Genomic DNA, 114,029 nt, shown 5'->3' with positions numbered 1-114,029 from the left:
TACATGTTTTCCACCTGTGGCAATTATTTTGTTACGCTTACACTCCATCTTCTTGTTTACGCAATAAATACTGGACTTACCTAGATTAATTAAAAACAACAATTGAGCATCTTTTGAAAATTTTGAAGAAATACTAAACCAAAAGTGAAGACTTGGAAGCCATTTGTCACTGTCTCCTTTACTTACATTTTACTTCCACTAATATAAATTTAGTGAACTTCCAAGTCCATTCTTCAATGTCCAAGAACATAGTTTGGCTCAGGAAGCTTAATACCATGTGCAAAGCTAATTAAAGCCTTGCCAAGCCATCTGTTTTTAAGCACACATCCTGCTGTACCTAGTAAGAAATTCCCCCCAAAATGGATGGAAAATGAGGCCCTACATGATGATAAATTTAATTCACAGCCCTGAAAACAAATTTAGTTCTTATTTAAAAATGTCTAGGCATTACCACAGTTTCTTCAGTTACTTACAGTACAAATGTTCTGAGCATTCCATTCTTCCATAAAGTCAGGGTAGCCAGACAGGATTGTATCCTTTGACATTCCTGAATCATACAGATGTTAACTCTCTTTAGATTTCAAGAACCTTCCATATAAGCAAAATTTGTGAAGTCAAAGGCTTTCATGGACGGCATCTATATTTTTTGTGTGGGTTTTTCGGGCTATGTGGCCATGTTCTAGAAGGGTTTATTCCTGACGTTTCACCAGCATCTTTCTCTGAAGATGCCAGCCACAGATGCTGGTAAAACATCAGGAATAAACTCTTCTAGAACATGGCCACATAGCCCGAAAAACCCACAAAAAACTAAGCAAAATTTGTTATTTCCAAAATAATTTTTTTTTAAAAAAATCAACAGTTTGTGTTTTAAGCAAGCTAACAAACAAATTAATTCATGGGTGGAATGAATGGCCGCAGGTGCTGGTTTCCATTTCTATGGAATACTTTGCTCCTGGTTTTGCTCAGAACATTAAGGAACTATTCAAAATTTTCAGAGAGGTAACTGTGTTAGCCTCTTTCAGCATAAAAAGGAGGAAGAGAAGGGGAGTGAAAAAGAAAGGAATGTAGGTGCTGCTACCTCCCATTTTTTCCCTCTCCCCTTCCTCTTTTGTTGCCAGTATTCTGAATCCTATCCTCCGACTGCTCAATAGTTTTAAGACTTTGGACAGCTCCTTTTAAAGTTCAAAAGAAAATTCACTGTTCCATTTTAACCAGAAATTAGAACCAGAAGCCCTCACTGGATGCAGAGAGAAATTCAGTGTTATTTCAAAACACATCTCTAGAACTACAGAGAAGATACATCCAATGATGATGATGATGATGATTGGCAGTACCAGCACATAACTATGTTTGGATTGTTTAAGCTACTTAACTGCTTGGCTTCCTATCTGTCTACTTGTTGTGTGCGTTTATGTGCCTTCAAGTCTCCTGTTGACATATGGTAACTATAGGGTTTTGTTAGGCAAGGGATACTCAGGGGTGGGTTTGCCAGTTCCTTCCTCTGAAATATAGCCCTTTGCATTTGGTATTTGTTGGCAGTCTCCCATCGAAATACTAACCAGGGCTGACCCTGCTCAGCCTCCAAGATCGGATAGGATCTAGTACCTTTAAGGTATTTAGGCTAGTCTGTTTATTATCTGTCTAGCTATTAACCCTCTCATGACAAAATGTGTTTCAAATATTTTGTTATTTAGAGTAGAAAGTCCTAATATCATATAGGGTCTGGAAATGACATCTTTGCAACATAAAAAGAAAAAAAATAACTGTATGCAGATTCTTTAAAAAAACATTTAAATGACAAATGTAGGGTGAATTCACACAACCTATCCAGTGTGGGATGTGGACTCAAGTGGGGATCTTATATCTAATTGCTGGAGGTGCCAAGGCATGTGGGTCCAATCACCTTCCCGTTCGCTGTCACAGAGATGGCATCCATATGGGCTTCTGAATGTTCTTGGGCAGCAGCTCCCAGCATTCCTCACTATTGGCTATGCTGTCTAGGGCTAATGGGACTCATAGGACCTTATCACATAAGGTACTTACTGCGCTGGAATTGTGGCCCAAACACTTGGGGGTGGGATTGCCGGTCATGCTTCTGAAGTGTCACTGAAGCGAGTCCTGCTATTTTTCCATTGATGAATCATTGGCAGAACAGCCATTTTTGTAATAACAGGATCTTCTGTTATGCAAAAAGTGGCTGTTCCATGAATGATTCATTGATGGAAGAACAGTGAAATGCCTCAATGATGCTTCAGAAGCACAACTGGCGATCCCACCTCTGTGCTTCTGAAACATTTGGGCCACAATTTCAGTGCGGTAATTGCCTTGTGTGATAAGGGCCATAATCTAACAACATTTAGAGGACTGCATGATTTTTGTCCTTGCGAAAACAGGCAATAAATAACACTTAGGTCAGAATCAGATGAACCAGGAGCCCGGTGACTGCCTCCAAATGAAGCAGTCTAGCCCAACATATTAAGTCAATATATACTGTAAGCCACTCTTTTTATACTGTAAGCTGCTCTGATTGTCTTATGGTAGAAGAGCGGGATATAAATAAAAGATTATTATTATTATTATTATTATTATTATTATTATTATTATTATTAAGTCATTGGTTTTCCCAAAGCCAGGCTTAACATTTGACCAGGATAGAGTGAGCAGTTTCAATAAGTTCAGGGGGCCATTTTCTGTTCTTGGGACTCCAAGGGAGCTGAATGGACTTCTAAAAAGAACCCATGAAAACCAGAATGGGCCAGAAATATACTTATACATCTGACTTAAAAGAAAATTCAACAGTGTAGCAAGGGGCTGTGACTATCAAGAAGATACATCCCCCCCCCCCCAGAAAAAGATAGTCTGGGTGTGGAGTGGGGGTCAAAACAGCTTTGGTAGCCAAGGGCCACTTTATGCCCAATCCTATATTATATAAAGATGTCCCAGACAGCAGATTCTGGATCATGAAGAGGAAGGAAATTTAAAATTTGTTAGTATTTGATTTTTAGAGTTGAAGTGTGTGCACTATACTCTCCAATTGTTCCAGTATACACACATTCTGACCAGAGGCTAGATAAGGCCAGTAGAACAATCTCTGTTCATAGTTCTAATTTATTTTTTAAAATCAAATGCTTTGAGCTTAAAATTCTCTGTTACAGATTGTAGCTATGGAGTATCACAGCTAAGTGCTAGCAAATTCTGGAGAAGGGGTGAATTAGTGACATGAGGCTGTTGGTTTTGGCAGTAGCCACACATTCCATTCATATAGTCTGGTTATAAGTGTCCTTCCTGGGCAACAGTTCACTCCATGCATCTGAGGATGTAGACCAGGTCTACGAAAGCTTGTGCTACAACTTCCTTCACACAGTTAGTCTCAAAACATATTACAAGATCCCTTTGCATACTGTTTTCCCAGACAAACACAGCTCTGTCTCTGCATTCCACATATTCCTTATGACTTTTGCTTATGGAGTTACAGGAGATGTAGCCTAGATGAAATGCATAAGGAGAGACTTGCCATGAAAGAGGACAAAACAGTTGTTGCAGACCACAGGTGCAAAGGAGGGCATCCAGCACCAGCCTTACCACACATTAGCCCTACTCTTAGGCATCTGCCTAAGATAACAAATGTTGTGGTAATAGGGGAGGTGCAGAGGCAACCACTTTCTGCTGGTCTTCCTGCATTCACCTCAAGTCCCCTTTAGAACTGTGCAACATACCCTGATATGCCTCTTTTATGCTCGTCCCTGCCTCCCATGTAGTGGCAAGTTCTATAGCCAGTGGTGAGGTAAGTTTCAGTGGTCTATCTGTTCAGTTTCTCAACACAGAGTTGGAAGTAGATGCCCCATGCAACAAAATATCTTGGACTGGCCTTGCTTCATCTTTGAATTACTCTCTGAACTAAAAAACACATAATGGATCTTTGATAGCTAAGTAAAGGTTTTTCTCTTTTCACTTTCTTTCCACAGCTAAAGCTTGAAAAATTGTTCCAAAGATGAAGATGTTGTCGACATTTATTCTAATAATTACCGAGATATACATTTCTATGGCCCAGAAACCAGGTATGCCAATGGTTTCTTATTTTGCACTTGTGAAATTTATTTACTTCGGAAAGCAGAATTTTCACAAGTGAAAACTACAAGAAAGATGTATTTGAAATATAGAGCAAGAAAAGACACACATTGAGGGGAGTCAGTGGACTTAAGAAACATTGAAGCTCATGTTTCTTGACAGAAGGATTTTTTTCTTTAAAGGCAGGATAGGGATATAGGAAATTCCCATGGAAATTCCCTGGGTGCCAAATCTGATGACTTTCAGCTCTAGGTGAAGGCCCAGGCTATCTTTCTCTGTGTGTGTGTTTGTGTGTATCTATCTATCTATCTATCATCTATCTATCTATCTATCTATCTATCTATCTATCTATCTATCGCTATTTGTGTGTGTGTATGCACATATACAATATTTGTTATCTGTTTCCTCCTCCTCCTTCTTTCATTGTTGTTGTTCTGTGGTGGGCTTTTTAAAAATTTTTGGCTAGATCTGTAGGGAAGCCAGGGTTCATAAGGTTGAAATCTGGGGATTTCTTCATTAACAAAAATGATTATGTCTTCTGACATCCCTCTCAGGCTTCCCTCTTTGCTCTGAGTTTAGCTGTAACCTCCACATTAACTGAGAAAGATTTCCTTAGCCGTAACATACAACATTGTTGTAGGCCATCCCATCTTTACCACGAGAAGCTCTTTGTGAAGCTATTGAGTCTGAATTGCTCCACTCCAAAGACTCTGAAGTGAATTAAATGAAATGAATGAAAGACTCAGTAGCTTTAGAAAGAGCTTCTCATGAAAATTACTAGAACCAAGTTGATATGGATCAATAGTTCCATATGCATTTTAAAGCTTTCCTGCACTCTATAAATCTTCTCCATTCCATTGCTTTTAGTTAGACTTTAGTTACTCTGGGAGTCCTTGGGACTAAACAACAGTCTATTTGATAAGTGGAATGACAGAATTCCTTGCAAGGCCTGGGCAGAAATGCTGAGATGGTGAAGAACAGGATTCTGCAATGCCTTATGGGGATCTCTCTACTTGCAAATAATTAACTGTGTGGCTAAGCTTATCCCAAAATGGTGTCCTCTAGATGTGTTGGAATGCACCTCCCATCCTGTCAGGATTATCATTGCCATTCTGGGTACGGAGAATGACAGGTGTAGTTCAACACAACTGGAAGGTATCAGGTTGAGAAGGACTGATGTAAATCAATATTGTAGTTGAACTATAGACATCCAAGCAAATGGGGGCATGTGAAGCCAAAGGTTTCATGGTCAGCATCCATAGTTTTTTGTGGGTTTTTTGGGCGATGTGGCCATGTTCTAGAAGACTTTATTCCTGACGTTTCACCAGCATGAGTTTCACCAGTATGTCTAGAGAGACTCCCATTTGCCTGCGCTGCTCCTCTCCACATTTGTGTGTTAACTGAAGGAGATTATATATGTATATTTGTATAACTTGCATAGGCTCTGAATATGTTTGTATCTTAAAAAATGAAGAGCAGAGGCCATATATTCAGAGCCATACACATTAGGGTGCATCTGTATAAGTCCCTGCGCAAAGTATATATGAAGGTCATGGATGCTGCCAACAGATTCTGTTCTTCCCTTTAAGGTATTAATTTATACATTATATGATCAGCATCACAATGCTAACAGATAGAACTGGAGAGGATGTAAAGATTGAAAGAAAAATGTGTTCTCCATGTTGCCTTGATTGATCTTACATTTAACTTGTTTCTAACCTACTCCTCCATTTCACACATAGTCACAATTGAAGTGATATTTTGGTTTCTCAAACCGCCACACTCCAGTTTAGTTCTTACACCTTTTTCTTGTGCCAGTTGAGAAGTGCATATTATTAGTTCAATACCTGGACAATTGAATACTGCTTAACTTTATCTTTTCTCTTCTTCCTTTTAGCTCTCAAGTCTGCGGATCTTGTTTTTTTGGTTGCTAGCAGTAATGCATCATCCCGTTATGTCAAAACATTTATTAGCAAAACAATAAGTAGTTTACCTCTAGGCACAAATGAGTATCGTGTAGCACTTGCCCAATTCAGTGATCAGGTATACAATGAATTCCACCTGGATACCTACAAAGGGAAGAATCCAATGCTAAACCACATCAAAAGTAAATTGGTGTTTAGGAGTGGCCCCTTGCAAACTGGCAGTGCTCTCCAGAAAATTCAGGAGACTTTTGACTGGAAACCAACCACAGGAAAAGACAGGTCCAAGATTTTGATAGTTATGACATCTCGACCATCTGAGGATGATGTGAAGGAAGCTGCCCAAATGTTGCAAAAGGCTGGAGTGAAGATTGTTGCACTGGGGATGGAGAATGCTTCACATGATGAACTACTTCTCATAGCCACAAAACCATTTTCTTTCTTTTTCCCTAGAATAGAAGAACTCAATTTATTTTCTCAGAACATTTCTGAGATCATTGTTGATGCTATTTCCATTGGCAATAACAACCCAGATCCATCAAATACTACTTCTGTGAACAAAGTGAATAATGGAACAGCACTGGAAGGTAAGAAATAAAATATGTGTTTATCAGGAAAAGGTTGGTATTATTAGAAACAAAAGCACAAAATTGCCTCACCTCAAATATGTTAGAGTCTCAGCATTTGCTTCTGCAAAACCTATTCAGATAGTGTGCTATATATGCTACCCGTTAGCCCACAACATGCTAGTGTTTGATCCTGTCAGCAATGACATAAAACCTTGGCTATGGGAATCATACTATGGGCCTGGAACTCTTAACAGCTTGTCTCAGCATGTGGAGTCTAGCAACTGTGTGCAGGAAAAGATGCAGGAGAGCAAACGTGCAGAAACAGCAAAGTTGGAAAACAATAGGGACACAACATTATTGCAGCTGTGGTAGGTCTGGAGTATTTAGGTATTAAATACCCCACCTGCTGTTAGTATCAGCCTCATCTTACATGCTGCAGGACAACTGTGGAAAGAGAACTGTTGAATCTATGAGGACTTGTGCCACTGTGCATTTCCCTGCCACCCGAGAGTGAGGCCAACCAACAAATCTGGCCCTCTGTTCCTACATCAGAGCAGCTATCTGAACATGCATCCTGCTGGATCGCCCAGCATGTCTGCTCCTGCCACCCTGACTCTCTCGTTTCTGAAGTCAGAATGTGGCAGCCAGTAAATTACTTGTTATGGATTCAGAGAGGATCTGAATTTGTGCAGGTGTGAAGTTGACGTCAAAGGCTTGCTTGCCAGGTACATAGTTTATGTCTCAAAGCATATAACTCATTCAGTTACAACATAAAACAATATAGAATAATGCTGCCATATAATGGAAAAGGTGTTATGTGAAATAAGGCAACTGACTTCCCAATCACATGGCATAGGGCAATTTTGCCATTTCTTTCTCAGTTTCCCGGGTGTGATGTGGGGAAGTTTGTTTTCAAAACCAGAAGTGATGTCCACTCTTTTCCTGTATCATGGGGAACCTCTCCTGTACCTAAAACAACCCATGACTGCTTAAAAATAAGGCAAAATTTCCCAACCTGTTCCCAGAGGGATATAGGGTCTGAACAGACAGGCTAAAATAAAGCTGCTTCAGGCCACTTTGGAGGTATGCTATTTAAATGCCACACGCATCTTAAGAGGCCAGAAGTTGTGCGAAAGCTGTGCTTCAGTCTTTAGGACTGGAGCGTGGTTTTGGCGTGGCTTCTGGCCTCTTAGGATGCATGTGTCATATAAACAGCACATTTCCAAAGTGGCCTGATGCAGCTTTATTCTGGCCGGTCTGTTCAGGCCCACAGTGGAATTTGTCACTATTTTGTTTAACAAAAACAATTTAAGGTGTGGGAGGCATGGAGGTAGAGCTTTCCAAGGTCCAGTAAGGTGCACGTGTAACCCTTTAATTCTGGAATCAGCCCACCTCTACTTTAGATCTGTGCAGCTATGAATGGAGCACTGGAATGGAGGTGTTTCCAAACATGGGAGCCCACTGGATTTATAGTAGCTTCCTTATCCCAACTGAAGATACATGAAATAGCCAAGTAATTGCTAATATTAATTTCATATTTACTTCCCTGTATAGCTTGCAATGCTGACGCAGTTGCTGATGTGGTCTTCATAGTTGACGTGGGTTCTTCACAAAAAGAACTTGAGAAGATCCAAATATTTTTAGAAAAGCTGGTGTTGTCTTTGGATGTGAAGGAAAAATGTGTGAGGACTGGTTTAGTGACTTACAGCACCAAACCCCAGGTGGCATCTTTACTGAGAATGGCAACAGATAATACTCATGTTCTGCAGAACATACGAAGCCTTTCTTCCAAGCCAGGAGAGGCCAACACGGGTTCTGTCATTCATTTCACAAGGCAAAAAGTCTTCTCTGAAATTGCAGGAAGCAGGAAGTCTCAAGGGGTAGAACAAATAGCCATCGTGATCACCCATAGGTCTTCAGAAGATGATGTGAGTGATGCAGCAACTGCTCTGAGGAGGGCTGGTGTGACTACATTTGCCGTTGGCATTGAAGGAGCCAATGCCACCCAGTTAGCCCAAATAGCTGCTTACCCACCAGAAAAATATGTTACTAATCTAAAAAAGTTTTCCCATTTGCCACACAAGACTTCGATTTTTCATAAGAAGATCATGAATCAAATACAGCAAAAGCTCTACATGGACACTCAAAAAGCAGATCTTCTCAAAAGAGGTAAATTATTGTCAACTTATGCTGTTTGGAGGCATCTCCTCAAGTGAAAGAGTGGCAGTTTCCTCTTCTAAGCATAATCAAGGGAGAAACCCCTAAAGGTGTTGCAAAATGCTTGTCTTAGGCGCGTTACAGACCGCCCTAAAGCGGGCGGTCTGCCGCCGCCGTCATAAGCTGCGCTGAGAAGCCCCAGTGGCCAGGCCGCGAGGCTTCCCGGTGCAGCTAAAAAGGCACCGAAATGGCGCTCCTTTTTTGGCCCCCGGAAGTGGCACCGCGAGGCGCAAGGTGCGCACTGACGGCATCACTTCCACTGCGCCACGTCCGGATGCTGTGCGTCCAAGACATGAAAATGGCGCCCCCCGTGTGGATGGGAGCCGCCATTTAGTATGCGCTCTGCGTGTACTAGGGTCAGGGGCTGTCAGGAAGGTAAGACCCTTCCTAACCCTAACACGCCCCTTCCTAACCCTAGTACGCGCAGAGCGCGTACTTTGTGCACGTTTGTAACGCGCCTCAGTCTGTTTTTTTTAAAGTTGCAAAACAAAAAAACCAAAGTAACTATACATTCCTAGTGAGAGAAGGAAAAGGAAAATATTCCTGAAAAACACCAACGAATTTTCAAATGGTTTGGCCTATGTTTGCAAATAAAACTTGTGTTTTACAACAATTTAGGAAATTATTTTCCATTCAATTCATTCATAGAATATATGCCCTACTTTAGAGAGGGCAGTTATGCTTGAAGTGCTTTCCATCTAAGTCAGACTGAAAGATAAAGAATTCAAAGAAGGGAGGACAGGGCTCTGAAATTGTGCATCAGCAATCAGTACTCAGAACACATAGTTTACCTGTGTTGATTATATTTCTCTTTAAATGCTGATAATGATTTCTTTATTTACAACTACATATATACATTCACATTTTTAAATGTGCATACTCTTTTGTCTCCTCCACCAATGCATCAGAGGTCCTTAGTGGCTCCATTGCTTTGGGTGTTATGGGAGCTTTCTAAGGTGCTGAGTCCTATTCACAAAATAGATTCAGAAACTTGGATAGTTCCTTTGAAACTTGGAGTAGCTCCAAGAGAGCCAGCATGTTGCAGTGGTTTGTATATTGGGCTATGACTCTAGAGATCAATGTTCAATTTCCCACCCATCAATGGGTGACCTTGGCCAAGGCACAAGCTCTCAGTGCCAAAAAAAAACACCTGTAATAGGCTTGCCATGGATTTTGGAAGATTTCACACATGTCACCAAGGTCATATTCTCCTTCAGTGCTCACAGACTGCAGAAGCCATTTGCTTCTTTGTATAGCTATCAGGATAAGATGGGAATAGGAAAGGCCATCATGTGTTGGGCTAAGTGACCGCTCCCTCATTATGCTTCCCACAGCAAATTGCAGTTGTGAGAAGCATTAGAAGAAACTCATACATCAGGGCTGTGGAGCCTTTGATCTTCTGATATCTTGGCCTACAACTCCCAGCAGCCCTATCTAATATGAATTGCAGACTTGCAATTGAATGGCATCTGGGCAGGAGTGTCACACAATTTTATATTTTACGCATCATATAGCAACAGACTCTGTTGCTGGGATCATTACTAAGTACAGATTCAGTAAGGAGCCAAAGCCACCCTCGCTCCCTGGTAAACTGTACATGTATGATATATATTGCTTTCAAGTGGTTGGCAGGTTAGATACACAAATTGCATTTTAGGTATACTTTCAAACCCTTAAGGATACAGCTAAAACACACACACACCATGAAATAGTTTAACAGATTCTTGTTCTGTCAAAGTAGCCTCCAGAGCACCTGGGACATCTGATTAATTTATAGGCATTTTGTACATCTGATTAATTGGCAGACACTTCCCTGTTGGAGGAAAATCTATGACACAGCTTACAAAGTTGCAGCTACTTACCACAAAGCGGGGATGCTCATAGAAATGGTTCTCTTACTGTTGTATGTTTAAAAGGCAGAAAGGACAAATACATTACGCAAACCATTTCATATGTCATTGTATTTAAAATTCTCTCGCCTATAGGATGTGTGGATACAGAAGAAGCTGATATTTATTTTCTCGCTGGTGGTTCATCAAGTCTGGATTATTTTGACTTTTTGGATCTAAAACGGTTTTTGAAAGAAGTGGTCAAATTTTTTATGATTGGACCAAACAGGGTTCGGTTTGGAGTTGTACAGTATGCTGAAGTCAGCGAGCTGGAATTTGGACCTGAGGAATATGGTAAAACAAGTGATATCTTGAAAGCCATTGATAACATCCGTCAAATAGGTGGAAGCCTTCACACAGGAAAAGCTCTGACATTTATTCAACCTTTGTTAAGGAAGTCACAAGGCCAGCGTTCCAGAAGTGTGCCCTGCCATGTGGTGGTGTTGACAGACCAGAAATCAGAGGATCCTGTGAAGGAACCTGCCGAGAGGTTGAGGAATAAGATGATCAACATTTATGCCATTGGTGTTAGACATGTCAATGAGTCACAGATTTATGAGATTGCAGAGTCCAAAGACAGAGCTTATTTTGTGAATGATTTTGCCTCTTTGAAGCATATAAAGAATGAAGTTGTCCGGGATATCTGTGCTGTAGAAGGTAAGAATCTCAAAGTCCATAACAGATATTGGATTCAAAATCCATAGAAGTTATTGCTATATAACCAACATGTTTAAAATAATATAGACAATGCCCAAAATAACACAAGAAAACATTCTGAACATTCTGTAGTTTCATTCTGAAGAGAGTGTAAAACAAATACCTTGTGGTGACAAAGCATGATCCATCATTTTCTATGACCTGCCAGTTTGTAAGGAACCAATGTTTTGGGTGGGGTTTGCTTTGGTAATTTACCCATTGACATCAATTGGATGACCAGGATTAGCTATGCCAACTTTAGGGCTGCTTTGATGACTGATTGGGCAAATGACTGCCTTGGATTCTGTGGCTTCTCTTAAATTATTTAATTCCATCATGAGAGCACCAGAGGTGGAAGAGTGAGGGCAGCTGATGTTTCCATCAATGCAACAAAGAGACCCCAGGTTGTGGACCTCTTTTTCCTCACAGGAGAAAATCAATAGATACTTCCTAGAGAGTATAGAATTGTTTTTTAACCTCTTCTGTACTGTTTTTGTGGTGGCTTTTCTCAGTGGTTATTCTTACAAAATAGATCATTCATAATGAAATATCTTTTGCTCTTCTTCAAACAGCCTGCAAGGAAAAGAAAAGTGACATTCTCTTTCTGGTGGATAGCTCTAGTAAGATAGGCCCAGAGAACTTTGTGAAAATGAAGAACTTTATGAGTGAACTGGTGAACAAATCTGACATTGGATTAGATCGTGTCCATTTTGGTGCTGTCCAGTTCAGCAGCAGAAACAGAGAAGAATTTCGGCTCAACCAGTACACCATGAAAAGTGACATTATCAGTGCTATTGGGAGAATGTCTCTTATGGGACAGAACACACTTACTGGAGGAGCGTTGCAATTTGTGTTGGATTATTTCAGGCCTACAAAAGGCTCCCGGTCCTATGTGAAGAAAATTCTAATTCTTCTCACAGATGCGGAAGCACAGGATGAGGTGAAAACTCCGGCAGAAGCTTTGCGAGAGGAAGGCATCATTGTTTATTCTGTGGGGGTATTTAATGCAAATAAAACACAACTGGTGGAAATAAGCGGGAAGCCTGAGATGGTGTTTTATGTGGAGGATTTTGACTTTCTGAAGCACTTAGAAAATGAAATTCTCTTTGGAATATGTAGCCCATATGATGGTAAGTATCATGGAGGGGAAAAGAAGGTAACAGATCAGCACAGGGGTCTTATGCTTCATCTTTGCTGATGAAGTCAATGAGGCTGACTGGATTTATATGTTCAAAACACACCCAAACACCCACACCAATGGGTCTAGTCAAAATTCAAGATGAAGTTTTCTGCACCAAGAGTTTTCCAAACACTTATCAAAATCAGTCCTGAACAACTTTCTAATCTTGTTTAGGGATATAAATCTTTGCCTTTTTCAATCTTATATGTGAGAATTACAAAAACTCAAAAGTTTCTCTTACCCCTTCTGTTTTCAAGTCTATTACAGGATAAAGTCAGGTATCGTCACACAGAAACTGCTGCTAGTGCTGCCACCCAACTGCATCCTGCCTAAAACCTGGCTAGAAACTGCTCTCAGCTGGCCAATTTGCAAAGTCAGGAGCCAAATTGCCCAGCTAAGTGTGGCTTCTAGCCAGGTTTTAGGCGGGATGTAGTCAGGTGGCAGCATTGGCAGCATTTTTTGTGTGATAATACCTGACTTTATTCCATAATAGACTTGAAAATGGAAGGGATAAGTCGGATTTTTTAAGCATGCGATAAAATCCTATGATAAACTTAAAATGCTATAAAATAGATGACCCAGTTAATTTATTTCTGTTCTGTTCAAGAAGTGGTCTGAGTTGTCAGATGGGAGCATTTTGATGATATCATCATGGGTTCCCTGTCTGCTTTTAGCTAAACATGTAAATTGTGCCCTTCCTTTAAATCTGTGCCTGATGATAATCTGTATGTAGACTAATTGGTAAAGTGCATTTTTTTTTTTAAAAAAATGACATTGTAAAGTAGCAATAAAAAATTGTTAATGCCTATTTTCAGAGAACCTCTGGAAAATATAGGAGCATTTTGCCCCCTAAAAGGTCCATTGTATTGTGAGAAGTTGTGAAATACTGTACACAAAATCCATTGATTGGATCCAAGTGTGTTCTCCCACATGCAAAGACATTTCCCACTTGCAGAGGGCCTGTGCTGCATCTAGTGCTAGATTTAAATCGTTAAATGAGAAAAGGGAAACTGCATCCGAAGTTTTTATGTGAGAAATTTCCCAACACTTTATATGTGGAAGCATGACCATGTTTTACAACCTCCCTACTATAACACTGAATGTAATTATTGTGTAAACCCTTGTGCAAGTGTTTGTGGAGCAGCATTTTTGGATATTATTGCAGATAAAGTTATCTTGTTAATATACATATGGTGTGGGATATAACAGCTCATGCTATAAAATCATGCCTTCTGTCAAAGAATGCCAAGAAAACTGTAGGGGACATTTAAAACCTACAGCTGCCACTAAGTCAAAATAAGAATTAACTGGCTAACTGAGAAAGCTGAGCCAGTTTGATAAAATCCAGCTGTTAAATGTAGACATGAGGTAAGAGTTTAAATGATTATTCTGGTTAGGAAAAAGTTTGACTTCATGTTAATGTTTTTGTTTGAAAAACTGTCCCTGTGAGAAAAATGATGCAACAGAAAAGGATTATGTCCATATCTACTAAATGTTCAGACATAGGAAGGCTGGCCAAACTAATCCTGTCCTAAGGTTTCTGTCATATCCTTTTTTTTTGGACCTGCAGATAATAGACATGGGGATACTCTTTGTGTATGTGTGGATGTAACAGAACCCCTATGAGGAAACAGCCCTGTGAATTGCAATCATGTCAAGGGAACTAGTCAGTACTGTCAGAAAACAATTTGCTCAATTTGATAAGTTTCATAAAAGATTTGCAGACCACTACAGAAACAAAGGGGATGAAGGGCAGTAACACAAACTCTCCTGCACTTGGCTTCATCTTCCAGCATTCAAATGCTGCCTTGTGATTTGGTGACTGGATTCTCCTGTGTCCCAGTTGTTTCTTTTCCAAACTATAATGTCTTTTGCTCCTAAAATAAACCTGCCCTTCCTGCAGTTTCCAATTATAGTTTGGAAAACTATAATTGATTAGTAAATTGGTCAGCATAATAACTTAAACAACTTTGCTGCCCTTTAACAGTATGAGGAATTTGCCACCTGCAGCAGATATCTCAGTCTCTCCTTTGATACCCACTCCATTATTTTACATCCTCTGACCTAAAATAATATATCTCCTGAAGATCTCCATTCTAGCAAATATCACTTCTGCAATGCTAGATCATGTATTTTCTGGATGCTTCCAGACAGATCAGTTCAACATTATCAATAATTGAGCACCAATTCTATCTTACCTAGAGCCCAAACAGACAGCCCAAAATAAAGCTGCTTTGGGTCACTTTGGAGGTATGCTGTTTAAATGACACATGCATCGTAAGAGTCCAGAAGCTGTGTCTAAGACTGGAGGGTGGCTTTGGGGTGGCTTCCAGACTCTTAGAACACACGCATCATTTAAACAACATACTTCCAAACTGACCCGAAACAGCTTTATTTTGGCCTGTCTGTCTGGCCCTTATTTACTTATTTACTTACTTACTGGCAAAGACAAAAATAAAAATAAAGAAGTGGTAGAAAACACAGAAGGTTATGAGTAGGAGATGCCTTAATCTGGAGACCCAATAAAATCCTGCCTTGGAACAAGGCATTTTCAGGTTAAGGGATTCATCTGGAAGCACCTTTAGCACTGAAAGACCAGGAACACTTTGTAGTCATGCTCAGTTAAATTTAGCTTGATGTAATTGATTCCAGACGAGGTCATGGCAGCACAGCAAAGAAACTGTTATCCTTTTGAGACTTGTTCTTGAATATGTGTTCCAACCGGATTTTCTCAAAGTGCAGCTTATATTCACAAGCTTTGCTGGCAACAAAATGGAAAATTATAAAGATTTGTTTGGAGATGCACTAATGACCTATTCTTGCTATTATTCCTCTAGAGTGCAGGAGGATAGAACGCCTAGATATTGTTTTTGTCATCGATGGTTCTGGAAGTATAGACCCGAAAGAATATGATATTATGAAAGACTTCATGATTTCCCTGGTGAAAAAATCTGATGTTAGCCATGATCGAGTTCAGTTTGGAGCTGTAAAATATTCTGCTGAGCCAGAAACGTTCTTCTATCTTAATGACTACACTACAAAATCAGCAATTATAAAGGCTATTCAGAATGATAAATCTATTGGGGAAACGACATACACAGCCAAGGCATTGAGACACTCAGAAGCTCTTTTCTCTGAGAAGCATGGGAGCCGCAAACACAGGAGTGTCCCCCAAGTTCTGATAGTGATAACTGATGGGGACTCCCATGATGCAGCAGAACTTGATGAAGTATCAAAGAGGCTCAGAGAAAATGGCATTATTATCTACGCCATTGGGATAGAAAGAGCCAGGCCAGATGAGCTTCTGACCATGGCAGGATCGGAAGATAAATACTTCTATGTAAATACATTTGAAGGGCTAAAAAGCCTGTATCCCAAAATATCTGATAAGATCTGCAGTGTTTCAAAACCAGGTAGGTGGCTATTTTTATTTTAGTACTTCGTGGCCTATTAAAGGCTAATCCATGGATCCTTGGGAACAGGGTGGGATATAAACAACAACAAGAGTAAAAACATAGTATAAAAACAGCCTAAGGGACCTTTCACACTATAAAATTATAGCTCTATCATTCCTCTTTATCTGTTATGACAACATCCTATGGAATCCTGAGATTTGTAGTACTTCTACCACTTCCTAAATAGCAAATTCCAGGATTCTAAAGGATGATGCCCCGGCAGTTAAAATGGAAACACAGTGTTATAAATGCATAGTGTGAAAGGGCCCTAAATTCAGATTCTCCAGATGTCAGCACAAACCTATGCATATCTACTCAAAGGGAAGTGTATCTTCATTAATATTCCTTTAGATATTGAACTGAATTGCACTATTATAATTTTGAGTTAAAACAGAGGGTGGGACCATTTTTCTGGGTGGCCATTCTGGGCTCAGGGCCTGAGACGAATTGGGCAGAACTTAGTTGCATCACTGGAGGCAGACAAGGTAGATAAAAGTTTATCAAAATCAGGCTGATGTATGTACAAATGGAAAAAGAAATGGACTCTTTTATTATGCATACAGTTGGCCATCTATATCTACAGAGTCTTTATCCACAGAGTCAGGCTTTATTATTATTATTATTATTATTAACCTTTATTTATGAAGCGCTGTAAATTTACACAGCGCTGTACATGCAATCTTTTTAGTTAGACGGTTCCCTGCCCTCAGGCTTACAATCTAAAAAGACATGACACAGAGGGAGAAGGGAGTGGTGACGGGAAAGGGTAAGAGGTCCAGCAGTTCCTCTCAACCTCCGAGGCCTGGACCAAGGCAGATGGACTGGAGGGAGGGCTTGGCTTCAAAATGGAAGGTTAATCATTATCCAGGGACAATACATACTCACAAGTAGGATAATACATATACAGTACATAGCAATACAGGAAATGGATCAATAAACAGTCAACAACAGAACATCGGATAGTAAGCAACAATTATGCGAAGTCTGGGAAGGCTTCTCTGAACAGGATGGTTTTCAACTCCGTTTTGAAGCTGGTTAAAGAAGTGATGACTCTTGCTTGTGGGGGAAATATTTCAAAAATATAGAAATAAAATATAAAGAAATATATAAATTCCCAAAAGGTTTTGCTATTTTATATAAGAGATGGCACTTTTACAGTGTCATTGTAATTAATGAGACTTGAGCATCCATGTTTTTTGGTATCCATGGGGGGCCTTGGAACCAAAACTCAGTAGATAACAAGGGTCCACTGTATTTATGTTATAATAATAAAATAGAATTGAGAAATCCATAAAACTTCACATTTTTTCTTGAGATTTCCTTGCTCACAATTTTTTTTTGTTCCCTTGTAGAATGCGGGATTCCAGCTGATTTGGTATTTCTTATTGATGGATCTAACAGTATAAGTGACAGTGACTTTACCAAGATGAAGAATTTTCTGCAGGATGTGGTTCATCCATTTGACACTGGTCGCAATGTACAAGTTGGTATTGCTCAGTACAGTGACAGGTACCGGGAAGAATTCAGCCTGAGCGTGTTCCCACACAAATCAGAGCTAGAAACTCAAATTGGACGAATTAGACAGATGGAAGGACTTCAGACTTACATTGGTGCAGCTCTTGAGAGAGTGAGGCACTTCTTCACACCAGAAGGTGGCAGCAGAATAAATGAAAAAATTCAACAGATTTTGCTCGTGATAACTGATGGACGATCACATGATAAAGTGATAAAAGCATCCGAAGATCTGAGAAAGAAAGGTGTTGATATATATGCCATAGGAGTAGGGAGAATTGACCATTTGCAGCTTAGTCAGATAGCTGGCTTCTCAGACAGGAAATACACAGTTGATAATTTCAGCGAACTGAAGGTAATTAAAAAAAGACTAGTTGATGATATTTGTGAGGAAGAAAATAAAACAAGTAAGTATTCTCACTTCAAGCATTCAAGTAGTTCAGTTTTCCCAAATCCCTGGGGCTTTGGAATAAGTGGGGAAATTAGTCACCTCTCCACCAAACTAACCTGGTCTTCATCCCATAAATTACAAAGATGGTTAGTGATGAATGTCCAAATTGATCCATCCATAAATGTATCAATGGGTGGGAGGGAGCAATGAATGAACATTATCTCCAGTTGATGGGTTACAAGTTGTTTAAAGCTTGGCAACACATCTGGGCACGCTCTAGAAATGTTCGTGAAGCCTGGCCAAATATTTGGTAATGAATGGTTAAGCAAATAGGCTCTTTCTTGAGATGTGTGGACAATGATTGTTTCCGGTTCTTTGAGATGAAGGTTTTCATTTATACTGAAGTCTCGGTCCATATCTATATCATGTGTTTTTCATTTATTTCCACTTTCTCAGTATTTCATTTTTAGTTGTCTATAGTAATTGGTACTATTTTCTCCTCCTCCTCCTCCTTAAAACCCCTCAGCATGCTTCATGGATGTTGTTGTGGGAATAGATGTCTCCTCACAAAAGCAAGGTGACCGTGTATTTCATGGACAGTACCAGCTGGAATCCTACCTTCCTCAAATTATAAATGCCCTCACGTCCTTAACTGGTGTGAGCTGTAATGTAGGATCACAGTCACAAACCAGTGTGGCACTGAAAGTGGAAAACACAGACCCGCCTGTAGCTTCAAAGTTCCAGATCGACAGTGAGAAGCTTCTGAACAGTCTTGTGGGCACCACCATCAAGAATGCATCTCATCTGAATGCGGAGTTCTTGAATTCTCTTTGGGAAACATTCCAAATCAAATCTGCAAATCGAAGAAAGGTACATTCTCTACTTTCATCCTTATGCACTCAAAGCCAATAATATATACTGTATAATAAGTTTGCAAGCTAACATTTTAATTAACTTTCTGTAGGTGCTGCTCGTATTTTCGGATGGTTTGGATGACAGTGTAGAAATCCTGGAAGAGAAATCAGAAGAACTTAGGAAAAAGGGTATATTATGAGTTTGATGAAATCAGTATAAATATTTCATATCCCAAAGCTTCTCAGTAATACAAAGATATAAGAGGTTTCTTGGAATTCAGGATTCAGGAAAGGGAAAAGCTGGAAAGGAAGGCAGGGTTACAAATATGACTGAAAGTCTAGAGATATACAGAATTTATGTGGGACTCAACACACGACAAAATACATCTTGAAGGTCCAGGACGTACAACTTATATACATGTTACTATATGTTTATCCTAACTTCATTTATATAATAAAGATACACAGCCTGAAACTTATAAATAGTGGAATTTCATAAAACATTAAATATATTTACATTTTTGCAGTGACAGAAAGAAAAAAATGTTAACAATATAGAGCATCAATTCTCAGCTTAAATGGAAAAGGAAAGGAGAGAGTAATTTTTGTACAATAAGAAAATAAGTCAATAAATAAAAAATAGGTGCATGCATGTATTCATTCATGCATACATACATACATGGTCTAAACTAAAGAAAGAAGGAAAGAAAATAATGAAAGAAAGAAAAGAATAAAGAAAAGAAAGAGAAAGAAAGAAAGAAAGAAAGAAAGAAAGAAAGAAAAGAGAAGAGTAGGTACCCCTACTGTTTTACTCCCCCAAATAGGTTCAGCCCCTTGGGTAAATTCTTTAAATGCAGAATCAAACCAGAATTAGATTTATTGCTCTACTGATGCTATTCTTTCTCATTGTCCTCAAGTACAACTTCTTGGCTTAGAATTAATATTGACTGTAATGTGCTACAATATGCTGCTACCTACAAACTTTTTCTCTAACAGGCAACATTTGTTCCCATTCATGCAAAGCAAAATCTCTTTTTGAAAAATTTGGCTTTCATCTTTTTTTAAAACTTGATCACCTAAATCCTAAACTAGCAGATGTCAAAGACATTGTCTTGACTTTTTCCAATGCTTTGTCCTTTTGACAGGACTGGATGCATTGATAACTGTTGTTCTGGAAGGAGCTTCAAATTTTAAGGACCTTCAGTACATTGAATTTGGAAAAGGATTTGAATACAAGACACAGTTGAACATTGGCATGAGAAATATTGACAGTCAGTTATTCAAGTATATGGTAAGTAATGCATCAGAGGCACACAGATACACTTACAGTGCAATCTCATATGTGCTTCTCAGAAGCAAGTTCTAGTGTAATCAATTGGCCTTACTTCATGGCAAACCTATGGGAGGACTAAGTTGGTCAAGCTTGTTTAAAACAATAGGGCTTAAGGGTGCAATATTATAGCCTCATGCAACTGAATATTTTTCAGATCACTTTGACCAATGGTAGGGAGTATGTATCTGCCCTTGAAGGTAGACATCTGATCTTGCAACTGTCCAACTCATGACAGTGATGATGAAACTCTGACAATGGAAAGGACTAAAATAAAGTTGGCTAGAAGTGTCAACCAGATAAATAGTCATCCTTTTCTTTTCACCTTTAGATTTGGCTTGGTTTCCCACCTTCCTCTGAGGGAGAGAAGAGTACCCAGAATCTGTTGGACTTAATCTCCTCATATACTGCTATTCCCTTCGCCTTATGTATCATGTCTTATTTACCGTAGATGGTGAGCCTAAGGGCAGGGAACTGTCAAATGGTTAATAATAAGTAGGCCTCTCTGAGAGCCTTTTTGGCTGAAGAATGGGGTATCAATATTAATAATGATAATGATAATAATAATAATAATAATAAATGTTTATTTATAAACCGCTTTTCCAATGATCAAAGCGGTGTACATGTTGTTAATCAAACAGTAAAAACAGTAAAAAGAGTCTACATCATAAAATACATATTAAAATAGAATTAAATTCAAACGACAGTAAAAACATCAGATAAAAAACTGTTAAAAACATAGCAATCCATTAAAACCAAACTGCAAAAACAATAGAGGAGGTAGAATCTTAGATGGAATTGGGAGGGTAGGCTTGTTGAAAGAGATAAGTCTTTAAAGCCTTCTTGAAAGCTTCCACCGTTCCACTGTGGCGGATATCTTCAGGGAGGGCATTCCATAAAGAGGGCGCTACAGCTGAAAATGCCCGTTGCTGTGTTGTTACCAATCTCACCTTAGGGTGGTCGAGTAAACATTTTCCTGTAGTTCTGAGCGTGCGGGGAGGATTATGTAGGGAGAGGCGTTCCCTCAAGTAACCCGGGCCCAAGCCATTTAGGGCTTTAAAGGTAATAACCAACACTTTGTATTGGGACCGGAAATGTATAGGCAGCCAGTGTAAGGATTTTAAAACAGGTGTTATATGGTCGGACCTCGGTGTCCCCGTAATTAACCTGGCTGCAGCATTTTGAATCAGCTGTAGTTTCCGAACCTGATACAAAGGTAGCCCCATGTAGAGCGCATTGCAGAAATCCAAACGAGAGGTTACCAGCGCATGTACTACCTTTTCTAGGTCCCTCTGGTCCAGACAGGGACGTAGTTGGCGAATCAGCCGGAGCTGATACCAAGCACTCCTGGCCATCGCATCTATTTGAGATGATAAATGTAGGGATGGATCCAGGAGTACTCCCAAACTACGTACTTTATCCTTCAGGGGAAGTTTAATCCCATCAAGGACAGGATGACAAATTTCCCTGCCCGGGCTAGGGGAACCTATCAAGAGTACCTCTGTTTTCTCTGGATTCAATCTGAGTTTGTTTTTCCTCATCCAGCCCATTACTGCCCCCAGGCAGGCATCCAGAGGAGAGATGCCATCCTTAGTCACTGTTTCAGTCGGAGACATGGAGAGATAGATAACACTGAGCTCCATGGCTCCGGATGATCTCTCCCAGCGGCTTCATGTAAATATTAAATAGCATGGGGGACAGAATGGCGCCCTGAGGGACGCCTGATGTAAGCTCTCTTTTACGAGAGCAACTGTCCCCCAGCCTCACCATCTGGAACCTACCCGAGAGATAGGATCGGAACCACTGGAGCGCAGTGCCTCCGATACCTAATTCTCCCAGGCGTTCCAGAAGGATACCATGGTCGATGGTATCGAAGGCCGCTGAGATGTCCAAGAGCACCAACAGAGTAGTATCTCCTCTGTCAGTGGCCAGACGGAGATCATCGACTAAGGCGACCATGGCAGTCTCAACTCCGTAACCCACTCTGAAGCCAGTTTGAAATGGGTCAAGATAATCGGTTTCATCCAAGATTGCCTGGAGTTGAGAAGCAACTGCCCTCTCGATCACCTTGCCCAGAAATGGTACAAGGGAGACCGGTCTATAGTTACTCATAGATAGGGGATCAAGGGAAGGTTTCTTCAATAGAGGCTTTACCACAGCCTGTTTCAAAGATGGTGGAACAGAACCTTCCCGAAGAGATGTATTTATAATTAGATGGAGAGCGAATTTTATAACATCTCCTTCCTGCACGGTCAACCAAGATGGGCAAGGGTCAAGGGGGCAAGTTGTCTTTCTCAAACCTCCAAGGAGCTTGTCTACGTCCTCGGTACTCACAAACTCGAATTGATCCAGAATAACCTTGTTACCAGAGGCGCTGGATACCTCTACTGATGGTTCTGCTTGAAAACTGACGTCCAGATCAGCCCTTATCTGAGAGACTTTGTCAGCAAAGAAGTTGTTAAAAGTGTCACAGCAGGCAATAGTTGGTTCAAGCAAAGGGTTCTGGCTGGCAGGGGCTTGGGTTAATTCCCTGACCACCCTGAACAGCTCTGCTGGACGAGACTCTGCTGACGCAATCCGTGCAGCACAGAAAGCATCCCTAGCTGCACCGACTGCCACTCCGTAGGAACGCAACATGTTCTCATGGAGTGTTCTGTCAGATAATTTCTGATGTTTCCGCCAGCGGCGCTCTAGCCGTTGCACAGCCCGCATATTATATTATTATATTATATTATATTATAATACAAATAGGTTCAGCCCTTGGACAAACCCTTTAAATGCAGAATCAAACCAGAATTAGATTTATTGCCCCAAACATTGTGTGCATAACAAAACCTTGTTTGTTGCTGAGATAATTCTTCTTTTTTTAAGACCAACATTGCAGAACGAACCTGCTGCTGTGTGTTTTGCAAGTGCATTGGTGAAGAGGGAGAAGCTGGCAATGAAGGAAGACATGGAATGGAAGTAAGGATGACAAACCTCAGCTTGTATATGGATTTGAATTACAAAGGAATTACCTCTGTAGCCTCAGAATATGAAAAGAGCTTGTAGTTTAACAATATTTGAATTTAAATGTCTTCTTGATCTTAATTTCCAGGGTCTTCGAGGTTTTAAAGGAAGTCCAGGACATGCAGGAAATGAAGGAGAAGCTGTAAGCTATTAAAGTATAATTATAGATTTCTGGTCTGGTAAAAGTCTCGCAAAACTGTGACTAGGATGCAATGATTATGCAACAATTTTTCTCTGTCTTCCAATGTCTGAGAAATTTTATTACCTTGTAAAAGAGGCTCCTATTTTTCTGTCTCTTGATGAAGATGCTTTAGAACAGTTCTTTTCCCCCGGCCTGTGGTACATGTACTACTGTTGGGCCACAGAAATAGCAGATTTCTAAGTTGCTAAGAATCCACTCTCCTTCCCATGTTCTTCTCCCAAAAGTGTGACATGTTATTTTTTTGTGTGTTTCACAGGAAACATAGCAATAAACTGCATGCTCTGCAATATTACGGTATTTCATTGTCCAACTACTAATAGAATAATTTGTATGTGAGCCTATTTTTACTCCAACAATACTGATACAATTTTCATGCCCATAAAACTTTCCATAGACAATAGATTTATTAACAGAATGCTTGTAGAGCCTACAAATATTCTTCTCCCAAGGTGGCACATTTCTATTTCTGTTTCAATATGATCCAGATTTTTTGACAGAGGGATCGTGAGATGTATGGCACAACAGGTTAGAAACCACTGTTTTAGAAAGAAGTTCTTTTAAATTTCTTTGGTGATGTTTTTCTGCTTGCCTTGCCACCGAGAAGTGGTTAATAATTCTCTCTGTTTTCTATTTTTTTCTATGTTTTCGATAATCTATTATCACTGGCCATGCTAGCTAGGGCTTCTGGGAGTTGAAGTCCAAATCTTTTGGAGAGCAAAGTTTCCTCACTCTTTATATAGTTATTGAGAATCAACGGTGGCCTTTCTCTAAAATGTGAACTACCCACATCCTACTTGTACCTTGTCCCAAGGAGATACATCCTCCTTGTCTTAATTGTTATTCACCTTCACCATCATACTGTTGTTATCAGGGTCCAAGAGGGTTGCCAGGACCAGATGGAGACAGAGGTTACATGGGATGCAGAGGTAACAAAGGTCCTAAGGTAAGCATCTGTTACCACCTTGTAGAATACCCCCCATACACACACACACACTTGATGGTTTTGCAAAGCTCATTACATTTACATTTATTACTCTAATCCTTTTCAGGGGCAGAGAGGAATAATTGGTCGAAAGGTACAGGTTTTTTCTCTCTAAAAAGTGTCCTTCGTGTGTGATGTTATGTTTATGATGTATTATGATGTTACTTTTTAATGTTATGTTTATTAAATACTTTTAAATGATCACAGGAGCCCATCTTTCTTGTCTCGCTTAAATTTCAATTGTCATCCAGTCCATTACTTATAGCAGACACTGGTTTGGCATAGAAACAGCTTCCTTGGAGTTAGGTGGGAAAGAGAGATGGAGTTGGATGTCATTAGCATGCTGATGACACCAAACCCCACAACTCAAGATGGCCTTTCCTAGTAGTTTCCTAGCAGTTTCATGTAGATATTAAACAGCATTGGGGACAACACTGAACACTGGGGGACCACATAGGCACCAAGGAGCCCTGATGGCCCAGTGGTTAAATGCCTGTATTGTAGCCACTTACTCAAAACATAAGGTTGCGAGTTCAATACCAGTAAAAGGGTTCCAGCTTGACTCAGGCTTGCGTCCTTCTGAGGTCACTAAAATGAATACCCAGTTTGTTGGGGGCAATTAGTTTACAGTTGTAAACTTCTTAGAGACTGTTAGTTCAGTATGAAGCGGTATATAAATGAAGGTGTTTGTATAGGCCAGTGGCCAGGGTATTGAACACCACCATCACCGCCTTCTAAGTCTGCCCTTCCAAGAAGCATCAGAACCACTATAGAATACTGCTCCCAAATTCTATCCCAGAGAGGCAGCATAAAAGGATAGCATGGTTGATGATAACAAAAGCCACTGAGAAGTCCAGCATGGAACCATCTAATTAATCATCATAATAATTGTAAGCCGCTCTGAGAGCCTTTAGGGCTGAAGGGCGGGGTATAAATACCGTAAATAAATAACAAATAAACCAACAGGGATACACTCTCCCTGTCTAGTTCCCTGTGTAGACCATCTACTAAGGTGACCAAAGCTGTCTCAGTCCCATAGCCAAGCCCTTAGGCTTCCCATAACCACAGTTTCTCTGTCCAAAAATGGGTGGGGCATGTATTGTCTCTCCTGAAAACCTTTTAGGATCAATATTTCAATATTTAAATAGGCTGCCTGGTTTACCTGAATTGTTTAACATAAAAAACCCACCTAGCTTCAAACTAGAAATGGGCATCTAGTCAATTTCAGATTTTTCTTTGGGCGGGGGGGGGGGGGGAGTTGCAGGTTAATTCAAAACTGGCCCCCAGACTTATTTGCCAGCATGAACTCTATCAGCATAAACTGTGATGAAATTGGCAGCTCATTCCTGGTTGTATTTATTGTTATTTCAGGGAAACAGTGGGGAGAAAGGAATGGATGGCATTAACGGAGAGCCAGTAAGATTTTTAAAATCCCTTTTTAGTATTATGTTTGAATTACTGCAAGTATGTTTAAACAGAGTAAATCTTGAATATCATTTATAATTGGTGTTATCTTTAAGGGCTCTCATGGGCTTCCAGGAATTAAAGGTGAAAAGGGTGAATCAGGCAATCAGGTAACTGTATTTATTCATGTCATATATTAACAACTCAGAGCCTGCAGTAAAATGTTACATCATGGATTCCAGCCAGGCAAGCAAAACAGTAATAAGAAGGATAGCCTAAAAATCATTAAACCACTCATGAAAGGGGGGGGGGGGGAATGCCCAAAACTTCAGAGGATGAAAAGGCCTTCCTATGAAATGGAGATAATGGCAAAGTAGGGATAAGACAAATCTTGTTTAGAGGTGAGGGAGGGGGATGCATCTGTGAGCTCCTTCTGGTCTTATAAACATAGCAAGTATAAATTTTCTAATGGCCTACATCAGACACAAGAGAGAAACTAGAATCATTTCAATTGATCGTGTGCCAAAAATAATAATCACATTAAATTGAGATTGATGATTCTTTGGCTCTAAACCTGTCATCATTTTATTTATTTTTTAAAAGGGAAGCCCAGGATCAAAGGGAGTCTCTGGAGTACGGGGTGAAAAGGGTTTTCGAGGAGATCATGTAAGTTTTGTCAGAAGCCAGCAATGCAAAATCTATTGCCAGAAGCCAATGAAGCAAAATCATATTGCCCCATTTTCCAACCTACTCTCTTGTGATAACCCGCCTAGCTACAGTTTTTTGCATGATCTGGGAGGGCATTCTGTAGTGTTGGATTTAATTAAGGATACGTCTTATCACCCTATTGTTCGCAACAAACTTGCTTGAGAAATTAAATATCTGTTCAAATGTGTAGTACCATGAAATAGAAAGTATAGGTATCGTTGATCTACACATGTGTGATTTAGCCTCTACTGCAATAGTTGTTGAAATGGTCGTGTTGGTATACTGATCTGTGCATCATTTTTACGAGTTTCATGTGTGATCATTCATTATTGAACATTTTCTTAAAATAAGCAATATGGCATTAACACATTTCTCCTTTGCCACTAGGGTTCCTCTGGGGTAGATAACAACATAGTAGGACCAAGAGGTTTCGAAGGGGAAAGAGGAATAGAGGTAACTTGCTGTTTTTTATGCTCTGCTTCTTTATCATTGGTTAATGAAAAATAGCTGCCTTGAAAATATAATGTAATGAATACTTTATACTTTTATAGCTCTAGTAATCACTTACTTCCTCCATGCAATTCATGGCAAGCAGGCCATCAGAACAGATTGCAATGGGTATAAGTTTGGGAATTTTACACAGGTTAAATCTTTGGTGGCTCTCATGTCAGCCAAGCTGTGAATCTTCTTCTGGTCTTGATCTGGACTCCAGGATGCTGATTATTTAGATTTATTTATATAAATATGATATTAATATTAATACTTATTTAAATGTATATTACCAAAATACTTTCAGGACTTTGAATAGTCCTGTTCCAAATAAAATCCAAAGCAGATTCATCACTCCACCATCATAGGAGGTGTTAACTGCTATTAGGTTCAACTGAACATAGGAGTTTATCAGACAATTTGTACACATTGCAAAATAATGCAACAATGCACTTTTTTGGTCAACATCTGGCTGTTTATGAGATAATAGATTGCTAAAGTGGGGACAAAGCATAAACACTTTGTGGTATCTCACAATCATTGTTTTCTCTCCAGGGTGAGAAGGGACCAAGAGGCCTTACAGGATTTCCAGGCTCCAAAGGAACCAGAGTAAGAGCTAAGAAAGAAGCTGTTGATTTTTTCTATGACAGAACCTCATAATGATTATCCAAGGCAGGCAGCAACTGTGTGGGGATATCCCCTTTGAGTCTACAACTGATCATCAGCAAAAGCCAACTTTCAAGCTTTGTCTTCCCTTCCACAAATAATTTTTTATGCCTAATTGCAGTTGTATGGGGATTTTCCTTCTCAGAAAACAACAATTTCTTGCCTTTCTGTATATGCACTGCACCATTATAGACGTTTGATACTACTTTAACTGTCATGGCTCCATCCTAAGGAATCTTAGGATTTGCAGTTTGATGAGGCACTTAGAATTCTCTGTAGATGGTTACTAGAGCTCTCTAGCACAGCATTCTAAGTCTCTTCCCAAATTATAATGCCCAGGGTCCCATAGAATAAATCCATGACCCGTTATGGCATGTGGTAGAAAATTTAACTATGAACTTGATATAATTGTGTTGAACAGTTCTGGAAGATGACTTCAGGCAAATAGGTATGATCAGAACAGTCCTTGTGGATTCACTTAGTGAAATACTGTCTCACTAAAAGTGATGGGGGAGCTAGGTCTTATGGCTAATGTTTGAACTGAGTGTCCTGCAACTAGGAGCAGTTCTTTTCTCAGAAACTTTAGTTAGTTCAAAATGTGGTTGCACAGTTATATTCCTAATTGCCTTCATTACTGCTGAGGATGGTGGTGGCAAATGAACAAGTATGGGATACTAAGCAAATTTGCTAACTTCTACAGAAGTTCCAGCCTATTTGGTTTCCTTTTCATACGAGTAGAATCCCATTGATATCATTTAGGTGTGATTCTGATACACCACTATTATTTTTTCTTCTGGAGTATAGAGTTGTGCATAGGCTTTTGAAAGCCATTCTAATCCCACTCAGGGAATAAGTAAGTCCGTCTGAACTTTTCGGGAGTTAGCAATTCTGAATCCAGTGGCATGTACTTCCAATTCATTTCTAAATATTTTAATTATCTTATCTCAGGGACGCCAAGGTCAAAGAGGTCCTGAAGGCCCCCAGGTATGTATACAAAATTTTGATGCTTATAGTAATTTAAAGGGATGCTGTCTTATCCTAATGACAGTATAGTAGACAGTCTTATACAGCTATGTAGGCTAGAATCCTACTGACAACATGGGCAGGTATAAGTACAAAGTTATACTTGTGCTTGTCTTTTTGTCATTATTGTGGAAGGAGGTTTTCACTACTTCCCTTGTGCAACGATCTCCTGACCACTGAAAACATCTGTCTCCTCCCATAACTCCCATAACATGGCCATTTGGTGGTGAGGGACATCCATACAATGTCTTGCTATTTTCTGATAGCCTGGTACACAACAGCAATGTCCTCTTCTTGACCATCAGTGGGTCCTACAGAAGTCCTGGAAGATGACATAGTTCTCATGCCTCTGGGTATAGGAACATAGGTAGATGACTTGCAGTTGTCATTTGCTTTCCCTTGACCATTAAATGGCCATGGGTTATTTTTGGACAGGAGTGGAGACAGATAGGTTTGACATGCTGGCAGTGTGGGAGTTAGCAGAACTTTCCTTCCCTCCAGATGATGTAGGATCTCAACCATACTGTCAATAGTTGATCTGGTTAACATAATTCAGGTCAAACAGGCCCTCCATGAAATTTTGCTTATTTTATTCTAATTGTAAAACATATAAATACATAGGAGTTTAAAGAAGTTTTTTTCAAAAACAGAATAAATTAGGTTTCATAATCACATAAGCCAGAGCATATGACAATGTTTCAATGGGTCTGTGCATACTTGGATGTACATGTGTAATTCATATGCAAGATGCCACCTTTCCCTGCAGAAGACAGAATGAATGAGTTCCTGGGTCTACAGTATGTTTACTATGTCTTGAACTGAGTGTACTGTGAACATTCGCTTATGACAAATTCAACTTCTCATGGAATTCTAGAGTGAAGTGGGGAACCTTTTGTCATCCAGATATTTTGGATATAGTTATAGGTGAAAACATGTGTAGTTCCAAATGTTTCTTTACTCTAAAAGTACTGCATCATGGGGGAAACCACATTTCTACTCATATGTCTGTTTTCATATTTTCACCAGATGTTTCCATTAACCCATTACCAGTGGGTTTTTTTTTTTTCATTTTGTAAATACAGAAGAAATGTATACATCTTCTGATTGTTCTAAGGACTTTATTACACTATGCTGCTATCTTGCTGCAGTTGTGTTAGTATAAGGAAATGGAAATATACCAGCTTAGGAACATTCATTATCACACTTCTTTTCAATAGTGTGAAGGTGTTGCTTTGGCAGTCTGTGGCTCCATGTTCTGTCTTCTGGATGGCCTTCATTTACAATGCAATGAAATACAAAAAAAGAAAGAAAAGAAACAGAAAAGGAAAGGAAAACAACCTGCTTGGGAGCCCTGGTGGCGCAGTGGTTAAATGCCTGTACTGCAGCCATTCACTCAAAACCACAAGGTTGCGAGTTCAAGACCAGCAAAAGGGCCCAAGCTCGACTCAGGCTTGCATCTTTCTGAGGTCGCTAAAATGAGTACCCAGACTGTTGGGGGCAAATTAGCTTACTTGCTAATTAGCTTACTTGCTGTTCACCGCTATGATCTTTGGAATAGCGGTATATAAATAAAACAAATTATTATTATTATTATAAGGGAGAAGGGGAAGAGGAGGAGAAGGAGAATAATACTCACTGACACCACATGAGTGCCAGTATCAGAACTGCAGTGAAACGAACCTATCACAGCAGAGGTAGAAAAACAGCAATATTGGGAGCTATTGACAGCTTTTCCTCATCAATGAAGAGGCATGATCCATCAGCTATTGAAATGTAACCAACATCATGTAATAACTACCTGCCAAACACAGAATTATACTGTGCAAATTCCACTTCGGTATCCTTGTATGATAAAGTCCTAAAGGAGACTATAGTTCAGTACACATAATTTTTCTTCTTTGGCTTTTTTGGACTGAATTCTACAAAATGCACTGGGCATTAATTTGTCCCTACATCTTTTAAAAATACCAAACATTGGTAGATTTGTGGGCTTCCCATGTTTCTTAGCTGACTGTTATGGGATTACATTTTTATCTCCTTGTCCCCTGTTCCTTTCAGTTCCTGTTTACTTGAGCAAATCCAAATCCAAATTTATTACTGCTTATGGCCAATGGTCTTTGCATAAAACCACAGTACATTCAAAATACAAACATACAAAATACAAATTACATACAAGATTCAAACATGTCATATTTGTATCAAAATACAATATTTTTTTAAAAATTTGTAAATTAAAATAATTGTTATATCCAGTATCAATTTATCAAATATCGTCATCACCTTTGCAGTTTATGGCTAACTCTGTTATGTATTTCTTCCTGATTTTTTGGCTGCTAGAGCATACAGGGCAACTCTCCAAGTCATGCATTTATCATAGTCCACAAGGAGATATAAAACTACTTCCTGTGTGCTCTGACTGGGACTAAATTCAATTTCAATTAAGGATGTCAAAAAAGTTCCCTTGGTTTTCTATACAGTGGGAAAAACAATAAATAGTGGATGAGGTCCTCTATTTCCGCGCATCCATATATACAAGTGTGGTCCTTCGTTGGGATGCCTCTATGCCTTCCATCTCTATATGCTGTGTTCATCATATTCAATCTTAGTTCTGTAAAACCTTTCTGCAATTGAACAAATGTTAAATTATTAATCTGTGTGTTCGCAAGCCATCTTAAATAGTAAATACCTTGTTGGATTAGTCTGCACCTAAAATGGTTTGCAATTGTATGTAACAAGATATTCCTATAGATTTAAAACCAAACCCACCAAACCAATGAGCACAGATGACACTGGGATAAGCATGCCTATGTTGGTACTTCTGGACATATGAGGGGTAGCTTGTTTTATCCACAGTTTGTTGAACAGGTTTTTATGTCTGTTTTCTGTAACATGGCAGGAAAGAATGCACATGGTATTGATTTTCCTCTGAAAACTACATAGGAATGACATACTCCCAATTTAAATAAAAGACTCCAGGAGCTTTTTCTTTCTCTTTTTTTAAAAAAAAGTAATAGAAAGAAAGTCTGCCCACAAATTTCCATTGTCTCATCTTGATTGGCTTCTTATTGTTTAAATTAAACACTTTTTTGTTTTTGTTGTTACAGGGAAGAAAAGGATCCCAAGGGCTCAATGGTTTTCCTGGACAGCAAGGATTTAAAGGTCCACAGGTCAGCATTTAACTAGTTTAAGGTTTTTTTTTAAAGGATATTGGGTTGCCAAAATGTAATTGGATTTGATGTTGAAAAAATATCTCTCACTTTTTGTAATTGCATTTTGGATAGATTTATACCACTCTTCTACGTGGTTTCTTTAGAACAATGCACAAATTAAGACCATTAGTGGAAACAGAGTTTCCAGGCAACAAGTTTGCAATCTAATGAATGCTAATCCAAAATTCTGAATGCATAATTAGAGATTTTTTTGGGGGGGAAAAGTTATACTTCTGACCTTTTAATACATGGGAAGAATGAGAAATCTGGAACATCATATTCGATACATAATTCTCTTCAATGAACGGTGATGTGCATCTCTCAGTACGGTCTGTTTGCTGAGCAAATACTATTTTCTGCCCTTGAGTTGAATGCTGATCGAGACTTCTCCACATATGTAACACATGTATTTTTGCAGCAAATGCAAGAACACAGGTTTCATATGTGCCATATTTGTGGAATGCTGGCTTAGAGGTAAATCCCTGTCACCTACCCTCTATGGATTGTTTTTCTCCTCTCCAAACTAGATGGTATCTTTGTGGGAAGATGACAAAACTCTTTCTGAGGGATCAATTTCTCCAGTACCCCTAATACACTTTCCTATTAAGATGTATAGACTAAGGCCTGAATCTTATTGTCTCAACTAGACCCATTGTATCAATGGAATTTACCTGTATGTTGAGTTATCATTCAACAATTCAGTAGGTCTCCTTTAGTTGTAATTTATTTACGGTCTTTGAACAAAACACTCCTTTAGTTGTGACTAACGAATAGGGTTAGGGCCCAAGTATTTTCATGAGCAGTTCAATGTTTTGACTCAAATGGCAGGGCAAATTTTGCCGATACTTATGATGTATTGTAGATAGGAAACAATAATGCATAAAAATCTTTTAAGAAAAGAAATGAAATTACACAATCAGACTGTACTGGTATGGAGTATGTTTTAGACAAGGAGTTAAGAAGTATAAGTTAACAGACTAAAAAGAAATATCTCCATGTTTTCTTCATAAAGATCCAGCTGAAATACAGGATCTGGCTCAGAATATGTGCCGGCATTTATAAAAATTACAGTATGGCGGGATACAAACCGCCATATAGTACGTCTTCTATACGTACTAGGGTTAGGAAGGGGCGGTGCTTCCGCACCCCCCTAACCCTAGTACGTATAGAATACGTACAACATGGCGGCGCCCCTTTCACATGGGGGCCGCCATGTTTACGTACTGGACGCATAGCGTCCAGACGTGTCGCGGCGCCTATGACGTCGCGAGTCCACGCCAGGCGCCTCGCGACGTCATAAAGGCGCCTCAAAAAGAAGCTCCGAAATGGAGCTTCTTTTTTGCTCCGCGCAGGAGCTGCGCGGTTTGGCTGCTGCGGCTCCCTCGCGGAGCAAATGGTGCCGACGGGAGACTGTATCCCGCCTATGTAAGATCTACCCAAGGACTACTTTATTTTTATTTATCTTCTTTAGTATAGATGGTAAAGCTGTTGGAAGTTCCAAAAGATGCAAACTCACTTGAACAAGTCTCTAAGCCAGTCAGGGGCAATAGAGATAGAAATATGTGATGTGTTTTCTTTTTCTGCAGTATTCTTAGGAGTTTATGAGACAGGAGGAAAGTGTCCTTCTCCCATCATTAAGCCATCCTAATCAAATGATCATAGAGAAGATTATCACACCCGAGTATGCTTATCCCATTCTTCTCCCATCTGTAAACAGTAATAGGTCCGTCATTTGGTAATAATAGAAAATGACAGGCCCATAATAATAATAATAATAATAATAATAATAATAATAATAATAGGATTTATTTATATACCACCCAATCACTGGAAATCCGAGTGGTTTACAACAGAGGGGATAATAGATGGTTTACTGTTTACGGACAGGAGAAGAACAGGATATGTGCATGTGGGTGTGATGATCTTCCCCCTGATCACACGATTAGGATGGTTTAATGATGGGGAAAGGATGCTTGCCTCCTCCATCTGATAAACACCTGGCTTAACTTCACTTTCTCTCACTCCTCTTCTACCTTCTTGTAGCTAGGGATACCAAACATCATTTTGATTTCTCTACCAAGTTTGTATTTTGCCTTTCTAAGTCTTTCTCTTCACTGAAAGAATATGTTGGGATGATTCAAAAACCTGCTCTCATATTTGCTAACTAATACTGTACTATGGCATTTGAGCACTCCATGTTTTAAAGAGTAAATTAAAATAAGAAACATATGTGATGTTAGAACTTGTCTGTTTTCTGAAATATGTTTCTAGGGTGAAAGAGGAATTCGGGGAGTGAAGGGAAGGAAAGGAGATCAAGGAAGAAAAGGGTTTCCAGTATGTAATAATGAACATTTATTTATTGCTTTCTTTGTCTTTTCATCCTGCTTCATACCTAAGCACTCAAATCAGCTGCAAAACAGCCGCTTACTAAACTATCCAGACACTAGTTTCTGGTCTCTCATCCCCTCCTCTGGGTGGTTTCAGAAGTTGGTCAGTTCACTATCCTGCATGAGAGAACCAGCTCTGTCCCCAGCCCTTCAAGATCAGGAGCCCTTCAGAACACAGTCCCATGCGACATGAAGAATTAATGCTGGAAAGAAGCCAGGAGCACACAGGCAAGCCGGCTTCTCTGATCTTGGCTCTAGTGCTTTCTATGCTTTTCCATGCTTTTCAGTCAACACAATCACTGTTATCTCACATGTTTCATCCAGTGGTTGAATTATATTGAGCTAGTGTGGCATAGTGGTTTAAGTATTGGACTATGACTCTGGAGACCAGTATTTGATCCCCTGCTTAGCCATGAAACCCATTGGTTAACATGCTTTCAGTTTTGGGAAGGCAATGGCAAAGCTCCTTTGAACAAATCTTACAAAAACAAACAAAAAACCCAAACCATAATTGGTTTTCATTAGGTTGCCTTAAGTCAGAAACAACTTATAATGTGTTATGTATTATACTGTTTTTTGTAACCCACCTTGATCCATAGGGAGAGGCAGAATATACATTTATTATTATTATTATGGCACACAACAACAAAATAACATTGCTACTTTAAAACAGTCCATGCTAGACCAGTTTCCACCCTTCCTTTAAGAGCACATAGGACAGGCAGAAGTTCAACAATGAAGTCTTCTCCCAGGTATGCAGAACTTTCATTTGCTAGTTTTATTTCTGCAGTGCAGATATTAGCAGCACATTCTAACGGGAGTGTTGTAAAATAATTTGTTTCTGACTTATGACAACCCTAAAGCAAAGCTAGCACAGGGTTTTCTTGGCAAGATTTGTTGAGGGGGTGCTTTACTTACATTGAGTGTGTGACTTACATGACTTGCCTTCCACTCAGTGTGTGACACTGGTGTTTATCACATGGAAGTTTTTGTAGCTCTGATCCGAAGCCACTGCGGGTCCAACGATGCAAATTCATGCGATAACGTGATGTATTACCACATGTGATTGCTTTCTATGAGGGGTTGTTCCAAGGAGCATCCACAGTGAATCCAAAGTGACTCATCATTTTGGTGAATTCGGTAACAAGCGAATTCACAAAAATTGCTTCTAAGCTCACTTTGATTTCACTCCGAATTGGTTTGGTGTGGAACGCAACTTTGCTTCCGTCCTGGTACACCTCCCCAAACCTCCAAGGTCCCACATTTCCCATGATGCTGCACTGCAATTTTGCCCCATTTGCTTCTGGTGCTCCTTCAAGAACTGACATTTGGATGTAGCTGACAGGGATGAAGGGGATGAAACAGGAGGCTGGGGAGAGAGATGGGAGCAATGGAGGGGGTCATTGGAGGCTGGGGGGAGCAACAAACTCCAACTCCCAGAATTCCATAGCACTGTGCTAAGACAGTTAAAGTGGAGTCAAACCGGATTATTTCCCCAGTGCAGATGCAACCTAAGAGAAGGCAACTGTTACAAAGGCAAGGAGAGTGGATTGGATTCAGGGAGGTGGTATTTTAAGGAGCATGGAGAATAAGGGAAACTGGATCATTTCTGCACTGCTCCATAATGGGTCTCCTTCAGATCCAAAGGATTTACTTCCAAGTAAACCTGCAGCTTCTACATTTTGCAGTGAAAGAAAATTTTATTACTAATAATATTTCCTTAATAATAATAATAATAATTTATTATTTTTTAAATAATAATAATTTATTTCAATAATAATAATAACAACAATGATAATGTTATTAGTTTGCTGAGGCACCAGGGCTCTCTGGCAGAGAAGTTTCAATGTCTCACAACACTACAGTTCCCAGAATTGCATAGCACTGAACCAGGACAGTTTGTAGGAAGCAGGTGTGGGGGATGTAGGGAAATCTGACACAGAGGACCCAGGACACATTCTAGAGTAAATCGAGTGAAAAATAAAATAAAATAGAAGGGAAGAAGAAACGTGAAGCTGTCATTCACATGAGGCTAGCATTCACATGAAACAGGAACCAGGAGGAGAAGGAGGAAGGTACTCGCCTTCCATCCCTCCCGGGGCACAGGGAGCAAGGGGGCATGGAGGGAAATCTGACAGAGAAAACCCAGGAGCATGGAGGGAAATCTGAATCCAAAGACCATAGAAACAGCTGCTGGTTAGGATGAAAAAACGGACTCCAAAGCCCATAGAAAGAGTGCTGGATGTTTCTGGAAGGAATGGAGGACTGTCAAGGAGGGCACGTTTGAATGATGCTGGCAGGGTTTGGGGGGCTGGCAAGGATGGCACATTCGGATATTTCAGGAGGAATAAAATAGAAGGGAAGAGGAAATGTGAAGCTGTCATTCACATGAGGCTAGCATTCATGTGAAAGTGGAACCAGGAAGTGGCCCCCTTCTTTACCCCGGAAGCGTAAAAGGTCTCGTTGCATTCAGACCCCCACTGAGCATGCACAAGGGTGCCAATCTGAATTGTTGAATCCACATGGTATGTACTGGTGTGGTAATTCAAAGTGCTCTCACTCCGCTTTGACTCAGGAATCACCACAATTAAGTTCTTCACATGTGATAATTCATCACGTGAATTGCCTTGGATTCGAGGTGACTCTGCTTCTCTGTCGCTACGGAGGTGCTTTGAATTGGGGCTCCTTTTTCATGTGTGATAAGGCTCATTGAGAAAGTGTGACTTGCTCAAAGTCATCCAGTTGGTTTCCATGGCTGAGTGGGGATTTGAACCCTGGTTTCCAGAGTCATAGTCTAACACTCAAGCCACTACATGAGTTGCTCCCAAACTTTGGCTCTCCAGATGTCTTGGACTTCAGATCCACAAAATCCTGATTGTTGGTCAAGTTGGCTGAGGAGCTGAGGTCCAAAATACCGGGAGGACAAAAGTTTGGGATCCACTGCACTACAAAATACTAATGCTCAAAACAACATTTCATTATTAAAAGTTCAGGTGCTCAATATTGCATTACTTTGTTTACTTCCTTCTTTTCTTCCAGGGCCAACCAGGAGTAGCAGGTCCATCAGGTGTTCCTGGGAACTGGGGAACCAAAGGAAATAAGGTGTGTCTGAGAGCCTCAACTCAATTTACTTCTTACAACAAGAACAGCTGTTTTCAGCCACTTGACCAGGATGGAACTTGCATAGAAGAGAAAGAATGTGCTAGGATTCATGTTTCAGACCACACATACAAAATAGGTCATACCTTTGATTATAAAAATAACCACAACAAAAGCTCTCAAAATGTATCTTAATATAGCTTAAATATATTTAATTGAATTTTCAACCTTTCCCTCAAATGCTTTGTTCTGATTCACATTTCCTGGACTAACATGTAGTTTAGAACAACTTTATCCTTTTGATTTGACATATCTCTGAATTGTGTGGTAAAGTTCTCAACTCCACAGAGTATTTCAGTGGAACTCAACATACATATTTTATGGCAGAAGACATTTACAAGTGTATATATTCAGGGATTATATGTTTAGAACACACCTAAGGAATGACTAGTTACAAACAAAAATTATTTGTAATTAATTCCAATAAGTAAGCATGAAAGAACTAAAAAAGATCCTAAAATGCAAAGATACATGTATACAATTCAGCACAAAACAAAGGCCTGTTACACACGGGCTTAAAAGTATGCGCAGAGTGCGTACTAGGGTTAAGGCGGGGTGGTGCTTCCGCACCGCCCTAACCCTAGTGCACACTGTGCGCGCACAAAATGGCGGCAGCCATTCCACACGGCCGCCACCATCGATACGTCACAACCACGCCGCCTCCAAACGAGGCGGCGCGGTTGTGACGTATTGGGGTTGCGGCAGGGCGCCTAGGGCGCCCTTTCTGAGACCCCGGAAGGAGCTCCGTTTTGGAGCTCCTTCCTGGTTTGGTCCGCTGGGCGCAGCCTTCAGACGGCTGCGCCCAGCGGACCAAAGGAGAAAGGGGCCAAACGGCCCCTTTCTCCTTCTCCCCACCGCCGCGGGGTGTCCTTGGGGCTTGAAGCCCCAAGGACACCCCTTTCCAGGCTGCGGGGAAGGGGCCTTTTGCCGCTTCCCCGCAGCCCGGAAAGCGGCGGATCGAGGCCTCAGCGGCTGCCGCTCTGGCCGCTGAGGCCCCAATCCGGCGGGGAAAGGTGTGCCTACAGGCCGCCCCAAAGGGGCAGTCTGTTACGCGCCTTAAAATCATATAAGCTATTGTATTCCTCATAACAACATATGGATGTGAGAGCTGGACAGTTGAAAAAGAAGATAATGTTGTATAAATAAATTATTATTATTATTATTATTATTATTTTAAAAAAGAAGAAGATAAAAAGAAAATCAATTCATTTGAGATGTGGTGCTGGAGAAAAGTGCTGTGGATCCCATGGACAGCCAAAAAGACAAATGAATGGATCCTAGAGCAGAGCAAGTCAGAAATTTCCCTGGAAGCCAGGATGACAAACTTTAGGCTGGCATACTTTGGTCACATGAGAAGACATGAATCATTGGAAAAAACAATGATGCTAGGAAAGGTGGAGGGAAGTAGAAAGAGAGGAAGGCTGCATGCTAGATGGATGGACTCTATTAAAGAGATCATGAGTATGGGTTCGCAAGAGTTGGGGAAAGCAGTAGAGGACAGGGGGTCTTGGAGATGATTCACCAGCAGGGTCGCCATGGGTTGAGATCAACATGAAGGCAGTTAACAACAACAAAGCATAGTTAAATTACATTTAAGAAAGGACAAACCAACCCTCTAGAGGTATAACTGTAGCCTTTGGTTACTTGTATAGTTATAGGGATGTAGCCCACAGTAGAAGAAGAACTCAATATTTTGCAATACACTTACTGTAAAAATGTGAAAACCAGAAATTGGTTTGTTTGGGTAATAGATCTCTAGGATGTAGAAAACAGTCAAGTAGCATAGCACATGCATTTCTGTTCTATACATCCGTCTGGACTCAACTGTAAAAATATTATACTGTATTCAATACTAGCTGATAATATAAGTATCCGGCCCTTATCAATTTTCAAAGGGGTAATGTGTTTCTCTGCTCTACCATATCAACAAAGAATCTTGTAACACCTTTAAGACTAACATAATAGATTTATTATAACATGAGCTTTTGTGGTTTATAGACCTAACATTCTCATCCAGTTTTCAGAAGTTTTCTATGAAAGTAAAGTAGAATACTCTAAAACTGATAAGAGATAGTTTTCCAGATATGTCTGTTGCATGAGCCTAGAAAACAATTTTCCAGATATGTCTATGGAATGAGTTTAGATCAGTCTTTCCTCCGAGTCTGAGTAAAAGGTCTTTTCTTCATTGGAGTAACTAGGATTGGCATCACCCAGTGTAGTAACTCATAGGTGTTTATCACACTATACTCTTATAGTGCTACTATTCCACTTTGACTGCTCTAGCTGCCTCCTGTTGCATTCTGGGATTGGCAGTTTTAAGGAGGAGTATTTAGAATTCTCAGGCAGAGAACTTCTCTGCCTGAGAATTCTAAACACCCCTCCTTAAAACTGCAAATACCAGAATGCAACATGAGGCAGCTAGAGCAGTCAAAGTGGAATAGTAGCACTATAAGAGTATAGTGTGATAAACATCATAGTGTCACCCTCCCATTGATCTCCTCCCATACCACACTATACAGAATGCTTAGTAAGGTTTTTGTACTAACGTTACTCATAAATCATAATTATCGTATATCGTATAATTATTGAATGTAATTGGAATAGCTGCGGTATAAACAACTAGCAAAATTGAAATCAGACCTTTAAATTACAATATACACATAGCCTAAATGTATTTATATGTACAAAGTATCATATGGTTAAAGTGAAAATTTGGTAAGATGTGATGTTTCAAAAAAAATCTAAAAATTATATATGTATTCTGTATAGTATAAAAACCTGAGGCCTCTCTTTTCTCATCTCATTGAGCCTTACCCCACCAGGGACGTAGCTAGGATTTTAGGAAGGGAGGGGGTCCAGACTAACTGCCATCATTATAATGGAGCTTGGGTGCAGCGGCGCAGCAGCACACACCATTCATTTTTCTAATGGAAGGGGGGGGTCCGGACCCCAAGAACCCCCCCCCCCTTGGCTATGTCCCTGACCCCACTCACATAATCTTTTCTGCTGAGCTCCAGTGTTTTAAAGGGACTCAGGTGAATGCCACAGCCTGTTTCTGTCCAAAGGCAATTGTTTGTAAGAAAAAATCTGATTGCTTTTGACAATCAACCTTTTATGTTATTCCACGGGCATGATTTCTTACTATGCTCACTGGCAGTCACCTCTATTTGTTTTTGTTTAAGCTACTTGCTGTAGTAGTGATCTCAGGTGATATCTGTTTTTACTTACATAGGCAGTAGATTTAACTCTAAACCAGAGTGCCAATGTTATTTTAATTTAACAGGGAGAGCCTGGTGATCCTGGGATGAAAGGAGAGAAAGGACTACCTGGATCTTATGGGATGAGGGTTTGTATTTTATCGTCTTGTTTACATTCCAGTCTTGATCCTGTTAACATTTCTGTAGTACAAAGAAATTTATCTAGAGGGAAGGAATGGCTGACCTGGTTTTCATAAGATTCTAAATAAAACTGAAAACATATAGGAAATGAAAAGCAGAAATATCTTGTGATGTTTTCCTTTTATGAGGGATGTTTGATTCAAGGAACCTAAAGGCTATGAAAGCTAAGAAGTCCATCTGATTGTGCCACACCCATCTTTCTCTGTGAAAGAAACACTTTTTGTAATTTGTCTGGTAGAATGCAATGAAATGGAAAGGGCAGGAGAAGACGCTAAAAATACACCTAGTTGCTCTTGCCATCCATAAATTTGGTTTCCATGGCAGAGGGTTGGGTGGCCCTTGTGGTCTCTTCCAACTCTATGATTCTATGATTCTATGTCTATTAAGTACTAACACCAAACAACACTGTCTACAAAAATATCAGATGGAGATGAAAGTGAAATGCTAATCTAAATGCAATTTTCTTTCAGGGAGATGATGGTTCTGTTGGCTATGGTGGGACAGGAAATAAAGGTGTAAAGGTAAGTAAGTGTAAAAGAAACGGTAAAACAATTCCTTCTGCAATAATTGCACAGTAAACTTGGGCTGGCATCCTTTCAATCAGTATGTTGTAAGTTAGATTTAGGATATCGTAACTGTTCTAGTGGTTTGAGTATTGGACTAGGACTCTGGAGACCAAGGTTTGAATCCCAGCTTGGCCATGTAAACCCACTAGGTGACCCTGGGCAAGTCACGGTCTCTCTGTCTCAAAAGATGGCAATGGCAAACCCCGCTAAAGAAACTTACCAAGAAAACGCCATGGGTCTCCATAATTTGGAAATTACTTAAAGACACACAACAACAATAAACTATTTTCTGTTCTTATCTGCAATTGTGGCACACTTGCCAGGACCACAAAAGACCATGAAACCCACCTTAAAAACCAGTCAGCCATCTGGAGTGATAGAGGACTTTCTGCTGATAAGTGAACACTGCAAGATGATGTCACCAGCTCTCTCCTGCCAGTGAACTTGAAGGCATATTTGTCCATAGCTCTGCATGGATAGTTCCACATCCTCCCAGTTTCTGGTACTTGTCAAGCCTCAGGAGAGGTCTCTGATGCTTAGCAGTGGGAAGGGGCAGGGACAGGGGAGGAAATTTAGGCCATGGACAAGCATCTGGTGTTTCAGTTCAATTGCATGGGGAGAAATGAAGGTGCACTGTTAAATAGCCCTTTCCTTCCCCTAGGAGAACAAAGTAACTGGAATCTTCATGATCTGAATTGCCAAGCCCCTCTCTCTTCTTCCCACTGGAGCTTGACAACTGTCAGGCAGTAGGAGGTTCTTGACTGGCTTGTGAGATTAAGAGAATAGCTCTCTGCACCTTTTCCAAAAAAAATAAAAGGACATATAAAATGCACTGAATGCATATGCATGTAACTAACAGGATTCCTGCCAATGTGTGCAGAGATGACATAAGCCAGTGGTGGTGGAGTCATGAGGTTATTGCTCATGCAAATTAGTTATTTCAGTGGACCTGTGTGTTTTGATTTTGTCTTGTGCCATTAAAAACACACACATCACGTACTGAATGTTATGCATGGTACCATACAATGAATCAATATTTGTTTGTTTATTTTATTCTTGCCCCCCAACTGTTTTTTCCCAAAACTGGAACTCAAGGCTGAATGAAACTACGTGTGAAAGGGATCTAGGAGTCCAAGTAGACCACAAGTTGAACATGAGTGAACAGTGTGATGCGGCAGCTAAAAAGGCGAATGCTATTTTAGGCTGCATCAATAGAAGTATAGTGTCTAGATCAAGAGAAGTAATAGTGCCATTGTATTCTGCTTTGGTCAGGCCCCACCTGGAATATTGTGTCCAGTTCTGGGCACCACAATTCAGAAAGGACATTGAGAAACTGGAGCGTGTCCAAAGGAGGGCGACAAAAATGGTGAAGGGTCTGGAAACCATGCCCTATGAGGAAAGACTTAGGGAGCTGGGGATGTTTAGCCTGGAGAAAAGAAGGTTAAGAGGTGATATGATAGCCCTGTTTAAATATTTGAAAGGATGTCATATTGAGGAGGGAGCAAGCTTGTTTTCTGCTGCTCCAGAGAACAGGACCCGGAACAATGGATGCAAGCTACAGGAAAAGAGATTCCACCTGAACATTAGGAGGAACTTCCTGACAGTAAGGGCTGTTCGGCAGTGGAATGCACTTCCTCGGAAGGTGATAGAGTCTCCTTCCTTGGAGGTCTTTAAACAGAGGCTGGATGGCCATCTGTCAGGGATGCTTTGATTTGGATTTCCTGCATGGCAGGGGGTTGGACTGGATGGCCCTAGTGGTCTCTTCCAACTCTACGATTCTATGATTCTATGATTCTATGATTCTAAGGTGGATCCCAAGAACACTATCTAAAGAAATACAAATAGAAAAACAAATTGTTATAGTATTGTTGAAAAATTAATCAAATCATAATGTTAAAACACAGGTGAATTAAAAGCGATTCAAGAGTGCATCGGTAAAGTAGAGCATCCATCTCTTCAAAGTTCCTTCCTCAGAGATCAATCAATTACCAGAGGCCTGTCTGATTAAAAATCTGCTTGTCCACAGAAGGACAAGGAGTGTAGCAGCATCTTGGGAGCAACCACCAAGAAAGTCTTCTGTTAGGGTCTTACCAAACATTTCTTTGAGGATTGTGGAGTTTTCATTTGTGCTAGTTCTGGTACTCAACTAAGAAGTCACCCTGCATCAGTTGAACCTTTATATCTGTTCATGTGACCCACATCAACTGACTAAAACCTGAGGCACTAAGTAGGTAATGGTGAAGAAAATAGTCCCTGAAAATTTAGGAAATAAATGAACTGACTGGGAAGTTTATCGCACACATTTTCTAGCCCAATCCATGCACTGGATGGGATTGGGCTGGAATGGGGAAAAATGGGTTTTATTGCACACAAAATTGCTGCCGTGCTGCTATCTGACCATCACCTGTCCCCAAGCAGCGCTCTGGCAGACAATTTTGGTACTATAGAAGCTTTCCGTTTTACCAAAATTGGCCACCAGAGCACTGCTTGTGGATGGATCATGGTCAGAAGGCAGCTCAGCAGCAGTTTTGCATGCAATAAAACACGTTTTTCCCCATTCCAGCCCAATCTTGTCCAGTACACAGATCGGGCTGGAAAATGCATGCGATAAACTCCTGGAAAAGTTCACAGCTGTGTCAAAGTACTCTGTAAAGGATTAGATGGATGCTACTCAAATTCTAGACAGTGAGGATGGAGGAGGAAGATGAAACAGGAAAATAAAGGATTGAGGGCACACAACAACAAATCAACAAAGGCTCAGCATAATGAGAGAGCGGCTAGGCCCAATTGGAAGTAACATTTGGGTGAACTGATGTTGGAAGGAAAAAAACCTGGCATGCTTGAGTGGAATATTTGCTGCTATACCTTTATGGAAATTCTGTCCTAAAAACATCACCACATGGTCATGACTAAAACTTGTTTTTTTATCTTTTTTGTGAATTATAGGGCCAAAAGGGATTTCCTGGAGCTGTAGGACAGAAGGTAATGTACTTTCTAAGAAGCTAAAATATGAGAAGCTGCATCACTACTCTAGTATTTTCTGTATTTTAAAAAATGATCTGATAACTGTATTTGCAAAATAGTGGAAATACTGTTTGACAGCTGTTGAATGGTCTGTTGGTGTTGAAGAAGTAGCTGTTTTGCAGTCTGTTAATTAAGAAAGTACAGTGGTACCTCGGGATACGAATTACCCAGGTTACGAAATTTTCAGGATACGAAAAAAACCCATAGGAAATTATTGTTCCGGGTTAAGAAAGTTTTTTCGGGTTACGAAAAAACTTTTGGTGCTTTTCTGCGCGATTTCACACCAAATCGCGGCTTTTCCCCATTAGCGCCTATGGGGATTCGGCTTGCGAAAGCCTTTCGGCTTACGAAATTGACAGCGGAACGAATTAATTTCGTAACCCGAGGCACCACTGTACATCAAGAACCTGTCTGGGGAATAATGATGTACTCCAGTCCTGACATTGTTAAACTGTACAGATGTTATTGCTGAGTGACAGAGGCTCCATACAGACAAGCCAAAATAAAGCTGCTTCGAGTCACTTTGGCGGTATACTGTTTCAATGATGCATACGTCCTAAGAGTTTGGAAGCTATGCCAAAGCCACGATCCAGTCCTGAGGACTGGATCACAGCTTTGGCGCAGGTTCTGGACTCTTAGGATGCATGCATCATTGAAACAGTATACCTCCCAAGTGACCTGAAGCAGCTTTATTTTGGCCTGTCTGTATGGTGCCAGAGTTTCCCTGTCCAGATCTATGGCCTATGTTACTCTCAGTCCACAGTGCACTAGATGCAGGTTCTCTCTCTTTGTTCTATTCAGTGCGGTGCACTTTTATTTCTATCTTTAATGAGGAGCCAATTGAAGAAGCCAATTAATTATCTTTTTTAACAAGGAAATTATCTCTCATTAAAAAAAAACCTTTCCTGGTGACCATATATCCCCACTCCTTTTTTTTAACCCTCTCTCTTTTCTATGATGAAGAAAATCATTTGATTCTTCCCTGTATTTTATTACCTCCCCCGCCCCAGTGACAGATACACAAAATGTATGGGCAAACTAAGGATCAGTTTAATAAATATTTAATTTTGATCTGCAACAGAGCTGTTAAACACAGCATATACTGAAGCTGGTGTAATCTTACCTCTTCACCAGCATGTCAAGGGCAAGGCATCTGACCTGAAAAGCAAGCTGGTCAATCTAGCTTGTTCCTGGCTTGTTTGTTTCCAGGAAGCCTCAACATGTTGACCGTCCCTCAAGCCTGAAGCCCTCAAGAAAAAAAACCAATCAACTTGAGTGCCAAAGATTGCACCCTTTCCTATCCCTGAGTACCATGACCAATGAGGAAGGCCAGAGAATTCCCTTTAACAAAAAGGTGCCTGTGCGTGCTCATTGATTATTGACCAGGGGCTCTACACCAGCCACACTATTTGGGGCTGCTCCTAGAGTATTCTGGCCCCTTGCTGACCCAGATCCCTTCTGTTAACTCCATACTACATAGTGATGCCAGGTGGCTGTCTACACATGTATCCCTCTGTGTTGCCCAGTGCCACTATTGTTGGCGCGAGTTGTTCAGAAATGAGGTCAGAAATGAGGTGCCCAGCATCATTCACATGACTGGGTTCCTCGTTGTGACCTCAGAGTGAGCGACTTGCACCAGTGGTGCCAGTGCCAGGTCACACAGTGTGGCACATGTGTAAGTACCTAGCCAGCATCACTACAGAGTGCTCCCGATTTTCCTGCAAAATTTGGAGCAAAATCTGTTTTAGGTAGAGATAGGGCAGATTTGGTGCAGAATTGGCCTTCCTTCCTGAAGACGGTCTGCACTTGAATCAGGAGTTTGGCCTTGTGTCATGTTGACTGGTCACAGTGAGGATGAATAGGGGTAAATAAAGAAATAACTTTTAACACAGTCTACTTAAAGTGTATTCAAGTCAATATCTTATTTTAAATCACCACCCAAAGTCAATTTTTCCACAGGACCATGCCAAATAAGTATGAGGGATTCAAAACACCTTTCCTCCCAAAAGGCTCAAGGGAGAAGCAAAATTACTACCTGTTTCCACAAAGGTGACCAGGCAAAACTTGCACTAAGGATAGGTGAATGGACCAAGAAATATTGAAAGACAGTAGAGCAGTGATATATTGTTGCTTTTGATCCATCCCCCTCTCTCACCTTATGCATCAATGCAAAGTTTTGATAGAATTGTTTATCTTTCCCTCCTTTTGGGATGGTGAATGACTCCCTCTGCAGCATTTGCCATTCAGACAATGAAAGGTGAGGAGGAAGAATTTCAACCAGTACATGAATTGAAGCTCATTAATCCTGTAAAATTCACAGTTTAATGTTTTGTTTTTGCAATGGCGTTTCCTGCTAATAAAGCTGCATTACAAAATTTGCATATTGTGGAAAATAGCATGCAAAGATGTGCCTATTGGTGACCAATTGCTTTGCATTTTGCCAAATATATATATTTGAGGTAAAATTGCAGTGAATTACATATATGAAGACAAAATGCAAGCAAAAATGTGTGCAAATGTTCATGCAAGCTGTAAAAAAATTAAAAGTTTAGAATAACTGAATATTTGTGTCGATCTAAGAAATTTCAGAAGCCTTCTGGATTCAATTGGACCTTGGCACATGCATTTCAGTAGTATGAGTCTGTTGGACTCTTTTCTGAGTCAGCTTTTGTTGATGGCATTCTTCTGAAAAGCTGTTGTATATTATGAATGGACTGCAGTGCCTATTCACAGCATGCAGTCTTCTAGTTGGAATTTAGATGCAGAGATGTGTGTTTGCCACCTCTGGTGAATGGGATGCCAGCATTGCATGTTCCTTCAATAGTTTAAGGTCAGTATATAATGAATGCCAGAGACTGCAGTAGAGTAATAATAGTTTACCCAAAACTCTTCTAGTCTTGGCATCCACTCTGAAACAGCTGCATTGGACCCCAGTTTTCCTTTGAAACTTGGTACAAAGTAATGGTTCTTTTAAAGATTCTAAAGTCCTGGATCCACCTTCTCCTTTTTAAAACTATAGAGTTGGTGTACTGCTGGTCAATCCTGCTACGCTATTTCTATTTATTTAATGCATTTGCCATATATTATACTATTAGCCACTTTTTTGTTGATGACTATCACACACACCAACAGTTTGATTCATTGTTTTTAAATTCTCTGTTTTTTTTAAAATATATATATTCAACTTAGGGCAATGTTGGTAACACTGGAATTCCAGGAGAACATGGGCCAAAAGGGATCCACGGACGAATGGCAAGTGAAAACTTCATACTCTATTGATATAAATTCAGTTCAGTTTTTTACAAATTCCGTTTTTTAAACTCAGGTGGCTTGTCATTTCTCCTTGGCACTTTTCCAGTTCTGAGAATGTTCAACTCTAATTATTTAAAGATAGGCTGAAACAGATGACTATCCTAGCTGCAGAACATGGAAAATTTGCCTTTTCTTTTTTTACTACAAATCCTCCGTTGGCTGGAGGATTCTGGCAACTGTAGGATAAAAAATATGTTTTTCAAAATCTAGAGCTGATGGAAGGTTGCTTCCACTTTGGTCTGGTACTTGGTTGCATACAAGAAATAGATTATTTAATAGGCCAGTTCTTCTTCAAATTGTATTTTTTAGGAGTCAGGATGTTGTCTCCCAGCAGTGGGATCCCTAGGGTTGGTGTCACTTATCAGGGGTGGGACTTCCAGGGGGTGGGACTTCCAGTGGACTTTCGGAGCATGCAGGAGCATGTATGTGCGGCTGGACATACAATAGTGCAGCTGAACATGACACTGTGTGGCCCCAGGGAGCAGCTGCTCTGCTCTGGAGAGGGCGGAGGAGCAGTCGCGCAGAGATGGCAGGGAAGCAACCAGGTGTCAAACCGCCTCTTCTGGGATGTCACCCCCTTCTGGGGTGTCACCCAGTGCAGTCCACACATCCTGCACCCCCCCTCCCCGTCAATAATGCTACTGTTCCCCAGAGCTTAATTTAAAAATAGACTAATTGGATTTTTAAATTTGTCAGTATAAATTATCTTGTCTGATTTCAACCAAGATTACTTCTTTATACTAAACGTTTAAATATTAGCATGGACTATTTATTTGTTTGCTTTGTTTACTTGCACGTGCGCATACACACACACACACACACACACACACACACACACACACAGAATAAAGAAATCTCAAACTGTTACTTCAAAGTGTAAGGGCAGAATGAAGCATTTAAATTTGGTTTCTGGGAAAAACGCAGGGTGGGTCCCTTAGGAAGGGTGTTCCTAAACTGGGATGCTGCCACAAAGAAAAATCTTCCTTTTAAAATTCATAGTATCTTTCTCCCGCTGGCAATACTCTTGAGAAGATCCTCTACTGAAGGATAATATATGTGCAAGTATATGTTTAGATATAAGCTGATTTTTTTTTGCTTCATTTAGTGCAGTGCTTCTCAATTATTTTCTGTCATGCCCCCCCTAGGAAGAAGAAAACATTTCGCGCCCCCCGCGCGACTGTAAATAGTATCATTTGTCTATAAAATTGTTATAAGTACACCTCTGCATAACAGAGCCTCACGCCCCCCCCCCCCCGGGGGCCCGCCCCACTATTTGAGAAAGGCTGATTTAGTGGATCAGCTAAAATGATGTTAAGGAAAGCTCTGCTGAAGGATATCATAGAAATCTTTTAAATCAAATTTAGGGCAAGATGCTGATTTAGATCTACTTAAGGATCTCCATGTTTAAGTAAAATTTCTGGTGCCTTTCCTTTTAACAGTGACATGTCAAAAACTTTTTAAAAATATCTTTTGGAATTTAAAGTGCTTTCTCATACAAATAAAGGGGAGTGGATGTGGGGGATCAGAAAGAAGACCAAATTCCTCTTGAGTGCATACAATTAATTACACACATGTTAAGCACAAAGAATTAAAGATTAAGAGAAGTTTTCAACCATTCAGTTAGTATCATAACTGATGACTTATTGGCTCTCCTAGATGTTTTTACAAAGCCCCTCCTTGTCCTTTATTTTAGGGTCCTGCCGGTGCTACTGGTCAGAAGGGGACACCAGGGGATCGTGGCCCTCCTGGACACAGGGTAAATTAATCTGTCACTTATCCAGCATACTACTTTATTGGCATGTAAATCTCAGTCACTGTAAAGGATAAGCAATAGTAATTTTGGTATCATTTGTCATTTCCATGACATCATAACTAATGCGCATATTCTCTTCCCATGGGTACTGGGCCATGCTGCAGCATGGCTTTCTCTTAGGTTTGCACATTTGTTTTATATAATATTTTCCAACTAGAATCTGATCCCTTGCCTATAGGAAAACTTTTTGGCTCTGTATGATAACTGTAATGTGACAGCAATGGGGTTTATGAAAGATCTGTGGACTTTTATGCACAAACTTTTGGCATTTTGGTATGATGCTTCCAAGGTATTTTACTGTGGACACTGGAACCAGGGTAGTGAAGGGTTGGAGCCCCCCTAAAATGAATTGGGGGGCTGACCACCCTGAAGTGATCTGGCAAAACTGGACCACCAAGACTCCCATTTGAGTCCCTTTAGGAATGATTAATCAGAAGTGTACTAAATGAGCAAGCACTAAGAAATATGAAAGAGCTATTGTCACTGAATCTTCCCAGAAATAATAGACTGTCTGCAGCCTGTGCTACGCATCTTTACTTAGGAGTAAGCTACTGTGAAGGCATGGAGGGCATGTCTAAGTACACACTGCACTTGTAAGAGTTTTAAAATAGAAGTATCTACATGTAGGCAAAATTAATAACAACTCATCTACCAATGTTGAGCCCACTGTTGTAACAAAGTTCTGGGGCCCCTGCATATCACTATGCTTTGAAATTGTAATGTATTATGGAAGAGTGTTCATAAGTAAGGAATATGAACCATTTCCTTGTAAGGAATAAGGATTAGTTGATCCTAGTTATTTCTTGTATTTTTATTGCATTTGAAAGATACACATTGGATTCTCATTAACATCTCTTGTTGATACAGTGGTGAAAGCTCCAGAAACCCTCTTAGTCTGTTGTTAATAAAAAAAATTACTAATGCCAGTAAATAGCCTATCTGTTACACAGCTGCATAGTTTCAAAACTGGTTGAATTTAAAACATCCAGTTTATAACCACCTCGTAAATTATATGAATTTCCATCACTTTATAATTCTAAGAAACCAACAGACTAAATTGCTATGCTAAACACTTATACTCTGCTACATCCGGCTCCCCTTTTCCGTTCCTTAGCATCTGTGGCTATGCATGTTAGCAGGTTCTTTGGAATGTCTGCAAATATAATCTGTTCTTTTTCTTCTTTCGTTTCAGGGTATTAAAGGCGCCAAGGGTGTTGCTTCCTTTTCAGTATGTATTTACTGCACAAACCTTATGTAACCCAAAATATCATGTAAAATATTTATGTGCTAACATGTGGTCCCTTCTTTCCTTGTTTTACCCTGTAGCCTTGTGAGCTCATTGTCTACATTCAGGAGCACAGCTGTAAGTAATTATACTTAACAGTTACAGGCCTGTGTGTGCATGAATGTATGTCTATGGCTACTACAACTGACCATTCCCCGCTTAGACATACTGTAGAGCCACTGCAGTGCTCCTCATATTCCCGTAACCAGTTGTGAAATGATTATATCATCCACTAGGGTCTGGAAGTCTTAGTGGATGGTGTAATGATTTTGCTCCTGGTTGCAGGACATAGCCAGACAGATGCTTTTCCAGTCCTCCCTGCTCCAGGCAGAGAATGGCTTTGGAGCAGAGCTGCAGTGACTGTATGGTAATTCAAGGGGGGCTTGGGCTTGCAAAGGGGAGGAAGGAAAATATAGCAGCAACAACAAAAAATACATCTACATGTGTAAGTTTGACTTATGCCTGCACACACCACTAACAGTATGCCAGCCTGTATCTGCTTTTCATGTTCTCTGCTGCTCCAGAGAACAGGACCCAGAACAATGGATGCAAGCTACAGGAAAAGAGATTCCACCTGAACATTAGGAGGAACTTCCTGACAGTAAGGGCTGTTCGACAGTGGAATGCACTCCCTCGGAGGGTGATAGAGTCTCCTTCCTTGGAGGTCTTTAAACAGAGGCTGGATGGCCATCTGTCAGGGATGCTTTGAATTGGATTTCCTGCATGGCAGGGGGTTGGACTGGATGGCCCTAGTGGTCTCTTCCAACTCTATGATTCTATGATTCTATGATTCTATGATTCTATGGTTTATTGCTCTCTGTTTATAGTTGGACTTTTGTTGGTGTATTGGGCAGTGGACCTCACAAGATGATTGGACTCCAGAGCTTTGTGGTATTGTTTTTTGTGGGTTTTTCGGGCTCTGTGGCCATGTTCTAGAAGAGTTTATTTCTGATGTTTCTGTTGGTGGTGGCAGGGCCTCAGGGTGGGAGGATATACTGGTAAAGATCCTGACCCTGTGTGATTTCTCATTTGCATTTGCTGAGTCCTCATTTTGCATTCTGATTTGAGTCAGCCAGAAAAATCATCAGTACCAGAACATATTATAAACCACCATGGGCACAAAATGCTCTTTGAAAACATCGAAATTCTGAACCATGCCAACAGCTATCAGGTCAGAATGGACAGTGAAGCCATTGAAATCCACAGACACTTGGCCAACTTCAACAGGAAAGAAGAAACCCTTAAAGTAAACAAAGTTTGGCTAGCAGTCCTGCAAAACAGCAAAATGAGGACTTAGCAAATGCAAATGAGAACTCACCCAGGGTCAGGGGCTTTCCCAACAGATAATGATCAGCAATTAGCAGACACTAATCCTCTTTTGCATATCCTCCTACCCTGAGGCCTTGCCATCAACAACAGAACAATACATAGATTAATATGGGAATCACTCCTCCTTATCCAGGGTCACACATTACACACACACACACACACACACACACACACACACACACACACACACTTTTCTAGGTCAGCATTCTCTGAAGATGCCAGCCACAGATGCTGGCGAAACGTCAGGAATAAACTCTTCTAGAACATAGCCACAGAGCCTGAAATATACATAACAACAACAACAACAACAACAACAACAACAACAACAACAACAACTATGGATGCTGGCCATGAAAGCCTTCGACTTCACTTTGGGGTATTCTTTGATTGTTCAGTGAAAACTCTGTCCTGTCAAATAGCTAGTTGACTCCTTGAACAGGGAGCCATTTCAGACTGTTAGCTCTAAGGTGTCATGTCTACCAGAATTCAGTCTTGCCCATTGTTTAACAGTTTGCAGGGGTGGTGCTGGTGGTTTACAATGACAAGAGACTTAATCCAAACAACTAATTCACAATAATCAACCTTGGTGATATATTTATTATTATTATTATTATTATTATTATTATTAACCTTTATTTATAAATAAGTTTATTTATATATTTATATTTATAAGTTTATTTATATAAAAATATATTTAGAAAAGATGCTTGGATATTGGTTGCATAATAATTGTCTGTTATTTTCTCTTTTTTGTTTAGCTTGTTACCAAGGTGAGTATTCTAATTTATCACTAATTAAATATACTCACATATCAGGCAAGGTGGCTGAGTGCTACTTCTCGTCCTACGGCTATGTATGGCTTCACAATATTGACTCACTGTAGCAGCTGTTTCTTGCAAGAATTATTTTACGTGTACTAGTTTATGAGGCAGAAATGCACAGGAGTGAGAGTCTGCAGGAACTAGTAGTGGGATAGTGCCAACATGGTAAAGCAGGGATGGGCAACTTTTGTGTATCCCCAAATAAGGTTAAAATATTACTTCTGTCATATTTGGTGTGCTTACTAGGGTTGATGAGAAAGATGAGGATGCCTTTATTTCTTTCCCACTTACCAATAAATAGCACTTATACTTGTTTGCATTTAAAAGTGTTTGGCTGGATAGTCCCTTAAATGTATGAATTTGTGTTTTCTTCCAGACCTATTTTTCTGTGTCACCAATTACTTTATTTTGCATGCTAGGAAGACGGGAATGCCCAGTGTATCCCACTGAGTTGGTATTTGCCTTGGATGTCTCCCAAGACACCACACCCCAGCTATTTCAACGTATGAAAAAGATTGTGATAGAGGTTGTGAACAACATCAAAATCCGGGAAAGCAACTGCCCAGTTGGAGCCAGGGTGGCTGTCGTATCCTACAGCTCTGAAACCCACCATCTCATCCGCTTCTCAGATTTCCACAGCAAGAGTCAGTTGCTTCGAAAACTCAGTGCTCTTTCTTATCAGAGATCAGCAAATAAAGGTGACCTTGGTGGGTCTATGAGATATGTTGCCAGAAATATCTTCAAGAGAGTTCTCCCAGGTGCTAATGTGAGGAAGGTTGCTGTGTTTTTCAGCAACGATCTGTCTGTTAATCCAGATTCTATTAGCACAGCAGTTCTGGAATTCAGCGCATTGGATCTTGTCCTGGCAGTTATCACTTTTAATAACATCACTGAGGTCAATCATGCTTTGACGGTGAGGAGAAGTATTATCTTTTATTTATTTCACATTAAGCAATTGTGTTTTGTTCTATATTAACAAGATCCATACATTTGTTTTTCTCCCTCAGAGTCTCAGAATCAATAGGTAGAGGACAGATTTTAAAATGCAGGTTATAAACTCACCTCTATGTTTTTTTATCACACACAGTCTTTATCATGCCTGCAGGTGACAGAAAATGTGCTTGAGAAAGTAAAAGCACAAGCCCTTTGCAGAATATGCACTATAGTGTGTATGTATTACTTGAGTGGATATGGAAGTTGGATGGGATCTACTGTGAATTTCACTCCACTATATTTTTTCAAGTAACTTTGTGAGATGACCACTATGTAATATTCTGTATGCTGCTACCTCTCTGTTTGGGGAGGAGAAGGAGATGATGATGATGATGATGATGATGATGATGATGATGATGATGATGCATTTATATCTTGGCTTTTCTCCAAAACTGAGACTGAAGGAGGTTCATGTTGATAACATTTAGTCAGTCAGATTTGGCTATGGAAGGACATCTGAATCAGAGCCTGGAAAGATTACCATTTTGCACTACACTTCTCAGAATATTTCAGCCGACAGGGGAGATTCTAGAACTTCTAATTCAAAAATGTAACTTTTCCAAGTTCTGAACCGGCCAGAATTAAGATGATGCTTCCTGCCCTAATTCTGGTGACTTATGGACCAAAAAAATGGGGGGAGGATAATGCTCGAATGCATTATGAAATGCAATTTCCAATACCACCTTCATCAATAGCTAGAATGTATTTTTCAGTGCCTCTGAAAATGCTGAAAACCTTTTCCCCAGCCTACAAACAGGATTACAAACATGTAGGCCACCTTAGTTCACTACTGTTTATGAGACATGGCATAGCAAAAGCATATCAAAAGAATAATTCCCTGAACTCATTGCTTTAGAATTCAAGAGATAGAGTGGAAATTATTTTGAGGAAAAGCATGTATTGGTCTTCCACTGGGAGAAAGACATCTCACTACCTTCCTAAGGACTGCCTAATGTGGATCTCTGAAGGATTAGAGTGGGATGATGTGTCATCACATCTGGACTGTATGGAGTATGCCCTGGATTTAAATTTAAATGATTTCTCTTAATTATGGAAGAACATGTGAATGTGTATGCAGAACTTGAAAAAGTTACCGTTCAGACAACTCCCAGAGTCATGCTATGAATGGATTCTGGGAGTGGCAATCTTTAAAAAAGTAACTTTTCAAAGATCTGGATAGATGTGAATATACACACAACCACTCAGAAAGAGAGAAAGATTGTGTGTGTGTGTGAGAGAAAGTCTATGAAGGTATCAGTGTCTCTTGCCTACTATCTAATGTCTTTCCCCCATCCATTTTTATTTCTAGATTGATGATTCCGAACACTTTCAAGTCATTACCATTCCCAGCAAGGAAAACTATACCCCATTTTTACATAGACTGCAACTATGTACTCTATGCTACGGTATGAAGCTTAATTTCCTTACAATTAAACTTGGCAGGAAACAACTATATACTATATAATTGAGCCTGACAGAAGTTGGCAGAAGTCTCTGGGGTTATTTAACAATTTGCTACTGGTGTGCCTGTTCTGTTCTTTACTACCAGTGAGTACCTTAATAAGGTGACTTTCCCTTCAAATTGTATATTTTGGTCTTCATTTACCTGGAGGTTTTCTGTCATCATCGACTGAGTATTTTAAAGAGACATAGGCAAATGTCATTCCCCATTTCTGCCAAAAGACAGATGTTTGGGGATAAGTAGTGTCATCATACTTTAGGGGTCACCTGGTGTGGTTGTCATGCCCACATTGATAGATGGTAGGCAAAAAACCCACAAAAAACAAAAAAACGCACCCTAAGAAAAGGGAAGAAAATGTCCATGTAGCCCAAAGTTGACCACCCAATTCCCAAACAAAACTAGAAGCAGATGGGTAGACCAACCATCTGGAGTTAGAGGATACAACTGGGGCACAACAGGCTTAAATGAGACCCCTCCTATCTATGGTGTGGCATTCTGCACCATGACATTCTACTTCTTACTGGCCTCCTTTTTTTCTGGTGCTGGCAAACATAGCTCCTCTAATGGGCACTGTACTGGCTGCTCCGGAGCTGAAATATATTGGTCATTTAGTAAGTGAATTGCTTGTGTCAGATCCATATGCATGGTTCTGTCATGATGATATGATGGTAAGATGACATGGTGATATAGCATTATGATAGATATTGGTTTATGGAGAAGGGAATAGGAATCTTGTGGCAAGCCAAGCTTGGGAAACAACGGGAGGGGGGAAATGGCTGGAGGTGAGAGAGATTTGTGGTTTTATGACCCTGTTGTTCCTGCAAGTGGATGGGGCTGTAAACCTTGATTCTTTCTTTCCATAAGTGTGATTGAATGATAATGCAGGAAAGGGGAAACATAAAAGGAGGAACATCCAGATCAAAGGCTTGGGATCATAGCTGGGGAGGCAGGCTGGATGATGGGAACTCTTAACTATGATCCAGGGGGAAGAAATTTCAGTTCCAACACAAACCTAGACAGAGGAACCTCTGTCTCAATCCCTAGAATAAAATCTTTTGTTTAAATCACACTAAGCTGTTCTCTTGGTTATTGGGAACTGAGTCCACTGATCCTGACAACTAGTCCCATGATTTAAGTAAACAGAGATTGACTCATTCAAACCAATTGGATATAAAGTCAAATGATTGGCTAGATGGTGTCTCCATATGACTTACAAATCTGTATTTCGCTATTGGATGCATTGGTTCAAGCCAGTAATGACAATGGAGATGTGGTCAGATATCCTGTATTTTCAGAAAAGAGAAAAAGAATCCACTTTTAGCACTGAAATTGGATTGGGGCTATGGCACAGCAGAAAAGTAGTCTCAACTTTCCCACACATATTTCCCAATGTAAATCATATACCCCAACAAGCTACTGTTTGTCCAGTTAGAGAAAACATATAGAGTATCTAAACTGGGGTTGCAGAGGACAGAAAGAAAGATTGTTATGAGACAGACAGAGAAAGGGGGGGGGAAGACCACGTGGAGAGGAGACAGCTGTAAAATATCAAGATAAAAAGTTTAGGAATGGTGCAGGAAGAGAAAATAGGGTTTAGTTGGGGGGGGGGAGACTTAAAAGTGATATTCTGACCTCAGAAGAAGAAGAAGAAAAAACGCTGCAAATACAAATTGGGACATTCTAGGCAGTTAGCAAGTGGCCATGTTTTTGGGATGTTATAATCGAAAAAATTTCCTTTTCCAAGTCCCGGGTGAGAGAGAGAGAGCACTCATAATTTGATTGAGAAAAAGTAACAAGGAAGTTAAATGGTGTGTCAAAAACACTTGGCATTGTTCAAATATGGATGCAGATTTATGGATTCAATAATTATGTAAAAGCACCTTTTCTGAAGCATCCCCAATTAGTAAGAGACATCAGTTGTGCGTCCCTGGGCTAACTAGTCAGAGATTTCAAGAAACTTCACTTCTTTTGGAGAATTATAGAGTGCTCTGTTCATTACACTTTCCTTATGAAAAAGTACCCTGATTGGCAGAGAAACCCACCACATGAGGGACCCAAGTTGATATGACCAAGCAGTGATCCACTTGCCATGGACATGATGCCCGAGATCACAGAACTCACAGACCTCCTTATAGAACAGGAATGGCTTATATAAATGACCAATCCAACCATTCTGCTAGCTAAAAGGACCTTCTATCACAGTATGTAAAGAGATCTTGTAGCACCTTTGAGACTATGAAAGCTCATGCTATCAACCTCTTTCTTTAGTTAGTCTCAAAGGTGCTAAAGATCTCTCTACATATTGATTCTACAGACTAACACGGCTATATCTTGAATTCTACTACTATCACCATGCTGTACAATCAATACTACATTGTTTTATAAAAGTATGATAAGCTTCTCTACTGCTGTCTTACCAGCAAAATAATTTAGTGTAACCACTGTTTTTCATTAAACTATATAAAGTTTGAAGCAATTTTAATGTGGAAACATCATAATAAGCAAACCCATGGGTCAGACTGTAGAATGCAAACCATGTGATGGAAGCTGTGAGCCAGTTTCAGGGGAAACAATTTTTCTTTGAAACATAGCCTTGTCAGACCTTGAGTGCAAGACAGAACCAACCCAGGAAACACTGTTCTGTTGTTAATAAATAGATCCCAAAAATTTCTCTTCATTTCCAGATAAATGTAAACCAAATGCTGCTTGTGAACATACCAGAAAAGAACACCCACAGTGGGCATATGTGGATATTGCTTTCATTTTGGATAGCTCATGGAAAATGAATCCCAGTGAATTTGCGAAGCTGAGGACCTTCTTAAGCAGAGTACTTGACAATTTTGAGGTGTCCTCTGAGCCTGTCATTTCTTTGGTAGGTGACAGGGTGGCTATAGTGAGCCATGCTCTACCATCTTTCCAACCCCAAACACAGAGAAATCCAGTAAAGAAAGAGTTTGACTTAATGACTTATAGTGAGACACAGTTGATGAAGAAGCATATCCAGGAATCACTTCAGCATCTGGGTGGAGATCCTGCTGTTGGCCATGCCATCCAGTGGACTCTTAACCACATTTTCTCATCAACTCCCAGCCTGAGGAAACACAAGGCTCTTGTAGTTATATCTGCTGGGGAGACAAGCCCCTGGGATAAAGAATTATTAAAGAAAGTGTCTCTCAGAGCAAAGTGCCAAGGCTATGCCCTGCTGGTACTTTCTTTGGGACCTACCTACAATAGCACTGAACTTGAGGAGCTGGCAAGTTTACCTTTGGAGCAGCACTTAATTCAGCTTGGCAGAACCCACAAGCCTGAACTGGATTATGCACTTCAGTTCCTGAAAGCATTCCTACGCCTCCTTCGGAGTAAGTATTTGATACATGGCCTTAAAATAACTGAGATGAGGCAAGACTCTTTCTACCTCATGTTTAAAAACAGATTATAGTCGCCCCTCCTAACATGAAAATCTGAGATCCATGCCCTTGAATATATGCACAGGGTTGACTGCTGTTATTTGCAATGGCACGTATGCACAGGGGCATGCTCCATTCAATCCAAGCATCTAGAACCAGAGAGATCTCAGTAAACATTTCAAGCCTATGGGGCTTGAATAAGCATGAGCCTCTGTTTTCACGTGGAGGGGGGTCCAGAACGGATCCCCCGCGAAAACAGAGGGCCAACTGTATTATGAATATCACATTTGTTTTCACTACTTTAGTAGACTTTTGGGGGCTTGTTTTCCACATGTTCTTTCTGTTATTTGAAAACAAAGTGAAACCCTTGTTTTCAGTGCTGAAACTCCATGATGAGGCCATATGGGCAGCCTTTCAGAGATCTTTGGTTCTAGAATTTGGAAAATGTTTGGATTACAACTCCCCAAATCCCCCACTGGCTATGCTGGATGTGTGTGTGTGGGGGGGGGGGGGGATCTGAGAATTGTAAACCCCAAGAGAAATGTTTACTGAGCTCTCTCTGGTTCTAGATGCTTGGATTATGGATGGCACAAGCAGGGCACACTAACACCAGGCAGCCTAATGACACAATCCCACTATTTCTCTTAAGCATACAAGGTTTACTCATCCCTTGTTATTATACTGTCTTTGCAGGATCCAGCCTAGTCCTGGGTAGCATTAAGAGTGGATTTCTATACTCTTTATTTCATTGAGGAATATAAAGTTATTCCTGTACATGAATGGATGGTACTAGGGCATAGTGTGGTAGCCTAGTTGTATGGCCCCAGGGGATCATGGTGGACCAACCATATCTATATTCACTAAAGATAGAAGCAGAATAACATTCCCGAGTGACCAAGTGTGCTGCACGCATCTTCCTTACAATTTCCAGAAGCGAACATATTTTTATGGGCTCTGGAAAGAGCAGGAAAGCCTCCATGTTGGCCAGTGAGTGGGACTGGAGAAAGCCAAGTCAAGGTTTCATTTTGGTCCAGTTCTTGATTGTATAAACCAGGCTTCAGTTCTCAGAAAGTAGGAACCAAAAATAATAAAATTCCTGATACAAACGCCCTACATGAAAAGTTGAGTGCTCTTTATTTCCCTGCCTCAATTTCTTTTCAGCAGTTATTCACAAAAAACAGGTTTCCCTTCTAACCTGAGCACGTCTTTTTTCCCCCCTTCAACAAATGGTGTACTTTCCCACTACTGTTGAAAAACTGCCTCCCCACTTGCAGATGGGAAATAGGCTGCCTTCAAGTATATATTTAATTCAGAATTTTCTGTATCAATGAAGGCTAGAGCTGGGTCAGAAAGGCACTGGTTTAACATTTTAATGAGGTTCTTGAACTTATAACACAATCTGCATAACAAAAGCACTCGGGGGGGTTAACAATGAGAAAACATAAACATACATTTGGAAATGTGCAGAAAAAATGTGTCCATTTTGAGAAATGCACATGGAAATATGTATGAGATATGTATGTATGTGCTGTACTGTACTGTATATACAGTTGGGGGAAGAGGCTCATGCTCTGATGTGTTACTGAGCTGGAATGCTTTGGCTCTGGAAAACAAGAATCTCAATGAAATTGAACTTGACAAATTTGTCCAACCATAATGAGCAATGAGCTCACAGTAATTTCCTTGCATTCACAGAGAACATCTACTCCCAGTTTTCCCTCTTCCCTCTAAGCAGCTAAAACAGATATTAAACCCTAAAACAGTTCACTAATAACACAGGAAAATGCACTTTTCATTTTAAAGAAATCTTCATATTAATATTTATTTTTCAATACATGTCTGGGTAATACTGAAGAATCCTATTCAGATTCTTCCTGCTTTCTATCCCCTTTCAAACTCACATAGCAGTTTCCAGCATTGTGCTTGAGCAAAGCAAAGCTAACCAGCACCTGAAGCATTAGAATACCAAATCTTTATCATTGTTTTCTGTGCTCTTTTTTCCACAACAGACGGAATCAACAGCTACCCACCAGCAGAACTCAGAACAAAATGTAACAAGATCAACATTCAGAAAACCAGATACACTCCAAGGAGCCTTAGTCTCATGTAAGCTCAGCCTTTTATTCATAAAAATAGTATTAACCTATTAGACCAGTTTCAAAAATAGAGGACATTTTATCAATGGTGTCACTAGGGCTGGTCTCACCTAGTGCTGGAATTCATGGTGTCAATTTCTTACTGACCTCCTCCCTTACCACATCACACAGAATCCTTACTAATGGTTTTCGTACTAATATTACTCATAAATTGTAATTTCTGTGTGTCACTGAATATAATGGCAATAGTTGTGACATAAAACAACTCACAAAATTATTATTTATTAAATTACAATATCACATGTACAGACTAAATGTATTTCCATGCACATTGTTTCATGTGGTTAAAATTTGCTAAGAGGTGATGTTTTTAATGAACATTTTAAAAGAAGAAAACAAATTAATTTTTAAAAAATAATTTTAAATCAAATTTAATATTTTTAAAAAATCTGGGGCCTCTCCTTTCTCTTCCCACTGGAGCCTTGCCCCTCTCACACCATCTCTTGAGTATTTTGAAGGGTCATGGGAGAACACTACTTCCAGTTTCTGCCAAAAGGCAGATATTTGGAGAGCAGTGATGCACCTCTCATACGGTGTCACCTGGTGTGACCCACACATCCCTAATGGCGCTCCTGCATTCTATGCAACTCAAAATTTGGCACATGTGCTTTGTACATCTGCCTTGAAATAGAAATGAAGATATTCTGTATCTTTAATCATTTTGGCTGTGATTCTAGGGGTCCGTTCCCACTATGATTTAAACCGATTTGCTGATAGGTTTATATGTGCCTTGTTCACACTGGAAGCAATTTCAGACACGACTGCGATCAGTTGGTCTCATGGAGACTTGAGGCAAAACAAGGCAAATGCAAAAGAATCGCTCTTTTTGAAGACATGCTTTTGGTGGTTCTTTTGGAAAGAATCTATTTGCAAGCATGTTCAACAAATGATACTGAGCATGCATTTTGTAGCAGCACAAATCTAGTGGGAATGACAATTGTGTCAAAAAAGACACAAATACATGGAATAATGAATTAACTTGCTTTCATAGTTGGAACTATGCATTAGTATGAATCAATTTAGCGACCTCATGTCAATGCAACTTGCAAACCGGTTTAAATGCAAGTGGGAATGAGCTCTAGATCAGCTACTTACAAGTAGCTACATAGCTGCATGAGTTATGTAGCTAAGTAGTGTCCCCTGGCCCACCTCCTCAACCCATATTTATCAGGTGGTAATTGCTGCAAGCAACAGAGTTGCAGAAGACTGATGTTTCCACCTTCCTCTCATGACTGATGTCTAATGTAACAGAATTCTGATCCCTCTCAAAATTCCCTCTCCCACTAGAAATTGTTCACAGGAGGGGAATAGGTACATCAGTCAGTTGTGTCCTGATCAACAGGGCAACAGACCCTTTTCTCTCACCACAGCTGCTGTCAACTAAGAAGCAAAACAGACGGCGGGTAAGGCAAGGCTCTGTGCTGCCCCTTTGCTCGCTGGATCAGGGCTGCAGCAACTGCATGCCGCAGTCCATATTTGGAGTATTTCTGGGCCAAAAAGAAGTGGCAAAATGCTGCTTCTTTTTGACCTGGAAAAAGGGCAACCCTGCCACCATTGTGCTGCCCTTCTCCGTTCTTCAGCACAGTGTGTCTAAAAGCTGCACCAAAGAAACATCGTGATGACACCTGCTGTCTGGTTGGGCGGGCGGCATGACGCTGCTTGGGGGGTGAAGTCAGGATGGGCAGTGTGCAGTCCCCATGCCTCCACTCCATCCCGGCACTGGCCCTTTTGGCCAGTCTATACAGCCCCATTGTCTGGATTGGGGAACTTTCATGATCCCTATGTATTCTCTATTCTATTGAATATATAGGGATCCTGAATACAAATCAACCAAAATGCATAACTGTACATCACGCATATGTAACTGAAAGCATGAATTCCAACCAATGTATTTAATATTCAGATTTTATATTCTTCAACTCAACCAATTTATACTAAATTCACAAAATTACTTAGTATGCCTCATGTTAGTATGGCCTGATTGAAATGTCTTCACGATCATTTTGAAGTAAATTGAGGAAATGAATCAGATGATGCTAATCATGTGTGAAAGATTGCCGCATTAAATGAGTGAAAAAGCAATCTAAATCCAGTTGTTTTTTTGGTGGGATTATTGTGACTGTGTTTTTTAATCCTTTCAAAACTTCACCTCCAAATTTTCTTTTAATTTTTTTTCCAGATGATTAGTAGTGGACTTTATAATCCTGGTATGAAAAAAGGAGAAACTTTACTTGTCATTGATCAGAAGGCACTGAGGATTTTTTTTTTTTAACAAAACAACAACAAGATGCTGTTCCTAATTGCATCTGGCTGTGTCAATTTCTCTTTCAAAAGTTTTCAGAGTATATCTGCTGAATTCCTGGGAATCACAAGAGCTACCAAGATGTGGCACAGGAAATCCATGGAGTAGGTCTCATCCTTTCTCTCTTTTTAAAGAAATACATGTGTATATTAATTTAACAAAACCATAACATCTGATGGAAAACGTCTGGGGAGACATACTTTGTCCAGCCTTGCTCTGCACACTTGCCTGAAAGAACCTAGGCACATACTGTTTCTATATGCATAAGTATTTCAGACATTCCTTTGAATGTGTGAAAGGAACTGCAATTATGAGAAAATTTTAGATCTGAGTGTGAGCAAGTATGATCTGATTTCCCTTACTTACTTTCAGACTGAGTAGTGCTTGTGCTGAATGCTGACTTTTACGTACCCTAATACTGACCATGACACTGTATAGCATAATGGCGTTAACAGTGGTGTAAAGTTGCTACTCTAGGGATGAGCATCTTGTAGCCCTTCAGATGACAAATTCTATCATCTCTCATCACTGGCTATGCTGGGTTGGTTTCATGGGAACTGCAGTCCACCTGCTTCTTGAGAGCTGCTTACACTCAGCAAAAATGAGCAAAGCTGCCTGTCGTATATTGCTTACTATGCACTTTACAAGGTTGAAATTTATTTTTAAAACAAACAAGCCTCGTTTTAATATTGTTTCTCATTTTAAAGTATTGCGTTGACATATATGTGGCTTGGCTTGATTTCTGCTGGAATCCAGCTAGAATTGTTTAATAAGATGATGTAAAAATATTCAGTTCTACTGAAACCAATGTATAAGTTAGTTTTGACTTAGGTTTCATTGGTTTCAGTGGGGTTTGATGCAACTAACTTGGTCTGGAACCAATCATGTTTCCCCATAGAAAGTTTGAACTGATTGTTGGAGATACAAAAGAAACTGCACTGTTAGACTGGTGAATATTCTTTAGGAGATGTTTTCCACGTAAGACTTCTTGTAAAAACTTGGATACTCAGTGATGTTTCTGTTTTGACAAATGTAATATAATGACTTCTGTTTTGGCTGAGAAGTAATGACATAACTGTAATAAATTATCCATGTCAACACAAATAATGTTTCAACATTTTAAAAGAGTTTGTGTTTTTAAAACAGTGAGAGAAAGAGAAAGAGAAAGAGAAAAAAAATTAGAGGCACATTGTGTGCTCCAGTGACATGCACAATAAATTGACATACTTTTATTTTCTATGCCTGTGTTGTGTATTTCTACTCAATAAGCATCTGCTTGTACAATTTCCCCCCTCTTTTCTTCTTTTACATAACAAAACCAATTTCTTTTACATTGATTCCCTTGCGCTGCCATATGAATATGTGAATATAAGGAAACCTTAGGTTTAGGAACACTTCAGATATGACTCTTAAACTCTGTGACGAACAGAGCAAACATTCTCTACAATTTTGCCCTGCAATAGCTTGTCAATAATTTCAAAGTCTAAGTCTTGCAAATGATCACACTTTACAAAAAGAATTAATGGCACAAATTCCAGTCAGGTCCATAATAGAGAGATTTTTGAGCTTAGTTTGTTGCTTTTCTTTTTGTGTCTGTGTTTTTTAACAAATAGTTGTGGTTAAACCAGATTGAGATTGTGGTGTGAAGAGGGGTTGAGTTTTTAAAAAAATATTTTTGACATTTTGTTGCATTTCCACTGAAGGTGCAATAAGTCCCTGATTCCAATCAGGATTGCTGTGGTGTCTCAATCATTAATCAAAATGGAGAATGTAGTCAAAAAATCAGAATAAGAATAGGCTGTGGAAGGGCCGCCATGAAGGAACTAGACAAGTTCCCAAAGTGTAAAGATTTATCATTGAACATTAAAGGTAGGATTGTCTGTGCCATCTTATTTCCCATTTCTATGTGTGGTTGTGAAAGTTGGACAGTGAAGTAAGCAAATAGGAAGAAAATTAACTCATTTGTGGTGCTGGAGAAGAGTTCTGCAGATGCTCTGGACAGCTGAAAAGACAAATAAATGGACCCTAGAGCAAATCAAGCCTGAACAGTCTCTAGAAACCATAATGACGAAACAGAGGCTATCATACTTAGTGAGAAGCCATGACTCACAAGAAAAGACAATAATGCTTAGCAAGGTGGAAGGCAGTAGGAAAATAGGAAGACCACATGCCAGATGGAGAGATTGAGTCAAGAAAGCCATGGCCCTGAGTCTGCAAGACCTGAGCAGGGTGGTTGATGACAGAGTTACTTAGAGGCCTAACATTCATTGGGTTATGGTCCATAAGTTATGGTCAACTTGAGGGCAGTTAGCAACATCTGTCACATATATATGATTTAGATATCAAACTGCCTTAGTTGATATGTTTTTTCATGAGCTCCATCTGTTTAGCAGTAATGCAAAATGAATCATCTGTACTCAGGGAAATTGTATGAGCATCTTGTCTAAAGATTTCTTTCCTCATGGAAAGTAATGAAATGTGGGATTGGATCCAAAAGCATCCTTCTCCATGTTCTTTCCTGCTTCATGCTAAAGCTAGATGACTGCATGAGAAAAATAAAACGTAGTCTTCTTTGTCATCTGTTAGAAGCTTGAGAATCACTACAGAACCTCCCTATTTTGGCACTGCATAATAGACTATTGTGTAAGCCTTAGGGCAAACCCTTTTGGCTATTTACCTTCCCTTCACAAATCCAACCTCCTATTGCTACAGATAAAGCTGTCTTGTTAAACTAAAGCACATGGCATCAAAGGTATGGCTTAAGCACTAAAGTCATACTTCTTGTCAGTAAATTGCAGTAAAGCTGTAAGAAATATGAATAAATACAGCTGTCCACTCAGAATTCAGAATAACTAGGAGTACATGGAGTCAGTTGGATAAGTCCCAGCTGTTACATGTAGAAGAAAAAGAAGTATTAAATGTGAACATTGTTCCCATTAGGGGAAACGTTTATCAAAAAAAGTAAATGCATGCTGATAGTCCTAGCAAATTGTCCCCCTTGGTTCAAAACCACCTCTGTGACAAAGATAGTAATGTGGAAAAGACCTTAATAGACCAAACTATTTGCCAAAGTACTTGCCAAACTATTTGTCATACCTATATTTGTTGTGCAAAGAGACATAGGGATGGGTTCTTTCAATATTTCATTTTTGCCTTGATTTTGTTTTTTTATCCCAGTGCTTACATATGAAAAGACTCAGTTGAATTAGAAATATAATTTGGAAACCTGCTAGTACTTCGTAGTTTCCCCCCCAAATATTAACAGATTTCCATGTCTTTATTTTACTGTGAAGGCCTCACAATTTTAGACTGGTTAACAAACATCAGGGTATAGCTATCATGGAAAAGTTGTCGGCTGACATCAGAGAAACTAGAATCAGACAGACAATTATTTTTACAAAACTTTTTATTAATGGCTGCAATAAGAGTGGTTTGAGGATGTTTACCATCTCCAACTATGCATTGCAATATTTCATTTTTTTTTTTCAAAGTTGTTCCTGATTTATTTCCTATGTTCTAGTGCGATTTGTTTTTTATTTGCATTAGTGTGATTTAAATTTAAAAAGAAAGGAAAAAGGAAAAGGAAACCTGTAAGTGTTGTTGGATAAGAAGTTAGGGAAATTATTGTCATCTTTTAAGTCACAGTATCAGTATAACTTTACATAGTGTAACCTCATGTAGCACTTTCATTAAAAAGTTGAGCCTCGTTATGCAATGCATACGTGAAAGGAGCTTTGGAGTAACATAGCCCTGGCAACACTATGCCATCATCCTTCATAGAATCCTGGCTACATAATGTGAGTTTAATCTATCTTTCATGGTACAATACAGTATTAGGATTTTTAAAAAGAATCCTGGACATATTTCCAACAGAATTTTGTTGGACAGTTTTATTAGTGCAATGGATTCCAGATGACCTTGAGTCAGCAAGCCAAACTATTACCAACTTTGTCATTGTAAGACATTTTCTTGGCAATGTATGCCAGGCAAATTAAAAGAGCCATTCCCCCTCCTGATGTAAACTCACAAGACTGTCTGATAACAAGAGTTCTGTTATAGAGATTTATGTCACAGTCATCAATGACCTATCACCCCCAGAGGACTAAATGAGAGGCAGAACAGAAGAAGTGAATTGAATTAGGTCCATGTTTCATTTATCAACATTAACCAGGATCTGCAAGAGAGGAGAAATGTTCAGGAATTCATTTCAAATAGGTGCCCAAGTGCATATTTCCTTCCTAGGCACACATCAGTGCTGATGTAGGGGGACCTGCCATGTCAATCCAGACCTTGTGCTTCATAATTCCAAATGGGTAATGAAGGCTGGTCTCAAATGTGACCCCCTCACATCATGGCCCTGGCTTCAAGATTCAGGACCCACTAGTCTCCTTAAATATGTTTGCAGTGTTCACCAACCGTACGTTCTGTTATCTTTCCCTCACCCCCTATTAACACATCCAAGTGTTATGCATATTTCTTCCTTCTTCTTTTCATTGCTCATTTTCCTTGTAACTGTAGTTGGCCACAGTTTCTGGGCCCTCAACTGAGAAATGAGAATCCACAGCAAGCAATAATTCCAAGAGGTCTTTGTAAGGCAACATTTTGTGGCCTAATGAAGGCCCAAGAAGTAGAGAAATGTGGAACCACGCTTGGAAACTTAATATTCTTATGTAGCCGCCAAAATATTATGGAGGAGGGAATACCCACTCCAGAAAGGGATACAGTCTGAAGCTACTGACTCCATATTGGCCCTCAAGGTAAGATCATACCCCTGAAAAAAAGGACTTAACGGCTGAAGGAAATTCCTGATCCATACTTACTGGGGCCCCATGAACATAGAACCTGAGGATGGAGAATGCAGCCATGACACACCTGGAAGCATGTAGTCCAATGGCCCAGGTGACAGACTTGCTTGTTGGCCTCACTCTCAGGTGGTGGGGAAACCACATAGCAATTGATGATGCCATGGAAACCACTGGCCCAGCACTCCTGTTTCTCCTGCAGTGCATCAGCTGCAAAGAAGGTTGTTGGATAGTTTGTCTCCAAGCTTTACACAAACACAAAAACCCCACTGCACCTGTAACCAATGAATGTATGGGCTTTCCATCAAAATAATGCCCCTATACAATCTGTCATCTCCTCCCTCTTTGCTCATCACTGCTGGGTCACCATCAGACCAACTTGAGTGACCAAAGTATTTTGATGTTTGCTTGGCCCATCCAAAGGGATCTGATTCATTTTTAAGGAAAGCAGACTGCTTTTGTTCACTATTAATCATGAATCTTACTATGGCAGTTGTCTCCTCTTCACAATGTCAAGGTGACCATATATTCCATGGAGAATATCAGTTTGAAAGCTACCTTCCTAAAGTAGTGTAAGCCTACTAGATCAGTATGACACGTGAAGTGAAAAACAGAGTTCACAGCAAAGTTGCAAACTGATAGTAGAAAATGTCTAGAGTACCAACAGTTTTCATAAACAAACAAAATAAAGATGATCTTTGGTGTTCAAGAGGTAGGAAACTTTGAAGCCAGGAATAAATGAAAGCATGCCAATGTGAGTGAAAATCTTTTGAATGACATGGAATCTGTCTGGGACAATGTATTTGTCAAGTATAACTTGAATTTCTGGGAAATCACTGACATCTAGTTCCTCAGAAATTTCAGATAAGGATACTACGTAACAACACATTTATCTCTCTAGGACATGGACAACATTCCATTGTTTAGGGCCAAACCAGATATGACCAGGCATCTATTCATGTCTCTATTCCATTTATCTTTAAAATGTGTGTGTATTCTTTGCATGAGAGACATAAAATTCTTGCACCATCTTACATTGTTCCGTAACCATATTTGAAGCACTTTTTTGCACAGCCAGTTAAAACAGAAGATATAAACTGAAGATATAAACAGAAGATATAAACTGGAGTAGGGGAAAGTGGTTTAGAATACAAGATGCATTGCCAAGAGCCCACAGCGAAGTAGGTGAGTTTTGCTGCTTCTCCAATGCATTCTCATGCATTCTTGTCAGAAATGGAATGGAGTGAATGGAGAAAATGTGTGAATAAAATGCATATGGCTGCCCAGTTGCAACTAGTTTGGTACAATGCTGAATATTGATGAGTGGCTGTGAGAGGAAGAATTTGTAGAATTGTAGCCCCTCCATTTCCCCCCCCCCCCTTGTTTGTCATCACTGACCTCAATTCTGACTTTTAGGGCCTTGCTTCTCTTTAGTATATGTGAATTAGCAGCATAAGAAAAGAAAGCAAAGAGATCTTTGTTCCTCTTTTAAATGCTCAGTTGTAACTGTAGTTGGCCACAGTTCATGGGCTCTCAGCTAAGGAGTCACATGCCACAGCAAACAATGGACCCAAACAGACAGGCCAAAATAAAGCTGCTTCGGGTCACTTTGGAGGTATGCCGTTTGAATGCTGCATGCAGGCCTAAGAGGTCAGAAGCCGCGCCAAAGTCACGCTCCAGTTCTAAGCAGCTTCATTTTGGCCTGTCTGTTTGGGCCCAATAATTGCTAGAGTTGTTGGTAAAGCAAGATTTTATGGCCTAATGGAGGCTTAAAGAGCAGCCCTTTGCTGTGTTGCTATTGAGAGGTTGGCTTTAGGGAAGGAAAGGGGATGGACAGAGAGAAGGAAGAAAACTGAAGTCTGGAGATTACTGGAGAAGGATCAAAGAAATACTTGGATTGAGCAGACATCTCTTTCTGAAATTTCAGAGAAATCTTGGGAAAAGACCCAGTTTCCCTGAGAGTCTCAGGGAATAGCTGGGGGAAAAAACCCATTCTAGACTGAGAAAAGAGTATGAGAGGTTTGCCACTCTGCAATCCAGCATGGCATAGTGGTTTGAGCATTGGACTGCAACCCTCGAGACCAGGATTCAAATTCCCCACTCAACCATGGAAACCCACTGGGTGACTTTGGGAAAGTCACATTCCCTAAGCCTCAGACAACCCCATGATAAGTTTACACAATAGGATTGCCACATGTCAGAAACAACGTGGATGACTTGAATGAACATCAATAAATTACTGTAATGTATGCAGAATTTTTATCTGTGTCCAAATTGTTATGGCTTTCTTCCCAGAGATAGTTACTCTGTATCAGCCTCAGAGAGATAAAATGTGGGAACAATGATAATGCAGCTGTTGCTGTATTAATCTTATTCTAAATTAAGTCTCCAGGATCCAGTAGAATGCACTTGGATCCAGAAGAGTCAGATACATTTTTTCAAAAGCCCTTTCAAATTATTTAGAGTCTTGTGGTCAGATTTGTTGCTGCAGGCAGGGCCACCAAATTCTGTTCTCTCTACTCACTGAAACACCATTTCAGCATTTTTGTAATGGTCCTTCCCAGCTTTGGGATTGATCTGGGAAAACATTGGGGAAGATCCATTTCTATATGCCATTGTCCTGTTGTTAACACTACATAGGATCTAATGTAAGCTAATTCTACATCTATACTCATCCTAGTTAGATGATCCTTTCACACTATCCAATCATATCACAATGACTGCACTTTAACTGCCATGGCAATTTGAGGCACTAGCACTCTCTTAATGAGAATTCTCCAAAAACTGCAAATCCCAGGATTCCAGTGGTTAAATTGGAATTATAGCGCTATAATTGTGTAGTATGAAAGGATGCCAGGTTGACTGCTGGAGAATCTGTGTCTATTGCCAATTTTCATCATGAACATTCACTAAGATTTAAAAAATAAATACAAAATAAGAAAGTACAATTACAATTCTAATTTAGAATGATACATATGTTTTTTATTTATTCTGAATTTCTTCCTTGATCTGAAAATCGATTGAAATACATCATCTGTATTCAGTATACAGGAAACATAGGACTTTTTTTTAAAGAGAGAAATGTATAAGTGTAATTTTCACAGGCACGTTACACACCATCATTTAGTACGCACTCTGTGCGTACTAGGGTTAGGAAAGGGCGTGCTAGGGTTAGTCTCACCTTCCTAACCGGCCCTGTTCCTAGGACGTGTGGAGCACATAGTAAATGGCGGCGCCTGTGTGGACGTGGCGTGGTGGAAGTGACGCCGCGAGTGCGCGCCTCGCGCCTCGCACCTCGCGGTGCCACTTCCGGGGGCCAAAAAAGAACACCATTTCGCCGCTCCTTTTTAGCTGTGCCGGGAAGCCTCGCGGTCTGGCCACTGGGGCTTCTCGGCTTGGCTAATGACGGTGGTGGCAGACCGCCAGCTTTAGGGCGGTCTGTAATGCGCCATAATGTCTTTTAAAATAGATAAGGATAGAAACCTATTACTGCATCCTTGGTAATAGGTGGTAGTGTTTTCCATTCTTGGCAGAGAATTTTGGTAATGATGGGGGTTGTTGTGTCCTTGAACGTGGAACAAAAAAGTGTGTTCATTCTATAGTTTACATCATTTTTGAAGTTTCCAAGTAGTTAATGTTTTCATGCTTATATCATGTGTTTCTGGTTTTGTAGTATAGTGCCTAACAGGCTCTGTTAAATGTCTGAAATCCTGCCATATTGCAGATACTTAGAATAATTGAATCAAGAGGTGGAAGAGACCACAATATACTGTATTTCTGCATGGCAGGGGGTTGGATTGGATCATGGCATTTGTGCTTATGACTTCACAGAAAAGGTGAAGCATTCTCCATTTCCTTCACTTTGTCTACAGAAGAACAGTTGGAGATTGCAGATCCATTTCTGACAAGCAATTGGGATGCGGGTAGGTGTGTTCCAGATCTTCTTGAGGTGTTCCTTTGTCCCTGGACAATGAAAAGCAACCATCTGAGCACACCTAGGGTTGCCATGGCCTAAATCCCCTAAAGGTATCAGATCCCATTTGATCTTGGAGGCTAAGTAGGCAGAGTGTAAGAAGCAAGGGAGGGACACACAATGGCAGAGTGTAATCAGATTATCAGATAGGAGAAAATCAGGAAAGAAAAAGGCATAGTCCTGACAAAGTCACGCAGTCACGCTGAAGATTTTCAGATGACATCTTGCTTATCCAGGACTTAACCCATGAAGATCCAGTAATGCTCCAGCAACAAGCCATTCCCAGGACTTCCCATGAATGGAAGGATATGAGGTTCTTTGGAATGATATGAAGTTCTGAATGTATATGCATGTCAAGTTTCAAGTTAACATTTATTGTACTAGCCAAAGGCCATGACAAAACAAGCTTATCAAAAAGTATAAAACATTTAAAACAAAAGGCACAGAATACAAAGGACAAAAAATATCCCAACATTTAGTGTGCAGTTAAAATAGGCTATATTGGTGGAAACAAGGGAAAGAGCCTTCTTGGATGCCGTTTGCCTAACTTGGACACCGTTGGACTCTGTTTGCAACTTAAAGCTTGTACTGACTGAAGTAAAGTAATTGCTGAACCTGGGCTTGCTCATTAGCTGCTGGCTATCAGCTGTGTAGCAATCACCCTTTGGCTGGTTGTCCAGACTGTGTTTGGGACAAAATTTGTGAAATTGACGGAAATAGACAAACCAAAAAAATGAATAAGAAACATAACAGAACTTTAGATGAACATTTAGGTGAGTATTCATTAGTGCATCTAGATCTATAAATAATGATTGTAGTGACAACATATTTTATTTATTTATTTGATTGATTGATTTGATTTATAGCCTGCCTTTCTCCCAAGATGGCCAAGATCTTACATCATGCTTACATAGTGTAAAACTACACTTATGTAGTTAAGTCCCAATATTGTCCAAACAATTGTATATGCTTGCTGTTTCCATGATCGCTGCAATGCTACACTGAAGCACAGATAAGATACACCATCCAAGAATACACAACAGTGTGTGCAACAATTATACCTGCAGAACTCCACTTATTGAAATGTGAATACAACCCTATGCCTAAGGGAATTGATATGTGCATAAAACATCAAGAAGATGCCAGCCAAGCCCTCCCCCCCACCTATTTCATATAGCTCCAAGGAATTGTACATATGGACTTTCAAAATTTACTTACTGAAATAAATATTTTTTCTTTCTTTCTTCTCTTTCTATTATGTATTTTTTCCTCTCTCTCCTTTTTTCTTTTCTTTTATCTCCTTTTCTTTTCCCAGAGATACTCCAATCTTATCTAATTAAAATAATCTTCTTCTTCTTATTATTTTTTTTTTTTTACTATATTGAGATTGATTATATCCTTATGGAATTTATAGTTGTATTTTAACATTTCTCCTGGTCACATTTGATTTGTATAAGCTCTATTGTGATGTCTGTTAGGTCTTTTCTGTAAAGGAGTCAGTAAAATAAATGGTTTCTCAGAGTTTAGAGTGATGTTATTAGATCAAATCTGAAACATCATAGGTCAGTGAATGGCTATCTCATTATCCCTTTTCTTTGTATCAAATGAAGTGAATTGTGGAACCTTGCTGGGAAGGGGATTGATTTGAATCAGAAATTGGCCTCTGAAGGTAAAATATGCAGGTGCAATGAAAGCTTTTGTCTTTCCTCTTCACAGCTAAAAGCAGTCTGGGAGGGCTGAACATTGGAGGAATAATAACAGGTGGCAGAGGGTTAACTTTCCCCTTCCCTGAGCATTGGTCCTGAGCCGCATAGCTCTCCACAGCTGCTTGCAGAAAAAATGATAATAATAATAATAAAAAAACTTGTGGGGAAATGAATCCACAGATCTTCCCAGAATTTATATCTGTGAGTGAAGACTGAAGCAATGGAGCCCAAATTGTTGTGGTTTTGCTACCATGAGTATTCATATCTAATCGCATGGTATTAATTAAAATATGATTTTTTTAAAAAAAAATATATCCTAAAAATACTGAGTAAAGCTGAAGCTTCACCAGGTGATGACACTGAAATTCGGTAAACTCACAGGACACAAAAATTAAAACATACATTTTGGAAAGTGGACCGAGGTTCTCTGTAAACTCCTATGGCTGGAGCCAAATTCAGCAACAACAGGATTAAATTAGTCCTGAACATCTCTATCCAAAACCTCTGTATAGACTTTTACCTCTCCCCCTTTATAAACAAAATATGGTAATAATTATCATTCTCTAAATGATTATCAATTCATGTCTAAGTGGAAGAAAGCGGACCAAAGTTTAGTTATAAAACAGCCAAAAGTATTTGTGATAATATTCAATTTTAAAATATCCAAATATGTATCTTGTTTCTAGGAAGTACAGGTATATCAGTAATTCTTCTCATGATGATGATGATAATAATAATAATAATAATAATAATAATATGTTTTATTTATAGACCGCTATTCAGCAATGATCATAGCGGTGTACAGTAAACATTGCAATACAATACAAGGTGACAGTTAAAGGAGGGAGAAGTCTCGTCCTTCAGGCAGTCCCAGATGTTGCTGGGTCTGCCTGATTGCTCCCTCTGAGGCCGAGATGACAGTTAAGGAGGGAGGAGCCTCTTCCTTCAGGCAGTCCCTGATGTTGCTGGGTCTGCCTGATCGCTCCCTCTCAGGCCAAGATGACAGTTGAAAGAGGGAGGAGCCTCTTCCTTCAGGCAGTCCCTGATGTTGCTGGGTCTGCCTGATTGCTCCCTCTCTGGCCAAGATGACAGTTGAAAGAGGGAGCAGCCTCTTCCTTCAGGCAGTCCCTGATGTTGCTGGGTCTGTCTGATTGCTCCCTCTGAGGCCGAGATGACAGTTAAGGAGGGAGGAGCCTCTTCCTTCAGGCAGTCCCTGATGTTGCTGGATCTGCCTGATCGCTCCCTCTGAGGCCGAGATGACAGTTAAAAGAGGGAGGAGCCTCTTCCTTCAGGCGGTCCCTGATGTTGCTGGGTCTGCCTGATCGCTCCCTCTGAGGCCGAGATGACAGTTAAAAGAGGGAGGAGCCTCTTCCTTCAGGCGGTCCCTGATGTTGCTGGGTCTGCCTGATCGCTCCGTCTGAGGCCGAGATGACAGTTAAAAGAGGGAGGAGCCTCTTCCTTCAGGCGGTCCCTGATGTTGCTGGGTCTGCCTGATCGCTCCCTCTGAGGCCGAGATGACAGTTAAAAGAGGGAGGAGCCTCTTCCTTCAGGCGGTCCCTGATGTTGCTGGGTCTGCCTGATCCCTCTGTCTGAGGCCGAGATGACAGTTAAAAGAGGGAGGAGCCTCTTCCTTCAGGCGGTCCCTGATGTTGCTGGGTCTGCCTGATCGCTCCGTCTGAGGCCGAGATGACAGTTAAAAGAGGGAGGAGCCTCTTCCTTCAGGCGGTCCCTGATGTTGCTGGGTCTGCCTGATCGCTCCCTCTGAGGCCGAGATGACAGTTAAAAGAGGAAGGAGCCTCTTCCTTCAGGCGGTCCCTGATGTTGCTGGGTCTGCCTGATCGCTCCCTCTCAGGCTGAGATGACAGTTAAAAGAGGGAGGAGCCTCTTCCTTCAGGCGGTCCCTGATGTTGCTGGGTCTGCCTGATCGCTCCCTCTCAGGCCGAGATGACAGTTAAAAGAGGGAGGAGCCTCTTCCTTCAGGCGGTCCCTGATGTTGCTGGGTCTGCCTGATCGCTCCCTCTCAGGCCGAGATGACAGTTAAAAGAGGAAGGAGCCTCTTCCTTCAGGCGGTCTCTGATGTTGCTGGGTCTGCCTGATCGCTCCCTCTCAGGCCAAGATGACAGTTAAAAGAGGGAGGAGCCATAGTTTGCAATGCACTTGATTTGGAAAAATTCTGACTGGAACCCAGAAATAAATTAGCAAAGTATCCATAGACAAGAGCATCATGAAAAACTAGTTGGCATACTTAATTCCTGACAAATTAGCAAACATTTATTAAAAAATACCAATAATAGATGTTAGAAATGCCAGAAGGAAAAAGGGACCTCCTACCACATCTGATAGTTGTGCAAAACAGCAAAGATTTTTTGGACTCAAATTCATAAATTTGTATCCAAGATTTTGCATATAAAGATCAAGAAAGACCCTAAAATGTATATTTTAGGAATAACAGATCATGACTTTGAGAAAGTCTCAGAGTTCTCAGACTCTGTTCTCGACTGGTTTAGATCTTACTTGTCTGGCAGATCTTTTGCAGTAGTTGCAGGTGGTCAGACTTCTTCTCCTGTTCCCTTATCTGTTGGAGTTCCCCAGGGCTCTGTTCTGGGTCCCCTTCTGTTTTCTCTCTACACACTGTCCTTAGGAAAACTCATTAGCTCCTTTGGTTTTTCCTACCATCTGTATGCCGATGACACCCAGCTGTATCTTTCCACCCCTGATCTTTCTCCAAGGCTTGAACAGCAAGTTTCGTCTTGTCTCACAGCTGTCTCGCAGTGGATGTGCCATCGGCGCTTGAAGCTCAACATGTCCAAGACGGAGCTTCTTGTCTTTCCTCCTAAGCCCACCCTTCAACACTCCTTTTCTGTCTCTGTGGACAACATTTCTATTCAACCAGTCCAGCAAGCCCGCAGTCTTGGTTTTATCTTTGATTCTTCTCTGTCGTGTATCCCTCAGATCCAGACCACAGCCAAGGCTTGTAGATTCTTCTTGTACAATATTGCCAAAATCTGACCATATCTCTCCGCCTCTACTGCCAAGATCCTGGTCCATGCCCTAGTGATCTCACGACTTGATTACTGTAACGTCCTCCTGGCTGGGCTTCCTCTTTCTCACCTCTGTCCTTTAATTTCTGTCCAGCATTCAGCTGCATGCATTATCACATCTGCCCACCGCTCTGACCACATCTCTCCTGTGTTGGCATCCCTTCACTGGCTCCCCCTCCCTTTTCACATTCAGTATAAGCTCCTGCTGTTGACATTTAAAGCCCTCCATGGACTGGCCCCTCCTTACTTATCAGACCTTCTTTCTCCTCACCTTCCCTCTAGGGCCCTCCGTTCTGGTAGTCAAGGTCTGCTGTCTCAGCCCAGGATCTCCTCTGCCCCATCCCAGATTCACCCCTTTTCACTTGCTGCCCCTCACTCCTGGAACCTTCTTCCCCAACAAGCAAGAGCCATCACTTCTATAACCAGCTTCAAAATGGAGTTGAAAACCATCCTGTTCAGAGAAGCCTTCCCAGGCATTGCATAGTTGTCACTTACTATTTGATGTTCTTTTGGTGCCTGTTTATCGAACCATTTCCTGTATTGCTATGTACTGTATATGTATTATCCTACTTGAGAGTATGTATTTTCCCTGGAAGAAGATTAACCATCCATTATGAAGCCAAGCCCTCCCTCCAGTCCATCTGCCTTGGTCCAGGCCTCGGAGGTAGAGAGGAACTGCTGGACCTCTTACCCTTTCCCTCCACCACTCCCTTCTCCTTCTGTGTCATGTCTTTTTAGATTGTAAGTCCGAGGGCAGGGAACCATCTAACTAAAGATATTGCATGTACAGCACTGTGTAAATTTACAGCGCTTCATAAATAAAGGTTAATAATAATAATAATAATAATAATAACAACAACAACAACATGGTAACATAATATTTATGTGTTCACAGATGCTAGACTAATGTATGCAAAACAATAATAATAATGGAAGGAGGAACATATTCTAGATATGGTTCAATGGATATGGAAACTATGACGTTACAGAAATTGAAAAGCTAACACAATTAATCAAGAACAGATCAACAGAGGAATTCAGAAGACTGGGCAGATGTAACTGATTATCTAAATTCCTACTGGAGGCTCAAAGCAATACAAGGTTTAGAATGAGAAGAAACAAACAAACTATCACTTTGAAACTTGGAATCTTGATAAAGAATCATTATCAAGACCCAATAACATGTAGAATAATGTGAAGTTAATTAAGAATATAACTTGAATAAAATAGAAGAAATGGATTTAAATTATTGCTTTTTAAAATTAAAAGTGGTTGTATACCATAACATTATTAATAACATTCAAAGAGCAGAGTTTGGAAGTCACTTTATTTTTTTTTTATTGTTTGTGTGCGTGTTTTTTTATTTTATGTATATATGCTCTGTATTTGTTTATGCTTTTGTGATGTTGTTGTTATTGTTATTGTTGCTGATGTTAATGTTGCTGTTTTCTCTTATTGCAGTGTTAAAACGAAATATATCTGGAAAAAAGGAAAAGGAGTTGGCATAAAAGGAATTTGTATTTCTCTTCTGTTTGAAAATTACCATCATTCTTTCTTTAAAGGGGGGAAAAGAATTAAAATATTGGTGCATTGTGTAACTATGTTAATGACTCAATTCTATTGATTTCATTGGGTTGACAGTCTGTTGTTGTTGTTGTTAACTGCCCTCGAGTTGATCTCGACTCATGACGACCCTATGGATGAGACGTCTCCAAAAAAACCCATCCTCCATTGCCCTGCTTTGTTCCTATAAACTCATACCCATGACCTCCTTAATAGAATCCATCCATTTGGCACATGGCCTTCCTCTCTTCCTACTTCCCTCCACCTTTCCCAGCATTATTGTCTTTTCCAATGACAATACTTCTTCCAATCATACTTCTTTCTCATGATGTGCCAAAGTACGACAGTCTCAGTCTGGTCATCTTGGCTTCCAGGGAGCTTTTTGGATTGATCTTTTCTAGGACCCATCTGTTTGTCCTTTTGGCTGTCCATGGGATCCTCAGCACTCTTCTCCAGCACCACATCTCAAATGAATGGATTTTCTTCCCATCATCTTTCTTAACTGTCCAGATCTCACATCCACACATAGTAATAGGGAATACAATGGCTTGTATGATTATAAATTTTATGCTCAGTTCTATATCTATGCATTTTTGAATCTTTTATAGTTCTTTCATGACTGCCCTCCCCATTCTTAATCTCCTTCTGATTTTCTGACTTTCACAAGATTGGGTTGAGTGATTGTGAGAATGAGAAAGCCAATGTCATAGCCAAGTGAGGATTGTAACCAAGGACTCTTGATCCCAGTACCTTGTACAACTGTGTTGTAACAGTTGTTGTATTTTGATGAAAAACACTGCCCTTTAAAACAGCAGCATTCCATAAACATGAATTACATTATAGGAATTGTAGTTCAAAAGCTTCTGGAGGGTTTATCCCTTCCATATACCAACCCATATTTCTTCCAAATCCCACCCCTTCCTTATACCACCCCACCTATATTGGAATCATGGCCCTAATTTCATACTTTATCTTTGTGTTCAGAAAAATGAAACCATGGAAATGTACTTTAAGGAACTGCAATGTTTCTATATCTATATATCTAGATATCTAGATATCTAGATATACTGTATAGATATAGATATATTCTAGATATATAGATTCTATATATCACCACAGACTCAGAGGGAGAGAAGAGGCAGGCATAGCTCCACCATGCCTAGACAGAGACAGAAGAAGGGCCTTCCATCCATTCCAACTGCTATCTCCCTGGCTTTAGAGGTAGCAAAGAACCAGTGGACTTGATCCCCCTTCCCCACTGCCATTCCCTTCTCCTTTTGTGCCATGTCTTTTTTAGATTGTAAGACGGTGGGTAGGAAACTGTCTAATTAAGAATTGGTAACCTTCTCTGAGAGCCTTTCTAAAGAGTGTGTTAAAAATACAATACATAAATAAATAAATAAATAAATAAATAAATAAATTTGAATGTACATGATTTGTCACTTGGAGTCACATTAACAGCAACTAGAAGTTGATGGCTGAACATCTTCCTTGCATCTTCTGCTAATGCAGAAGAGTGTTACAGTAATGCTTCAGAAACCATCAATAGCCCCAACAAAATTTTAGTTGGAGTCATGGATATTAAAACAAACTAAGAACAAGGTCTGGGGCTGAACAGATGCATAGAAAACAATTCAGCTGTCTCTGTTTGATGTTCTTCTGGCGTCACCACCCCTTCTCACAATAATGACAAGGGGTTTCTATGCTGAATGATTTTGTTCATCTTGTATGCAGTCTGTGGGGAATATCAGGAGCCTCCTTGCATAGCGGAGAGTAGTCATGCTTAGCCATGGTTAGGGTTTTAGAGAAGCCCGAATGATTCATTTTGTTATCACTCACTTTTTACATCAATTAGCATGCAAGAGCTTATGCCTAGCTTGAATTCTGAACCCTCCCCCCAAAAAAATAACATTTTGTATCTGGTTATATGTCAAAAGGCTCTGCTAAACATTCTGGATAAAACCTTCCACACTCAATGCAGATTTATAGAAATAATGCCTATCATTTCCCCTTGTGACACAGAGCTCCCACCCAATACTCTTCATCTATAGTATTACATCAGTTGTATCTGTTTACATATCTACTCCAAAGTTAACATTACCATCCACACATATTGTGGGTCCCCATCAATTAATGCAACTCAGTCCGAAAGATCATTGTGCTCCAATCAGACAGCATCACGCTACATAGCAAGGAGACATCACTGAGAAAATGAGCCACAACACAGTTTACAAGTGATACAAGCAGGCCACACACGTCATTCTGGTAGCCAGTTTTCTTGAAAACATGTCCTCATTTTACAAATGGAGTACACAATGCTAAATTTTGACAAAGGACAATACAAAAACTCTCCCCACTCTGAGTAACAAATGTTGCCAGAGGAACATTAATGTCCTTTTGCCAAGTGTCATGACCCAAAGCCAGTCCTTCAAGCCAGAATTTTCAGATGCAAACTGAACATTCATTTCACATATAGCAAGCCAATTAATATCTCCAATTTTCCCTTAAATAAATTGCTTTCAAATTACTGTACTGTATTTCCTAAAATGAAAAGGAAAATCACCACCAAATCAACTCCCCCACAAACTGGTTACCCAAAGTAGCCTCTGCTTAGATTTCAGATTATCAGGGATGTTGGTGTGGGGGATGTAGACTGCATTGGATGATATTTCAGGGGATTTCTTATGGCCCATTGCAAATCCCTCCCACACATCCCCAACCAGGGTGTTCCTGCCATTCATCAATTGTGACCACTGTTGGGGGTGGGAAACAGCTGCTACTGATGTCTGGCATCCCATTTCAAATCTGGCAGGATTAGTAGCCAGGTTGGCCAGGCTGAGCCAAAGGGGTGTCAGCACCTGCAGTAGCAGTGATGGCCGTAGACTCTTCCCCTTCTGCAAAAGAAAAGCAGTCTGTGGCCACCTCTATCACCATTGCCTGCATTTCCCACCCAGCCAACAGTCCAACTAGACTTGGCAGGAGCTGCCAGGAGACAACAGCACCCCACGTCCTGCTGGTAGGAAGGGGCTACCTACCAGGATTGGTGGGTCTACTGGTCAGGTGGAAAAATCACCTCCCTTTTCTTCTTACCAGCAGCCCCACCAGATCCAGAAGGGACAGTTGGGAGACAACAGCACTCCACCCAACCAAAGCAAGGGAGCCTAGCTGGCAGAGAGGGGCAGCTAGAGGATATGGCATGTACCCTGGAGGCGACAGCATGACTTACCACATTGATTCCACTGCAGATTAGTTTTATTTGTCTATGGCACAAGGCATAGGCCATTTCAAACTCTGCTCAGACTTTCAAGTAACCAAATTGGAAGCACCTCAAAGGCCCCTGGATGGAAGGGAAATAGCATTTCTGTTCTTTTTCCAGGGCTTTACTGAATATACAGATTGCACAACTATTTGTCTTTGTTTTATCCTTAAATTTACTGCAGAAATGGAGAGGTGATTGCTCCTTTGATGACAAGCTCTCTCTAGTGAGGACGGATTGAAACTTCCCAGTTCCAGCTGCAATCAGGACAATGCTACCAACACCATCATAATTATGTTGGCACATTTTTCCTTGGATGTTTGACTGAACCAGACGTTTTCAGGATGAAGCCAAGTCACATTTGGTCCCGGTTGGGTTACAGGCCTGGTGAACTTGCTACTGACAGAAAGCAAAAATTGCAAATCTGGAAGACATTTCTTATTGTCTAGTGTATTATACACACAAGTACTTTCTTAGGCCAAATATCACTTGCCTTTTCTTACTAAGCCAGGTGACCATTTTGGACCATCATCTCACTTCTTCCTCAGAAATGGATGTTCTGTTTAACTACTTTGCCATATGATCTTTGGAGAGTTGATTTGCTGTGTCAATATTTTCTGGAAAGAAGAGATCCATAGAAAAGCATTTCCCAAGTGAATCTGAAACTTGCCATAGAATTGAGTTCGCAGTGAAATGTAGTTATGGGTGAGTCATGGATTGGGATGCTCTATGACGATAAAAATAACATAATTCAAGACCAGGAGGGAATCAAAAGACATTGGATGCAATACACAGAAGAATTATACAAAAGAGATGACAAAATGAAGGACACATGGAATGAAGAGCCATATGAAGATGAACCCCAAATTCTAAAAAGTGAGGTGGAAACTGCAATAAGAGAAATACCACAAAACAACAACAACAACAACAAATCACCAGGAACAGATGATATTCCAATTGAACTGGCCACTGTCAGAACAGAACATGGAGAAACAGAATGGTTCCCAATTGGTAAAGGGGTCAGACAAGGCTGCATCCTTTCACCCTATGAGCTCAACTTGTATGCAGAGCATATTATACAAAATACAGGCTTGGACACAGAAGAAGGAGGAGTGAAAATAGGAGGCAAGAATATCAACAATCTAAGATATGCAGATGACACCATAATACTAGCAGAAAAACTTCACAGACCTAGAACACCTACTAAGGAAGATCAAAGAACAAAGTGCAAAGGCAGGCTTAATGTTGAACATAAAGAAAACAAAAATAATGACCACCAAGGACCTTCACAAGTTCAACCTAGACAATGAAGATAGAGAAATAGTAAAATAATTCCCATACTTGGGATCAAACATTGATAGAAATGGGGACTGCAGTCAGGAAATCAGAGGAAGATTAAGAATGGGGAGAGTGGCTTTGAAAGAAATAGAGAAGATTCTAAAATGCAAAAATGCACAACTGAGCACAAAAGTTAGAATGATACAAGCCATTGTATTCCCTAATACCATGTATGGATGTGAGAGCTGGACAATTAAGAAAGATGATAGGAAGAAAATCCATTAATTTGAGATGTGGTGCTGGAGAAGAGTGTTGAGGATCCCACGGACAGCCAAAAGGACAAACAAATGGGATCTAGAGCAGATCAAGCCGGAAACCTCCCTGGAGGCCACGATGACCAAACTGAGGCTGTCGTACTTGGGACACATCATGAGAATGACTCATTGGAAAAGACAATAATGCTGGGAAAGCAAGAGGGAAGTAGGAAGAGAGGAAGGCTGCATGCTAGATGGATGGACTCTATTAAGGAGGTCACAGGTATGGGGTTACAGGAATTATGCAGAGCAGTGGAGGACAGAGGGTCTTGGAGATGTCTCATTCATACAGTTGCCGTAAGTTGAGATCGACTCGAGGGCAGTTAACAAACAAAGAAACATTAAACAATTTAGTCATGCACATATGTCACGCACAAGTTCTGGCTGCACTGTGGCTGTCTGTGCACAATAAACAAGGTATTGCATTGAATTTAGTACATAACTTCCACTTTCAGTTATTTATCACATGGTAGTTTTCAGACTCAGTTTAGACTTGTGCATTGCCTTTTCTGAAAACTCAGATTTATAGTGACAAGCAGAGTGAAATCTCTGAAATCATGAGTTTGGATTGAGATCCTTAGGTCTGAGCTGTAATAGATGTTTCACTAGACTGGGGTAGGCGATCAGCTGCCCTGCAGATGTTACTGAACTGCAACTCTCATCAGCCCTAAGGTATTCATTCATTCATTCATTCATTCATTCATTCATTCATTCATTCAATGCAATGCAATTCATATAGTATAATAGATTACCAGTGAATCAATGGAATGCTGGGAGATTTAATTCAGCCACAACTGGAGGTGAGGATATATTTTGCTCACCACTGAATTAGATTATATCTAACCAATGAATTCTAAACTTGCACACATACACATGCCAGTGAACTCAACTTTCAACATATTAAAAGAGAAGAAGAGGAAGGGTTATCAGGGCTTCCAGGACTCACACACCCCTGGTGCAAGTCTTGTGCCCCCCCTGGGGGTCCCATCCCACTGTTTGAGAACAGTGATCCAGAGACATGTTGTACTATATTATAGAGTACCTAAGAGTTTTTATTTACACTACACAGTTATAGCATTTTAACACCACTTTAATCACCAGGTCTGCATCCTACAGAATATTCTCCGATTGATGGCAAAATAGCATCAGGAAGTTTAGCAGTGGCAGCTACCCCCAGGCACACTGTTAAGTGGGTGGGGTGAACTCTGCAATGCTCCTTTTAAAAATCATCACATTTTGGCTCAACTCAATTCACATCAAGATTACAGTTTTCTCAAATCCCAACTCAGGCAGGAACATAGGAATTGTTTCCACCGCCCCCATCCCCACCCCCAGTTACCTAAATACCAGAGTGGAACAAAAACACCCAAATTTTTTTTAGTGGACTATAAGATCCTGCCTGGCACTTCATGTTCTTTCCAGAACAAAAATGGGGTGATACATGGTACTCATGTATACTGAAGGAGCTGAAATACTTCTCCACAAACCGTGAATATTGGGCATGCATTGTTCATTTATTTAAAATATTACCTTCAGTTACTGTTATTTTTGGTTCCTGCACTTATGCTGGAGAAACAGCTTAATGCATGAGCACTTTTTCATCTGCTGCCTGAATCTGTCGGTTTTAAAAAAATAATCTGGATGGATGACTGAGCATAGTTCCAGGTCATTAACATTCCTGGGAAGAGAAATTATAGGCCATTTTGATATGCAAGTCCACATTATACCATTTGTCATGCAGAGAACATAACCTCCTTACAATTATACTTTGTACGTGACAGTTCTGTTTCATAAAATTTGACCATAATCCTGACAGGACTTGGAAAAAGTCTCTGTAGTTTTACAGACTCTCTACCAGAGTATCTCTTTTTGTTTGGTTTTTAAAAAATAAATAAAATCCTTGTATTTAGGGGGAAAGTATGTGCATTACACAACTAATGCACTGTACTGGGGGGGGGGGATAAAGTGTACATTCCACCCATCCCATTATAAATATGTATGTATGCATCAATTAACATCGATGTTATCTATCACTATCATCATCACCATCACGTCAGTGTCAAAATACACTCAAATGCAAAACAAGAAGTAGAGGGGAAAGTTGACCTACTACTTTGATGGCATATATGAAGTGCCTATATAGAGAATAATACTGAATATTGGTTGTCATCTATACATTTAAAAGGTCTTATTCAAGTTTAAGTTCTTTTAATATGATCCAAAGATTCAACAAATTAAATCCTGCTGCTAGGTTCTAACTAAAGAGGACCGACTGAAACAATGGGATATTTATACCTGGTAGTTACTTTTTGCATGTTCTTTAACTAATTCAGTTCAATTCACTCTCTAGCATTATATTCTAAATCTCTTTACATTTAGTAGTGATCTTAAAACTTGGGCAAACTGTTTCCGAGAGATCCAGCCTCTGCGGCAAATGCAGCTCAGTGCAAACAAGTCTGAAATGATGCACATTGGAACAAAATGAAGAAATAAATCTTAATTTCACATATTTCTTGATGAGGTTTGAACTGACAGTGAAAGACTAGAAAAGGCCTCCTGGGCTTCTAGTGGATAGTTGTTGTCCAATGTGTAGCTGCTGTGCAAATGGCAAATTCCGTGTTAGAGATCATTAGTAAAGGAATCAAAAATAAAATGGCCAGTATTTATAGTCCATATTTTGAATACCTGATCCGTTTTTGGTCTCTGCACTTCAAAAAGGGTATTTCAGGGGGGAAAAGGCAACTGCAACAAAAGCAAGAGGTTGAATTAATGCTTATATGTGAAAAGCTTACAATATATGGGAATTTTTAGCTTCAAAAAGACCAACCTGGAGCTATAAGAGAAACATGTAAAATGTACTATGGTGAAAGTGTATGTGAATATACCTTCATATTGCTTGATGACTTATAGCAACCCCATGAATTTCATAGGGTTTTTTAAGCAAAGGATACTCAGGGGTGATTTTCCTGGTTCCTCCCTCTGAAATATAGCCTAACTGCCCCCCCCCCCCCATGTACACACATGGTATTCATTGAAAATCTTCCATCCAAGTACTAATCAGGATTGATCCTGCTTAGTTTCCAATATCATATGTGATCTGGGGGTTGTTCCCACTTAATATTTGAAACGATTTAAAATACAACGTTTTTAATAAAACCGATTCAAAATAACCCTGGTGTTATCTCGCGTTCCGAAATGCGTTATTCTTCGTTCCCATCTGGTTATTTAAATCGAAGTTTTTACCTGCAAGCGTTCCTACTTGGCATGAAATCAGTGTTTAAATAAATCGATTCTTCTCCTCCATGCCTTATTTGGGGCTGTCAATCAATAGTACGTCAGAATGACGTAACGTTAATCCGGAATATTTGGAAGCGATTTAACTTTTGGCATCGTTTCCATTTCATTTCCCAAGACAGCCAGGGAGAATCCCTTCAGAGAGCCCAGAGATCAATGGGAGAGGCTTCTGGCAAAGCGAATTTGAGGAGCCCAAGCTGTTTCCAGAGAAACTATGGGGATAGGTTTTGCAGGACAGCATCCCCTCTTCATGTCTCCCAAGACAGCCAGGGAGAATCCCTTCAGAGAGCCCAGAGATCAATGGGAGAGGCTTCTGGCAAAGCGAATTTGGGGAACCCAAGCTGTTTCCAGAGGAACTATGGGATGGGTTTTGCAGGACAGCATCCCCTCTTCATGTCTCCCAAGACAGCCAGGGAGAATCCCTTCAGAGAGCACAGAGATCAATGGCAGAGGCTTCTGGCAAAGCGAATTTGGGGAACCCAAGCTGTTTCCAGAGGAACTATGGGATGGGTTTTGCAGGACAGCATCCCCTCTTGATGTCTCCCAAGACAGCCAGGGAGAATCCCTTCAGAGAGCACAGAGATCAATGAAGGATGGAAAAGCTGGAAAAGCAGGGAGGGAGCACTCTTCCCAAAGATTCTCTTTCCAGGGTTGGAGGAGAAGGCAGATTCCATTTGAGAAAGAGAGGGAGAAAGGCTCTATTCCCCCCCCCCCCCATTGATCAGAGCCCTTCCCTGCCTGGGCGAGATCAGATGCCTCCTCGCGAGGAGCCTTCCCTTCCCTGCCTGGGCGAGATCAGAGCCCAAGCGGGCAGGGAATGCCTCTTCGAGAGGAGGCTTGCCTTCCTGCCTCTCCTCCGTTAGAAATGGGCTCTCCCCACACAGAGGGGAGGTTACAATCCACCAGGGGAAGCCTTGTACTCCTTTGGCAGATGCAGGCGCTTGAGCAGCCGGGACTTCAGGCGCTTAAAGCGCTGAAGAGATTAGGTGCCTGTAAACCATTAAAATAAAAAATAAAAATAATCCTTATCTCTTATTGAAAGACCACAGCAGACAAAGGGGTGAGGGAAGCAAAAATGGCGACAGCCACGACGGATGGGGACAGAAAGGGCAACTCCCCCAAGGCCAGCCCCATCGCACTCCGCTCCTCCCATCCAGCTAACCCAATTTCAAAGGCTGTCATTCCTATCTAAATGCTCTGATTCCTAACTTGAATCAAGGGAAAAACGAAGGTCAGACCCTACAACTTTTTTAACGCGTGTTAAATGACAAAAACTCGATTCAAAATTTTATTCCGCTCTACGATTCGATTTGTAGTGGGGACGATTGCGGGTTGCTCTAGAACCGTTCTAGGTTTAAATCGGATCCTAATAGGAACGCCACTCCTTGGATTCAATTCAGAACGCGGGGTTTCACCTAGTGGGAACAACCCGCTGGTGTCTCTAGGATATTTAGACCCTTCTGGTAAAAGTAGGTATGGACAGTTTTTCTCCCTCTCTTGTACTAGAACCCAAGGTCATCCAATGCAACTTAATATCAGAAAATTCAGGTCAAAATAAATGGTTAAGCTGTAGAATATGCTACTATAAGACATAAAGAGAACCATCGACTTGAATTAGGCAGCTTCTGAAAGATAAAACTACAAGTGGCTTTTGGTCATGATGGCTGTGTACTACAGTCAGTATCCAAGGCAATATACTTCTCTATTCCAGTTATAGTAACATAATTGAAATTGTCAGTTTGCACTCGTGTTCTTCTTGTGAGCTTTTCAGAGGCACTGGGTAGTAATAGGATGGTGGAATAGATGGGCTGTTGGTCTGATGCAGCAGTGCTGTCTTATTTGGTGGAAAACACAGAACCAACCCTGCAATGGTGGCTGATGGCTTCCATGTCAGGGGGTAGTGAACCTATTTTTAGTTTCAGCTAGAACTTTAAAGAAGGTATCCAAAGTTCGGAACCTATGTTGGAGATAACATCTTGGATAGCTCCTTGAAAGTTTATACCAAAACCTGTAGAGTCATCATCTCATTAAAAAGGAAGCCACCAGGTTCTATCGTTTCATTGAGTTTGTAACCCTGTAACCCTGGTCTATAGTTGGTACCTCCTTCCCTCCAGCACCATTCTGTTGCATTTAACACTTTAGTGACAAGCTGATCATTTATAGAGGCAGCATAATTCTGATAGAAGAAGCAATGGTAGATCAAATTGTGCTTATCCAGTAAATATAGGTAATGCAACTGATGTAGGGCCAGTGTTCAGGGTTCAAATTCTCAGAGTCATGGAAACTCACTGGCTGACCTTGGGCTAAGGCACATTCGCTGAGCCTTAAGGGAAACAAAGCCCCCCCACCCACTCCCAACAAATCTTGCCAAGAAAACCCTGTGGTAGGTTCACCTTAGGGTTGCCAGAAGTCAGAAATGACTTGAAGGCACACAACATCAATGCAGCTGCTAAGAATGCATAAGCCCTTCTAAGGGGTAAAAGTTCATTCATAAATTATCAAAGTTAGAAAGTTTTAGAATCATAGAGTTGGAAAAGACCATAAGGGCCATCCAATCCAACCCCCTGCCATGCAGGAACTCTCAATGATAGCATCCCCAACAGATGGCCATTCAGCCTCTGTTTAAAGACCCCTAAGGAAGGAGACTCCAGTACACTCTGAGGGAGTGTGTTCCACTGTCGAACAGCCCTTACTGTCAGGAAGTTCCTCCTAATGTTTAGGTGGAATCTCTTTTCCTGGAGCTTGCATCCATTGTTCCAGGTCCTGTTCTCTGGAGCAGCAGAAAACAAGCTTGCTCCCTCTTCAATATGACATCCTTCCATCAGTAGAGAAAAGGGTTAATCATTTGTTGGCTTTCGTACAGAAAGAATGTCTGCTTTTTTGAGATTAGCAATTTAGTGGGTCCATCTTTCTAAATGTCCTAGAGGTCAAATGAAATGTTTACTGCTGAGAAAGAATGGAATTCTGTCTGTTTGGGATGAGGTCTGGCTGGAAATAAAAGGATGACCTCTCTCTCTCTCTCTCTCTCTCTCTCTCTCTCTCTCTCAAAGAAAATACAGTTTTCTGATGGGTTTTCCAGCTTAATTATTTGATGTGTCTGTAAATGAAATTGTTTCAGAGGTGATAGAGCTTTCAAATATGTTTTCCCGCAAAACATAGTCCCCAGCTTATTATTATCCTACTGATTTTATTCCTGTGAAACCTACCAGAATATCCCAAAATCTGCCAGGTAGAAATGCAACATTTTGAAGAGATATGGTGGTTAATGGAGAACTAAATATTTCAGGCAGATTAATGCAGGCACAAAAAACTTCAGAAACCTGCCATAAAGTTAGTGAGAAATAAATCTTGCAATATGATATTGATATGATAAAAAATAGATATTATTAAGTAGCCAGTGAGTTCTCTAATGGTGGTTACTGAGACACATTTATGTTGCTTGCTATTATTGGCAAAGTGATTGCATGTATATATTTTGCTTTGTATACCCACATTGCATTTGCACAGGGGAACTACTGTCAGTCACTATGATTAGCTATCTTAACACAGAGCAAACAGAAAATGTTAAACTTTAAATATAAAGATGCCCACATGCTATCTACAGCTAGAGTACACATATTTGAAATCTCTTTTAAAAGCCAAATATGCTCTTAATTTTAAAAGCTTAAAATGCTCTTAATGTGGCTTACAACAATAACAGAGAAATCAATTGAGTTCTTTGTGGTTTGTCATAAAAAATAAAATGTGGTTTGTCATAAAAAATAAAATAAAGTATCATACAGTAGAAACCAGAATAAAATCAATAAAGAAGAAGAAGTGAAGAGAGACACACCACTCACTCTATCATCCAGAAAAACAAACGTCAGTGGATTCAACAAAAATCCACCAAACAGTGATACCTTTATTGGCCAGCTGAAATGCACAATATACTTGTTGCAAGCTTTCGAAGTTCCACTGGCTTCTTCTTCAGGCAAGATGTTACATACCAAACAGGAGAAAAATTAGAGATGTCGGTAAGATGCATGCATTTTGTTGTTTCTGTCTTTAGTTAAGATGGTATGGGAAGGGTATCTTTGGCAGGCTGGCCCCTCTTCCTCTGGCCATGCGGCAATTGGTCAAAGTCCAGGAAATGTAAAGTCCATTTGCATATCAAGAAGGACTCCTCTTTTGCAACCCAAAATGCCTCCATAGGCCTCTTTGTAGGTAGAGGACAATGGATTCCTCAAGAAGTCTACATGTTTTTGCACCAGGAACATTTGGATAGGTGTTGAGGTAAAACTTGCCAATCCAGTCCAAATTTGAGAAGAAAAAAAAATGTTTTACCTTGGTTCCCCTGTTGCAGTTCCAAAGTGATATCTCACTATCCAGAAAACATGCATGGCTAGCTGTTTTGGCCATGCCATTTAGTAAAAAGCCAGTGGAGTGCATGGGAATAGATTTGGCCCTTCTTATACACGGATTTTTATACACAGATTCAAGCATCCACGGTTTGAAAATGTTCAAAAAAGTGTAAATTTCAAATATCAAAGCTTGATTTTCCATTTTTTATAAGGGATACCATTTTGCTATGTCATTATATTTAATGAGACTTGAGCATACACGGATTTTGTTATCCACAGGGGATCTTGGAACCAAACCCCAGCATATAAAAAGGGTCCACTGTACCAGTCTTTCAGGCCTGAAGGGCCTGACATTCTGGAAGGACTATGGCTAAGTAAGAGCAATAGTCCAGCACCATTGCAATCCATAACAGGACTAATTTCCCCCCCTCCATTTTACTTCAGTTGAACACCAATCCCAACTCCTGAATTGCTTTCTAGTTGCTGGGTTATACTTTTGGCCTTCATTTCTTTATGAATCTGCCAAGGGCAGAACCATCCACTCTTAACCAGTTCTAACATTTGAAATATACTTAATCTGTTAAACCATAGAATTAACTTCTTCACTAATGCAAAAATCCAGCGTGTTAGACCACCTCAGTAGTAAAAGCTGCTTAGTTAATAAATTGGTCTAAGATTTATTCCAAAAACAAATTAAAAGTAGAGTTTGCAGTATTTATGTTGGGTAATCTGGCTAAAGTACTATAGAGTAAATATTTATTACTTCTTTAATACATGACAACTACAACAAGAATTGTATGTAAATATAAATTTGGGTGGACAAAGTGCATCACTCCAGATGTTGGACTGCAGCTCCCAGAATTCCTGGCCTATGGGAGCTGCAGTCAATCAGTATCTGGAGAACTTCCTGTTTCGCATCCTTTTGATATAGATTCTACAGGTGTGCCTTCAACTCAGTGTTAATGTATGGTGACTCCCTCCTAGAGGGGTTTTTTTTTGGGGGGGGGGGGGTAGGGTCAGCCCTGGTTAGTAGTGAAATGGAAAATTGCCAATGAAAACCAGGTGCTGGGGGCTTTAATTCAGAGGAAGGAACTGTTAAAACCACTTCTGAGCATTCATTTTTTAAGAAGCCCTCAGGCAGATTGGTTGTTCAAGATGCTGGGGGTTGTAGACATAATAAGAAAAGAGCTTGGAAAAGTCTTAGGTTGAGAGAAGCAGTTGTGTCTGCTTAAGTATCTTTTGCTTTGAATGATTTTGATTTTTTCTCTCTCCATGTGACTGGAAAAGGGCATCTTTTTTTTAAAAGGGGCATTATAAAACCGTTAAATGGAAAAATTTATCATTCGAGAGAAAGAATAGTTTATTCTGGAGCTTTGTTGTTTATGATGTGTTTAGTTTGTTAAGCCAGCCAGTCCCTTTCAAACATGTGCAGAATTTTGTTCAGCAGCTAAAAATTGCTAGAGGAAAAAAAAAGACTTTTATATATGAAATCCATACAATGATTCTGATTCTTTTTGGATGTTTGAAATAACAGATAGAGAATGTTGGCAATTTAACAGTGCTTGAACTTTGGAAGGAAACAATAAAGCAGTTAAACAGTAGTTTTTCTAAGATTTTTAATTAGTTAATTAATTTCATTTATATGCCACATTCTTCCCAGACGGCACCCCAAGGTGGTTTCCAGAAATAGTGAATTAAAAATGTTTACTATGGTGCATTACAGACCACCGCCGCTGTTTGCTCCGCAAGGGAGCCGCTGCAGCCAAACCGTGTGGCTCCCGCGCGGAGCAAAAAGAAGCTTCTTCCTGCGGCGCGGTTATGATGCTGCGAGGCGCCAATGGTGCACTCGCGATATAATAAGCGCCGCGCGATGTGCGGATGCACAGCGTCCGCTACAGCAATATGGCGGCAGCCGTGTGGAACGGCCGCTGCCATTTTGTACAGACTCAGTCTGTACTAGGGTTAGGGGGGTGCGGAAGCACCGCCCCTTCCTAACCCTAGTACATACTGACTATGTACTTTATGGCGGTTTGTAACCCGCCAATGAAAAATTTAAAACAATTAAAATCATCTCATAAAACACATTACAATTATTTATAAAATACCAAAAGTTTAAAAGATAAATAAAACATCTCCAATAAAAATGTCCCCCTATCTATGCATTAAAAGCTTGCTTAAACAGAAACATCTTTGCCTGGCAGGGAAAGAAAAGTATGGAAGGAGCCAGCCTAGCCTCCCATGGAAGGGAATTCTAGAGGCCATAGAAAGTATACACTTTCATGCCCACATCAAGCAAGACTGTGATGGTGGTGGGACCAAGAGAAAGCCTTCCCCTGAAGACCTTACAGTTCTGGCATGTTTGCATTCGGAGATATGATCTTTCAGACAGTGTGGATCCAAAATGTATAGAGCTTTACATGTCATGAACAGCACTTTGAATTGTTCCCATAAATGAGCCATAAGCCAGTGAAGCTGTTTTAACAAGTGAGTTTTATGGGATGTGGTGGCTTCATGGTTAAGATGCCAGTTCTGATAATCGGAAGATCAGAAGGTTAGGAGTTTGAGGCTCAAGTGCTGCCTGATGGGGTGAGCTCCTGTCACTAGTCCCAGCTTCTGCTAACCTAGCGGTTCAAAAGCATGAAAATGCAAGTAGATAAATAGGTACCACTTTGGTGAGAAGGTAACAGCATTCAGTGCAGTCATGCTGCCTACATGATCACCTGAGTAGTCCTTGGACAACGCTGGCTCTTTGGCTTAGTAACAGAGATGAGCATCACCTCCTACAGTTGGTTACGAGTAGTCATTCATGTCAAGGGACTACTTTTACCATTACCTTTTATATTCCTTATATTTGCTGAAACACCACTACCTGCTTTGTTGATGTTTTACTGATTCATACTGTCTTCATCTGGTTTTTACAACATTTTGCAAGAATATACTTCCTTCTTCAAAGTTTACTCCTTACCAGAATTTGCTCAGAATCAAATTAGACATCAAGGGATGGTGTCTTCTCCATGATTAATTCATTTCCCTCCTGCGATGGAATTTCCTCAGAGATACATGCAATCAGCAATCATTCTTGCAAATTAGGCCCATATTTACCTTGTAGTGACAAGTCGCAAAAACATACTAAAAGTAATATACAAAGTTGAGTGCAATGCAAAGAGACATACTATAATAAACAGCACAAACCATGTGCTATAACAGATGTCTTTCACCACTTGAAGGAAGAAACGTTTGTAAAACATGCTAAATGTATAAACTGTGGTGACCTGCAGTACCCAAATCTATGTATCCGTTTATCTTACTGTCTGACCTAACAGGGAATTTTAATTAAGTTGATATCTAATCTAGTTCCATGTATTTAGATTGCACGTCTGGAAATGTCATATGCACAAGAAAGAGAAACAACTCTTTTTCACTCCATAGAGAAAACCTACTAGATATGGCCTTGTCATGTCAGGTAGGACGATGAATCTGAGTTTTACTTCAGACTGTACTAGCCAAGGGACTGAACAATATCACCAAAAATACCTCTTTAAAGTTCAGACAAACCTGGAACAGATTCACTGCCTCATTGACATGGAAACCTCTGGCTATTACTGGAAACAGTATAATGTAATGATACCGGAGGCCATTATAAGGACAACATCCTAACCAAAATAAGAGTTGCCAGGATCTCTGTGAGTCATTTTACCATCATGTAAACATAGTTTACATTTATTACAGAAAAGGAACTCAGTTTTTACACATCACTTTACTTTTTTGGGGTAAAATATTTTTATTAGAATGACCACAAATACACACTAATTTTCCATTTCTAAAAACATACAAGGAAAGGCATATGTAACTAATAACCAATTTAAAAAATATATATACTAAACTAAAAAGACCTACAGATTTTAAATAGGGAAACAATGGCTTCAAGCAAACCTGACCATGGTGTTTCTTCATTACTTATCTAACTCCCCTCAGTTTATTCAAAATTCAATATAATGGTTAAAATAATCTTTAAATCATGTTATCATGTTACAATTAAAGTCTTTACCTACAGTAGTTCTTTAAAAAAAAGAAACATTTTTAAAGCAAATCCTTTACTTGCTATATAATCTTTTTTTTTAACAGATGCCTCTTTGCTTTGAGAATGAACACAGCATGAGTAATTATTGTGAGATTCCTTCCCTGTCACTATGGCCTGTTACAGACTGCCAAAATAAAGCTGCTTTGGGTCTCTTTGGAGGTATGATATTGAAATGATGCATCCATCCTAAGAATCCAGAGGCTGCACCAAAGCTGCCCTCCAGTGCTTAGGAATGGAGTGTGGCTTTGGCGCAACCTCCGGACTCTTAGGACCCACACATCATTTAAATTGCATACTTCCAAAGAGACCTGAAGCAGCTTTATTTTGGCAGTCTGTAACAGGCCTATGTCTTCTCCTATTTTCAAACCCTTATATTATTTAACATTATAAACACTATTAACTTGAATTCTAAGTTATATTATTAAATTAAATTAGAAATTAAAAAAGAAAACCTTTCTCTCATTCTGTCTAATTTGGCTTATCTGGTTCTCTGCTGGAGTGCTGGCTATTATTATTATAAAGAAGAATTTATGTCCAAAAATTATGATATGTACTAGTGTTCCTTCTCAGATTTTTCCATTTAGAAGGGTATCTTGAATTATGGACTAGATTTCAGATTTCGTTGAGTTGGGCATAAATTTTCATTCCTTTCTGGATCTTGGAAAACCCAAATAGAAAACGCCACCAAGAACTCTCATAGGAGTGTCTCAGCTTTGCTCGATTTTGTTTAGACACTAAAGGACACAATCTTCCCTCAGTTACTCAAATAGTTTTAGGAAAAACTGTAGCTCAGATGTTTTATGGGTCCCAGTTATATACTTATGGCAGCATGGGACTATTTGAAACAATAGAAGCTAAATTCTCGAGAGTTATATTTGCTGTAATGCAGCCTTTTGTCTCAAAGTGGGCTTAACGTCTATTCAGGCCTAACGAATACATAAATGATTGTTTTATGGCTAGGGCCATCATATTTCCTAGAGACAAAAATGAGACGCTTGGTTTGCAAAAATGGTACAGAGTGATGTAGTATTCCATATTCTTGATAAAAGAAGATGATACCAAAAATTTTACTGCATGAACATATTGAGCTAACAATTATTCTTCGGTGACTGAACTCGTACAAACATTTACGTTGACGTAGAGGGGACTGTATTTCACCATGATCGTACCATGAATATTTCTGAGATTAAGAATATATTACACAGCAAATTTAGTTTTTTCAACACTTTATCATAAAAGTTCTCAAACTCTGTGACACATTTCTTTTGGATAACCAAAATTTCAAACTGGGATCTTTGAACAATTTTTAAAACATAATAGGACATTTTTCTTGAAAACAGGACAAAATTGACATTTCTATTAAAATGATGGGATGGACCAGACATATGGGAGGGGAAAGGTACTGTCCCATTTAAAACAGTATGTATGGTCAGCCTATTTATTGTTAAAGCTTGGTGGTGATTTCCCCCCCAACAGGATTGGCTCCACTGACTTTGATATTTTTCAGTTGAAGAAGGCAGCTGCTGGGAAATCACATGCTTATGGCTTTCTGTCTAGTAATCAAATAGCTCTCAGATATTCAGATAAACAAAAAAATCTTGGACACAAAATTATAACATCCTTTTAAATGTGATTACCAAAATTCTTTCCCATTTTGGAAATAATTTTGCCAGAAAAGTATTTGGCTTAAATAACAAGTCCCAGATTTAGAACAGAATTCAGATTAGCTTGCTACAGTGAACACTTTTGGAAGGGAGATATTGTAATGTTATTTATTTATTTAAAACAGAGAGTCTATGAACATCTAGAAGGCAATTCCATAATCCCAAAAAGTCAACACGGGTTTCAGAGAAAGAAGTCATGCCAGACAAATCTAATCTCTTTTTTTGATAAAATTACCAGCTTGTTAGATGAAGGGAATGCTGTGGATATAATATATCTTGATTTCACTAAGGCTTTTGAAAGGGTCCCCCATGACATTCTTGCAAACAAACTAGTGGAATGTGGGCTAGATAAGGTAAATGTTACATGGATTTGTAATTGGTTGACCGGCCGAACCTAAAGAGTGCTCAACAATTACTCTTTTTCATCCTGGAAAGAAGTGACCAGTGGGGTCCCACAGGGGTCTGTCTTGGGCCCAGTGTTATTCAACATCTTTATCAATGACCTGGATGACAGAATTGGAGGCATACTTATCAAATTTGCAGATGACACAAAATTAGGAAGAATAGCTAATACTCCAGAGGACAGGATCAAAATTCAAGATGACCTGAATAGACTAGAAAGCTGGGCCTAAGCTAACAAAATTAAACTCAACATGGAGAAAGGTAAGGTACTGCACTTAAGGTGGAAAAATGAAATGCACAGATATAGGATGGGGGACACCTGGCTGAACAAGACTACATGTGAAAGGGATCTAGGAGTCCAAGTAGACCACAAGTTGAACATGAATCAACTGTGTGATGCAGCAGCTAAAAACGCCAATGCAATTTTGGGCTGCATCAATAAAAGTATAGTGTCTAGATCAAGAGAAGTAATAGTCCCACTGTATTCTGCTTTGGTCAGGCCCCACCTGGAATATTGTGCCCAGTTCTGGGCACCGCAATTCAAAAAGGACATTGAGAAACTGGAGCGTGTCCAAAGGAGGACAACTAAAATGGTGAAGGGTCTGGAAACCTTGCCCTATAAGGAACGACTTAGGGAGCTGGGGATGTTTAGCCTGGAGAAGAGAAGGTTAAGAGGTGATATGATAGCCCTGTTTAAATACTTGAAGGGATGTCATGTTGAGGAGGGATCTAGCTTGTTTTCTGCTGCTCTTCTAGCAGACAATTATATATGCATGCTATTTGGCCTTTAGAATATATAGCCAGAGAGACGCACATGTTTTCAAAAAAAATAAGTGGGCGAGGATATTCCTGTATCTGAAGCAGTTTCTTTAAGAATAATTGTATCTGTATTATTTGATACCAGTTCTGATGACCAGGGCCCAGAACACAGATTAGTTGCTCCATTGTGATAGTCGTCCCATTGTGGAACAGGTCCCTAACTGTGTACAGGCCATAAACCTCCTAGCCTCGAAACTGTGCATATTTTTCTAGGCTTTTTGAGACGGCAAAAAGCCACCTTTTCCACCACTGCCGCAGCTCTGCAACACTCCTGCAGTGTGCAGCCATCTAAACACTGTGCTGCCTGAGCACCATAAAACAGCTGCCATGTAAACAGTGGGCAGTTTGACACCGGCTTCCTGCTGGTTTGGAGGCATGTGTACGCCATGCCCCTAAGCCACTGGGAAGCTGGCTTTTTTTTTTTTTGCTGGTCTGTTCCGGCCCTTACTTTCTTTCTACTTTAATAATTTACTATACCTGTGACCGATATTCATTTTACTGGGTAGGTTCAGGTTTGAGACATATGTAAAGCAGAGCTTGGAAAATTGCGCCTGCACTGCAGAAATACTGCAGTTTGACAACACTTTAAAGACCTTATGTTTTAAAACCCTCTCTCAAGAAAAACATATTAGTTTGCTGTTGGAGGGACAACAAAGAGGGGCCCGTTACATCCGGTAATATACTGTATGAAAATTATGATTTATGACTTACAGTAGAACAAAAACATTACTAAGGATTCTATGTTATGGGAGGTGGACTGGGGGTGACACCATGAGATACTGCACTGGGTGACGCCAACCCTAGTGACACCATTGAGTCATGCAATTGAAGACACGTGATAAGGACTACACCCAAACTGATACGTGTGCATTTCCTTTCATTAACACGACCATCATAGTGAGAATGGGGCCCCATTTGATAATGTTCCCAAATGCCTCTGAGAAGGATGGAACATCACAATGTAGTACAATGATCCCCAAACTTTGATTCTACGGTTTTTTGGACTTCAGCCCACAAAATTCCTGACTGTTGGTCAAGATGGTTGGTGCTTCTGGGAGTTGAAGTCCAAAACACCCAAAGGACCAATGTTTGGGAATCACTGATGTAGCATCATGGAAATTGGAATTTTTCTAGGATTGAAAAATGGAATAGGCTTCCATTGCAGCTTCATCATTCCCTAAAGTATTGATGAAGTTTTTTTTCTCTATAAGACAGAAAAAGATAAATTTTACTCTGTGTCACATGATCTTCTAACACTCCCTCCCACCCATGAAACTACTAGGATTTAACCTCAAATTGAGACAAGCTGTTGCTTAACCTTTTCCATTCCTTGCATCATCCCAAAATAGAGCAGGGCAAATTGACCCAGCTCTAGTTTTAACATATAAAATGACAAATTTATACAGATTAAAAGGCAATGATCTCTAGGTTAAGTAGAAACAGTATTGAGCTGGATTTCCTGTTGATTTCCAATAAATTATCTTCAGATTTTCTGGCAGCACTCTCTTAATTTCACCCATTAACTTTCACTTCAGAAGAAACATCTTGAAAGGGAAGAAACTTTATTTTTCAAAATGTTTCTAGCTCCTTTTCCATGGTTCATTCAAATTTTTTATTCTCAAATGTTTGTGCCACAAATTGAAAATTCTTAGTATGTAATGTCATAATCTAGATTACTTGCTCCTAAAAGATAATTAACCACTGTCTCTGCATTCACAAGGTGCAGCGAACCAAATGAAGTGTGCATCTACATTGTAGAAATAATGCAGCTTGAACCCGCTGTAGCTCCATCTTATGGAATCTTGAGATTTGTACTTTTACAAGGTCTTTAGCTTTCTCTGCCAAAAAGTGCTGGTGCCTCACAAAATTACAAATCCCAGAATTCTTGTAGGATGAAGCCATGACAGTTAAAGTGGTGTCAAACAGCATTATTTCTACAATGTAGATGCACCAAAGCTGCACTCTGCTTTTGCCTTTGTGGCTCACTTACCTCAATAAAGTTAGATTCAAACTGGCTGTGGAAGAGCATATTGTTAAATTTCCCATATTTCCTAAGACGTCCAGAGGCAGCACTAAAAAGTGTTATTTTCCTTTGGATGGGAGAGCACTGGATATACCAGAATACTCTTGCAGGAGTTCTTTGTGTGTGTGTACACACACACATACACACATGAATATAAGAAAAGTATACTGAAAGCAAATATGCTTTAAAATAGATAGTGCAGCCACCAATCAATCCTTTGTCATATTTGCTAAGGAGAATTGCACTTACAGGTGTACTCTCCAAAGCAATTGTATTGCAGTTTCACAGTTTCATCAAATTCCTGCTCCTCCATTGTTTGTCTTTTTTTCATTTCCTTTTTTAGAACCAAGTCAATGTTTGGCTAGCTTACCACCACAAGGCACACATTACTGTTATACTGAGTGCATAGGCTTTCATATACTTGGTTTATTTCCTTGGATGCATCATCCTACAGGCATCTGAGGAAATAAACCAAGCGGTTGAGCAGAGAGGCCAGGATTGCACAGGCTGAGCCTTTGCTATCCTTGCCTGGGTCCCATCCTGCGGCCCACTACCACCACACACACCTTACCTTCCTCCCCCATTGCCACTACTGAGAAGCCCCTGTCACTGGATCTGTCATGGAAACAGAGTACCTGGCTGCGTCCATGTAGCCAAACACCCTTTTTCATGTCAGACGTGGTGACAAAAGACTTTTCAGTATTGGCAATGGCAGAGGAATGTAAGGGGCATGCAGGTCAGTCCAGCCTGCCAAGGTTTGCCCTTCAGAGAAACTCCATGGCAAATGGCAGGTCATTTTGACCACGTTAAGGCCCCTTTGACCTGGGATCAAGCCTGGGATCCACACCGGATCCATGTTCAATCTGCCCAGATCCTGGCCTGGGGGTATTGGCTTGCATTATCCAAACAGGAAGACACATGACCAGAGGGAACATGGACCTTTTGGCCCACGCAGACAGCCCCCAAGGCTATGAAGGTTTATGCTACATCATCTTTCACTCAGTTAGTCTCAAAGGTATTACAAGTTCCCTTTGTTTTCCATGCCTGTTTTTAATGCCAGTGAGAATGCTGTTCTGTCTTCTCTTTCGTTCACTCTCTCACATCTGTTAGTCTCCAACACTCCTTATCACAAGCTCAGCTTGATTAGCCAAGTAATTCAGCAAGTCTCTGGCAATGATCCTTTCTGGATAACATTTTCAGGAGACTGGCAATTCATCAGAGTTAAGAATACTACAACAGAAACAATGTACAAACCTGAAGTAAAACAGAAACATGTTCATAAAATTCATAAAATGTTCATAATGTTATTTCTAAATGAAGAAACAGCATTTTTTTTGTCAGCATTCAAATTCAAGAGTAAGAAGACTTTTTCTCCCAGTCCCAAGGGAGACTGGATTCTGTGCTACCAATGGGAAAGTCCAAAGCCAACTATGGATGAGACCAGAGATGATCATTTTTTTCTCTGTCTGTCTCCCCCACTTTGTCTGCTTCTGCAGGCAGTTGGTTCATATCTTTGGCAAACCTTTGGTAAGAGCATTCTGTCACAACCCTGCAGCCTGCTGGCTAGGGAAAGAGAAAAAGCAGTAAATGTTCAGACACACATATATCGAAGCAAGAAATGCAGGCTGTCCAAAAGGAAAGCAAATAAGTGTTGTGGGGAAGGGTGTGTGTGTGTGTTGCAATTTAAGTGTATTCTGAATTTTGTCTTTAGGTGCCCTCTAGTTTTATGGACAGGTTTCTGTTATGCTTTGGGTTAGTTTGTTTGTTGGTGTTATAATATTCTTTACTCTGATGAACTGCCAGTTTCCTCCAAAGCTTATCCAGAAAGGGTCCTTGCCAGAAGGTTGCAGAATTACTTGGCTAATCAAACTGAGATTGTAGTAAGGAGTGTTGGAGCCTAACAGATGTGAGAGAGTGGAGGAAAGGGAGGACAGAACAGCATTCTCACTGGTTTTTAAAACCACAGGAAACAAAGTCATTTTCTGATCAACTACAATATAAACAGTATAATCTGGTGGTAGGAGGAGGTCACCATTGAAAATGAAGGGCATCCAGGAGGAACCCCATGAAAAATGCAAGCTTGGACTTTGGCGCTTTGGTTTTTCAGGGTGGATTCAATACTCATGATGCAATGGAAAGGGTCAAGGAGGCTGGTTGTGACCCATTTCCAGGGAATTAGCTTTGGGTTGGTCATGACCCGTTTCCACAGAATTAACTGCTAAAGTGCTATCTCATGAGAAGATTTATAGGATGCTGATGTGAATATAGAGCTGTTCATAAAAGAGTTGATCTTTCTGGAGCCACTTCACTGCAGAAGATGTTATGAACATTGCATAGATTGGTAAGCGTCTTCATTCATTCATTGGTAAGCTTATCAGACATTGTGGTGGTCATTTAGTTTGTTCCTGTTGAATCTGTTAATGCTAGCATTTTGCCATAAACCTTTTTATCAAGTAGATGATAATATGAACTTTTCTAAAGAGAGATACATGGATTTAGGGCATGATGTACTGAATAGAGATATTAAAGGACTGATTACTCTTAAGTAATTTTTAATACTGATAACATTTTTGTCAAGGACAAAATTTAAGTTTACTCTATTGACATTAGGGATTTGTCATATGACAATGTTCTTCCCTTTACCTTTTTGCTATGCATTTCATATATATGTATATATACACACACATCAAATTAATCCTGACTGTTAATGCTGATTAAGATAATATTTCTTTGATTCTTTGATTGCAAAGAGATATGGCAGATGGAAATAAAAGTATTTGCCTCGAGGCAACATGTATTATTTTAATAACACTGCACTGAAAAAAAATGTGTCCATTTTTTTTACTGGATCTTTGCATCTCTCCTGAATATTAATCTATAAGTATTAATCTGAAAACAAAACTACCTACAACATTTACAACGGATGTAATCCATCCCAATTTAAGCGTGTTTGAGAGTCCAAGAGGTTTAATCAGAAGACTTATGTGGCAATGCAATTCACACATACCAGAAAGTGTGTGTATACAGTATATTCTCTTAACCAGAGGCCAAAGGTGACTTACAATATTACAGTACAGAATAAAGCAAAGTACCGTACAGTGTTGTTTTTTTAAAAAAATAGATGATGATTTTTTTAAATTGTGTAAACTATTCTATTAAAACACCACTAATTTGAAACAACATAAAAGCATTAAAAGCATATTGTTAATCTGATATTGGAAACTGCTTTGATCGTCCACGGAAAAGTGGTATACAAATAAACCTTATTATTATTAATATTATTATTATAAGAATGAAAGTAAAGAATAAGAATAAACATCTCATTGAAATCAATGGTACTTACGTCTGTGAGGAACCATATCATTTTGCTGCAGGTGGCCACCTGATGCCCACTTCATTAAAAGGCAGTCACACTGAACTCAGTTTTGCTTACTTCTAACTAGACAGGCAAAGTGTTGCACTGTTGGAATGACATCCATTTAAAACTAATGCTCTTTGGCTGTAATGCATTCAGTATAACAATAATGTGTGCCTTGTGGTGGTAAGCTAGCCAAAAATTGTCTTGATTCTAAAAAAAGAAATGAAATAAAGACAGAAAATTGAGGAGCAGGAATGTGATGAAACTCTGATTTATCATCATGCAAACAAACTCCCAGTGACATTATATTGTTTTTATTCTCATTGCATTATTCTTCAGTTTAGCATTTCAAATTTCTCCCATCAGAATGTTAGTGAATACTGGAGAGTTTTCTGCCTCAACTTTTGTTATCATGCAATTCTATTTGGGATTAAATTCCTTTAAATCCATCAGATATTCCCATGTAAAAACATGCTTAGGACTGAAGCCTTGAACGTCTTTTTCTTTTCTTTTAAGAAAGTCGGGCAAACAGGAAAATATCTTTAACTGTATGTAAAGGGAGGAATTTGAGCTTTGTCCATTTTGATTTCAAATGACATATCTCCAACTCCCAGAGTAATTAATTAGCTTTTGGGTTTCATATTTCTCTGGATTTCTGCAATGCAATTCTCAGCGCCAAAAAGCCCTACAGCAAAATGTGTTTAAAAAGTCTTGTTTTACAATAAAATATTTTTAGAAAAGCACATATTTAGATAATATGCAATTTGGAATGACTAAACCTGGAAAAATCAGGGCTAGATGTGTGTCTTTTAAACAAAATGCTTCGCATATTTAAACATCTGTTTGTATAATTTTTTCACACAGATTTTTAAACATGCATAAAAGAAGACATGAGATAAAATAGACTTATGAATGAACACATTAGAAATAGACCATTAACACAAATAAATTGAACCACTGACCCCAACTTACCAGTGGAAAAATGTTTTCCTCTTCAAATTAGTGAATATGTTTTATAGGACAAGGAATTCGACTAAAACACTTTAAAAATGTATCAAGAGTAAATTAATGTAAGTGTTTTGTCTTAGTCCTTCATGTTATCTGCATATAATGAGTACTAAGCCATTTTAATTATACAATAGAATTGAACATGTACATACAGAGCAGGTTAATTTGAGTATGTTAAGAGCAAAATAAAGATATATTATTCTTTTGCAGTGTAATGTTATCAAGGTCACTTGAAAATAGAGTCACACTGGAGTCAGCGGAGCTTGATTTCAGGAAACTGGCTTGTTTCTTTCACTCTTTTCTTCTGTTTGAGTACATTCTTTGTGACATAGATGGAGCAAATTGCAATAGATTCAACACTGAATCCAATGCAAGGAAAGCAGCATTTTCATACTTCCTGGGCTTAGTTATGAGAAAATACACAGCTCACCTTGTGCACTGAGCATTTGCATACCTCACAGGGCATTGCCAAGAAATAAAAATGCACAGATTTTAATATGCAAACAGCTAATATGTTTATTATTCATAATATGGACTGAAATATGATATACGTGTAAAGGGAAAGGTGTAAATTACATTTATTAAGCAAATCTACACACAACGTAGCAAGAATCTTTAAAATAAGTTTGCATAAATTTCAGCCCAGGAAAGAATAGAAAGTCTCAGAATGCTTCATGAAACAAGGTCAGAAAGGAAACCCATCAGGGATTTGGAATGTAGTTGAGATTGAGATATTTTTACACCCCTAATATTTGATGGGAGCCAGCGTGGCATGTTGGTTTGAGGGTTGGATTATGGAGCTTATCACACGGGGGAAATCCTGTGCAAAAATGGGATTTAAAAGCTGGAAAAAACCTGTGAAAGCAGGTTAATTATCACACACTTTGATGTTAAACTGATGTTAACCCGAACGGAAAGTAGACAAAATCTACTCCTTTTTACTTTTGGGTTTTTCCTAAAATAAATAGGAGTGTCTTTTGTCTATTCTCTGTCTACTTTCCGTTTGGGTTAACACCACTTTAACAACGATGTTATGTTTTACAATTTAAACCCCTGTTTCTGCATGGGATTTCCCCCATGTGATAAACTCCTATCACTCTAGAGATCAGGGTTCAATTCCCAGGTCGGCTATAAAACTCACTGGGTAACCTTGAGCAAGTCACACTCTCTCAGCCTCAAGGGAAGGCAATGGCAAAGGTCCTCTGAACGAATCTTACCAAGAAAACCCTATGATAGAGTTATGGGTCACCATAAGTCAGAAATGACTTGAAGGCATACAAGTTGGTTAGATTTTCTGTCTGTCTTTGTTTGAAGGTAGCCCACATTACTATTGTATTCTACCACTCTAAAGTTCTAATCAAGACCTGTGTGGTCTGTGTGGTAATAGTAATAGTAATAGTAGGAATAGCAGTGGGGTGGCTGGTAGGTCCCATATCAGTGGATCCCAGGTGTTGGGGGATTTGGTTTAGGACCTTATCACATGGGAGGGATCCTGTGCCAAAATGGGATTTAAAGTGGAAAAATCCTACAAAAACAGATGATGTCCAGATTAACCCAACATTAACCCAGACAGATATTAGAAAAGACATGCAAAAGTGCAATTGATTTTCAGATGACGTCACTGTTAAGGTGCATTAACACAACATTAACTCAGCTAGAAAGTAGACAAAACATGATTCGTTTCACTTCCGGAAAATCCCAAAAGTAAAAAAGAATAACTTTTTGTTGACTTTCTAGCTGATTTAATGTTGCATTAACCCTGATGTGTCTGAAAATCAATTGTGCTTTTGTGTGTCATTTTAGGGTTTTTGGGGGGGTTTAAATGCCATTTTAAATCCTGTTTGTGCACTGGATGCCTCCGATGTGATAAACTCCATAGACATTTCTTTAGGTTTGGACAAGATTCACCATTTTACTAACCACTACAGAAGAGGAGGAGGAAAACTACTGGTAATGATGGTGCAATATATTTTGAACCTCTCAAAAGATGAACAGGTTAAAGCAATGCCCTTCTCCAGGATACTCCATTCACCTCTGGTTTTCCAGTTCCTTTTTTCAAAAATCATGACCACTGATGCTCACACTTTATTAAAGTGTGCATGGTGGGGGATCCATTTCTCCTTGTGCCTATTTGGTTTCTGAGTGGTTTTGTTTTGACTGCAAAATCATCAGTACTCAACACTACAACTGGCCGTGTTTAGGTTTTTTTTAGGTAGTAGAATACTTGAGGAAAGAGGGATGTGTTGGAAAGACTGAGACAGGAAAGGTATTGATATTTAGAAATGCCTGCTTGTGTTGGGTAAGAACATTTGAGTCATAAGAGTTATGAATGATCTACAGTCTTCTTCTAGCAATCCCAGGTTTGTTAGGCTATATCTAAGTATACAAGGGAAGAAGTACAGAATTTGATCTGATGGGAACGCAGGATTACATAACCTTGGCAGGGGCATGTGTGGAAGGTCACATTAGTGGTTACAGAAGTCTTTGATGAGGTGCCTGAGTAAGTGGGGCTGGGAGTAAGAGGGATGATGGATAGGGCCAGAGCACCCATCTACCCCTATCAACCTACCTACCCATGCAAAATGCACACAGTCACACTCTCACAGACATATAGCCTCACACATACACCACATATTAAAATCTCAGAGGTAAACACCTCTCTGCAACAATAGATTTGTCTCATTTGGCAATGTTCAAGAATTTGGAATGTTGCATTTACAAAGAAAGCTCCAGATTATACTCATTTAAGAGGAGCCAGATTTTTATACAAGCAATTGCTTCTTGAAATCATATCAAGTTATTTGTTTTGGAATTTGTAAATGGATAAAAGCTAACTTCTGAGAATGCTATGGGGATTGTGATCCAATTTGTCTGTGAAATATTTTTTAAAAACACAGTAAAAAGATCTGTTAGAACAAAAGATAATAATAGCTGCTGAGAAGAGGATTAGTATGTAAATTATATATATATTTCCCTTTTTGGCCTAAAGTATCTGTATTTGTGCTTATATTTATATGAGGAAACCTGATGAAATGTTAACAACAAACCCTCATCATATGTCATGCGCTAAGCAGATCCACTGAAAATCAATCTGATTTAGGTTAGTAATGAATAGCATAATTTCATTTCAATAGGTCTCTTCTAAGTATAACTCATACAGTTCAAGAAAATCCTCACTAGGTATATATGTCTACATTGCTGGGAAACCTAGGGGCCATTCAGACTACCTTTTACCCCGGTTCAGAAACCAGATTAACCATGGGAAGTTCATATTGGCCCCAATCCTTCCACAAACAAAAACGAGGCTTTCACACCTGTTCAGTGGCAAATGCCCCTTGGCATGGGTCTTTTGAAAGCGGAATTTAATCTGTATCTTTTGAGAAAAACCGGGTCCGGCAAATATGAACTTGTCCCCGGTCATGATCGGGACAAGTTTAGGGGAGGGATTAGGTCAGAGGGAGGGCAGAGAATGGAACATAACTCCCTCTCGCAGGCGGCTTTTCCTCTCTCTCTTTTTTGGGGGTAATTTTTATTTTGACAGACTATGCAAATGCTAGTTCTACAGGTAGATACATATATAGATAGAATGTGTCTGCTTGTGCTACATTTCCCTTTCATTTGCTTGTTCCCAGCATGGCACCTCACTTTGCAAGAGGCTTTTTTCTGAATTATTTTTTATATGCGAATGCTACAATGCGAACATTACAAATGTTTCTCTTTCATTTTGGCAAATTGATACAGAATGCTTTTGCTACTGTATGTGTCTGTAAGGAATTCTGGGGTGGCAATCTGAGGGAAAGCAAAGGATGCAAAGATGGCATTCCGAGGTGAGGAATTATTATTATTATTATTATTGTATGTGTATGTGAGGCATTCGTGTTGGCAAAGCAAGAGGATGCAGAAATGGCATTCTGGGGTGAGATTAGATTGTATTTTGGGGTTGAAAACGGAGACAGAGCAAGAAGATCCAAAGAGGGGGGAAGGATAGATTGCATTTTGGGATGGCAGTCAGAGGGAAAGCAAAGCAAGAGGATGCAGAGATGGCATCTGGGGTGAACTATTATTATTATTATTATTATGGGAAGAGAATGCATGGGGGAGGCAAGGGCTTCGGAGGTAGCATTGGGCTGCAAGTGAAGGGGAAGCTAGAGGCTGGCATTTAGAGGGAAGGCTGTGGAAACTCATGACTTTGAAGGAGTCACACTCTCTCGGCCTCAGGGCAATGGCAAATATCCTCAGAACCAATCTTGCCAAGAAAACCCCAGGATGGGGTCGTTTTAGGGTTGCCATAATCTGTAGTGACCCAAACACACACACACACACACACACACACACACACACACACCTGGAGGTTTTTAAATTTGACAGAATTTGCACACACTGCCACCAGTTTTTTAAAAAAGAGGAGGGGGAAAGCACCCATCCGGTTGGCGAATTGCTGTAGGAAACATCACCTTGATGAAAGCAGAACTGAATTTGATTGACAGCAAAGGAGCCTTCATTTTAAACTGGTACCTGCAAATGTGAACCTCAGAGGGGTAAAATACCTCGATCGAGGTAAAAAATAGTGGGCACTTGCTTCCGAGGAGATTCAAGATGCGGGGACCTGGATCTGCCCAGTTCCATCCAGTACAAATGAGCGAGTGGGAATGGGGCCCTAGTTGATTTCCATGGCCAAGTGGGGAAGTTCTTTCCAGCTTATGGCAACCCTAAGGTCAATCTATTATAGGTTTTTCTTGGTAAGATTTGTTCAGAGGAGGTTTGCCACTGCCTTCCCCTGAGGCTGAGAGCATGTGACTTGCCCAAGGTCACCCAGTGGGTTTCATGGCCAAGCTGGGAATTGAACTCTGGTCTCCAGAGTCACAGGTCAGTACTCAAACCACTAGCCCATGCTGGTATATTCAAAAACAAATCAAACTCTAGAAGAGAAGATGAGTATCTTAAACCTTTCCCCAGCAAACTTTCTACTGCAAAATATCCCTCCTGGTAGCTACTTTTGTCCCTGTGTAGGAACATAAATGAAGACTTGTATATTTTCCTCTGAAGGGGGTGAGATGGGCAAAGATCAGCTTTTGGTCTCACCAGAATTCCTGTACTGTCATTTTTCTCACCTCAAAAAGAATGAATTTCCTAGAAACTTCCAGGTGATGCAATTAACTCTCCCAAAAGATTGCAGTGGTCCCTCTGCACTGCTTAATATTTTTAACAAAGCAAGAGTTGGCATCATGTTAGTGAGTCACAATAACATAAATCCAACATATGCCACTATCTTGGTTATTGTAGAGATCAGAATTCTGTTCTGATCATACAACGAAGGACCCCCCCATCCCATCTTGTTTCAGATGCAAAGCTACTTCTTGGTCAATGAGGAGCAGGAAGAGCAGCAAACAAGTGTCCAACTATTTTCCTGTAGCTGGACACAGACCAATGACAGCAACCTCCTGAGGATCCTTGAGGGCAAAGCTCAACATATGCTCTGGGTACTCTGGGTAATATGATCAGGGATACCAATTGGACCGAATGGAGATTTGTCTCAGTAATATGACTGTTGACATATGAATACAGTGTTAGATACTCTGGGTAATATTCCTAAGAATACAGCTGTTGTAGCATAACCACTGAATTCTCAAGGGTGGGAAGAATTTTGGATGCATGTGAGAACTGGGATATTGAGAGAAAGTTCTTCCTTCTCCCACAGTGCATCAGGAAAATAGCTGGACAGGTCTCTGCTTCTCCCCTTGCTTTATACTGTTCCAGAAATGGCCATCTTTGGGAAGGCAGGGTCTGCAAAAGGGAAAATCCGGCAGTTACATCAGGAGATGAATTGTAGCTGTGGGCTGGAGATATTTGAGAGCCAGCAAGGTGTAGTGGTTGGAAATTCTGAAGATCAGGGTTTGATTCCCCACTTGGCCATGGCAACCCACTAGGTGACTTTGGGTGAATCACACATTCTCTGCCCCAAAAGCCCCTTGATAGGTTCACTTTATGGTTGCCAGAAGTCAGAAATTACTGTACAATCTCAAGAGTCACAGTCCAACACTCAAACGACTATGAGTTGGTGGCAGAAACTACTTGAAGGCACAAGACAACAAAACTACAAGCTGCAGATATGTCTCCTGGTGCAAAATATCACCCACTGTTTCCCCCCCCCTCTACCTAATGAGAAACAGACTTCTAAGTATGTCTAATTCTGTTTTTCCCATTTTGGGAGGCAATTTTGGCAATCAATTTGTGCAATGGAGGTGCAAGATTGATTCTAATAGCCACTGCAGTTGCTCACACTTGCTCCTCAGGCCCAAATGCAGGCTGCAGCATGAGGTGCAATTTTGCAGTGTGGCGCTGATATTAAAATGCCCTTGAGGTTTGTGTTCCACTTTCCCATTAAAGATCACAGCTTGGGCACATCCCTTTTAGGTGCCATTTGATTCATGGCATTTGTCATTTGAACCCCAGTAGCAGGTTATCCTCGGTCATGGATATTGACAAGGACATACTCTTAAGATGTGTTATTCCCATTCACTTTAAAATGACAGAAATAGTCTCGACCTCTGGACAGATTTTCCAAACAAGCCAAGACTGTGTACTCCTTGATTTCATAGTCCAGGCAATTTGAGGATTAGGGCAGGGTGCCCTTTCATGCTGCACATTATTATTGCACTATTGTTCCACTTTACGTGTCATGGGTGCATACTATGAAATCTTGAGGGTTGTAGTTTGGTGAGGCACTAGAGCTCTCTAGCTGAGAATTCTTAATACTCCTTCTTCAACAGCAAATCCCAGGTTCCATAAGATGGAGCCATGAGATCTGAAGTGGAATCATAGTGCAATACAGTGCCCCCTTGATTCCAGGACCCTCCAAGGATAAAAAAAAGTCTGTGGGTGCTCAAGTCCCAAGTCCCAATCCATGGATATGGAGGCCCAACTTTAAATTGCGTAGTGTGAAAGAACCCAGGAAAGACAATAGTTCTGGTTGTCATTAATGACCTTGTAAAGCAAAGCTCAACATTTGCTCCATAATCAGGGATACCACTTGGGACCAAATGCAGATTTGTTTCAATAATATGACTTTTGACATACGAATACAGTACAGTGTTAGATACCCTAGGTAATATTCCTAGGAATACAGCTGTTGTCGCTTAACCACAGGATTCTCAAGAGTGGGAAGAGTTTTGGATGCATGTAAGAACTGGGATATTGATAGAAGTTCCTCCTCCTCAGTGTTAGGTGGGAGGATTTTTGAGCCTTTGTCTGCCTTGCTGATTCCCCAAAGGCAGTAAAGGGGAAATTGGTATGTGGAAAGCCACATCTGATTTGTTTGCCCCATATCAAATGTTGCTTCAGCTGTAGTCTGCAGGGCTTTTTGTTGGAGATCTTTATCTCATCCAGCCAGTACAGACAAACTATGCCACTGCTAGAAAAACTGTTCACCCAATTCCAGGCTAAAAGAACATCCTGCTTCCTTCAGCATTGGCCTCAAAACAAAAAACAAAACAAGACACTACAGAATATTGCTTTTCAGTTTACAGATTCTCATACAAAACAAAATCCAAAATCTGAATTTAAGTGCCAGTGCCAGATCAAGATAATAATAATAATAATAATAATATTTATTTGTATCCTGCCCCTCTGAGAACAATCGGGGCGGCTAACAAAGTTAAAAATACAGAACATATAAAATCCCTAATACCCTCCCCTCCTTAAAAAAGTATTAAATCCAATACAGTATTTAAAAAGCACAAAACAAAAAAAACACAAACATACAAGTTAAAAACTGACCAAAAAGTCAGCAACATCACACCCGCAAACAATCAGTGGGAGCAGCAGTATCTTTCCCAGACATTCTTCTAAGGCCAGGTTCTCTATTCTGGGAAGGCCTGCCGGAAGAGATCCGTCTTAACAGCCTTTTTAAAGCTGTCTAAGGATGTAAGTAGACGGATCTCATCCAGCAGGCCGTTCCACAGTCTGGGGGCGACGATGGAAAATGCCCTCTGGGAGGTAGTCGAAAGCCTAGATTTTTGTGGCTGAAGTAGGCCTCTCCTAGAGGAGCGGAGTGCGTGGGGAGGATTGTAGGGGAGAAGGCGGTCCAGGAGATAGCTTGGACTCAAGCCATTTAGGGCTTTAAAGGTAGCCTGGATCTCAATGGAAGTTACTTTGCTGCTGCTAATATCATCACTTTTCTTCTCCTGTCTGGTTTTTAACCTCTTTGCCTGACGACGAAGCCAACACCACTTCAAAAATTGCATGATGTAGTTTGTGCTTTTTAATTCTCCCAATAAAAGTATCACTGTTTTGTGGATTTTGGGTTTTGCTGTATTATGCTGCATTGCCAGTACAGCTATCCCTGAATGTGTTTCAAACACAACAGTAATAATCTCCTACAGTAGTGTTCATTACTTTTGGAATGACTTTTCTGGATTAAAACCTCCCAAATTCCCTAGCTAGTGGCCATATTGGCTGGGGAATGTGGGAGGCTGTAGTACAAAGCTGTGACTATTGTCCAAAGCTGGCTGGAGTACTCTGGGAGTTGTAGCTGAGAATGTATTCCCCCACTGCCAGCCCTGGTACAGTTAGACATCCAGGATCTTTGCATACAAATGGTTCTGTCTGGTTTAAAGTGGTATTAAAACACCGCATAAATTTAAAAGAGTGCCTGAACTTAAAAGTCCTGAGGGAAACTTCATTGACTAAAGAGATTTTGTGCACACAACAACACTCATTTGTGTCTGCTCATTCCATGACTAAGCCACTGAGATTTTTCTGCAGAAGAATAAAAGATGGCTTTTGCTTTCAATTTGAAAGAAATCAAATTAGTTTTTGGCAATGTTTTTTAAAAATCCCTCATATATGACATAGCATCATACCTCAAAAATGATGATCAGCTAATTACACCAAAGGGAATACTTGTAGAAACTTATGTGAAGCTGATAAACATGTAAGAAACAGCTGCTAGAAATACAGATATTGAAGGGAAAGAAAAGAACACGACAGATTAGCAAGTTCAGAAGAATGTTAGGGTAAACAGAGTTTAAGTCAAACAAGGGTGAGAGAAATGGGAGAAGAGTTTTAAATAAATCACACTGTGGAAGAAATCATGCTTCTCCTGCATGTCCATAATTGATTTTGTCTACAGCATTAATGAAAGCTGGCATGGTGATGGGATCTGAGTGTTAGACACTGGAAGACCAGGGTTTGAATCCCCGTTCAGCCATGGAAATCCACTTGGTGACTTTGGGCAAGTCACATTCTCTCAACTTCACAGAAGGCAAAGGCACCCCTCCCATGAACAAATTCTGCCAAAACAAGAAAACAAACAAACCATGAAATGTTTACCTTAGTGTGGGCTTAATTCAGAAATGACTGGAAGGCACACAACAACAACATTAGTGCCATTTGAGGTAGTCTGAAGAAGATGAGAAAAAATGCCTGAACAACCTATGTTCTGAACAATCTGGTTCCTCATTCTAGAGGAAATGGCAGATGAGGAGTGATAGCAGTAGAAGGCAATGTACAACCAGTAGCACATGCTTTTAAACCAAAGATATGCCAGCAATAAGCCCTGTGTAAAAGGAGAAGTCCTAATTGACTTAGGGAGTGGCCGCCTCTCGATCTGTGAAAGAATCAGATAAAAAATATGTCAGTCATCACCTAAGTCAGTGATGGCGAACCTATGGCACGTGTGCCAGAGGTGGCACTCAGAGCCCTCTCTGTGGCTGCCCCAGCACAGTCTGCCAGAGTTTGTTACTCGAAAGCCAGAGTGACATGGCACTTTGCAATAGTTTGGGCACTTGGCCTCTAAAAGGTTCACCATCACTGACCTAAGTGGCTTGACAGAGGTAACAGAGCAAACGAATGGACACTCATCCTAATGCAAAAAGGACATAAGAAGTATGAATGATATAGTACTGATGACTGCAGTCA

General features: G+C 40.1%; 1 protein-coding gene across 1 annotated transcript; it reads left to right on the top strand.

The window, feature by feature from the left end:
- Positions 1-2,243: 2,243 nt before the first annotated feature.
- Positions 2,244-60,841, top strand: LOC149309676 (collagen alpha-6(VI) chain-like). The gene is given in 29 exon segments (XM_089532473.1): positions 2,244-2,316; positions 5,966-6,577; positions 8,114-8,728; positions 10,762-11,322; positions 11,934-12,491; positions 15,379-15,954; positions 17,349-17,915; positions 18,426-18,769; positions 18,864-18,942; positions 19,899-20,044; positions 22,955-23,047; positions 23,181-23,234; positions 25,648-25,692; positions 25,797-25,850; positions 27,433-27,486; positions 28,492-28,527; positions 31,671-31,733; positions 37,202-37,264; positions 41,190-41,240; positions 44,232-44,267; positions 47,499-47,561; positions 49,315-49,377; positions 50,627-50,662; positions 50,761-50,797; positions 53,017-53,034; positions 53,289-53,782; positions 55,172-55,268; positions 58,009-58,683; positions 60,741-60,841. Coding segments are annotated over 29 exon segments (6,264 nt in total).
- The last annotated feature ends 53,188 nt before the right edge of the window (positions 60,842-114,029 follow it).

The sequence above is a fragment of the Sceloporus occidentalis genome, unplaced genomic scaffold, assembly GCF_023333645.1.
Source record: "Sceloporus occidentalis isolate IW3139 unplaced genomic scaffold, rSceOcc1.0.p SCAF_7, whole genome shotgun sequence".
Lineage (NCBI taxonomy): Eukaryota > Metazoa > Chordata > Lepidosauria > Squamata > Phrynosomatidae > Sceloporus > Sceloporus occidentalis.
The sequence above is the reverse complement of the archived record's forward strand: the minus strand, read 5'-3'. Positions and strand labels throughout refer to the sequence as shown.